The sequence below is a fragment of the Oncorhynchus kisutch genome, linkage group LG16 (assembly GCF_002021735.2).
Source record: "Oncorhynchus kisutch isolate 150728-3 linkage group LG16, Okis_V2, whole genome shotgun sequence".
NCBI classification, from domain to species: Eukaryota; Metazoa; Chordata; class Actinopteri; order Salmoniformes; family Salmonidae; genus Oncorhynchus; species Oncorhynchus kisutch.
The window spans coordinates 51,944,651-52,065,632 of NC_034189.2; the positions used below are offsets into that span (position 1 = coordinate 51,944,651).

The window sequence follows — 120,982 nt, forward strand, 5'->3', positions numbered from 1 at the left end:
GTAAGGCAGACTGTGTGAAGTGTTTTGTTGGTAAGGCAGACTGTGTGAAGTGTTTTGTTGGTAATGCAGACTGTGTGAAGTGTTTTGTTGGTAAGGCAGACTGTGTGAAGTGTTTTGTTGGTAATGCAGACTGTGTGAAGTGTTTTGTTGGTAAGGCAGACTGTGTGAAGTGTTTTGTTGGTAAGGCAGACTGTATGAAGTGTTTTGTTGGTAAGGCAGACTGTGTGAAGTGTTTTGTTGGTAATGCAGACTGTGTGAAGTGTTTTGTTGGTAATGCAGGCTGTGTGAAGTGTTTTGTTGGTAAGGCAGACTGTGTGAAGTGTTTTGTTGGTAATGCAGTGTGTGAAGTGTTTTGTTGGTAAGGCAGACTGTGTGAAGTGTTTTGTTGGTAAGGCAGACTGTGTGAAGTGTTTTGTTGGTAAGGCAGACTGTGTGAAGTGTTTTGTTGGTAAGGCAGACTGTGTGAAGTGTTTTGTTGGTAATGCAGACTGTATGAAGTGTTTTGTTGGTAATGCAGACTGTATGAAGTGTTTTGTTGGTAAGGCAGACTGTGTGAAGTGTTTTGTTGGTAAGGCAGACTGTGTGAAGTGTTTTGATGGTAATGCAGACTGTGTGAAGTGTTTTGATGGTAATGCAGACTGTGTGAAGTGTTTTGATGGTAATGCAGACTGTATGAAGTGTTTTGATGGTAATGCAGACTGTGTGAAGTGTTTTGTTGGTAATGCAGACTGTGTGAAGCGTTTTGATGGTAATGCAGACTGTGTGAAGTGTTTTGTTGGTAATGCAGACTGTATGAAGTGTTTTGATGGTAATGCAGACTGTGTGAAGTGTTTTGTTGGTAATGCAGACTGTATGAAGTGTTTTGTTGGTAATGCAGACTGTGTGAAGTGTTTTGTTGGTAATGCAGACTGTATGAAGTGTTTTGTTGGTAATGCAGACTGTGTAAAGTGTTTTGTTGGTAATGCAGCCTGTGTGAAGTGTTTTGTTGGTAATGCAGACTGTGTGAAGTGTTTTGTTGGTAATGCAGACTGTGTGAAGTGTTTTGTTGGTAATGCAGCCTGTGTGAAGTGTTTTGTTGGTAATGCAGACTGTGTGAAGTGTTTTGTTGGTAATGCAGACTGTGTGAAGTGTTTTGTTGGTAATGCAGACTGTGTGAAGTGTTTTGTTGGTAATGCAGCCTGTGTGAAGTGTTTTGTTGGTAATGCAGACTGTGTGAAGTGTTTTGTTGGTAAGGCAGACTGTGTGAAGTGTTTTGTTGGTAAGGCAGACTGTGTGAAGTGTTTTGTTGGTAATGCAGGCTGTGTGAAGTGTTTTGAGAAAGTGGCTTCAGCATTGACCGATGCTTGTTAGCAATTGAAAAAAATCTGTAAGGTGACACCAGCCTCCTGTGGTCTGAATGGGAGAGATTGTCTTGAGAAGGGCCATGCGGCTGAAACACGTTCAACTCTCCATTCTATCTAAAGGACATATACTGCCCAGAGCCTATACATAATGCAGGTATGTTTTAGAGGTCAAACTAATCCTGCCTTGTGATTGCTTCACATGTTTTGCCATGGCAACGTGTGTTCATGATGTGTAACAACACTGCTGCTGTCTCCTAGCTCTTAGCCCCCCCCCCCCCCCCACACACCCTCTCTATCTCTCTCACCCCTTCTAAACCATGCTACTATAGCAATATACTACAGTTCTGCAGCTGAACGCTGTTTGTCTCTCCCTGTATAGACGGCTCAGTTGTAGCCGTGATATGACAACGCTCCATCTGTCTATGAGCCATATCATCTAGGCCTCCAGCTGCTGTTGTGTCTGCCACTTTCAGGTGAATGAGGCTTATCTACCCTCTGCAGAAAGGCCATACCATCTGTAGCAACATGAGACTAATGTCTTCCTCTCTTCATCTCCCTTCCAGTCAGTCTGATAACTTCCAAAGCTAGAGATTACTCTGTGCTCTTTTCCCTTGACCCCTGTGATGTGTGTGAGATTGTGTGTGAGTGAAAGAGATTATGTGTTTATGTCCATGTGTCACGAGTCCATGTGTCACAAGTCCAATTATCAGTTTAACTGTAGCCCACTAGGTTCTGGTACACTATGTGCAGTCCTGCATGAAACATTTCCTAACTTTCTCAGTAACCCAGTTACTGGATTTAATCAAATCGGGCTTGTACTCTGAGTTAAATTGGATTAAAGAGGGTACAAATGTCAGTTTCCCAATTACAGTTTTTTTCGATTGCTAAATGACAGTGGGCACAACTGGAGTCACATGTGCAAAACTCTAACTACAGTCTGCACTACCTACAGTCTGCACTACCTACAGTCTGCACTACCTACAGTCTGCACTACCTACAGTCTGCACTACCTACAGTCTGCACTACCTACAGTCTGCACTACCTACAGTCTGCACTACCTACAGTCTGCACTACCTACAGTCTGCACTACCTACAGTCTGCACTACCTACAGTCTGCACTACCTACAGTCTGCACTACCTACAGTCTGCACTACCTACAGTCTGCACTACCTACAGTCTGCACTACCTACAGTCTGCACTACCTACAGTCTGCACTACCTACAGTCTGCACTACCTACAGTCTGCACTACCTACAGTCTGCACTACCAACAGTCTGCACTACCACCAGTCACCTGAGCTAAACAGTTCACATCACCTGCAAAACTCATTCTAAGCAACACAACTCTTAACACATGGCTCAAAACACACTCAGTGCAGCAAAACACTATGCACAACCCTCACTGAGATAACACACACTGTCACTCAGAACACACTGAGAGTAAAAACACTATGCACAACCCTCACTGAGATAACACACACTGTCACTCAGAACACACTGAGAGTAAAAACACTAGCATCACCAATACAGAAAATACTAACTTTTCATCTTTACAGTTTGAACAATTTCAGTGACTTCATAAAGTCATATTTTCTTCAAAGAAAAGAGTGACATTCTTTCACATGATTTATTAAATTTTTTAGAACATAAATTCTTTAAGGTAAATGAAAATTAGCAGTTTGCTTCAATAGTCTGTAGTAATTTACGGAATTACAGTAATGAGAAAAAAAAGGTAGAAACTAAAAGTACATACTGTAATTCAAACAAATAATTGAGGGGCTAATCCTGCCTCTCTCTAGCATCAGGCCACAGGTTTTCAACATCACATCTAATGTTCTCTCTTGCCATGCACCTGGGGAAGAACCTTCTGGAGTGCCTTATCCATCCCTGGCAGTCCTCTGGACTCGTGTCCTCACATCCGGCACACATGGCTTCCAAAAGAGACATTTGGTCATGTGGGTGGTGACCAAACACTTTCCACCTCCAGGCAGAGAAAAAATCCTCTATTGGGTTGAGGAAGGGTGAATATGCAGTGTTACGAATCCCTTTTGGCCCGACAGTCTAGGGGGGATGGTAATGAGACCCGCAACATAACTCATGCAAATTATAATTGTGACAAAGTAAAAGTGTGAACGAAATAACCACGACAACAGAAATCTACCGTCAAACTCCAGGTTTATTTATAAACACACGGTAATGGGGGGGGGGCAGGAAAAGGGGCTGAGCTGGACCCAAGGAAAGAAACAATAAATATACAAAAACACCCCTAAGCTAGACTAGCCTACTTTAACAACAGCTAACTAACTAACCAAAAATACAGTGGGTGGTCCGCCCAGTTCTAACTAGTGTATTTAACAAAGTTCACCTACGGGTAGTGTATGCCCATGGGCGACTTGTCTTGGTTTCCCCCTTTTCCCACCAGCAACAAACAAACACCATAACCAAAAACAATACTCACAGGTGATGACAAAGTGCTATGGAGGTGCTCAAACAAAAGAGAGGTTAAGACACAAAGCGAGAGTGAAACAGAGACCTACAGACATGGCATTTACAGAGAGATTGAGCTCTAGAGCAAACAAATGATGGGGTTTTTAAACCAAGGGAAAGGAACTGTGATAGGGTAGGAAACAGAGGAGGTGTGTCTTCTGATTGATGATTGACTGATTGGGGAGTGATGATTTTCACCTGTGAGGGGAGAAGGAGAGAAAAGAAACACACACAGGATACACACACAGGATAACTGTATCCGTAACATGCAGGCAGGTACAAAACCATAAATCTGTGATGTGCTGCAAACCAATCTGTGACAGCTGCAGAGTGGTGAAAAGCAACGTTATCGCAAACTATGACAAAAACTTGGGGGTTTCTTACTGGCTCCCCCTGTTCTGCTGGCACTAGCTGAGCATAGAGCTGTTCTAGGAAAGCTATAAGCCTTTGTGTTGTATGGGCCAATGAGTGGTGTGTTGAGAAGCAAACCATCATTGGCCATTGCAGCACACATGGTGATATTTCCCCCCCTTTGGCCTGGAACCTCCACAGTGGCCCTTTGACCTATAACATTCCTTCCTCTGCGCCGTGTTTTGGCAAGGTTAAATCCAGCTTCATCGATAAATACAAATGAATGTGGTCTTTCCAGTGCTTCCACCTCCATTACTCTCTGAAAAACAGTAAGTGCACAGTTTTACTGTAGAAATGCTAGTTTTTTTTTTTACTGTAAATATTTTGTAGAGCTGTGTACGTAACCTCAGACGTCTTACCTGGACATATTGGTATCTTTGCTCTTTTTCCCATTCACTGTTTCTCTCGAACGGTACAGTGTATAACTGTTTCATTGTAACTTGGTGTTTCTTTAGGACTCGAGCAATAGTTGTTGTGCTGACAGAATTAACATTTTCAAATATATCATTATCAGCCAGCACTCTATCTTGAATCTCCCGCAGTTTTATTGCATTGTTGACAACAACCATGTCAACAATAGCATTTTCCTGCGCATCTGAAAATATTTTTCCTCTTCCCCCTGTTGGGGGCAGCCTTTGGGTCCTGTTGTAAAAATATATTTTACAGTCAAACTTACTGTAATATATATCTGTGTAAATATTCTATAATTGCAATACAAAATAGATTCCTGTAATGTTTTCATTTACTGTAAGGATGTAACTCACCTGTTTGCATGATGGAAAATTCGCATTACAGATGCCACTGTTGATCTTTGCAGATTGGGTTGCACCCTCAACCCTGCCTCTCTCAATGAGAGACCATGGTTCACGACATGGTCTATAAGTGTAGCCCTTATTTCATCTGAAATAGCAGCTCTTTGTCTTCTTTGTCTTCCTCCACGCAGCCGCCCTCTCCCTGCCACCCTTCTCCCTCCACGAATCCATCTTCCTTGTTCCATTTCCAAAATGAGTCTTTCTGAGCTCTACCTATATATACTGTAATATGTGTGTGTGTTCACTAACAAGTCTAAAACAAGACACCTGCTTAGCCTTTCAGCTGAAATTGCAATCAGCAGTGTTTGAAAGGCACAAGGCTGAATTCTATTCCGTTTTGAATGTGTGGTTCACAGTTTTGACAGCAGTGTGTTAGCATTTGAACAAAGTGCTGTAAATCCACAGTGTTGTGCAGGTTGTGGTTAAAGTCATGGGATAAGTGTGTAGAGTTTTGAAAACTGTGTTCAAGCAATGAAAAACTAACTAGAGTTTGGTCCACATGTACTGCTGCTGTGCAGACTGTAGTTAGAGTTTTGCACATGTGACTCCAGTTGTGTCCACTGTCGTTTAGCGATCGGAAAAAACTGTAATGCTAAATGACTTATCTTCAGTCTACAACATGGAGGCATTCATTTAGAAAATTAACATGAAGTGCTCCGTGCTCTGTCTTAATTGGTTTCTGATTTGCTCTGATTGGTGGAAGTGGATTCTGATTGGTCATAAGTGGGGCCCTGCTGTAGTAAGCTGGCTGTTTTGATCAAGATGATGAGGAGTACTAAAGATACTGTAGAAGGCATGCTAATCAGCTGGTTTTCAATATGTAGCCATTTTGGGGCCAGGCGTGGGCACAGTTGCACTGAATTCAATGAGTTATTTAGCGTTTCCTAGCGCCGTCTGAAGATATGAGCCACAGAATATGGGAAGGGGCAGGGGGATATTTATGAGAAGAAAGTACTGGAAAAATTCCCAAAAGTTTTGTTAAATTCAAAGTTCTTAAAGGTAAAGCAGTCACACAAGACGTCATGTAGGCAGAGGTAAAGCAGTTACACAGGACGTCATGTAGGCAGAGGTAAAGCAGTCACACAGGACGTCATGTAGGCAGAGGTAAAGCAGTCACACAGGACGTCATGTAGGCAGAGGTAAAGCAGTCATACAGGACGTCATGTAGGCAGAGGTAAAGCAGTCACACAGGACGTCATGTAGACAGGTAAAGCAGTCACACAGGACGTCATGTAGGCAGAGGTAAAGCAGTCACACAGGACGTCATGTAGGCAGAGGTAAAGCAGTCATACAGGACGTCATGTAGGCAGAGGTAAAGCAGTCATACAGGACGTCATGTAGGCAGAGGTAAAGCAGTCACACAGGACGTCATGTAGGCAGAGGTAAAGCAGTCATACAGGATGTCAGCGTGCATATAGACAGAGGTAAAGCAGCACATCATCAACATTATATATATGTAGCATGGGTCACCTACCATAACAACACTCTGGTTCTTCTCTATGTCATTAATGCTGTTTGAATCCCTGGTTGTGTCCCAAATGCCCCCTAATCTCCTTTATAGTGCACTACGAAGGCCCACATGCCTCTAGTCAAACGTACTACAGGGAATAGGTTGCCATTTCAGACACACTCCATGTATGACCAAAGCCAGAGTATAGACTACAGCAGAGACCACAGCAGAGACTACAGTATAGACTACATCAGAGACTACAGTATAGACGACAGCAGAGACCACAGCAGAGACTACAGTATAGACTACAGCAGAGACTACATCTGAGACTACATCTGAGACTACAGCAGAGACTACAGCAGAGACCACAGCAGAGACTACAGCAGAGACTACATCAGAGACTACAGTATAGATTACAGCAGAGATCACAGCAGAGACTACAGTATAGACTACATCAGAGACTACATCAGAGACTACAGCAGAGACCACGGCAGAGACCACAGCAGAGACTACAGTATAGACTACATCAGAGACTACAGCAGAGACTACAGCAGAGACCACATCAGAGACTACGGTATAGACTACAGCAGATACTACATCTGAGACTACAGTATAGACTACAGCAGAGACCACAGCAGAGACTACAGTATAGACTACAGCAGAGACCACAGCAGAGACTACAGCAGAGACTACAGTATAGACTACAGCAGAGACTACAGTATAGACCACAGCATAGACTACAGTATAGACTACAGCAGAGACTACATCAGCGACTACAGCAGAGACCACAGTATAGACTACAGCAGAGACGACAGTATAGACTACAGCAGAGACTACAGTATAGACTACAGCAGAGACTACAGTATAGACCACAGCAGAGACTACAGTATAGACTACAACAGAGACTACAGTATAGACAACAGCAACTACAGCAGTAACTACAGCCTTTGAAGTCATCAGGTGGTCATGCATGAATGTGTTGCAGCTCTAATCTATATTAATGCAACAGCTCTGTGGTTCCAAGTCCTTATTGGCTCCTGACACCCAGTAAAAGGTCACCCTTGTTTTTAATTTGCCTCAGTTTAACTCAATACCCAGCCGAAAAGATAAGGCTATTTTTGAGAGGTGACATCAGTCTGTTATGAGATATTACATTCCAAGGGTGTTGAAATCCATCATGTGTACAATAATCACATGTTAATTCTGTGTAAGGTTCTGTATTTATTTTTTCAGTCAACCTTATGTTCTGTTTCGTTGTGTTCTTGAACGTAGCCCTGTTTCGTTGTGTTCTGGAACGTAGCCCTGTTTCGTTGTGTTCTGGAACGTAGCCCTGTTTCTTTGTGTTCTGGAACGTAGCCCCGTCTCTTTGTGTTCTGGAACGTAGTCCTGTCTCTTTGTGTTCCTGAACGTAGCCCTGTTTCGTTGTGTTCTGGAACATAGCCCTGTTTCTTTGTGTTCTGGAACGTAGCCCTGTTTCTTTGTGTTCCTGAACGTAGCCCTGTTTCGTTGTGTTCTGGAACGTAGCCCTGTTTCGTTGTGTTCTGGAACGTAGCCCTGTTTCTTTGTGTTCCTGAACGTAGCCCTGTTTCTTTGTGTTCTGGAACGTAGCCCTGTTTCTTTGTGTTCCTGAACGTAGCCCTGTTTCTTTGTGTTCTGGAACGTAGCCCTGTTTCTTTGTGTTCTGGAACGTAGCCCTGTTTCGTTGTGTTCTGGAACGTAGCCCTGTTTCGTTGTGTTCCTGAACGTAGCCCTGTTTCTTTGTGTTCTGGAACGTAGCCCTGTTTCTTTGTGTTCCTGAACGTAGCCCTGTTTCTTTGTGTTCTGGAACGTAGCCCTGTTTCTTTGTGTTCTGGAACGTAGCCCTGTTTCTTTGTGTTCCTGAACGTAGCCCTGTTTCTTTGTGTTCTGGAACGTAGCCCTGTTTCTTTGTGTTCCTGAACGTAGCCCTGTCTCTTTGTGTTCTGGAACATAGCCCGGTCTCTTTGTGTTCTGGAACGTAGCCCTGTCTCTTTGTGTTCTGGAACGTAGCCCTGTTTCTTTGTGTTCTGGAACGTAGCCCTGTTTCTTTGTGTTCTGGAACGTAGCCCTGTCTCTTTGTGTTCTGGAACGTAGCCCTGTTTCTTTGTGTTCTGGAACGTAGCCCTGTTTCTTTGTGTTCTGGAACGTAGCCCTGTCTTACATTTTTGTTCATTGATTTCACCTGTGTTCATTTTTCACCTGGTCTCATCAGCTCCCTATTTAGTTCAGTTCTTTCTGTTTGTGCCTTTGTGAGATATTGTTCGTTTTGACTCCACTAAGCCTTTTCCTAGCTCGTTTGTGAGAACCAGTTATAGCGTTCAGCCCTAGTTTTGATTCACCTGCCTGTTTGCCTACTTGTGTATGACCATTGCCTGCCTGAGACCACGATTCTTGCCTTCTGTGAAGGCGAAATTAACACCTGCCGCGCTCTGCGTGTGAATCTACACCTTTTTCTCCCTGAGTATTCATTACGTTCTGCATACAAGCTGTAATGATTGAAGAGGAGCTCTATTCAACCTACACTGTAACCTTGATCTTAAACACTGAAAGCTGACATGTAAATGTAATCTAAATGACTGGACCTAATGTTCCCCGAGTAAAGTTATACAGTTACAATTTCATTAATGTTTGGTGCTGAATTATCTGGCTCTTAATTTATTTTATGGAGGTAGAGCAATAAAGTTGACTTGACGCATAACTCTCCTTCCTCGTTATGTTCACGTTTCTCATTGTCATGAATATTAACTCTGGTCAGCTCCTAAGAAAGATCCTGCTAATGTATCTTAGCTGACTGACAGAACAGGGCCTGTAAATATTTCATGTCCAGTCACTAACGACTGGCGGATGTCTTTGATGCACTGGAATGTAATGGTCTCCTTGGCACGTTAAAAATTCATTAACACGGGGGAAACTCCTCTCTGCATGATTAGAAGACCTATCGAGTGTTTCTTCTCATATTGTCTCATATTATATATTATCTTCTTTCAAATGTTATGTTAACTTGGATGTTTGTACAGTACAGTGCATCCATGGTGTGATTGAGTGTTCAGAAGACACTCAATACATCACTATCTGTGACCTGGTATGTCTCCACTTTCTAGGGAGAAAATGCCTTGATTTCCCCCCGGTGGTATTTATTAAAACCGGGTTCTGCCTTTTTGACTGCATGGAGCCCCTGCAACATTCTAGCGCATGATGACTATTATCCTGAGGACTCATTAGCATTAGTAGTACCCGTTGTCCAGAGAAACACACCCTGAAGTTCTCCCTTCAGCACCTTCAGGCCTCTACACATGACAGGAACCTGGACGGTGGCACCAGGCATGTCCTTTACCACCGTCTACCTCCGGTTTCTCTGAACTAGCCATTGCTCCTGAGGCTACTCTGCAATCACCATTACAGGGGACTTTGCCCTCCACTGTTGCAGATCTGTCGATAGCTCCAAACCAATTGACCTGAAGCCACTCTACAGACTGCAATCATCAACCCAGCAATCAGCCTGGCATGGCTAAAAGGCTGCCTCCGGCTCCATCCCAAATGGTACCCTTCTCCAGTCTAAAGCCTGCGTTCTGTTCTCTGTTATGTTGTATTTCCCCCTCTGCCTCTTCATAACCCCATGGACTGCTCTCAGTACCCATGAGCCTTGATCAAGTCCCACTTCGGTGCCTCCCTAACCTCTGGTCAAGTTTTGCTTATCAGTACTTTCTATTTTAATGTTGGCTCATTACACTCAACAATGTTGGTTTGTGTTTCTGTTGTGCATCCACTAGTACTGGGTCACTGGCCTATCACACAGTGCCACAGAGTAATACAAGACAGGTCAGGTTTGTACCAAATGTGATGAAAAGTCACAAAATCTGGTGATAAGTGCAATGGTGAACTTTTGAAGCTGTGCATTTTGCCCCTTGATTCTTCATCCCTTAGACAATATACGCAATGTAAACACACACATTTACCCCACACTCTCATCTCTACCACTACCACGGTTTGTGTCCAGAACTGAAACGATCTGACTGAAATGAAAGGACCTGAATCCCCAGAGCTTACTTTCATCTGGCCTCCTTACTCCCTCTCTCTTCTCTCCTTACTCCCTCTCTCCTCCTTATCTCCTCTCTCTCTCTACTCCTTCTCTAATCTCTCCTTACTCCCTCTCTTTCTCCTCTCTCCTCCCTCTCACCCATCTCTCTACTCCTCTTTCCTCTCTCTCTACTCTCTTACTCCCTCTCTCACTCCAGAACATCTTCCTGATGTGAGAGAATTTCATCCATTCTGACAGCCGCTACAGGGCAGAGAGAGGGGGAGAAAGAGAGAGAGGAGGAGACTGGGAGAGGTGGAGAGAGAGAGAAGAGTACTTTCTGTACAGAAACAAACCAGGGTTGAACATAGATTTAATTATTACGGCAGTCTATTTTTAGAGGGCTTCCACTATCCCAAAACAGCACCAGAGGCCCTACATGGCCAATAGAATCTGGTGATCCAAAATATGACCTCTTGGTTTGTAACTATGATCTCTGTGTCCCTGAGCAAGTCCCTGCTGCTGCCCTTGGGAAGTGTGTGTGACCTTCGACAGCAAAGACTCCATCCTTCTCAAGCATTATGAGGGCAGGCACCATCTTAAAGAGAGAGATGGAGAGAGTGAAGGCAACACATCAGGCATTTTATGAGGAAGAGAGAGTGAAAGAGGGGAGGAGAGAGTGAGAAAGAGGGGAGGAGAGAGTTTACTCCCTAATGAATCAGAATGCATTAGATCTATCCCCTACTTGCTTTCATCTGTAACCAAATCAATGTCAGCCTCAGGTGTGAAGATTCTCCACAGGTGAGAGAGTGAGATGATGAACAGGACTATATTTGTTGGACTATATTTTAATCTTTCCCTAATTACATTCTCTGGTGTCATGTATCATATGAGTGTCTGTTCTGGACACATTGGGTAATAAGAGACTTGCATAGAAAAGCAGCCGAAGCCATTCTGAAAATTGAAACTGTTTTGCAAGCACATACATGTAAGCTGGTGTCTGCTCCTCCCAATGTCAATGGAGAAAGTTGCATAATTGTACCAGACACATTAGTCATTGTACACGTTCCATTGCTCATCATGTCTAAAACACAGCATTCATTTGTTTCTCCATCCAAGCTTCTATTTTGGGGTATACTCTAGGCTGTGCTCTGTATCCCCACACCTTTGTTTACAGACGCTCTATTCCCCACTTATCCCCGTCCAGCAGTAAGCACTAGCCACTGTGTAACCTTAGCGACTCCGTGTTGGGCACTTTAAGTAATCACTCTAAATCCCTGCTTTGATTCAATTCCTTGTTGGAGCAATTGGAGAGAGAATTTGCAACCAGTTTTTTTGTATTTTTTGGTATGATGAGCCCTGTAATTATGTCCATTAAAATGGTGCATGGTGTTAGTCCTAAAGCAGCAGCTGCCCTCTGGAGCATCGTGCGGTCAGAAGGGCTCCCCAGGGCAGACAAGGGAGCACCAGTATATACATCTTGTACATCTTATGTTTTCACATTAATGATTTTGATGAGAGAACTCCTATATCTGATTGTTTTTTACATATAAAATACCCACCCTATTTTGATGGGAGTACTCCTACAATGAATAAAATTAAATCAAATCAAAGTTTATTTGTCACATGAAAGACTACAACAGGAGTACACCATATATTGAAATGTATATGTGTGTGACCTATACATATATATGTCACGTCCTGACCTTAGTTCCTTATTTATGTCTCTATTTTAGTTTGGTCAGGGCGTGAGTTGGGGTGGGCATTCTATGTTTTGGTTCTGTGGGTTATATTTCTAGGTGTTTGGCCTGGTATGGTTCCCAATCAGAGGCAGCTATCAATCGTTGTCTCTGATTGAGAACCATACTTAGGCAGCCTGTTTTCCCACTGTGGGTTGTGGGTCGTTGTTTTCCGTTTCAGTGTTTGCACCATACGGGACTGTTTCGCTTTTCATTTATTCTCTTGTTCTTTTGTGTTTAGTGTTCAGTTAATTAAAGGAAATATGAACACGTACCATGCTGCATTTTGGTCCGATCCTTCATATTCCTCATCAGACGAGGACGAGAATCGTTACACTATATACAGTGAAATTAAATCCACCTGTTTTTGATGACCATGAAATAGTACTAATCTCTCCTATGTATTAAAGAATATTGCACTATAATACGTGACATGGGAAAACTGTTTTTTATTAAAGATTGCTGAACCTGCATTCCCCCCTCCCCCACCCCTCCATGTGGTGGAAGCCTTGTGTACAACCAAGCAGGTGTGTACTGCAATATCTTATGTATTGTTTTCACAGGAAAACCTGTTTTTGATGACCATGAAAGGACGCCAATCTCTCAAAGAAAGACATTATTATTTTTTTACTCTGCACACTCCCCCACCTCTCCCTGCTTTGTTTTGAAAGCCTCTTGTACAGCCAGACAGTGTCTTTCACCTACTGGAGGTATAGTATATATCGTTAACCAAGATTAAATGCTATTCGCAGCTTAAAAAGAGGAAAAAATTATGTTTTTAAACATCATCAGGCCTAGAGGACAGGACAGGACATCCACTCCCTCATTAGCTGGCCTTGTCTCTCGCTTGGCTGCATTCCCATCTCGCACAGGCCCACCAGGGCTGGATGTCTTGGATAGGCCCCATGAATCATTGAGCAAAACGCTCTATATCTCATTTGAGTCACATGTCTTTAGACGAATGCCTTGCGTCATTGGTTAATTGGAGTCTGCAGGGATCTCATGATTAGTGGTGCTGAATGTGTGGGTTTGAATATCTTACCTACAGACCATAATAGCTGCAGTGTGGATAGCTCGCAGAATCACAGAACTGTAGGAGATTATTATCGTGTTCACACACCATAATAATGTAACAATCCTTGCTATGTGAGCCTAGTGGGTGGCCTTGTGGTTAGAGCGCTGGGCCATTAACCAAGAGGTTGCTTGTTCAAATCCCCAAGCCAACAAGATAAAAAATCTGTCAATGTACCCTTGAGCAAGGCAGGTAATTGCTCCACGATCACTGTTGATAATGGCAAACCCAGGCTGTGACCTCTCAGGTAAAGTTGGGATATGCAAAGAACGTGTTGTTTGTTTGTTTGTTTATGCATTTCTGTGAATTACTTAGTTAGTAATAAATAAATAATTTAAGACAATTGATGTATGGATGACTCATAGTGAAGACTGGGTTCGTGCAGATAACCAACAATTTACGACGTTTGTAATGAGACTAATGTGAGGTAAAGTAAATAACTCATTAATTCGAAGAATATTTGATCAGATAAAATATCTGAAAAGTTATTTTAGGAAAAGATAGCTTTGTAATCTGAATATTGTTCCTTGGCGCCCCGACTTCCTAGTAATTACGGTTACATGATTAATCAGACTAATCTCGTAATAACTAATTACAGAGAATCTTTGATAAAAACTATCAGTCTTCAGTTAATAATAGTAAAGACACGACATTTATGGTGCCCCCTGTGAGGAATCTAATATAGAATTAGACTTTGCTGTGGAATTCTATATATCAATTGTGCAAACAGAAGTGTACGAACAGACTGCTTTGTATACATTCAAATTGGTTGTATGTGTGTTCCCATTTGGTTGTATGTGTGCTCCCACTACTGGAGGCTAAAGCGCCTCCAGTAGTATTCTTTAGCGTAAGAGCAATGAGTGATAAATTCCAGATTTAGTCCGTTAGGCCAAACGGTACTATTTCTGTCTGTCAATATTAACTTCTAGAGCCAGAAAGGTTAGAAATTAGAGGATAGATCTTCAGCGTTGGAGCCGCAGTATTTCTGTCCGCCTACCGCACTAAACCAGTGTGGACAGACTACAGGCATATCCGTATTATGTACCGTGTCGCTCTGGTCAACATAATGCTAGCAAAGTATGCCGAATGGGTTAATGTGAGACGTCACTAGTAAACCCGCCCTTTCCATGGTGAGAGGACCCTATTTCGTGCTTAGAACATGATATAGCTGGCACGAGAGGCTAAGCTAACAGAGAGGGAACATTTTTCACTTCCTGTGTTCTGTTTAAATTCCTCCGCCTTGCGTGACGGAAGTCCCGCCCTTTGTACTTCAGTTTTGATTTCAGTATTCAGCATCACTGGTGGTGAAGAATCGCAAGTACATCTCTTAAAATAAGTGTTGGAAATCCAAACGTGGATCACGTTAAAATAATCCAGCAATCTCAATTGCTTGGGTCTCATTCCATTTATTTATTTAAATTGTCGGACATACCTTTCTAGGTTCTAAGCTTTGCAATAGTAACCTAGATGAACCAACTTCCCAGGTGAATTTAAAGTTTAATACCCAGATAGCCTATCCAGGTATGATTAATCATTATCATTGATTAATTCAATTTGCTTTTGCAAATTCATTCATGTCCAACTTCCACAGTACTGTCCAGTACTGATGGTACATTAACGTCTATAAATAGATTAAAATCGTCTTTGCAGCTCCCAATATATTCCAAAACCAAACTTTGGAAAATTAGGAAAAACATTTTTCCTTTCAAAATGTTCTAATAATGTGCAAGCTACCAGAGGGGGTAGTCCCCACTCGCCTACCAGAGGGGGTAGTCCCCACTCGCCTATCAGAGGGGGTAGTCCCCACTCGCCTGCTAATTATTGAACCTACACCTGCAAATGGATTGATCTCTGACCTCAGCAGCGATACCAACCCTAATTGTGCCATTAGTGGAAAAGCAGACAACAACGCTTTCCAAAATCAACCATCGGGCGCATGCCTCGTAAAGATTTTCTCCAGTCTAGCCCTGATGTCTTGCCACCCGAGATTGGCATCTGTCCAATACCGCAGTGCACAGCTGAAGCACGAGCACGTAAGGGTAGACATAGAGGAACAGGTGGAGAGAACCGGGAAACCAATGACAAATGCAGAAAAGGGAGAAATTCTGCTAGCTATGAATCTTATCACTAAATCTCTCGCTCCGTACTCAAGACCTCTATCTGCAAACCATGACAGATAAGTTTGAGACCGAAAGGAGCAAGTGTGACACTCACGTCTCCAAAATCAGTACTCTAAGCGCTCAAGTGGACTCTGCAATGCAGCAGAATACCACCCTTAGGTACCATCTGGAAGAAGTCCAGAATGGTCACGCTCTATAGCGTGACTACCAATCCAAGCAACAGGAGCCCTGTACTCACAGGAGTAAAGACGATAGGTTTCAGACCTTGCCTCCCTCATGTGTCCCTCAGTCTTCTCCTCTTGGCCATTCGGCACTGAGTAATATTGTGCCTCTTGCCCAACAACAACAGGGCTTGGCTTCTCCTCTTGGCCTTTCGGCCCTAATCTCTCCACAGGATGAAGCCAACCCTCTCCGCCCGCTTGGCGCGGAATACCTTGACAAACCCATCAAGAATTTCCCCACCTTTTGATCCTGTTCCAGGTCAGCCAAATGATACTGAGACGTTCATAGCTGACATAGAGGACGCGTAGGATGGCTACCCGAACGCTACGGGTTCTGACAGGGTTTAACTGTTGAAGCGAACATCGAATAGACACGTGACAAGGTTCATTTGACTACAACAGCAACACGTGCTAAATGACTACGCTAAACTTGCCACAGCTTTGAAAGTAGAATTCAGTGGTTCTGCGACTCGCAAGCATGATAGCTCACTGGCTAACACCGGCAAACAAACATTTAAACAAATGTTCCTGTCGAACATGTATCCTACCTTCATTACCTACTTGGGCCCTGCAGCTCACGTTGGCTTGCCTATCTTACAACTCCGAGAGCTTGCAAGCACAGCTTTTGAGGCATCAAAAGCTCGCAACGCTAAGAGCCCTGACCACTCGGTTTTGAAGTTTGACCAGGAGCACTCACTCCAGTTAGAGGGTGCATTATCAGGTATTGGAGCGTTAAGAGATGACGCACAACAACAGTTTCTACCACGAAACCATGATTCCAATAACCTCCGTGGTCTAAATAACTGTAAAGTACGTTGCCATCAACATGACTACCGCTACAATCGACCTGTTCGCTATGTTCCTGCACCCAACCCACAAAAAGTGTCAGAGCACAAGGGTAACAAAGGGATGAAGGACGATCAAAACATAGACCAATGTTCTCCAGAAGTTCCACTACGGGAAGAACTAAAGCGAGAAACATTTGAGAAAAGGGTAAAAGATAAGTCACAAGGACTAAATGGGGAATTACAGGACACCAGGTCCGCAGGAATTAACACCCATAGCAAGGAAGTTAAAGTTCTCATTTCTCCCGTTCTCATTCAAGACCCAATTCAGGGCCTGCTTGATCAAGAAACAAGCCCCCGGGCTTTGTCTATAGACTCTGATACAAAGGTTGCGAAGAAAAGGGTCAAACGCTTCGTTGAAGCCAAGCCCACTCAAAATCGGAAAAGTCAATCTGCTTCCACCTTGAACAGAAATGGCACATCACGTCGTTGCGAACAACCACTCCACTTTGTGGTGAATATGTCCACTAACCACGAATTTAAACGGCCATACCTGGAAACAGTCCTGGAGGACTGCTTAACTCCTCATGCGCTAATTGATTCGGGTGCAACAATATCACTCATATCTCAAACATTGTTTGATGATCTCAAAAGGGCTTTGAAGCCAACTAAACGTTGGTTAAAAGTGGAACGATGCGACACTACACTTCGAGGGGTCACTCAGACTACCTTGTAACTGACAGTTAGACTTACAGGTTATGTCGTTGTCCTTTGTTTGAATTGTTTACGTATCCGCTGTGCGGGGGAAATGATAATACAATCGGAACTACGTAGCTAATACTATTGTAACGGGGATCCTTATTGTAGCAACACACTTTTGGAGGGAAGGCAATCCTGCGCTGCGTTAGCTAAGTTTTCATGTCATCGGGTGTAGTTCATAAAGGTTGAAGAGTGTATGTTAGGATGAAGTGTGAATTCATGCCAGGAATAATAAGTGTGAAGTTTGATTTCCTCCCTTCTGTAATAAGCAGCCAATGAGGTATTTTTTCCTTTATTCATGTGTTTAATCTGAACCCGTAATAACGCCGGTTAAACTGTTATGTATGTAAGCACTTCAGAGTTATACCAAGCTAATAAGTCACTCGTAAGATAAGGTTGGAAGAGTGTGCTTAACTGTATTTTTCATTTACTTTATAGTTCTCACGGAAGGTGATAATTCTGACTAAAACTACAGAATAAAGCCGCCAGTTAAAATCAAGGAACGGTTGTGCTCGTGGTTACTGAAGGGAGCTACAGTGAGAACTCAATGCTCTTCACGAGCAAGAGAGAAAGAAGAATCTCATCCAGCTGTAAAACGTCTACAAGATTCCCAAATCCTGGTAGACCCAGTCATCTGCCAGATAAGAGTTTTGCACCTACCTGCAAACTAAGAAGAAAATCTCCACATAAGGAAGCATCGTGAGGCAACATAAGGTCAAGACTAACAGGAAAGTCAGACACGCAAGTACAAGTTAAGGTGTTTGAAGGTGGTCCTAGCCTTGTGAACAGCTAATAAGAGACTTTAAGAATACAATTCGTAAGGACTGGAGATAGTTGTCTATTTCATAAAGACTCTGGTATTATGCATTTGCTCTTTCTATCTTAATGTATTGCTGGTATGTGTATTACTGAAAAATATTATTTGATACTTACAAAAAATATATATATAGTTACAAACATTAAGGGTCAGCGTACACCTATTAATTCTATTTTCACCTGTAAGTTAATAGTGTAATTGTTTGGTAAGGTGTTTGTTCAAGCCTTTGTTACAAGCATTATACATGTTTATACCACGTACTAAGGTATAAATTACAGTGAATTAGAGTATAAATTACCTACTCACTTATCCAAACCTTAGCTAGAATTGATTTGACTTGATTTAGAATGTCAGAAAGAGGTAGTTTCACTAAAGGTGATAGAGATGGGGTGGGTCAAGTTGAGCAGCTGCAGCAACACCTCGCAAACTTCGAGCCTTCATCAGAACAAACAGAACAGCAGGAAGAGGCCCAGACTGGTGTGGAGTCACTTCGGCCAGTGAATGATGATACAGAGGCTGCTAACGAGATAGCACAACAAGAGCCACGAAAAGGTGAGAGGGTCCGCAGGTTAACTGAAAAGGGCAGAGAATTGCGCAACGAAAGGTGGAGACAGCTCGAACATCGTTTCAGGGTCAGCTATGAGAAGTGGAAGGCTCTGGTAAAGGAAGCAAAACTGTCACTGACAGGCTGTTGCTCTGAAGACCTACTAGAAGACCTCTTAAACAAGATTAGCCATACCTCTACAGAGCTAAACCTTGTCTATGTAAATTTGCGTCAAATCGACATTCCCGACAACGATATACGACGCAGAGTTGATACTTGTGAAGCAGTTGCAATGTCTATTATCAAGACTGTAAGGTGTCATTTAAAAGGCAGGGAAGAAGGTCAAAGTAACCAGATAGAGTTGCACTGGAAGGACAGCAATTCCTTGTGCATGTCCGAACTCTCACATAAGTCAAGTCTCAACTATCAGCCCTCAAGTGCTTCCTCCCAGTCTCAAAGCAACTCAAAGGTCAAATCCAGACGCTCAAGCGTGTCATCTGTCAAGAGACAAGAGGCTGCGGCGGAAGTTGCTGCTAACCAAGCAGCTTTAGAAGTAATGGTTAAGCAAGAACGCCAACTAGAAGAGCTTCAGAGACTCGAAGATGAAGATAAGAAGAGGACAGCTGAGCAAGAAGCTGAGGCTGTGAAACGCAGCTTAGAAGAAGCTAGGCTGCGAGTCAAGTTAGAGGTAGAAAACTTATTCAGCCCCTTTACTTTCAGTGCAGCAAACTCTCTCCAGAAGTTCAGTGAGGATCTCTGAATGATCCAATGTTGACCTAAATGACTAATGATGATAAATACAATCCACCTGTGTTCCAACCTCACTGAGCTTGAGCTGTTTTGCAAGGAGGAATGGGAAAAAATTTCGGTCTCTCGATGTGCAAAACTGATAGAGACATACCCCAAGCGACTTACAGCTGTAATCGCAGAAAAAGGTGGCCCTACAAAGTATTAACTTAAGGGGGCTGAATAATTTTGCACGCCCAATTTTTCAGTTTTTGATTTGTTAAAAAAGTTTGAAATATCCAATAAATGTCGTTCCACTTCATGATTGTGTCCCACTTGTTGTTGATTCTTCACAAACAAATACAGTTTTATATCTTTATGTTTGTAGCCTGAAATGTGGCAAAAGGTCGCAAAGTTCAAGGGGGCCGAATACTTTCGCAAGGCACTGTATATTACTTGAGAAAATATATTGGTGGGCCTGCCAAGAAAGCCATCGAAAGTTACTTTATGTTAGGAACAGAGTCAGCCTACTATGCTGCATGGACCATTCTTGAAGAAAGGTACGGAAACAAATTCCTCATCGCCAAGTCCTTCAGAGATAAGCTCAATGCATGGCCTAAGATAGGATCCAAGGACCGTCTTGAACTTAGAGACCTTGTAGACTTTCTTCGCAGCTGTGAGGCTGCTATGTCTCAGAATAAGGGCCTGGAGGTGCTTAATGACTGTAATGAAAACCAAAAGATCCTCGCTAAACTTCCAGATTGGCTAACTTCAAGATGGAATAGAAAGGTCATAGACATCTTAGAAGAAACTGAGATCTTTCCAAGCTTCAGTCAGTTTGTGAAGTTTCTCACGAGAGAAGCAAAGATCGCTTGCAATCCTGTGACATCCCTTCATGCTTTGAAACCAAGCGAAGATGGAAAACCTAAGACGGCAAGGATTCAAAGCCCTGGAGCAAGGGTATTAGCAACTAACTCTGATGAGAAAGATACTGTTACTAGTTGTGTCTTCTGTGAGAAGTCAGGTCACAGTCTCCACAAATGCTGGAAGTTCATGGATAAGCCCACCGCAGAGCGACAGAAGTTTGTTCAAGAGAATAAATTGTGCTTTGGCTGTTTAAGGCCTGGGCATCGCTCAAAAGATTGTGATAACAGGAACACCTGCGACACGTGTCAGAGGAGGCATCCATCCTGCCTGCACGAAGATCGTACTAAAGAAAGGTTAAGGGATAGGAAGACCCCACAAGATAAGGGGACAAGAGCGTCAAGTGAGGCCATATCTAACAGAGTCGTAAGGGACATTAACAACACTCACACCTCCACAATCATTCCAGTATGGGTGTCAACCACAAGTGAGCCAGATCGTGAAGTTCTCGTGTATGCACTTCTTGACACCCAGAGCGACACCACTTTTATCCTTGAAGAGACAACAAAGGCTCTCAATACAAGGAAGGAGCCAGTCCAATTGAAACTCTCCACAATGGCTTCAAGGAATACCATTGTGCCCTGCCAGAAGCTGTCTGGTTTGCAGGTTAGAGGGCTTTACTTGGAGAAGAAAATCCCTCTGCCAACGACCTACTCGAGAGAGTTTATTTCTGCAAACAGAGATCATATTCCTACTCCAGAGACTGCAAGAGCATGGTCTCATCTTGAACACATTGCAGAGGAGATTGCTCCTCAACAGAGCTGTGATGTCGGTCTCTTAATTGGCTACAACTGCTCCCAGGCTCTCCTTCCAAGAGAAATTGTGTCTGGTAAGGGAAATCAGCCTTTTGCTCAGAGAACAGATCTTGGCTGGAGCATAGTCGGCTATGGAAATCCATGTATCGACCATGGCGACCCTATTGGAGTGAGTCATCGGGTTATCGTTAGACAGGTGATGCCAAGCCTTCAATCTTCTTCCAACCTCACAAATCAAGTACACTATGTTTGTAGAACACGTGTAAGAGAGGTAATCACAACACTGGACATTATCAAGACGCTTGAATCTGACTTCAACGAGAGAGCTGCAGAAGAGGACCTCATATCTCAAGAGGATATCTGGTTCCTGAAGAAAATGAAAGAGGGCATCAGACGTAAGGACAATGGACATTATGAGATGCTGCTGCCGTTCAAGGAAGAAAGACCCAATCTGCCGAACAATAAAACAGTGCCTGGAAAGGAGGCTAAGGAGAGACAAGCAGTACTACAAGGACTACACAGCATTCATGGAAGAGACTATAGATGTGGAGATGCTGAGAAGGTCTCTAAAGAGGAAATTAACAAGCATCCAGCATGGTACATCCCGCACCATGAGGTTTATCACCCACAAAAGCCTGGGAAGATACGAGTCGTCTTTGACTGCTCAGCTAAGTTTCGAGAGACGTCCCTGAATGATCATCTCCTTACCGGTCCAGAGTTGACAAACACATTGCTGGGCGTCCTTTGTCGTTTTCGTAAGGGTCCAGTTGCAATCATGTGTGACGTAGAGCGCATGTTCCACCAGTTTCATGTGAAAGCAGAAGACCAAGATTATCTACGGTTCCTTTGGTGGGAGAACGGAGATCTAGAGTCTCAACCCTCAGTGTATCGTATGAAGGTCCACTTGTTCGGCGCAGCTTCATCTCCTGGTTGCGCCAACTATGGTCTCAAACATCTTGCTGCCGAAGGACGAGGAAGCTTCAGCGAGAAGTCTATCCAGTTCATAGAAAGGAACTTTTATGTTGATGATGGGTTGACGAGCGTATCGTCTGAAGCTGAAGCGGCCCAGCTGGTGAAAGAAGCAAGAGAGCTTTGCAGCATCGGCAAACTTCGGTTGCACAAGTTTATCTCTAACAGCAAGGAAGTTATAGCTACAATTCCCAAGGAAGAACGTGCCAAGGGTGCCAAAGACCTGGATATGGCTCTGGGTGAACCACACATGGAGAGAGCGCTTGGTGTACTGTGGTGTGTCGCATCAGACGAGTTCCAGTTTAGAGTAGTTGTCAAGGAACGCCCACTCACAAGAAGAGGAGTGTTGTCTACAGTAGCCTCTGTATATGATCCGCTTGGGTTTGTGGCACCCTTTGTCCTGGCGGGGAAGCAGATCTTGCAGCGGATGTGTCGTGACAAAATCGACTGAGATGACCCCCTTCCAGATGACCTACGTTCCCAGTGGGAATTCTGGCTCCAAGGTCTACAAAACTTGTCTGAAGTAAGGATCCAACGAAGCTACTTGCCATCAAGTTTCAAGGAGGTGCAGAGTTATGAGCTCCATCACTTCTCCGACGCTAGTACCTCAGGTTATGGAGAGTGCTCATACCTCAGAACAATCAGCACCGCAGGAGAAGTTCATTGCTCCCTAGTTATGGGGAAGTCGAGAGTCGCCCCCTCCAAGGTTACGACCATACCACGACTGGAACTTTCAGCAGCGGTGGTAGCTGTTCGAACAAGTGACATGCTCAAAAAGGAGCTAGAGATACAAGGGATACAGGAATACTTCTGGACAGACTCGAAGGTAGTTCTTGGCTACATCAACAATGAAGCCAGAAGATTCCACATCTTTGTAGCTAACCGTATTCAACGCCTTAAGCAAAGCACAGATCCCGAACAATGGAGATATGTGACCTCTGAAGAGAATCCTGCGGATCATGCTTCCAGAGGTCTCACATCAGAACAGCTCATGGCTTCCAACTGGTTCACAGGTCCAGACTTTCTTTGGCATGAAGAACTTCCCAAAGGACAAGTCAAGGGGGAAGAATTCTCAGACAATGATCCAGAGCTGAAATCCCTGGTCCATGATACCCAAGCAAAGGAAGAAAGATCATTACTAGATCACCTCCATAAGTTCTCAGACTGGGCAAGAGTGGTAAAAGCTATTGCCAGGCTCAAACGACGTGTCAAGGAAGCCATAGGCTTAAAATTGAGGTCCAGTGAAGCTACAAGCATAGAAGAAAGGAGAGAGGCAGAGCTCACCATTATAAAGATGGTTCAAGAAGCAGCCTTCTCCCATGAGATACACAACCTTAGGCACCAGAAAGACATCAAGACCAAAGATAAAGCAAGCAAGTTGCATAAATTGAGTCCATTTCTGGATGAGCAAGGTATCCTCAGGGTGGGAGGTCGCTTGGCTCATGCAACTCTTCATTCCCATGTGAAGCATCCCGCAATCCTGCCAAGAGATAGCCACTTGTCAGTGCTGCTCGTCAAGCACTATCATGAAAGAGTACGACACCAAGGACGTGGAATGACGATCAATGAGCTGCGATCCAACGGTATGTGGATCCTAGGATGCAGCAATGCAGTTTCCTCTCACATCTACAAATGTGTGAAATGCAGGAAATTCAGAAGATGTACAGAAGGGCAAAGGATGGCAGATCTTCCGAAGGAACGCATGGAGACCGCACCTCCCTTCACATACTGCGGGATGGACTGCTTTGGACCTTTCTATGCCAAGGACGGAAGAAGAGAGTTAAAGCGTATGGGCTCCTACTCACTTGCATGGGCTCCCGAGCAGTTCACATTGAAATGCTTGACGACTTAACCACCGACGCTTTTATCAATTCCCTGCGTTCATTCATTGCCATACGTGATAATGTTAGTCAAATCAGATGTGATCAAGGCAGCAACTTCATTGGCGCAAGACGCGAGTTTGTGGACGCCCTGAAAGAAATGGATCAAACACGACTGAAGGAACTTGGATGCGAGTTTATCATGAACACCCCATCTTCAAGTCACATGGGTGGTGTTTGGGAAAGGCAAATCCGCACAATACGAAGTGTCTTAACATCCACTCTTGATCAGTCAGACGGAAGACTCGACACCGCTTCTCTGCGTACCTTTCTCTATGAAGTCATGGCGATTTTAAATAGTAGGCCCCTAACTACGGAATATCTGAATGATCCATTAGGTCCAGAACCTCTCACGCCAAATCACATCTTAACAATGAAGTCCACAGTTATCTTACCGCCACCTGGACAGTTCATCAAGGAAGATCTTTATCTCCGCAAGAGATGGCGCAGAGTACAATTCTTAGCCAATGAATTCTGGACAAGGTGGAAGAAAGAGTACCTCCTAAACCTCCAACACAGACAGAAATGGAGTAAAGACAGAAGAAACGCAAGGATTAATGACATTGTCATTTTGCAAGATGATACTGCACCACGCAACCAGTGGAAATTGGCAAAGGTTACAGAAGTGTACCCGGGACAGGATGGCCGGGTGAGAAGATTCAAGTTACTGATCAGCGACTCAACCCTAGATGAGAGAGGTAAACGCATCACCAAACCCACCTATCTGGAGAGGCCCATCCATAAGACAGTCACCCTCCTGGAAGCCGATCAAGAAACCTGCAGACCCCTTTCACAGAAATCACCGGTGATTGGTGGGAGTGTAACTGACAGTTAGACTTACAGGTTATGTCGTTGTCCTTTGTTTGAATTGTTTACATATCCGCTGTGCGGGGGAAATGATAATACAATCGGAACTACGTAGCTAATACTGTTGTAGCAACACACTTTTGGAGGGAAGGCAATCCTGCGCTGCGTTAGCTAAGTTTTCATGTCATCGGGTGTAGTTCATAAAGGTTGAAGAGTGTATGTTAGGATGAAGTGTGAATTCATGCCAGGAATAATAAGTGTGAAGTTTGATTTCCTCCCTTCTGTAATAAGCAGCCAATGAGGTATTTTTACCTTTATTCATGTGTTTAATCTGAACCCGTAATAACGCCGGTTAAACTGTTATGTATGTAAGCACTTCAGAGTTATACCAAGCTAATAAGTCACTCGTAAGATAAGGTTGTAAGAGTGTGCTTAACTGTATTTTTTCATTTACTTTATAGTTCTCACGGAAGGTGATAATTCTGACTAAAACTACAGAATAAAGCCGCCAGTTAAAATCAAGGAACGGGTGTGCTCGTGGTTACTGAAGGGAGCTACATACCTCGTCTCTCACATTGAGAGTCATGCTGAAACTACACTTCAAGGACGTATCGCTCGTTCACCCTGTGTATGTTACCAGCCTCGAAACTGTAACCCTGCTACTAGGAGCAGACTTGATGGATCGGTTACTACCATTGATGGATTGGAAAACCAACCAGGTATGGTCACAGGCCACCGTGCCTCCTCCACTGACCACACTGTCTTCCCCTAACGCTAGCTGCAACGCAGTCATTCACAGGGGGTATCTGTCGAAAGCACCACTTTGGAAAAAGACATTTAGAAACCTCTTGTGCCAGAATCCGATCCAAGGAGATGTTACGATATCTCGACACATTCCATCAGCCAACTTGATTGACCATTCTTTCCATGATTTCGAGACAGCTGACTCTGTGAATACGCAACTTCCCTCCTCCTTGCAGTCGTGCAAAACGGTAGTTGAGATGAACTCCTCTTGCCCTTCGGACACTTCCGCAAGCACTCCAGCCGTCTCAGCAAGAAAAACATTGATACGCAGAGTATACTCTGCATCCGATGATACACCTTCCACTTTGTTGGGGACTGTCACCGCTTACAATGACACTAATGGCGTCAGTCCAGCAACTGACCCGATGACTCCCACTGGTGAAACACATATCACAGACTGATGTCCTCGTCTCAGTTCGCAGGTACTGAAGAGGTTGCCACACGCGGACGCGGTAGTGCCTGACATGCCTCTACAGCCACTGAGCGTTTTGAAGCACAAACACCAGGAGATTTGGTTGAAAGGTTACAGCCATTCTCATAAAAACGCGGCCGCTGACAACTCGTACATAGGGTCCGACCTTTTCGTTTGTGCCTCGGACACCAACACCACCTGCTGGTGGGGGGGTCCGGAGACACAAAGGGGGGGAATAGTAGCCCAGACCCATGATGAGCCTCATCGAGGCCGGTGGGGGGGTCGAGACTAAGGACAACACCGTACGAGACCGCCAGAGCATAAATCAAATCTAGTTGTAAACTCCCCTATGATAACAGTGAGGAGCAGACAGGCCCCTGGACGGGGATTATCTTAGAACACATCTAAGATAGTACTGATGTGTACCACACTGGTCGTAAAGGAAGTCCAGTGGACTTGTCCACCTCCAAAACAAATGGCAACAATAATCATTCCTTGCCATGTGTAGGTTCAACTACAATACAACTAGTAAAATTCTCCAATCATGTGTTCCGGTAGTATAATATTTCAGAATAAATCGGTAGGATAACTGGTCCCTTTGAGCACCAGTAACAATACCAGCGACAGTCAGTCTAGCTACAATCAGTAAGAAGGTTAGAGACCTAACCAATCAAATTACCCTTGACAATAGCGATATAGGAGTCACTCAGAGTGCAACACGTGGAAGGGAATCTCCAGTGCACTCTTCCAATGGTTAACACTGTCATGACTGTCCTGATCAGATCAGGTTACAGGAGACCACAAGCCTACAGATTATCTCTCAACCCCAACAGAGGAGGAGAGATCTAGGGGTCTGAAGATGTGGGGGGTTTTATGACCCCTCACGCCTCTGGTAAATCTCAGGCCACAGACAAATTCCATTGTCCTGTTACTATGGAGAACCAGCCTCATAACATTAAACATGAAATAAAGGGACTTTGGAACAATGGTTTCCGTCAGCCACAATGGTGGTCATGACGATAGATTGAATTTGGAAATATGTCATTTTTGGTTTGTTATTAAAGGTTAATAGATTACGTTATTACGAAAACATTGTAATTGGAAGAGCCTTCCTAGTATATGTTTGATGTTTATACATTGTACATTGTATGGAAAATATCTAAATCAAAGAGAATGTTTGGATGAAATGTTAAGTTAGTTGTCTAAAATTGGATTTGAATCAAATCTAGACCTTGCCTCATTAACTTGGTACGCCCAGAGAATTGCCCTAAATGCGGTTACGCCCACTTCTGACGCAAGGGTATAAAACCTGTGAGTATAGAATATACAGGAAGACTACGTGACCCAAGCTGCAGCAAGGTCTAAAAAGTCAACGAACCCAGAACGCAACGCAAGTTTGAAGACAAAGAAATCCTTTTCTACCCAAGATACGGATGAGTAGCTGTGTCTAAGCGGGTGAATTCAAGTCGAACCACCTAGCCTCCATCTCCCATCGAATCATGGTATCTAAAGGGTTTCATTCCTATGCTGTGAGCTCTGAGCAACAGAGCTGTCTGTCCTCAGAAGACGCCTTCCAGAGCAAAGGGTGAGGGAACAGACTCCTAAGCCAAAAGGACACTGACATCGGGAGGATGGTCAGAGAGGTGCGCCGGAGTAGTGCGTCATCGAGCCGCCTGGACTGTCCACGCAGAGAATCCTCGGAGATCATCCCCACGTAATTACATCATTATATTCTGACCCATAAGAGCGGCAGTTTGGGTCAAGGCTAGGGTTAGAATAGCATAGCTGACAAATTCACCCAAATGTATATTTCTCTCGTGTACTTTCTTTTTTCTCTCTCTCTTTGAAACCCCCCTTTTGGTTAACACGCGCCATAGTGTGTTGGCCCGTTATACTAAGTTTTAATCAATAGCCTATAATGTGTTTTGTCTATGTGTATCTTTTATCATCACTTTAGCCTTTTAGTAAATAAATATTCAACTAAGATTGGTGTGGTACGAACTCATTGGTGAGACCCGGGTCCGTGCAGAATCACGGGCTATACGACGTTCAGAACGAGATTGTAGAGATAACTGGTTAATTAGCGGCTGTTGTAAAATCGATATTCTGATATTCTTTGAGTTAATTTGGGAAATAGAAACTCAATAAAAACTAGTTTTCCCATGGTGCCCCAGGTTAATGAGTTAATAATTGCTTGATTCAGTTAATCACGCAATTAGAAACTTTAATAATTAGATGAACAACAGTCGTCACATTAACTAATACAACATCACGACAACACACGTCACTAATAAATAGAATCCTCCATTCAGGAGGAAAATTATTAGAATCATTAACCACGATCACACCACGTACGACTGGTCTAATACTTAGAGTACTTTTGTCGTGAGGTTAGCTCCTCCATGGATAACATAGCTATGAAATAGACTTCATACCTATCACCACTACAATAGTGGAAGACACAGTGACTTGTAGTAAAAACTACTACAGACTCCCTTGACACCAATTCTGACTGACCTCCAGGCATTGACCTGAAAATTACCTGACAACGTCAGACTCATTCTGAACAAATAGTAATCTGCCAGGATACTTGCTTTTCTTCCCTTGACATGCGCGCTTGTGTAAGCATAAACGCACATGCACAACGGAACATCCAATTAGGATTTATGCTAGGATCACTTAAGGGTCCAAGCAAAATACCATCCTTTGTAAAGTTGAACATTTACTTCTAGGCCTTTGACTCTACAGCTACAGCACTTACCAGTTTCCTCCCAGAAGTCCATAGGTCATCCCTGTAGACTGTCCAAAACTAGTGCCTTACAGCTGTAAACTTATCATATAGTTATCAACTTAGGATAGTGCCTAAGCAACACACCAAGTACGAAAACCCTAGATATGGCACTAGAGGCAATGCCATGATAGTCATTTTGCCAGGACATTGGACGTATATAGAATACAGTCCAATTAGATGATGTTTGTGTGAGAACTATATTTTTTATATCTTTTGTTTATGCTTTCATTCCTTTTCGGTTCAGTTCCTTTGACACTTAGGAAGTGATAGAGCCATAAACAAAGTCCCCATACAACTATCACTTAGTGCCACAATGCCGCTCATTGGGGAATTAATGTAATTATATATATTTCATGAGTGTGTGTGCGTTGTTAACATCTGCCTAAGTTACTGCCCAGATCTTCCAGTCTGGACGACGACCGGACTATGGGTCCGGAACGGCGACCCCAAATCCAGACACCCACGGCCCATCCTTGTGGCGGCATGCCCCGCTGTCAGAGAGCCTACCAAGGTAAACCACCAGGGGGGGGGGGGACATCCCCTGGCCCTTCCTGGGGTACTTTGCAGCTTCCAGGGAACCTACCAAGGTACATCACTAGAAGGGACCGCAACGGCGATCACCAACCGGACATCAACTGCCATCCTTGTGGTGGACTGCTCCGCTTTCAGAGAAGCCTACCAAGTTCAACCACCAGAGGGGACTGCAACGATGATCTACAAACAGGACATAATGTGTTCATGATTCAATGTTGATTTGTAACTTGCAGGACAAACAAGATCCAAACCACCAGGGGGGGGGGGATGTCATGACGTTGGCCTCTTTGGGTATAGCAAGCCCATCCCCCTCTCGCTGCCTCCCCCTTGCCTCCTTCAACTAGGTTGCTGTGGTCAGAGTGACATTGTAAATTCCTGAGAAGACCCTGCCATATGGCCACACAGTAGAGAGAGAGTAGATTTTCATGGAGAACAAAGGAAATCCTTCCACCTCACAGAACTTGAGGTACGAACAAATTTCATGTTCCGGAGAAAGTTTAAAAGAACGGTGAAGAATCCAGCTACGAACTGGTCCGTTTGTCACAACTTGGGAAAGCTCATGGGAGAAGGTGTGGCCACATTACCATAACGCCCTTTATATAATAGCCCCAGATATAAGGTTTACATCTAATTGTTGTATAAGATGAATGAGTGAGTATGATACTGTTTACACAATTTTACAATGTGATTTTGGACTGTTTAATGAAGGAAAACTCAAAAAGGGAATTGGATTTGAACTAAATCAGAGGAGCGCCCTGAGCCCAGTTAGGGTCAGACATCCTGGGACAGCCTTTTCTGCCATTCCCAATAAAAAACCCACTCGGGTTTTCGATCAGCAGACCGAGCTTACCTCAATTACGAGATGGCTAAAGGTTGCAGACCATGTTTTTCTCCATTAGGAGGACAAAGGTTGTGGAACATTGCTGAATCTTTTAACCATACCACGTGGTTAAACTCTTAGACTATCGATACCGACAGAATAAGAACAAGTCTTTGATACTAATTACTCATCTGCAGCTAGGAATTCGGTATCATTGAACGAATGTCACTCTGAACAATCCCCTCTAACCACAACCGAGAGAGAGAGGGAGAGAGACGGACAATTCTACAAACAAAATTAACTTTTCACCAGCGATCAAGACGACACACTGAGCGTAAATATATATATTGATTGCAATTGTTCCCGAATGAGTGAGCGTTCATGTGCAAAGGATTAGTATTTCAATTGTTATAATTATCACTCTGTAGTGACTTCTTAGTCGACTCCCACTTCCCCTTTTGTCTAACAGGCCGCCATGCCAGTTTAGCCCACTAGGGCACATTGTCTTATCATTTCATGTAACCACATTTACCTTGTTAGTTTGTTTGTTTATGCATTTCTGTGAATTACTTAGTTAGTAATAAATAAATTATCTAAGACAATTGATGTATGGATGACTCATAGTGAAGACTGGGTTCGTGCAGATAACCAACAATTTACGACGTTTGCAATGAGACTAACGTGAGGTAAAGTAAATAATTCATTAATTCGAAGACTAATAGATCACATAAAATATCTGAAAAGTTATTTTTGGAAATATTAACTTTGTAATCTGAACATTTTTCTTTGGTGCCCCGACTTCCTAGTAATTACGGTTACATGATTAATCAGTCTAATCGTGTAATAACTAATTACAGAGAATCTTTAACTTCAGTTAATGATAGTAAAGACACGACAATTCCATAAGTGTTATCATAGTTTTGATGTCTTCACTTTTATTCTACAATGTAGAAAATAGTCAAAATATAGAAAAACCCTGGAATGAGTAGGTGTGTACAAACTTTTGACTACTACAGTACTGTACATATTGTATAAGTTTGTCCAAAATGTTTGTCCAAAATGTTTCCAACCAGCCTCTATTAAATGATATAAAGTATTTGACATAATGTAACAATGTGATGATCTCTTGATAATCACGTACTGAGTAAAACTATACTGATTGGGTAGAAAATTAAATTTTCCACATTTCTTATTGTCTGTGCTTTTTTTTAAACCTAAACACAAATACTTTCTAACCTTTGAACTATAGCCCCAAACATACATATCGTACAAGTTTGTCCAAAATGCTTCCAACATTATTTCCAGACAAAACAGCCAAATTCCTCTATGAAATTATATAAAGTATGTAACATAATGTGATAATCTCTTTATGATCATGTACTGAGTAAAACCATACTGATTGAGTGGAAAATTCAATTCATCCACAAACGCATCCATAAATTAACCTTGTGAGGACACATAATTCAGTCCCATTCAAAATCCTACTTCCCCTAACCCTTAACCTAACCGTAATCCGTACTCTTACCCTAACTCTAACCTTAATCCTAACCTTAAACCCAAAACCTAACTTTAACCCTAACCCTAAACCTAACCCTAGCTCCTAACCCTAAACCTAACCCTAAAACTAACCCTTGCTCCTAACCCTAACACTAATTCTAACCTTAACCCTAAACCTGCCAGATATAGTATTTGACCTTGTGGGGACTAACTAAATGTCCCTAGCTGGTCAAATTTGAGTTTGTTTACAATTCACACGCACACGCACGCACGCACACACACACACACACACACACACACACACACACATACACACACACACATAGGTCCCTATACAATCCCAACACTATGAACAGTTTGATAAACAAACCGTGGTCTTTCTCAGAGTTGAATCCTCACTCTCTCAGTGTGGGAGCCTCTGACTGCATCTGTGTGGACTGGAGTGTGCTGCTAGCTGGCCTTGCTGGGACCGGAGCTGAAACAAGAGAGAAGTTTTATCCTAATTACATTTAACTGCCTGGTGTAATCTGCTTTATCTGTTTCAACCAGAGACAAGGGTCTAATTGTGTCCCGCGCAGACGGTGGCAGGGTGGGGGCTGCTCCCTACCAGCCAGCAGCCTGACCCATGACCAGAGAGAATCAACCAGAGTCAGGAGACTCTCCCCAGGGATACAGGCTTTTATGAGCCTCCCATTCCTCTGACTTACATCTAGACATGTGTTAAAGCACATGTGGTTATGATAAAGCCATCGGTGTGGGGTTATGATAGGTTAGGGTAGGCTGATTCTGTTCCTACTGCTGCAGGGGGACAGATACTGTATCTATACTGTAGCATATATAACCTACCAAGCTTTAAACTTGAAACCCAACGCTGAAATGTAGGACTATTCCCTCATTGATTTGGGCTACTTTGTGTGGGAGAGAGAGCACTCAGCCTTAGGGTGTTTGTGTGGGAGAGAGAGCACTCAGACTCAGGGTGTTTGTGTGGGAGAGAGAGCACTCACTCTCGGGGTGTTTGTGTGGGAGAGAGAGCACTCAGCCTCAGGGTGTTTGTGTGGGAGAGAGAGCACTCAGCCTCAGGGTGTTTGACCAAGAAGAAATCCACCTACAACTCCCCATTATCACCAGACCTGGGCTCTGAAGCACCCATTCAGTAGAAGCTCAACTGGTTGGACTGATGGGGGATGAATACTTCACATCTATAATGACGAGATGACCTCTGCTTCAACAGCACCGTGGGAATCAAACTGATTGCCATAGCAATGGTCCTGGAAAAAAGGGTCAGGGAACAATATTTCTATACCCAAAACACTTCTATCCAACCCTTTTGCTGACCACAGAGTCCCTTACTGAGGGTGAGGATTACAATATCAACCATCTCAATACCGATCTGTACAAAATACAAAACCTGTCTGTATTGTGTTGTATAGATGTTGATGTTTATATCATGTGTGGACAGTAACACCAAGACAAATTCCTTGCAACTACTTGTTGCATGGCAATAATATTTTCTCATGAATTGAGATTCTGATTAATTACAAAAGGTGTTATATAAAGATTGACATGATCTAAATTGATTGGGTAAGGGTGTCCTTGTCCTCGCCTGCCAACATGTAAGCACAATACAAAGGACTTCACCACAGTGTATGTGTGTGATATCGATCTGCCAGGCTGCTGTGTGGTCGTGGAGGTGTATGTTTATCTCAGCAGATCCTTTGTGAAGCAGTGTGTGGCTCTGCATTAATTAGTAGGTGTCTAATGGCAGAGGACTGCAGTGCTTCTCTGGTTAATCATGTGTCAGCACATTGAATTAGTCTCATCTGCTCTGCAGGTAGTGTGTGTGAGTGTGTTAGTGACGACACCATGGTATTTCAGGTATGGTGCACTGTCTGTATCATACGTTGAAAAGCGCTTTACAACTGAAGTTGCAGTTGTGGTAGCCTATGCCCTGTGCAGTATGTTCATGCCTACACATGTGGTCATATGTCCAGACAACGGGGAGACATCCAGGGAGACAGCTATTCATTAGGTTTCACTTCCTTGTCAACTCCCTGAAAAGATGAACCATGACATTCCATCATGTTTTAGTCCATTTGAAATACCTGCTCCCCTCAGAATCAGAACTGATTGGCACTCCCTGCAATCCCCGGTCGTTGATGTATAGAATAGGCCTTAGCTACACTCATCTCAACATCTGCGGTGCTGCTCGTTCTCACTCATCTCAACATCTGCGGTGCTGCTCATTCTCACTCATCTCAACATCTGCGGTGCAGCTCGTGGCAACGTCATTTTGCTGAGTCTATCTTTAAGGAAATTGTTTGTTTCATGGCCATATGTAGTATAGGTAGTGTGTGACTTGACATGGCCACAGTATCTCCCTGTAGTAGGGATCATGGGTTGACATGGCCACATTATCTCCCTGTAGTAGGGATCATGGGTTGACATGGCCACATTATCTCCCTGTAGTAGGGATCATGGGTTGACATGGCCACACTATCTCCCTGTAGTAGGGATCATGGGTTGACATGGCCACATTATCTCCCTGTAGTAGGGATCATGGGTTGACATGGCCACATTATCTCCCTGTAGTAGGGATCATGGGTTGACATGGCCACAGTATCTCCCTGTATTAGGGATCATGGGTTGACATGGCCACACTATCTCCCTGTAGTAGCGATCATGGGTTGACATGGCCACATTATCTCCCTGTAGTAGGGATCATGGGTTGACATGGCCACATTATCTCCCTGTAGTAGGGATCATGGGTTGACATGGCCACAGTATCTCCCTGTATTAGGGATCATGGGTTGACATGGCCACATTATCTCCCTGTAGTAGGGATCATGGGTTGACATGGCCACATTTCTCCCTGTAGTAGGGATCATGGGTTGACATGGCCACAGTATCTCTCTGTATTAGGGATCATGGGTTGACATGTTCTCTGGTTTTTAGAGGGATTTTGATTGCCTGTTAGAACCTACTGGTTTGATAAAGCCTGTGTTGTTTAGTGCTGCTGGAAAGGGATACACACACACACACTGACCCATTTGATTTCTGATCTGTGTACTGTATGGTCCCTAGAAAAGAAGTTCAGGGAGTAAAGTTGGACCCAAACATTTCAGCGTTGGGTTTAAAGTTTAAAGCTTGGTAGGTTATATATGCTACAGTATAGATACAGTATCTGTCCCCCTGCAGCAGTAGGAACAGAATCGGCCTACCCTAACCTATCGTAACCCCACACTGATGGCTTTATCATAACCACATGTGCTTTAACACATGTCTAGATGTAAGTCAGAGGAATGGGAGGCTCATAAAAAGCCTGTATCCCTGGGGAGAGTCTCCTGACTCTGGTTGATTCTCTCTGGTCATGGGTCAGGCTGCTGGCTGGTAGGGAGCAGCCCCCACCCTGCCACCGTCTGCGCGGGACACAATTAGACCCTTGTCTCTGGTTGAAACAGATAAAGCAGATTACACCAGGCAGTTAAATGTAATTAGGATAAAACTTCTCTCTTGTTTCAGCTCCGGTCCCAGCAAGGCCAGCTAGCAGCACACTCCAGTCCACACAGATGCAGTCAGAGGCTCCCACACTGAGAGAGGGAGGATTCAACTCTGAGAAAGACCACGGTTTGTTTATCAAACTGTTCATAGTGTTGGGATTGTGTAGGGACCTGTGTGTGTGTGTGTGTGTGTGTGTGTGTGTGTGTGTGTGTGTGTGTGTGTGTGTGTGTGTGTGTGTGTGTGTGTGTGTGTGTGTGTGTGTGTGTGTGTGTGTGTGTGTGTGTGTGTGTGTGTGTGTGTGTGTGTGTGTGTGTATTTAAGCAATAAGGCCCGAGAAGGTGTGGTATATGGCCAATATACCAAGGCTAAGGGCTGCTCTTATGCACAACGCAACGCGGAGTTCCTGGACACAGCCCTTAGCTGTGGTATATTGGCCATATATCACAAACCGCCGAGGTGCCTTATTGCTATTATTAACTGGCTACCAACGTAACTAGAGCTGTAAAAAATTATGTTTTTTTTATACCCGTGGTACAGGTCTGATATATCATGGCTGTCAGTCAATCAGCATTCAGGGCTCAAACCACCCAGTTTATAATATAGTACATAGGAGATGGGACACACACACATGAACCATCTATAGATACCTAACCTAAATACAGGCTAACGTTGACCTGTCATGCTTGCGAGCCATAACGTATGCTAACAAAAAATTCAATCCATGTAAAATTATTATTAGGCTACAGTAAGTGAACTGCCTTCAGTCATATTTTACTGAGTGAGTGTGTGGGGAGCTGTCATATTGCCAAGACCAAGTGTGTCAATTTGCAATCAGCAGCAGGCACGTTTACTTGACTCCAATTGCACAGATTTGTAATTATGTGTAGACTAATAACTTGGCCGCAGGTCACTCGTAAAAATAAAGGGAGAAAACCATAACAATGTGTCAAGGTATTGGAAAACACGAGGGGGCCGGGCAATAATCCGTGAGGCGCGCGCCAACCAACCGCCAACCGGTGCGCTGGCTGCAGAGGGATAACGTGCAAATGAAGCAAGGCAAAACACGAACATAGCGAACAACGGTTGACCGTGTACAGACACCAATGGTTTGAGGAGTTTGGCGTATGCGTTACATATTTTGGCATGTCACTGTGACTCGTTATTATTTGAAGAATACATATCTTTAGGACTTCACCTTCAAGGCACAATTACATGAGCGCGTGAAGCGGGTGACTAGACATGGTCTTCTGTCTAACTACCCGAAGATTTCCTCGAAGGTCTCTTTGGTAATTCCGTGCGCCATCACTGAGCAAAATCCGCGTGAGAAGCAGACAGTCGCTCAGAGTTTGGGACCAGGGAGATTCCGAAGGAGAGAGGGAACATTCATGTTATTTCTCAGGTAAATTCCCACATCCGGGTGTCACTTTTAAATCGATTGTTTTGCCTATTCTTATTTTCTGTTTTGTTTTATCTGTGTGAAGTTACTATTACTGACTGTGCATTGTATTGGCTACATTGTTGCAATGGATTAATTAGTTCTCTGCATTTGTCTAACGCATGCAATAGCCTAACACCAAAAGCAGGCTACTACATACAATAGCCTAACACCAATAGTAGCTTAGTCTACTACATTTCATTGCAGGCAGCTTCTAAATGAACAAAGTTGTATGGTAGAATAGCCTATATTTGATGCAGAATGTTGTTTAAAAATGTGAAATATTTGAAATATGTGAAAACATTTGGAAAGGCATCACGAGCTAGAGCATAGCTAATTAAATGAAGTTAGTATAACATCTGAAAGCTGCCTAACCAAATTCCATCAATATTCATTATGAGATGCAATGCTCTGGTATGAAGCCCTGATGTTAATTGAATGTTTTTGATAGGCTACAATATGTGATTTATTAAGGCAGAGTTCATGTAAATTAATTTGTAATAGATTTTGTGTGGAAATCAAAAGGTTTCTTCTCTTCAAGAAACAACATTTGGGTCCATCCAAATTGATAAGCAGCAACACCGCCGACCAGGGATGGAAATGAAGCTAGTCCATAGCCAGTGCTTTTCAGACTGGGCTTTTGGACCCTTGGCTACAGAGAATGTCACCTGGGCTAGTAGAAATGTCATTCTACTAACCTGGCTGGCCAGTACCCAAAATCCTTAAATTCCCTTCCTGGCGCAGTATGTGACAATAAAAACATAATAAACTCAAACCACAGCCTACCCAGCTGTATATACCAGCTCCTCAGCTCAGCCAGACTTTAGCACCACATCATTATGTCAAGGAGTTTTACTTGGGTCATGCTAAAATGCAACAACACTTCCTTAACACAGCAGAAAAGTTGCTTTTTCTATGACTTAAATAGCATTTCATACAGAAAGGAATCACCTGAACACAATTTAGAGGTGCAATCTGCAACTTCTCTGTCTCATTTGGCAATAACATGAATAAAAAACACAGCCTGAAATAAATAACGTAAAATAACAAACAAACAAGCAAAAATTCACAATATGCAGTTAAGTACCTCTTCTCCCATTTTGGAGGAATATACATATCTTTGCCAGAGAACCACTTTTCAAATCACCGTTAAAACATACCTATTGCTGCAACTTGATATGAAAAAAGGTTACAACAAAAATGTACAATTTCTCAATAATTAGGAGGGAAATAAATGCGCTTGCTTCTTATTTGTCTTTTTTTTTCAGAGATGACTTCCATCTCTTTGTCAAGCATGTATTCACAGTCCCATGAAGCGTATCAGTAACCAGTTCACAATGGGCCAGGTTGACTGGAGTGATCATGCGTACGATCATCAACATATGTCTTATACAAGCTGGAACTATGGACCTCTGGGTCAAACATTCACCTTGTTGACACATTGACTATTGAAACACACTACACCCTCAACGTTATATAAATACTTATCTCCATATCATATCCTGTTAATAAAACATGTAGCATATGATAAGGGTGTCTGTTTAATCACAAAGGGTGATTGTGATCAAGAAGCCTTACAGCTGTTAATACATAACTGATTCAGTAAAATAATGAGAAATATAAGTTATTCCAAGGTTTATGTATTGAGTGAGTAGAGATCATGTTTGTGTGTGTGTGTGTGTGTGTGTGTATGCATGCATGTGTGTGTGTGTGTGTGTGTGTGTGTGTGTGTGTGTGTGTGTGTATGCATGTGTGTGTGTGTGTGTGTGTGTGTGTGTGTGTGTGTGTGTGTGTGTGTATGCATGTGTGTGTGTGTGTGTGTGTGTGTGTGTGTGTGTGTGTGTGTGTGTGTGTGTGTGTGTGTGTGTGTGTGTATGCATGTGTGTGTGTGTGTGTGTGTGTGTGTGTGTGTGTGTGTGTGTGTGTGTGTGTGTGTGTGTGTGTGTGTATGCGTTTGTCCATCCGTCCGTCTGTGTGTGTGAATATACATATTCAATTGGACAAAAAATATGTGCATCGGAATGCTTGTGTATGTGTGTCGATCTATCTACCCACTTGATAAGGAGGCCTACTCTGTCAGCATCAGTGACCCCAAGTGCCTCTGTTATGCCGATGGAATGCCTCCGTGCCTCTGTCTGCCTGCCTGTGTTAGTATGCTGCCCGGGGGGGCTGTCACCGTGCTATGGGCTGTGGTTTCTCAGAAACCAGGTGGATAGAGAATGGGTCAATCCAGAGCTCTGTGCTAGTACGTAGACATACACACACTTGTGTGCTAAACCTAACCAGCTGTAGGTCAGCCATGGCAGTCAGGAGAATGCCAAAGATAACTGCGTGTAATGTACCTCTCCAGACCTTCTGGTCTGAGCTAACGGCAGCTCAAGTGAAAGAGTCGGCCATGACAGAGTCCTTTTGCCGGATCCAAACAGACCTGAAGTGTGTGAAGAATAGCTACTGGTCTACTGTAGGACTGATGAGGCTGATGTCCTGACTCTTTCTCTGTCAGTGAGGACCGAGGAGGAAATGATCATTCAACCAATGTGTGTAAGTAAACAGTGGGAAAATGTGTTGCACATCACGCAATCGTCAATTGTAATATTTGGAACTGGCTTCTGATGATGTGCTGCTGTCTCCTCTAGTTACAATGATATGGGGGTTTTGATCACTGATTGTTTTTGCATGAGCAAAATGGGAAAGTAAACGTGTGAATATGCATGTTTAAACATACTGTACATATATACACGTACACAATATACACATACACATGTATATACAGAGGATACACAGTATACACATACACATATATATACAGAGGATACACAGTATACACATACACATATATATACAGAGGATACACAGTATACTCGTACATACACACACACACACACACCTTTTCTAGTCAGGTCACATGGTCAAAAAAGGAGTCTACATATGAATACTAAAACTAATGCACAGACACTAACATTACATTGTTGTTACAAGGCCACTAACATACTCCTTGTCCTGCATGTGTGTGAGCGTGTAAAGGCTTTGAGGGTGTCTTGGGATTACCGTTGGACCATATGTTTAGGTCAGAGAGTTATCTGGACTGTAAAACACATGTTGACCTTCCAAAGGAGCAACTTTCTGTATCAATCAATTGATCAATCAATCAATAGTTTGATTGATTGAAATTCTATTGACAAATCTCTTCAGAGCCACTGTAAATTGAACTTGCCATTTTCCCTTCAAACATTGTTTGAGTCAGTACAACACCTCATAGGTTTGATGGCTGAAAGAAAATCTGTGTGGCTGAAACGGATTCATTGGTACCCAGGTATTCACATGAAAGTGAATGCCTGATAGCATTGGTTCTTAATTGAACTAATGCATTGGCTGGACTTATCAGGTGTAATGCAGGAGTGATAACAGGCATCAGGTCTGTATGTGGTCAGCCTACCCCGTTCTGTACCATCTGAAGCATTGAAATAGCCAATTGCTGTCCAGATAGGAGCTTATTTGATTGGGTGCTGATTGATTGGATGTATGTGCATTCTCCAGCCAACCCGTGACATTGATTGGTCAATTAAGTGCCAAGGAGGAAACAATGATAACTGATCTTATAAATACTGTACCTGTGTACACAGTATACTATAGTAACAACATTATAATGACATTTGTATTTGTATTTATTCTGCTTAGTATTTACATGGTAATGGAGTCAAGCGTTTATAGCAGTATAGCAGGGATCATCAACTAGATTGAGCCGCGAGATGATTTATTTCTTGAGCGGATGGTCGGAGAGCCAGAACATAATTATAGATCAATTGTAGACTGGAAATTGACTGCAAGAATCCCAAACAGATATAATATTTGACTGAAACATAATCATTTCAAACCTTGCTTACATTTCTATACAATCATGCCTCTTTATTATGCGTGGGAATACATGGGAACAGATTTCCAAAATTAAAATAAATTTAAGCTGATTTCCTGGTGTTTTTGAAGTCTTTTATGTCCAACAATGACAATGTACATTTAAAAAAATAATAATAATAATCTTATTTTTGCTCAGAAAACTTGGGGGGCCAAATAAAACCGTGCTAGTTGGGGAACCCTGCAGTATAGTAACAAACATTGTAATGCCATTTGTATTTGTAATTATTCTGCTTAGTATTTACATGGTAATGGAGTCAAACCTTTTACTCTTTTAGCCTTGTGTTTTTCAGTATGAATATCATGAATAAGATTTAACAAGGAACTAAACATGGGCATTTTGGGGATTTGATCAAGACTGCTAGCTGAGCTGATTCCGCTCCTTGGTCTTGTGGAAGAATGGTTGTTGCTTCCCGAATTTCTGACATTTACAAATAAAATGTCAATAACCAGAGGAGGGATAACAATCTTGTATTTCTTTATTGTTGTTGTTTACATATGAGTTATGCTGCTGGGTGGCCATGGAGGTGTGTTTATCTCAGTAGTTCCTTTGTGAAGCAGTGTGTGGCTCTGAATTAATTAGTAGGTGTCTAATTAATGGCAGAAGACTGCAGTGCTTCTCTGGTTAATCACGGGTCAGCGCACTGTGTTAGTTAGCTCTGCAGGGAGTGTGTGCTTTGGTGTGTGTGTGCCCATATGCTTTTTTTTTGTTGGTCTTTAGCATTAGTTTGAGTGTGTGCCTAGCTATCAGTGTGTGTATGCAACCTGTGGTGCGTGCGTGCGTGTGTGTTTACTGGTTCAGTGTAGCTCTCTGACCCAGACCGGTATGTGTACTGGGCACTGGCTGCTTGCTGGCTGATCCACATGCCTCAGTGAGCTGTGAAATCCCTTCGTACCATATCGATTTGGCTTCCACCTATATTGACAGAGCTCAACAGAGCCGCTGTAACCCCCCCCCCCCCCCTGCAACGGCAGAAAGCAAGGCACCCAGATCTCTGATTGGTCAGCCCTGATATCAGTTGGGTACCAGGGGATTTAAGGTCAAGGGTTAAATTGGGCCGGGGCCCGCCGAGAAAAAACACATTTGAAAGCAGTTTTAATGGCGATTGTTAAACGTGGAGTATCACGCCTACATCTATGAGCGAACTGAGCAAACTGCACCAGAGCTTTTAGAGGCAACATGATTTAGGCTCTGCGATTCACCATGAGCACATACTGTAGTGAAGACTGGGGTTAAGTGTAACACTACATTATAGTGTTTAAAACAGAGTTTTTTGTGACATTGAAGTCATCAATATATTGCAAACTTTTAGCAAGATATTGTTTAGAGTTTGTGATCTAGGTCATGATTAGCCTAATAGTGTAAATGCAGATAGGCAACCCTATGGTTCAGTCTATTTCTTTATCAACCCTATGCTTCAGCCTATTTCTTTATCAACCCTATGCTTCAGCCTATTTCTTTATCAAACCTATGGTTCAGTCTATTTCTTTATCAACCCTATGCTTCAGCCTATTTCTTTATCAACCCTATGGTTCAGCCTATTTCTTTATCAACCCTATGGTTCAGTCTATTCCTTTATCAACCCTATGGTTCAGTCTATTCCTTTATCAACCCTATGGTTCAGTCTATTCCTTTATCAACCCTATGGTTCAGTCTATTTCTTTATCAACCCTATGGTTCAGTCTATTCCTTTATCAACCCTATGGTTCAGTCTATTTCTTTATAAACCCTATGGTTCAGTCTATTCCTTTATCAACCCTATGGTTCAGTCTATTTCTTTATAAACCCTATGGTTCAGTCTATTCCTTTATCAACCCTATGGTTCAGTCTATTCCTTTATCAACCCTATGGTTCAGTCTATTCCTTTATCAACCCTATGGTTCAGTCTATTTCTTTATCAACCCTATGGTTCAGTCTATTTCTTTATCAACCCTATGGTTCAGTCTATTTCTTTATCAACCCTATGGTTCAGTCTATTCCTTTATCAACCCTATGCTTCAGTCTATTTCTTTACCAACACTATGCTTCAGTCTATTTCTTTATTGACAATATGGTTCAGTCTATTTCTTTATCAACCCTATGCTTCAGCCTATTCCTTTATCAACCCTATGGTTCAGTCTATTCCTTTATCAACCCTATGGTTCAGTCTATTCCTTTATCAACCCTATGGTTCAGTCTATTCCTTTATCAACCCTATGCTTCAGTCTATTCCTTTATCAACCCTATGGTTCAGTCTATTCCTTTATCAACCCTATGGTTCAGTCTATTCCTTTATCAACCCTATGGTTCAGTCTATTTCTTTACCAACCCTATGGTTCAGTCTATTCCTTTATCAACCCTATCCTTCAGTCTATTTCTTTACCAACCCTATGGTTCAGTCTATTCCTTTACCAACCCTATGGTTCAGTCTATTCCTTTATCAACCCTATCCTTCAGTCTATTCCTTTATCAACCCTATGCTTCAGTCTATTCCTTTATCAACCCTATGGTTCTCTCTATTCCTTTATCAACCCTATGGTTCAGTCTATTTCTTTACCAACCCTATGGTTCAGTCTATTCCTTTATCAACCCTATGGTTCAGTCTATTTCTTTACCAACCCTATGGTTCAGTCTATTCCTTTATCAACCCTATCCTTCAGTCTATTTCTTTACCAACCCTATGGTTCAGTCTATTCCTTTACCAACCCTATGGTTCAGTCTATTCCTTTATCAACCCTATCCTTCAGTCTATTTCTTTACCAACCCTATGGTTCAGTCTATTCCTTTATCAACCCTATGGTTCAGTCTATTTCTTTACCAACCCTATGGTTCAGTCTATTCCTTTACCAACCCTATGGTTCAGTCTATTCCTTTATCAACCCTATCCTTCAGTCTATTTCTTTACCAACCCTATGGTTCAGTCTATTCCTTTATCAACCCTATGGTTCAGTCTATTCCTTTATCAACCCTATGGTTCAGTCTATTCCTTTATCAACCCTATGGTTCAGTCTATTCCTTTATCAACCCTATCCTTCAGTCTATTTCTTTACCAACCCTATGCTTCAGTCTTTTTCTGTCACGCCCTGACCTGAGTATTCTTTGTTTTCTTTATATATTTTGGTTAGGTCCGGGTGTGACGTGTGTGATATACTGTATGTGTTTTTGTACTGTCTATGGGTTTTGTAGGTTTATGGGGTTGTTTACCATCTAGGTGTTTATGTATGTCTATGGTTGCCTAGATTGGTTCTCAATTAGAGGCAGCTGTTTATCGTTGTCTCGGATTGGGAACCATATTTAGGCAGCCATCTTCTTTGGGTATTTCTTGGGTTATTGTCTATGTGATGTTGCATGTTTGCACTCAGTTTTGATAGCGGTCACGTTATTCTGTTTGTTTGTTTAGTGTACTTCGTGTTTTTCGGCTTTCATTAAAAAGATGCATTCACATCACGCTGCGCTTTGGTCTCCTCACTACGACGATCGTGACAACTTCTTTATCAACCCTATGCTTCAGCCTATTTCTTTATTAACCCTATGCTTCAGTCTATTTCTTGATTGACGGTATGGTTCAGTCTATTTCTTTATTGACACTATGCCTCAGCCTATTTCTTTATTGACACTATGCTGCATCAGTTGGGCTACAGGTGATAATGCTTATTGCTAAATAGCACACCTTTCTGATCAAATGGACCAATATGTGACTTGGATGATTTCTGGGTGGATAGATTATATTTTAGATTGGTGTCAGCATAATTTAATAGTCATTCATTTACCTTTTAAAAAGTCCGCAGAACCGACCATCTCACAGTTGTTCAGTATGACTTGGTCCACTGCAGCTATAGGAAAGTCTCCATGTTTTCCTGTTGACACTTTGATTCAGCTGGTATGCCTGATGCATCTTCAACCACACAGTGGTTTAATAATCCAATTTTTAATTGGTTTGAATTCAGTATGGCTGATAGAAATGTTAAAGGTAATCTGGGGTAAACATAAGGGAGAAAAACCCCTCCAGGCATCTTTGGTCTGGATTACAACCTGTTGCTGAGACCAGAGCCATGTTGGAGAGTTTGGATTCATATCTTTGTCGCCTAATTCTTTAATTCTTTATTGATTCATTAATCTGTTTGAACACACACATGGGTAAACATAATGTTAAAATAACAAATAATTGAACAAATAACTAAGATTTTTGTTAAATAATAATATTGATAGAAACTTACATAAAAAAAATTATCCTTATGAAATAGTCCAAATCCATGGAGAAAAATGATTAGCAGAGAAGAAGATGACTAAATGGGAGAATAGAATATTGATGAATTAGCCGTCCCCGGCCCCATGAGGAGCAGCTAACAGAAAAGCTCTGCTTCATTAGATATGTCGGCATGACTACAGCTAACACACACTGTGTGTGTGTGTGTGTGTGTGTGTGTGTGTGTGTGTGTGTGTGTGTGTGTGTGTGTGTGTGTGTGTGTGTGTGTGTGTGTGTGTGTGTGTGTGTGTGTGTGTGTGTGTCAGTGCTAGGCTCTGGCGTTGTCATGGGTTCTGATCCCCTCTCCTCCGCCTTCTCAGTGTCTCTGATACATACTGCATGTGTGAACTGAGTACAATATGGACGGTTTATCTGTCAGCCAGGTATTATCATAATATTATCATAATGACTACCTATAGAACTCCCTCCTACCCATAGGGCACCTTTACTGAGCCAGTAATTTGAAAATAGATCCACAAACTACGTTCGAGATTGTACCTAGAGGCCAGAGAGACAGAATTGCAGTGTGCTCCAGGTGGTGCATCAGTACACATAGAGCACCTCACTTCAACCCATATGCACATGTAAGACCGGCCTAGTCATCATAACAGGTTTAGGATGACTAAAGAGCCCAGAGGGTCAAGTGTCTTGAACTTGATACTAATTTACAATAACAAAAGAACAGCGTGAGATGATAATAATAATATGACAGAGATAATAATGATATGATGATACTGTCTGTATCTGAGGTGATTGGCAGGTGGCCACTGGTCATGCTAGTATTTATAACCATTATTGGCTTTTTATTTATTTATCCAGGAAGTCCCATTGAAGTCAGGCTAGTCTTTTACGAGGGAGACCTGAAATGATTGTATCAAAAGCCCAATAGAACATCTACTCCTTCACTCATTTGCCAATGATCAGATTACTAGACATTCTGTTGCTCTTGCCTCACCCAACCCCTAATACAACGGGTCCCACTCTTCTTTACCAGTATTTGGCCGATGGCCCTGTTCCACTAGGTGGTATGTCTGTTTTCACACATTTATCTTAGATGATCGTGTTCCGCCTCTCCAGCCATCTGATCACATTACATCATCACTTATAAAACACCAAATACCCTGCAGTTCAGAGGTCACCGAGTTCTGAATGGCATGTGCAGGGGGACTTTGAGCTGGGGCCTTATCATGGACAGAGTGTGAGATAAATGTGTGAAAAAAGAGAGGGAGAAAGGAGAGAAAGGGAGAGGGACTTTACAAGAGCTTTAGTGTCACGTGCAGCCAGGCTCCAAGGACATTCCCTCAGCTGTCAGCACGTTGTGTAAATCCCTGGCCTTCCAGAAACAGAAACACAGGGAGACAGACAGCAGGGTTATTATAAACAAAATAGAACCACAGTGCTTTGCAAAAGTACGTTTTTTAAACAGATTTAAGTCAAAACTGTAACTTGGCCACGCAGTAACATTTACAGTCTTCTTTAATAAGCAACTCCAGTGTAGATTTGGCTTTGTGTTGTAGGTTATTGTCTTTCTGAAAGGTGAATTCTGTGTCTGGTGTAAATCAGACTGAACCAGGTTTTTCTTTAGGATTTTGCCTGTACTTAGCTCCATCCTGTTTATTTTTATCCTGAAATGTTTTGATGTTTTGTTTTGGATTTGCCCCAAACATAAGGATTTACATTCAGGCCAAAAAGTCTATTCCTTTGCAGCATTTTGTTTGTTTGCAGTATTACTTTAGTGCCTTGTTGCACACTAGATGCCTTACTTGGAATCTTTTTTTCTGTATATTTGTATTATTTTCACTGTCATTTAAGTAATTATCGTGGAGTCACTACAATGTTGTTAATCCATCCTCAGTTTTCTCCCATCACATCCATTGAACTCTGTAACTGTTTTAAAATCACCAATGGCCTCATGGTAACATCCCTCAATCATAACACAATACCCCATCATGACAAAGCAAAACTGGTTATTAGACATTTTAGCAAATTGATTAAAAATAAAAAACAGAAATGTCACATTTACATAAGTATTCTTACCCTTTACTCAGTACTAGTGATGCACCGATATGACATTTTTGGCTGATATTTTCCTTGCCAAAAAAACCCCGATACCGATAACCGATATTTAACATTTTAGGGGCCTTTTAAGCATTCTAGTACAGTTAAATAGTTAACACACACACACATGGACGTAGCGTTCTAAGGCACTGCATCTCAGTGCAAGAGGCGTCACTACAGTCCTTGGTTCGAATCCAAGCTGTGTCACATCCGGCCGTGATTGGGAGTCCCATGGGGCGGCGCACAATTGCCCTTGGTCGTCCAGGTTTGGCCGGGGTAGGCCGTCATAATAATTTGTTCTTAACTGACTTGCCTAGTTAAATAGGTTACATACACACACTGACCAAAAAGTTATTTTGTTGGCATTTATGTATGTCCCCATTACCTGTAAAACATAATCAAAACCTATTTCTTTCACTTACTTGCTGTGCTGTTTCGTTGTTCATTTCTTCAGTCATTTCATTCTCAACCAGGATTTCTATGGAACACCGTTTGGGTCTTTGCGTGTCAATAACACTATTTGACGTGCCAAATAAGCTTGTTGACCAATCAGGACCTGAATATGACTGCACATCACATAATAATTTAGCGCGTTCATTAATTTCTTACGTAGTTATTACACATTGATTACACTATCACTATGTCACAACGATTCATCGATACGTATGCTATGATACTGGTAAAGTTGTCTCGCGCACCTACAGTGCTGTTCATAAAAAAACCTAGCTAGCTCATGGATGCAAACAATAGTTCTTCCCCAAAAACATAGCAAAATGACATCATCTGTTTCAGTAGCTATAGTTAGCTAGCTAACTATATAGCTAGGTGTCATCATCTAAAATAACCCTAATTTATAAGACAGTTCTTATTTGATTAATAGTGGGCGGACCCATCTATGTGAAGCTAGCCACAATAAGGATTAGCCACAATAGTGGACTTTTCGGATAGCCTTCAAAATAAAAGTATGTCATTAACAGTGATGCAAATTAATACAAATAGTAGAATTATGCCATAATTGATTAGATGCTAAACGAGGTTGGAATGTTGTTATATAAAATCAACAAAATACAATAATTAGTTAATTTGACAAAAATCTGTTGAAATCACCTCCAATTGCATTGGGGGCATACTTATTTCACTGTACAGCCTTACCTATGGATTGTGGATCAATGACATGGAGTATCAGTCTACTCAGTGACACCCAGAGAACATTAGCTCTTATTGCGGGACTCCGAAACAACTGTGAATTGAGCCACATTTATTGTCAACCTACGTGTATTGAACACTATTCCAGAGGAAAAACAATACTGCCTCAATGTTTTGGAGTCTGATAACTCTGGCTATTGAGTAGACTGATACCCCATTTCATTGATCCCCAATCCTTAGGTAAAGCTGTACAGTGCAATATGAATGTCAATACATACAATAGGCTGACTGGGTAGGTGATTTCACACAGTCACAGTCCTGTGATAAGAACTACAACGCTAATATTTGCATAAACTCTTCACAGTTGTGTAATGTGGGTGTCACCGAATAGACTGATACCCCATTTCATTTTCACATTCCAACCTTGTTTAAAACCTCTTAGAACTACCCATCCCGGATCTGGTATATTTGTCATCAGCAACCGCTGAATAGCATAGCACAACAGTCATAAAATATTACTAGAAAATATTCATATTCATGAAATCACAAGTGAAATATAGGGAAACACAGCTTAGCCTTTTGTTAATCACCCTGTCGTCTCAGATTTTGAAATGATCCTTTACAGTGAAAGCAATACAAGCGTTTGTGTAAGTTTATCGATAGCCTAGCATAGGATTATGTACACTTAGCATCAGGAAGCTTGGTCACGAACATCAGAAAAGCAATCAAATTAACCGTTTACCTTTGATGATCTTCAGCTGTTTTCACTCACGAGACTCCCAGTTAGACAGCAAATGTTCCTTTTGTTCCATAAAGATATTTTTTTATATCCAAATACCTCCGTTAGTTTGGTGCGTTATGCCCAGGAATCCACCGGAAATAGCGGTCACGACAACGCAGACAAAAATTCCAAATTATATCCATAATGTTGACAGAAACATGGCAAACGTTTTTTATAATCAATCATCAAGGTGTTTTTCAAATATATATTAGATAATATATCAACCGGGACAGTTGGCTTTTCACTAGTGTCACAGGCTGCTCATAGCCTGTGGCAAAAATGAGGGGACGCGAACAACAGGTATAGGCCAATAAAAAAATGTTATTTATTGTAAACAAAACTATTAACTTTAAACTAAGAAAAGGGAATGAGGTGTGGAAGTATCATAATGTAAGGTGTATGTAAAGTGCATGGATGTGTGAATCTGTGTGTGTGAATGACTGAGTGAAAACTATGCAAAACTACAAAAGAACAAACAAAACAGGTTCATACCTGGAGGAGCGGAGAGAGAGAGAGGTGATTAGTGACAGTTTAAATACTCTGATCCCAGGTGACTCCAATCACTAACGACCCTCCTCTGCCTGCAGGAGGAACCACCCCTGCAATGCAGAGGTGGAGCCGTGACACCCCCCTCCTTAAAATGAGGGTCCCACCCTCAACCCAACATCCTCCAACATATTCAAAACAATTCAAATTTCCCCAAAAACAAAAAAAAAGGATACCAGTCCCGGCTCCTAGTAGTGGCCCTGTGTCCCCCAACTGACTGTCCACCCCTCAAACTCGGCAGCCCTGGTACCTGGGGAGCAATTTAAGAGGAAAGAGGCGCAGACAGCCCGTAGGGGTCAGCAGAGAGAAGATACAAACTAGGTTAAAGGAGCATTGGACGCTTTGCATTCAGGCCACAGAGTTCAATCTTGGTTTTATCAGACCAGAGAATCTTGTTTCTCAGGGTCTGAGAGTCCCTTAGGTGCCTTTTGGCAAACTCCTAGCGGGCTGTCATGTGCCTTTTACTGAGGAGTGGCTTCTGTCTAGCCACTCTACCATAAAGGTCTGATTGGTGGAGTGCTTCAGAAATGGTTGAATACTTTCCGAATGCACCGTATATTGCTGTATATAGTTGATACTTTTCACCAAAAAAGTCCTTGCAGCAAAATACACATTCAAAACAGTAGACATTTGCAGACTATCATTTTGTAGCGTGTGAGCCAAATCTCACGTAAACACTGGCCAGCTATGCTAACAGCCTGTCATGAGAGACGAGACCTGTCACGAGAGACGAGCCTGTCACGAGAGACTGTGTCTGTGTTTGTGTGTGCATCTTTATTTTGGATTAGAGGTTAAACGAGTGCAAGACGTTGAGCAGCTTTCCGTGTCAGATGCATTATAGTAATGACAGGTCTGTGATTTCTCCAACCTCAAGGACCATCATTAAAGTAATGACAGGTCTGTGATTTTAGAATATTGTCCTATATCCCATATTGTCCCTATATTCCATATTGTCTCTATATCCCATATTGTCCCTATATCCCATATTGTCCCTATATCCCATATTGTCCCTATATCCCATATTGTCCTATATCCCATATTGTCCCTATATCCTATATTGTCCCTATATCCCACATTGTCCCTATATCCCATATTGTCCCTATATCCCACATTGTCCCTATATCCCATATTGTCCCTATATCCCATATTGTCCCTATATCCCATATTGTCCCTATATCCCATATTGTCCCTATATCCCATATTGTCCCTATATCCCATATTGTCCTATATCCCATATTGTCCCTATATCCCATATTGTCCTATATCCCATATTGTCCCTATATCCCATATTGTCCTATATCCCATATTGTCCCTATATCCCATATTGTCCTATATCCCATATTGTCCTATATCCCATATTGTTCTATATCCCATATTGTCCCTATATCCCATATTGTCCTATATCCCATATTGTCCTATATCCCATATTGTCCCTATATCCCATATTGTCCCTATATCCCATATTGTCCTATATCCCATATTGTCCCTATATCCCATACTGTCCCTATATCCCATATTGTCCCTATATCCCATATTGTCCCTATATCCCATATTGTCCCTATATCCCATATTGTCCTATATCCCATATTGTCCCTATATCCCATATTGTCCCTATATCCCATATTGTCCTATATCCCATATTGTCCCTATATCCCATATTGTCCTATATCCCATATTGTTCTATATCCCATATTGTCCCTATATCCCATATTGTCCTATATCCCATATTGTCCCTATATCCCATATTGTCCCTATATCCCATATTGTCCCTATATCCCATATTTCCAGCTAGCCTACAGCTTTATTATTATATTCCCTGGATCTGAAAGTCCTCACTAATCTCAGAAAAAATATGTTGGTTTGTTATGTAAGTGAGAGAAAGTAGAACAATGGATTAGTTGTTTCCAAGTCCATGGAAAATCATCTGTTAAATTGATTTAATCTCCAGGTGTAATTGTGTGACCCAGCAATCGCCTTTTGTCCAGATCAGATAAGCCATGTGCCAAAACCTCTAAAAGAGAACACGTTGGCTCCCTGTTGTTGCTGCACAAGAGAGAGTTACATTTGTAACCATGGAGAGCCTTCTCTTGGTACCAAGGTGACCACTTCTCTTCTTTTTTTTTTGCTGCTGGACATGAAAAAAACCAAGATGTTCCATCAAAGTGGAGCAGCTTTACAGTCCAGTAACTCTTCTGGTGAAAGAGAGGCAAATAATACTCTGTGGGCAATATCAACTCCTTCTATCTTATTCAGAGAGGCTGAATGACATGATGAATAAGGCTAAGTCTGTTTACCAGTGAGTTTTAAAGTGCAGTGGCAATGGCCAATCATTCTCTATGAGGCGTCTTTCATTACTGTCCTCAACTGCCGTTTGTAGAGTTATCTGGGGATGAGAAGTTAAGATGGAATTGACTCCAACATACACTGTGTACTAAGCATCCTATGTGATGGCACAGCAAAATGTAAATGTCAGTTGCACATATGTAGTGTATTGGCTTGGACACTGGGCCATGACCCTATGTCTTAGGATCCGTATTTGGGTCACAGTACTGCATCACTAGACTGTCTACCTGGGTTCTAAAAAGAGATTAAAGGTTTCTGAGTAGGAGGCTATTTTGAGGAGTCTTCAGGCGAGGGCCATTGAAAGAGTTTTAGTAGGTCAAAATGTCATCAGAGATTTGTCTGAGGACAAAGAGCTCTAATGGAATGTTGGCAGAGTTCCAGTGTTCCCTGAAGTGTTCTATTTGCAGCAAACATGTTACTTAGTTACAATTTCAGTTGAACATTCCAAAATGTCACGGTTAAACGTCAAACAGCCAACATCAGTTGGACTGCTAGTGGTAAGGACCGGCGGTAAGGACCGCTAGCCAACATCAGTTAGACTGCTAGCGGTAAGGACCGGCGGTAAGGACCGCTAGCCAACACCAGTTGGACTGCTAGCGGTAAGGACCGCTAGCAAACATCAGTTGGACTGCTAGCGGTAAGGACCGGCGGTAAGGACCTCTAGCCAACATCAGTTGGACTGCTAGCGGTAAGGACCGGCGGTAAGGACCGCTAGCCAACACCGGTTGGACTGCTAGCGGTAAGGACCGGCGGTAAGGACCGCTAGCCAACATCAGTTGGACTGCTAGCGGTAAGGACCGTCGGTAAGGACCGCTAGCCAACATCAGTTGGACTGCTAGCGGTAAGGACCGGCGGTAAGGACCGCTAGCCAACATCAGTTGGACTGCTAGCGGTAAGGACCGTCGGTAAGGACCGCTAGCCAACATCAGTTGGACTACTAGCGGTAAGGACCGGCGGTAAGGACTGCTAACCAACATCATTTGGACTGCTAGCGGTAAGGACTGGCGGTAAGGACCGGCGGTAAGGACTGCTAGCCAACATCAGTTGGACTGCTAGCGGTAAGGACTGCTAGCCAACATCAGTTGGACTGCTAGCGGTAAGGACCGGCGGTAAGGACCGCTAGCCAACATCAGTTGGACTGCTAGCGGTAAGGACCGGCGGTAAGGACCGCTAGCCAACATCAGTTGGACTGCTAGCGGTAAGGACCGGCGGTAAGGACCGCTAGCCAACATCAGACTGATTTTGAGGGGATCAAATAAAACTAATTTCATAAGTTGAAGAATGACAAACAAAAGGTATAATGTGTCTGCACGCAAAAAGATCTCTCATAACTCTTACTTCATTTTCCTTTTCTTTTCGTTATTATTTTCACTGCATCTGGGATAGCGTACACAGATGTTTTGGCTCTGCAGCCTTCTTCAGTGTGTAGGTACAATTTTATTTGAGTTGAGAACCACATTTGCAGGGAACACAAGTGAGCAACTGATGAGTAGCAGGTGCTTCTAATCAGGGTTGCCACTCATCTTCCAATCAGTGATGTAGCTTTTCTGGCCTACCTGTATACACATTACAGTCAGAAAGAAATACAGAATTATAGGGTATTGGAGTGGGCACGATGGGCAATTGAGGACATCAGGCGTGACCATTCAGTTGAAGAATGCTCATGTTTCTTGCTGTGGAAATCTCTGGCAGACATGAAAGCAGGCTAGCAGATATGATGATGATGATCGATGGCTGGAGACTGAAACAGTTGCAGTAGCCTAAGCAACTATTGGAAAGGTTACCCAATCTCAGAAAAGTTCACCTAGTCTCTCTAGGAAATTGTGGAACTTCCCTACCGCAAAGAATTAGAATAAACAATTATACAAAATAAATAGGTGAGTGCTTTTATTTGTCCTGTTTCACACGTTTCACACATGTCTCATGGAACACCATGACAGACTGACCAGGTGAATCCAGGTGAAATCTATGATCCCTTATTGATGTCACTTTTTAAATCCACTTCAATCAGTGTCGATGAAGGGGAGGATTTTTAAGCCTTAAGACAATTGAGACATGGATTGTGCATGTGCCATTCAGAGGGGAATGGACAAGACAAAACATATGTGTCTTTTGAATGGGGTATGGTAGTAGGTGCCAGGCGCACCGGTTTGAGTGTGTCAAGAACTGCCACGCTGCTGGGTTTTTAACACTGAACAGTTTCCCGTTTGTATCAAGAATGGTCCACCACACAAAGGACATCCAGCCAATCTGACACAACAGTGGGAAGGATTAGAGTCAAAAGCATCCCTGTGGAACGCATACGAGACCTTGTAGAGTCCAGGCTCTGACAAATTGAGGCTGTTTTGAGCGCAAAAGGGGGTGCAACTCAATATTAGGAAGGTGTTCCTAATGTTTTGTACCCTCAGTGTATAGCACAGGGTCAAGGAGCTAGTTCTGTTCCTGTGACAGTTGTCTGGGATGCTGTTCTGCCGTCTCAGACATTAAGTCCATACATCATTTTAACCTACTTAACCATGCAAACCTCATGTGAGCGCCTCCCTCCGGACCACAGTCAAGTGGAGTTACTCATATATACAGTAGCAATACAGTACACTGGTGTCTGGTAGAGATATGCTTTTTGAATGACATCCAACTGTTCCAAGGTTCAACTCAACCAACCATTGGCTTTGTGGCCAATGAGTAGACATATTTATAAATCAGTCATAACGCACAGTAATATTCAGACACAGGATTTTTTTTACAGTGTAACTGTTGTCTTTACTAATTGGTCTGTTGAGTCAGGTGGTCAGTTGATCAGTTGACCAAAAAGACATGGAGAGCCCATAGCACACGGCAGAGAGGAGGGCATGAACAGGTTCACTTGAAAAGGATTCCCCTTTCAGGGTAGCGGGTTATCGTGCATCCCTGTGGTTGGCTGAACACTAGCTGTAGGTCGCTGTCACTCATAAGGTGTTACAGGGTGACCAGATAGAGAGACCATATTTCCCTCAGATTACACAGACCCACAAAGAATTTGAAAACAATTACAATTTTGATAAACTCCCATATCTATTGGGTGAAATACCACAGTGTGCCATCACAGCAGCAAGATGTGTGACCTCTTGCCACAAGAAAAGGGCAACTATCAAGGCACAAGGCGAGACCCAAATAAAGACACAGGAGGCAGATGGTTGGAGTCTTAAAATGTTTATTAATCCAAAGGGGTAGGCAAGAGAATGGTCGTGGACAGGCAAAAGGTCAAAACCAGATCAGAGTCCAGGAGGTACAGAGTCCAGGAGGTACAGAGTAGCAGACAGGCTCGTGGTCAAGGCAGACAGGCTCGTGGTCAAGGCAGACAGGCTTGTGGTCAAGGCAGGCAGAATGGTCAGGCAGGCGGGTACAAAGTCCAGAAACAGGCAAGGGTCAAAACTGGGAGGACTAGAAAAAGGAGAATTGCAAAAAGCAGGAGAAGGGAAAAATGCTGGTGACTTGGAAACATACAAGACGAACTGGCACAGAGAGACAGGAAACACAGGGATAAATAGACTGGGGAAAACAAGCCACACCTGGAGGGGGTGGAGACAATCACAAGAACAGGTGAACAGATCCGGGCGTGACAGCAACCAGTGAAGAACAAACACCATTGTAAATACAGCACCATGTTTATGTTTATTTATTTTCCCTTTTGTACTTTAACTATTTGCACATCGTTACAACACTGTATATAGACATAATATGACATATGAAATGTCTTTATTCTTTTGGAACCTTTGTGAGTGTAATGTTTACCGTTCTTTTTTTTATTGTTTATTTCACTTTTGTTTATTATCTATTATGTAAACATATGTTTCCCAGGCCAGTAAAGCCCTTTGAATGAATTGAGAGAATGAGAGACAGCCGATCCTTTCTTATCCTCCAGCTCCCGAGGGCAGCCCAAGCTGTGAGGCTGCAGCTTGGGAAGGAGGGGGAAAAGGAAGAGGCAGCTTGGGAAGGAGGGGAAAAAGGAAGAGGCAGCTTGGGAAGGAGGGGGAAAGGAAGGGGCAGCTTGGGAAGGAGGGGGAGAAGGAAGGGGCTGCTTGGGAAGGAGGGGGAGAAGGAAGGGGCAGCTTGGGAAGGAGGGGGAAAAGGAAGGGGAAGCTTGGGAAGGAGGGGGAAAGGAAGGGGCAGCTTGGGAAGGAGGGGGAGAAGGAAGGGGCTGCTTGGGAAGGAGGGGGAGAAGGAAGGGGCTGCTTGGGAAGGAGGGGGAAAGGAAGGGGAAGCTTGGGAAGGAGGGGGAAAGGAAGGGGCAGCTTGGGAAGGAGGGGGAAAGGAAGGGGCAGCTTGGGAAGGAGGGGGAAAGGAAGGGGCAGCTTGGGAAGGAGGGGGAAAAGGAAGGGGCAGCTTGGGAAGGAGGGGGAAAGGAAGAGGCAGCTTGGGAAGGAGGGGGAAAAGGAAGGGGCAGCTTGGGAAGGAGGGGTAAAGGAAGAGGCAGCTTGGGAAGGAGGGGGAAAGGAAGGGGCAGCTTGGGAAGGAGGGGGAAAGGAAGAGGCAGCTTGGGAAGGAGGGGGAAAGGAAGGGGCAGCTTGGGAAGGAGGGGGAAAAGGAAGGGGCAGCTTGGGAAGGAGGGGGAGAAGGAAGGGGCAGCTTGGGAAGGAGGGGGAAAGGAAGAGGCAGCTTGGGAAGGAGGGGGAAAGGTAGGGGCAGCTTGGGAAGGAGGGGGAAAAGGAAGGGGCAGCTTGGGAAGGAGGGGGAGAAGGAAGGGGCAGCTTGGGAAGGAGGGGGAAAGGAAGAGGCAGCTTGGGAAGGAGGGAGAAAGGAAGGGGCAGCTTGGGAAGGAGGGGGAAAAGGAAGGGGCAGCTTGGGAAGGAGGGGGAGAAGGAAGGGGAAGCTTGGGAAGGAGGGGGAAAAGGAAGGGGCAGCTTGGGAAGGAGGGGGGAAAAGGAAGGGGCAGCTTGGGAAAGAGGGGGAAAAGGAAGGGGCAGCTTGGGAAGGAGGGGGAAAGGAAGGGGCAGCTTGGGAAGGAGGGGGAAAAGGAAGGGGCAGCTTGGGAAGGAGGGGGAGAAGGAAGGGGCAGCTTGGGAAGGAGGGGGAAAAGGAAGGGGCAGCTTGGGAAAGAGGGGGAAAAGGAAGGGGCAGCTTGGGAAGGAGGGGGAATAGGAAGGGGCAGCTTGGGAAAGAGAGGGAAAAGGAAGGGGCAGCTTGGGAAGGAGGGGGAAAAGGAAGGGGCAGCTTGGGAAAGAGGGGGAAAAGGAAGGGGCAGCTTGGGAAGGAGGGGGAGAAGGAAGGGGCAGCTTGGGAAGGAGGGGATAAGGAAGGGGCAGCTTGGGAAGGAGGGGAAAAGGAAGGGGCAGCTTGGGAAGGAGGGGGAGAAGGAAGGGGCTGCTTGGGAAGGAGGGGGAGAAGGAAGGGGCAGCTTGGGAAGGAGGGGGAAAAGGAAGGGGAAGCTTGGGAAGGAGGGGGAAAGGAAGGGGCAGCTTGGGAAGGAGGGGGAGAAGGAAGGGGCTGCTTGGGAAGGAGGGGGAGAAGGAAGGGGCTGCTTGGGAAGGAGGGGGAAAGGAAGGGGAAGCTTGGGAAGGAGGGGGAAAGGAAGGGGCAGCTTGGGAAGGAGGGGGAAAGGAAGGGGCAGCTTGGGAAGGAGGGGGAAAGGAAGGGGCAGCTTGGGAAGGAGGGGGAAAAGGAAGGGGCAGCTTGGGAAGGAGGGGGAAAGGAAGAGGCAGCTTGGGAAGGAGGGGGAAAGGAAGGGGAAGCTTGGGAAGGAGGGGTAAAGGAAGAGGCAGCTTGGGAAGGAGGGGGAAAGGAAGGGGCAGCTTGGGAAGGAGGGGGAAAGGAAGAGGCAGCTTGGGAAGGAGGGGGAAAGGAAGGGGCAGCTTGGGAAGGAGGGGGAAAGGAAGGGGCAGCTTGGGAAGGAGGGGGAAAAGGAAGGGGCAGCTTGGGAAGGAGGGGGAAAGGAAGGGGCAGCTTAGGAAAGAGGGGGAAAAGGAAGGGGCAGCTTGGGAAGGAGGGGGGAAAAGAAAGGGGCAGCTTAGGAAAGAGGGGGAAAAGGAAGGGGCAGCTTGGGAAGGAGGGGGAAAGGAAGGGGCAGCTTGGGAAGGAGGGGGAAAGGAAGGGGCAGCTTGGGAAGGAGGGGGAAAGGAAGGGGAAGCTTGGGAAGGAGGGGGAAAAGGAAGGGGCAGCTTGCGAAGGAGGGGGAAAAGGAAGGGGCAGCTTGGGAAGGAGGGGGAAAGGAAGGGGCAGCTTGGGAAGGAGGGGGAGAAGGAAGGGGCAGCTTGGGAAGGAGGGGGAGAAGGAAGGGGCAGCTTTGGAAGGAGGGGGAAAGGAAGGGGCAGCTTGGGAAGGAGGGGGAAAGGGAAGGGGCAGCTTGGGAAGGAGGGGGAAAAGGAAGGGGCAGCTTGGGAAAGAGGGGGAAAAGGAAGGGGCAGCTTGGGAAGGAGGGGGAAAGGAAGGGGCAGCTTGGGAAAGAGGGGGAAAAGGAAGGGGCAGCTTGGGAAGGAGGGGGAGAAGGAAGGGGCAGCTTGGGAAGGAGGGGGAAAAGGAAGGGGCTGCTTGGGAAGGAGGGGGAGAAGGAAGGGGCAGCTTGGGAAGGAGGGGGAAAAGGAAGGGGCTGCTTGGGAAGGAGGCCGGGGGCAGGGGCTGGGGATAGAGGCCGGGGACAGGGGTGGGGATAGAGGCCGGGGGCAGGGGCTGGGGTTAGAGTCGGGGGCAGGGGCTGGGGATAGAGGCCGGGGGCAGGGGCTGGGGTTAGAGGAGGAGAGGCAGGTGACTTGCTTCAGCCACAGATCAAAAATCTGATTATCCCCAATGACTGATGACATAGGGACCGGTGGGAGTTGATTGGAGCAAATCTCTTATCTTTCTTGATGTCCGTTTTAAGCTGTTAAGCTTTTTTGGTGCAGTATTTGTCTTTTGAGTATAGTTCTAAAAGGGTTGATATCTAGGGATCAAATGCTCACACTTTACTGGCTTTGTCGGAACACGTGTCACCATGTTCTGACTGCTGTGTCACCAGATGACCCTCCAAACAGCCTCAAACAACCCCCAACAGTCCACCACCAACTGAAACAGTAAACTAGGAACACTGAAATCACCTCAGAATCACAAAAACTGTCCTTAAAGTGAAAGTTTAGGAAATTAGAATGAGCACCTTTGAGTAATATTACAAATACATTTACTTTGCTTTTATTTACCGTGTTTATCTTCACTTACCACTGATAACCAGACAGCCATATTAAATAATTAGTCCCTCGGCGCTAACATTGGACAATGATGGCTTTGTGGCTGGCCGGTCCTACATGACTGAGTGAGCTCTGTGGTCTTTTCCAAGGGGCTTCTATAACTGAATAAATGTACACTAGTCTTGATTAGTAGAATAAGCTACTACTCTCTAGCTCTATTTAACACCCAATCTGCCATCATGAATAGTCTTGAGATGAGAGGCACTGGCTTGGGCTTGTCAGACTTGACCCAGGGAATTATACACAGGCACAGGAACACACACACCCACACACACACAGGTCCATCTGTCCCCAAGGGGATTTGAATCAGGGTGTGAAGCCAGATGTTCACAGTAGGCCCACAGTCAGATGTGTAACTGTAGCCTGTGTGTGTGTGTGTGTGTGTGCGTGCGTGCGTGTTGGCAGATCGTTGGAGAACAGCTGTGTGATGCTGTGGCTGCTGGTCCTTGTCCTGCCCGGGGTAGCATGCAGTGCTCTGACCCAGAACCTTCTACAGCCAGACAATGACCACAGAGACGGTGAGTCACACAGCCCACTACACCCTGACCTCAAAGTCCACTAGATAGACTGTCTCTGTGGGTGCCTCTGTGTATCTCTGGGTGCCTCTGTGTATCTCTGTGGGTGTCTCTGTGTATCTCTGTGGGTGTCTCTGTGTATCTCTGTGAATCTCTGTGTATCTCTGTGTATCTCTGTGGGTGTCTCTGTGTATCTCTGTGAATCTCTGTGTATCTCTGTGGGTGTCTGTGTATCTCTGTGGGTGTCTGTGGGAGTCTCTGTGTATCTCTGTGGATGTCTCTGTGGGTGTCTGTGAATCTCTGTATCTCTGTGGGTGTCTCTGTGTATCTCTTTGGGTGTCTCTGTGTATCTCTTTGGGTGTCTCTGTGTATCTCTTTGGGTGTCTCTGTGTATCTCTTTGGGTGTCTCTGAGTATCGCTGTGTATCTCTTTGGGTGTCTCTGTGTATCTCTGTGGGTGCCTCTGTGTATCTCTGTGTATCTCTGTGTATCTCTTTGGGTGTCTCTATGTATCTCTTTGGGTGTCTGTTTGTATCTCTGTGGGTGTCACTGTGAATCTCTGTGTATCTCTTTGGGTGTCTCTGTGTGTCTCTGTGGGTGTCTCAGTGTATCTCTGTCAGTGTCTCTATGTATCTCTGTGTTTCTCTGTGGGTGTCTCTGTGTATCTCTGTGGGTGTCTCTGTGTATCTCTGTCGGTGTCTGTGTATCTCTGTGGGTGTCTTTGTGTATCTCTGTGTAACTCTGTTTCTCTGTGAGTGTCTCTGTGAATCTCTGTGTATCTCTGTGGGTGTCTCTGTGTATCTCTGTCTATCTCTGTGGGTGTCTCTGTGTATCTCTGTGGTTGTCTCTGTGTATCTCTTTGTGTGTCTGTGTATCTCTTTGGGTGTCTCTATGTATCTCTTTGGGTGTCTGTTTGTATCTCTGTGGGTGTCACTGTGAATCTCTGTGTATCTCTTTGGGTGTCTCTGTGTGTCTCTGTGGGTGTCTCAGTGTATCTCTGTCAGTGTCTCTATGTATCTCTGTGTTTCTCTGTGGGTGTCTCTGTGTATCTCTGTGGGTGTCTCTGTGTATCTCTGTCGGTGTCTGTGTATCTCTGTGGGTGTCTTTGTGTATCTCTGTGTAACTCTGTTTCTCTGTGAGTGTCTCTGTGAATCTCTGTGTATCTCTGTGGGTGTCTCTGTGTATCTCTGTCTATCTCTGTGGGTGTCTCTGTGTATCTCTGTGGTTGTCTCTGTGTATCTCTTTGTGTGTCTGTGTATCTCTGTGGGTGTCTTTGTGTATCTCTGTGTATCTCTGTGGGTGTCTCTGTGTATCTCTGTGGGTGCCTCTGTGTATCCCTTTCCGTCTCTCTGTGTATCTCTGTGGGTGTCTCTGTGGGCGTTGTTGTGTATCTCTGTGTATCTCTGTGGGTGTCTCTGTGTATCTCTGTGGGTGTCTTTGTGTATCTCTGTGTATCTCTGTGGGTGTCTCTGTGTATCTCTGTGGGTGCCTCTGTGTATCTCTTTCCGTCTCTCTGTGTATCTCTGTGGGTGTCTCTGTGGGTGTCGTTGTGTATCTCTGTGTATCTCTGTGGGTGTCTCTGTGTATCTCTGTGGGTGTCTCTGTGTATCTGTGTCTCTCTGTGCAGTAGTCGCAACATTGCGGTCCAATTGACATTGGATTCTATTTCTGGTGCCTCCCGTTCCACTTTGTTTGGGCAAAGGAGATAATTCCTGTCGTTCCATGGGTTCAGTCTGTATGGCACCCATTTGTTGTTTGTTGAGCAGCGTTCAGTTCAAGAGAAAAATGTCTAAATTCTCAGAAGTGGACACAGAGAGCCCAGTGTGCCCCATTGAATCAGCCACTGCCATGCTTAAGACCAAATGCCTTGCTGGTGGCTCTCTTTAGAAACGGTCCAGGGACTTCCGATGTTGTTTGTTCTTTTGTAGTGTGGAATACTTTACAACAGTGTTCTTCAGTCCAGGTGGTACCCAGGCATTTTCATCCTTCCTGTGGAAAACATTTAACTGAAACAAAAGTAGGCAGTGCTCCTGATTCTGTTGTCTCGTTCCCCCTCCAGTCTGAGTAACAGATATGGGGCAGGCAGCAATCCTCTCATAGTGGAACCTGGTCGTTAGCTTGTCATTTGTGTGATACCCTGCTCTTCGCTGCTTGTTCAGTGAATAAAACAGAACATGAGTTGTGAATTATATATCAGGCCTACCTGCCTGCCGGCCTCCACAGACATAGCAACGCTGCCTCTACAGAGGAGGAAGACAGCTGGTCTGGTTAAACCTTGATATCGGTTTATGGAAGCGACTGAATAATCATATACTTAGCTGAGCTGCCGAGGTACCAGTTTGTTCCTGGTTAAGCCATCTGCTTAGCCTGCTAGTTGTTAAAGTAAGGCAGCAGTTGTTGAGCTAAGGTAACGGTGTATTAGACTATTTCCACCATCTTCCCCTTACATGAGATTATCATCGTCAGATAATGTGTCTGCATGTAAACTCATTCAGGGAGAATAGGGTGGAGAGAAGGACATGAAGTCTATTCTACTACGTCCTACACTGTCTGGTCTGTGTACCCTGCAGCTCTTCAGAACTCACAGTGGGAGACTCATCATGGACAATGTGGCTAGTACAGGACAGTACAGTACAATACATTCCCTTTTGACAGAACATACGCTTGATCAAGGACAGAAGGGAACAAATGAGTGACATTTTCAGTGTGCTTCATTTAGTAAGATGAATATTCAATTGATATTCAATATGCCGGTGCTAAAAATGCTAGTGTTTTTGTTGCACTTTGGATAAAACATTATGCAGTCAAGAAACCAATCTTAAGACTTACTTTATATATGTATGTATGTATATATGTATGTATGTATGTTTGTATGTATGTACAAAGTTCGGACACACCTACTCATTCAAGGGCTGTTCTTTATTTTGACTATTTCCTACATAGAAAATAGAATAATAGTGAAGACATCCTAACTATGAAATAACACATGGAATCATGTAGTAACCAAAAAAGTGTTAAACGAATAAATGTATTTTAGATTCTTCAAAGTAGCAAAGCTGATGACAGCTTTGCACACTCTTGGCATTCTGTCAACCAGCTTCATGAGGAATGCTTTTCCAACAGTCTTGAAGGAGTGGAATTTCTTTCCTTCTTAATGCGTTGGAGCCAATCAGCTCAAATAAGCAAAGAGAAATGAAGGTCAGTCAATGTGGAAAGTTTCAAGAGCTGTAAAGTTTCCATTTTTAAACCTAGGCAAGTCAGTTAAGAACAAATTCTTATTTACAATGACGGCCTAGCAGTGGGTTAATTGCCTTGTTCAGGGGCAAAACAACAGATTTTTACCTTGTCAGCTCGGGGATTTGATCTAGCAACCTTTTGGTTACTGGCCCAACATTCTAACCACTAGGCTACCTGCCACCCCAAGTGCAGTTGCAAAAACCGCTTTGATGAAACTGTCTCTCATGAGGACCGCCACAGGAAAGGAAGACCCAGAGTTACCTCTGCTGCAGAGGATAAGTTAATTAGAGTTAACTGCACCTCAGTTTGCAGCCCAAATAAATACTTCACAGAGTTCAAGTAACAGACACATCACAACATCAACTGTTCAGAGGAGACGGCGTGAATCAGGCCTTTATGGTCGAATTGCTGCAAAGAAAACGACTACTAAAGGACACCAGTGAGAAGAAGAGACTTGCTTTGGCCAAGAAACACGAACAATGGGCTTTAGAGGAGGAGGAGGAGGTGTGATGGTGTGGGGGTGCTTTGCTTTTGACACTGTCAGTGGCACACTTAACCAGCATGGCAACAACAGCATTCTGCAGGACAATGACCCGGGCAACGAAGGAGTGGCTTCGTAAGAAGCATTTCAAGGTCCTGGAGTGGCCTAGCCAGTCTCCAGATCTAAACCCCATAGAAAATCTTTGGAGGGAGTTGAAAGTCCGTGTTGCCCAGCAACAGCCCCAAAACATCACTGTCTAGAGGATATCTGCATGGAGGAATGGGCCAAAATACCAGCAACAGTGTGTGAAAACCTTGTGAAGGCTTACAGAAAACGTTTGACCTCTGTCATTGCCAACAAAGGGTATATAACAAAGTATTGAGATAAACTTTTGTTATTGACCAAATACTTATTTTCCACCATAATTTGCAAATAAATTCATAAAAAATCCTACAATGTGATTTTCTGGATTTTTTTTCTCATTTTGTCTGTCATATTTGAAGTGTACCTATGATGAAAATTACAGGCCTCTCTCATCTTTTTAAGTGGGAGAACTTGCACAATTGGTGGCTGACTAAATACTTTTTTGCCCCACTGTATATGTTGTAGTTACAGTAAGTGTTATGATGGGTTGCCTGCTGTATATGTTGTAGTTACAGTAAGTATGTTGATGGGTTGCCTGCTGTATATATTGTAGTTACAGTAAGTATGTTGATGGGTTGCCTACGGTATATGGTGTAGTTACAGTAAGTATTATGATGGGTTGCCTACTGTATATGGTGTAGTTACAGTAAGTATTATGATGGGTTGCCTACTGTATATATTGTAGTTACAGTAAGTATTATGATGGGTTGCCTACTGTATATATTGTAGTTACAGTAAGTATTATGATGGGTTGCCTACAGTATATATTGTAGTTACAGTAAGTATTATGATGGGTTGCCTACGGTATATGTTGCAGTTACAGTAAGTATTATGATGGGTTGCCTGCTGTATATATTGTAGTTACAGTAAGTATTATGATGGGTTGCCTACAGTATATATTGTAGTTACAGTAAGTATTATGATGGGTTGCCTACGGTATATGTTGCAGTTACAGTAAGTATTATGATGGGTTGCCTGCTGTATATATTGTAGTTACAGTAAGTATTATGATGGGTTGCCTACTGTATATGGTGTAGTTACAGTAAGTATTATGATGGGTTGCCTGCTGTATATATTGTAGTTACAGTAAGTATTATGATGGGTTGCCTACTGTATATGGTGTAGTTACAGTAAGTATTATGATGGGTTGCCTGATTCATATATTGTAGTTACAGTAAGTATGTTGATGGGTTGCCTACAGTATATGTTGCAACACTACTACTGAAGTCAGTGATGCTTATCTGGTGAACAGGTCACATGAACAAGGACCTTACTCTGACTGGACCCGTCTAATTTGTCTAAGGTATTCTGTATCCTACTCAATTAAGCACTGACCATCTCTAACTAGTGTTATGACTACTGCTCCTAATAGTGCTAATGCAGTGGAGGTAAGCTCTCACAGCACAGCCCCTCTATGACCACAGTCATAGCACTAATACAGTGGTAAGCTAGTCGCTTACTGTAGTAAGCTAGTCGTTCATAGTCTAATACATAGCGGAGGTAAGCTCTCAGCTGGTTGTTCATAGTCTAATATGTAGCGGAGGTAAGCTCTCAGCTGGTTGTTCATAGTCTAATATGTAGCGGAGGTAAGCTCTCAGCTGGTTGTTCATAGTCTAAATGTAGAGGAGGTAAGCTCTCAGCTGATTGTTCATAGTCTAATATGTAGCAGAGGTAAGCTCTCAGCTGGTTGTTCATAGTCTAATACGTAGCGGAGGTAAGCTCTCAGCTGGTCGTTCATAGTCTAATATGTAGCGGAGGTCAGCTCTCAGCTGGTTGTTCATAGTCTAATACGTAGCGGAGGTAAGCTCTCAGCTGGTCGTTCATAGTCTAATATGTAGCGGAGGTCAGTTCTCAGCTGGTTGTTCATAGTCTAATACGTAGCGTAGGTAAGCTCTCAGCTGGTTGTTCATAGTCTAATATGTAGAGGAGGTAAGCTCTCAGCTGGTTGTTCACAGTCTAAATGTAGAGGAGGTCAGCTCTCAGCTGGTTGTTCATAGTCTAATACGTAGCGGAGGTCAGCTCTCAACTGGTTGTTCATAGTCTAATATGTAGCGGAGGTAAGCTCTCAGCTGGTCGTTCATAGTCTAATATATAGAGGAGGTAAGCTCTCAGCTGGTTGTTCATAGTCTAATATGTAGTGGAGCTCTCAGATGGTTGTTCATAGTCTAATATGTAGCGGAGGTAAGCTCTCAGCTGGTCGTTCATAGTCTAATATATAGAGGAGGTAAGCTCTCAGCTGGTTGTTCATAGTCTAATATGTAGTGGAGCTCTCAGCTGGTTGTTCATAGTCTAATATGTAGCGGAGGTAAGCTCTCAGCTGGTTGTTCATAGTCTAATATGTAGTGGAGCTCTCAGCTGGTTGTTCATAGTCTAATATGTAGCGGAGGTAAGCTCTCAGCTGGTCGTTCATAGTCTAATATATAGAGGAGGTAAGCTCTCAGCTGGTTGTTCATAGTCTAATATGTAGTGGAGCTCTCAGCTGGTTGTTCATAGTCTAATATGTACCGGAGGTAAGCTCTCAGCTGGTCGTTCATAGTCTAATATATAGAGGAGGTAAGCTCTCAGCTGGTTGTTCATAGTCTAATATGTAGTGGAGCTCTCAGCTGGTTGTTCATAGTCTAATATGTAGCGGAGGTAAGCTCTCAGCTGGTCGTTCATAGTCTAATATATAGAGGAGGTAAGCTCTCAGCTGGTTGTTCATAGTCTAATATGTAGTGGAGCTCTCAGCTGGTTGTTCATAGTCCAATATGTAGTGGAGCTCTCAGCTGGTCATTCATAGTCTAATACGTTTAGTAATACGTTTAGTAAGATATTGCACACACCCACATGTACACACACACCCACATGCACACACACGTCACCTACAGACAGCTAATCTCGCTCAGACAATGAGACCCCACCCACAAACACTGGCATATAGCGCTACTGTATTTTGACATCCTAGGAGGATGGTGGGAGGAGCTATAGGAGGATGGGCTCATTGTAATAGAGTCAAAGTTCCATGTATTCCATTGCAGCCATTACAATGAAAATAACTGGAAAGAGGGATACATAGTCAGTTGTACAACTGAATGCATTCAACTGAAATGTGTCTTCCACATTTAATCCAACCTGACATCCACGTCATCAATGAGACCGTCCTCCTATCGCTCCTCCCACCAGTATATTGACCCTCTGGTTGACACACCAGTATGTATGTATGTTGACTTGGTATATTGACCCACTGGTTGACATACCAGTATGTACAGTATGTTGACTTGGTATATAGACCCTGTTTTCATCTTGTTCGTTGTTGTCATGAATAACTCATTATATGCCTCAAATTCATACTTAGAATATAAGTAAGTAAGATATTTCAGTTTTAAATTTGTTATAAATTAGAAAGAAAATCTAAAAAGCTGTTTTCGGTTTCTGTTGTGGGGTATTGTGAAGATTTTTTATGTATTTAATTATTTTAGAATTAGGCTATAACATGACAAAATGTGGGAAAAGGAAGTGGTCTGAATAGTTTCTGAATGCACTGTTCGTGTGCCTCAAACACTGCCAAGCGCCTATGAATAGGAAACTGCCAATGTCATATCTATCTAAAGTACAGCACAGTGTCTGTACTGTTATATATGCCTGTCACATGTAGTCTATAAGGCCAGTTTCCAGAGTGGTCCTGTTTTCCTAGTAGGATTTGTGATTCTGAAAAAATCCTTTGGCAAGATTCTTTGCTTTTGTTTAATTTGCTGACTGACTGAGATTACTGGTCCATTAAGAAGTACAGTATGTAGTAATACTTCTCAGTGGACCAGTAATCTCAGTCAGTCATTAGACAATGGGTAGGTCAAGGCCTGTTCTCTCTAGTGACCTCACCTCATTATAAGTCTCTCAACAGATGTTACCTGGATGCACCTCCACAGCAGGGAGTGTGTGTGTGTGTGTGTGTGTGTGTGTGTGTGTGTGTGTGTGTGTGTGTGTGTGTGTGTGTGTGTGTGTGTGTGTGTGTGTGTGTGTGTGTGTGTGTGTGTGTGTGTGTGTGTGTGTGTGTGTGTGTGTGTGACAGTCAGTCTGTCACTACCATACTGCCTCAGAAACACTGTATTTCCTGACATGGGAAATACATAGAACATTAACTGTCAATTGAACAGCCTTATTCAAGACGGTCATGTTTATTAGCCTTATAAAACTTGTCATGGTGTAATAGCCTCATAAAACATATCATGGGTTAACCATTAAAGCAAAAGGTACTGTCTATACAATGTTTAAATCATAAGTGTCCACGTCACTGTAAGTTACATAATGTGCTTCTTCAGGGAAATAAATGGATTTAAACAGTAACTGTTTGTTCCAGTCAGCCTGAGTGTCACTGTTGGAGATGTAATCCTTCTCACAAGGTCCTGCTGTTTTATTTGGGGTTCAGTTCAGTTTCCTACCAGCTGCTGCTCTCAACAAGAGTCGTAAGACCAACCTGTATATTAGCTTCAACTTGTTTTTGGTGCAACTGGACCCCCCCTTCAGTGTGTGTGCTATGCTTTACAACTGTTCGTTTTCAAACATATGAGATCTCTGTTTCGAGTTCAATGACATAAGAAGAAAATAACACTAGTGTTCAAACTAGTTTGTATCACATGGGGTTGTTCCCGCATCACCATCCAGACAAACTCACCTCACCCTTTGTGAGCTTCTATAATGGTTAACGGATTAACAGTTATTAGCGTTCACCCAAATGTCATGAAACCGGATTTGAGTTTCCCTGACAACCAGGGCACCTGAGAGGCCCGGTGAAATGTTAAGAGGCTGATGTTTTATAATATGGATTATTTTGATAGCTGAATGATTTTGGCATGTATTTCTTCATGTTTATAAATTGTTGAGCCGTGTATTCAAACTAAGCTTGATGCCCTCAATCTCACACAAATTATCAATGAACCTACCAGGTACAACCCCAAATCAGTAAACACGGGCACCCTCATAGATGTCATCCTAACTAATTCACCCTCCAAAAACACCTCTGCTGTTTTCAATCAAGATCTCAGCGATCACTGCCTCATTGCCTGCATCCGTAATGGGTCTGCGACCAAACGACCACCCCTCATCACTGCCAAACGCTCCCTGAAACACTTCTGCGAGCAGGCCTTTCTAATCGACCTGGCCGGCATATCCTGGAATGACATTGACCTCATCCCGTCAGTAGATGATGCCTGGCTATTCTTTAAAAGTGCCTTCCCCACCATCTTAAATAAGCATACCCCTCTCAAAAAAATTTGAACTAGGAATAGATGTAGTCCTTGGTTCACACCAGACCTGTCTGCCCTTGACCAGCACAAAAACATCCTGTGGCGTGCATGCATTTGCATCGAATAGTGATATGCAACTTTTCAGGGAAGTTAGGAACAAATATACACAGGCAGTTAGAAAAGCTAAGGCAAGCTTTTTCAAACAGAAATTTGCATCCTGTAGTACTAACTCAAAAACGTTCTGGGACACTGTAAAGTCGATGGGGAATAAGAGCACCTCCTCCCAGCTGCCCACTGCTCTGAGGCTAGGAAACACTGTCACCACCAATAAATCTACTATAATTGAGAATTTCAATAAGCATTTCTCTACGGCTGGCCATGCTTTCCACATGGCTACCCCTACCCCGGTCAACTGCCCGGCACCCTCCACAGCACCCCACCAAAGCCACCACCATTTCTCCTTTACCCAAATCCAGATGTTCTGAAAGAGCTGCAAAATCTGGACCCCTACAAATCAGCCGGGCTAGACAATCTGGACGCTCTCTTTCTAAAATGATCTGCCGAAATTGTTGCAACCCCTATTACTAGCCTATTCAACCTCTCTTTTGTATCGTCTGAGATTCCCAAAGATTGGAAAGCTGCCACGGTCATGTGACACTCTAGACCCAAACTGCTACAGACCTATATCTATCCTACCCTGTCTTTCTAAGGTCTTCGAAAGCCAAGTTAACAAACAGATAACTGACCATTTCGAATCCCAGCATACCTTCTCCGCTATGCAATCTGGTTTCAGAGCTGGTCATTGGTGCACCTCAGCCACGCTCAAGGTTCTGAACGACATCATAACCGCCATCGATAAGAGACATTACTGTGCAGCCGTATTCATCGACCTGGCCAAGGCTTTCGACTCTGTCAATCACAACATTCTTATTGGCAGACTTGACAGACTTGGTTTCTCAAATGATAGCCTCGCCTGGTTTACCAACTACTTCTCTGATAGAGTTCAGTGTGTCAAATCGGAGGGCCTGTTGTCTGGACCTCTGACAGTCTCTATGGGTGTGCCACAGGGTTCAATTCTTGGGCCGACTCTCTTCTCTGTATACATCAATGATGTTACTCTTGCTGCTGGTGATTCTCTGATCTACCTCTACGCAGACGACACCATTCTGTATACTTCTGGCCCCTCCTTGGACACTGTGTTAACTAACCTCCAGACGAGCTTCAATGCCATACAACTCTCCTTCCGTGGCCTCCAACTGCTCTTAAACGCAAGTAAAACTAAATGCATGCTTTTTAATCGATCGCTGCCCGCACCTGCTCGCCCGTCCAGCATCACTACTGTGGACGGCTCTGACTTAGAATACGTGGACAACTACAAATACCTGGGTGTCTGGTTAGACTGTAAACTCTCCTTCCAGACCAACATTAAGCATCTCCAATCCAAATTAAATCTAGAATCGGCTTCCTATATCGCAACAAAGCATCCTTCACTCATGCTACCAAACATACCCTCGTAAAACTGACCATCCTACCGATCCTCGACTTCGGTGATGTCATCTATAAAATAGCCTCCAACACTCTACTCAACAAACTGGATGCAGTCTATCACAGTGCCATCCGTTTTGTCACCAAAGCCCCATACACTACCCACCATTGCGACCTGTACGCTCTCGTTGGTTGGCCCTCGCTTCATACTCGTCGCCAAACCCACTGGCTACAGGTTATCTACAAGTCTCTGCTAAGTAAAGCCCCGCCTTATCTCAGCTCACTGGTCACCATAGCAGCACCCACTCGTAGCACGCACTCCAGCAGGTATATCTCACTGGTCACCCCCAAAGCCAATTCCTCCTTTGGTCGTCTTTCCTTCCAGTTCTCTGCTGCCCATGACTGGAACAAATTGCAAAATCTCTGAAGCTGGAGACTCACATCTCCCTCACTAGCTTTAAGCACCAGCTGTCAGAGCAGTTTACAGATCACTGCACCTGTACTTAGCACTTAGCCTATCTGTAAACAGCCCATCTATCTACCTAAATCAAATCAAATCAAATTTATTTATATAGCCCTTCGTACATCAGCTGATATCTCAAAATGCTGTACAGAAACCCAGCCTAAAACCCCAAACAGCAAGCAATGCAGGTGTAGAAGCACGGTGGCTAGGAAAAACTCCCTAGAAAGGCCAATACCTAGGAAGAAACCTAGAGAGGAACCAGGCTATGTGGGGTGGCCAGTCCTCTTCTGGCTGTGCCGGGTGGAGATTATAACAGAACATGGCCAAGATGTTCAAATGTTCATAAATGACCAGCATGGTCGAATAATAATAAGGCAGAACAGTTGAAACTGGAGCAGCAGCACAGTCAGGTGGAAGTTGAAACTGGAGCAGCAGCATGGCCAGGTGGACTGGGGACAGCAAGGAGTCATCATGTCAGGTAGTCCTGGGGCATGGTCCTAGGGCTCAGGTCAGTTGAAACTGGAACAGCAGCATGGCCAGGTGGACTGGGGACAGCAAGGAGTCATCATGTCAGGTAGTCCTGGGGCATGGTCCTAGGGCTCAGGTCCTTCGAGAGAGAGAAAGAAAGAGAGAAGGAGAGAATTAGAGAACGCACACTTAGATTCACACAGGACACCGAATAGGACAGGAGAAGTACTCCAGATATAACAAACTGACCCCAGCCCCCCGACACATAAACTACTGCAGCATAAATACTGGAGGCTGAGACCTACCTCATCCCCATACTGGTATTTATTTATTTTGCTCCTTTGCACCCCAGTATCTCTACCCGCACATTCATCTTCTGCCGATCTACCATTCCAGTGTTTAATTGCTACATTGTAATTACTTCGCCACCATGGCCTATTTATTTCCTGAACTTACCTCATTTGCACTCACTGTATATAGACTTTTTGTTTTCTTTTGTTCTACTGTATTATTGACTGTATGTTTTGTTTATTCCATGTGTAACTCTTTGTTGTTGTATGTGTCGAATTGCTACGCTTTATCTTGGCCAGGTTGCAGTTGCAAATGAGAACTTGTTCTCAACTAGCCTACCTGGTTAAATAAAGGTGTTCTCAACTAGCCTACCTGGTTAAATAAAGGTGTTCTCAACGAGCCTACCTGGTTAAATAAAGGTGTTCTCAACTAGCCTACCTGGTTAAATAAAGGTGTTCTCAACTAGCCTACCTGGTTAAATAAAGGTGTTCTCAACGAGCCTACCTGGTTAAATAAAGGTAAAATAAAAAAATTCAAAAATTCACTAAAAAAGTGCATAGAAAAATATATCAGTCTGTTAGAAACAAAAAGACAGTGAATGCAGATATCCATAGAGATGGTTAGAGTCATTAACCTCTCGTTTTATCCCCCAGGTGCTGTTGCCGTGACGACCCGGCCCCACATCTACTACTGCCGCTCGCCCAACATGGAGGTCTTCACCTGCTGGTGGCATCCCCTTGACAACAACTCCGAGAGTGACGACAACATCACCTACAGCCTCAACTACTCCTTAGAGTACGTACTATTACTGTACAATGCATTTGTATTCAGACCCCTTGATCCACATTTTATTAAGCTACAGCCTTATTCTAAAATGGATTACATTTGTAAAAATCCTGCTCAATCTACACACAATACTCCATAATGACAAAGTGAAAACACAGCTATTTTCAGGTCTCTCCAGAGATGTTAGATCAGGTTCAGGTCCGGGATCTGGCTGGGCCTCTAAAGGACATTCAGAGACTTGTTCCCAAAGCCACTCCTGCATTGTGCTTAGGGTCGTTGTCTTGTTGGAAGGTGAATCTTTGTCCCGGTTTGAGGTCCTGAGTGCTCTGGAGCAGGTTTTCATCAAGGATCTCTCTGTACTTTGCTCTGTTCATCTTTCCCTCAATCCTGACTTGTCTCCCAGTCGCTGCCGCTGAAAAACATCCCCGCAGCATGATGCTGCCACCACCATGCTTCAGCGTAGGAGTGATGCCAGGTTTCCTCCAGACGTGACACATGGCATTCAGGCCAAAGAGTTCAATCTTGGTTTCATCAGACCTGAGAATCTTGTTTCTCATGGTCTGAGTCCTTTATATGGCTTTTGGCAAACTCCAAGCAGGCTGTCATGTGCCTTTTACTGTGGAGTGACTTCCGTCTGTCCACTCTACCATAAAGGCCTGATTGGTGGCGTGCTGCAGAGATGGTTGTCCTTCTGGAATGTTCTCCCATCTCCACAGAGGAACTCTGGAGCTCTTTCAGAGTTACCATTGGGTCACCTCCCAGACCAAGGCCCTTCTCCCCCGATTGCTCAGTTTGGCTGGGCGGCCAGCTCTAGAAAAAGTCTTTGTGGTTCCATACTTCTTCCATTTCAGAACGATGGAGGCCACTGTGTTCTTGGGGACCTTCATTGCTACATAAATGTTTTGGTACCCTTCCCCAGATCTGTGCCTCGACGCAATCCTGTCTCGAAGCTCGACCTTATATCAACAAATCAAATCAAATCAAATTTATTTATATAGCCCTTCGTACATCAGCTGATATCTCAAAGTGCTGTACAGAAACCCAGCCTAAAACCCCAAACAGCAAGCAATGCAGGTGGAGAAGCACGGTGGCTAGGAAAAACTCCCTAGAAAGGCCAATACCTAGGAAGAAACCTAGAGAGGAACCAGGCTATGTGGGGTGGCCAGTCCTCTTCTGGCTGTGCCGGGTGGAGATTATAACAGAACATGGTCAAGATGTTCAATGTTCATAAATGACCAGCATGGTCGAATAATAATAAGGCAGAACAGTTGAAACTAGAGCAGCAGCACAGTCAGGTGGAAGTTGAAACTGGAGCAGCAGCATGGCCAGGTAGACTGGGGACAGCAAGGAGTCATCATGTCAGGTAGTCCTGGGGCATGGTCCTAGGGCTCAGGTCAGTTGAAACTGGAACAGCAGCATGGCCAGGTGGACTGGGGACAGCAAGGAGTCATCATGTCAGGTAGTCCTGGGGCATGGTCCTAGGGCTCAGGTCCTCCGAGAGAGAGAAAGAAAGAGAGAAGGAGAGAATTAGAGAACGCACACTTAGATTCACACAGGACACCGAATAGGACAGGAGAAGTACTCCAGATATAACAAACTGACCCCAGCCCCCGACACATAAACTACTGCAGCATAAATACTGGAGGCTGAGACAGGAGGGGTCAGGAGACACTGTGGCCCCATCCGAGGACACCCCCGGACAGGGCCAAACAGGAAGGATATAACCCCACCCCATCAACAGGTGTGTGCCTTTCCAAATCATGTCGAATCAATTGAATTAACCACAAGTGGACTCCAATCAACTTGTAGAAACATCTCAAGGATGATCAATGGAAAGAGGATGCACCTGAGCTCAATTTCGAGTCTCGTAGCAAAGGGTCTGAATACTTATGTGAATAAGGTATTTCTGTTTTGTTTTTTATGAATGTGCAAAAATGTGTGATTATGGTGTATTGTGTGTAGATTGCAGAGGGATTTTTAAAATTGAATCAATTTAAGAATAAGGCTGTAACATAACAAAATGTAGAAAAAAACAAGGGGTCTGAATACTTTCCAAAGGCACTGTATATACACACACCAGGTACTATATACTGTATATATACACACACCGGGTACTATATACTGTATATACACACACCAGGTACTATATACTGTATATATACACACACCAGGTACTATATACTGTATATATACACACACCAGGTACTATATACTGTATATATACACACACCGGGTACTATATACTGTATATACACACACCAGGTACTATATACTGTATATATACACACACCAGGTACTATATACTGTATATATACACACACCAGGTACTATATACTGTATATATACACACACCAGGTACTATATACTGTATATATACACACCAGGTACTATATACTGTATATATACACACACCAGGTACTATATACTGTATATATACACACACCAGGTACTATATACTGTATATATACACACCAGGTACTATATACTGTATATATACACACACCAGGTACTATATACTGTATATATACACACACCAGGTACTATATACTGTATATATACACACACCGGGTACTATATACTGTATATATACACACCAGGTACTATATACTGTATATATACACACCAGGTACTATATACTGTATATATACACACACCAGGTACTATATACTGTATATATACACACACCGGGTACTATATACTGTATATATACACACCATGTACTATATACTGTATACATACACACACCATGTACTATATACTGTATATATACACACACCAGGCTTTATATACTGTATATATACACACACCGGGTACTATATACTGTATATACACACACACCATGTACGATATACTATATATATATATACACACCATGTACGATATACTATATATATATACACAGTACACACCTTGTACTCTCCTTGTTGCAGGATTGGTAAAACACCTTGAAATACTCCAAGATTCATTTTTAATTTCAAGGCTTTTTCCCCCAGTAAATGCAGGTATTTTCATTCTATCACATCGTGTAGTAACAATATAATAAATTAGTTGAGTTGAATTGAATTGAATTGACCATATCATTCCTTTCTTGTTTGTCACAGAAAGGGGCCAAGGCGTGAGTGTCCAGACTATGTAACGGGCGGCCCCAACAGTTGTCACTTTGACAGCGGCCACACATCCATCTGGACCATATACTGCATGAACGTGATGGCCAGGACCTCCCACGGAGTGTTCAGCTCCAAGGACCACTGTCTGGAAGTGGCTGATATAGGTACAGGGAGATATAAATCACTGTCTGGGTGTGGCTGATGATATAGGTACAGGGTGATATAGTTCACTGTCTGGGTGTGGCTGATGATATAGGTACAGGGTGATATAGTTCACTGTCTGGGTGTGGCTGATGATATAGGTACAGGGTGATATAGTTCACTGTCTGGATGTGGCTGATATAGGTACAGGGTGATATAGACCACTGTCTGGATGTGGATGATATAGGTACAGGATGATATAGACCACTGTCTGGATGTGGATGATATAGGTACAGGGTGATATAGGCCACTGTCTGGATGTGGCTGATATAGATACAGGGTGATGTAGTCCACTGTCTGGATGTGGATGATTTAGGTACAGGTTCATATAGACCACTGTCTGGATGTGGAGGATATAGGTACAGGGTGATATAGACCCCTGTCTGGATGTGGAAGATATAGGTACAGGGTGATTTAGACCACTGTCTGGATGTTGCTGATACAGGTACAGGGTGATATTGACCACTGTCTGGATGTGAATGATATAGGTACAGGGTGATATAGACCACTGTCTGGATGTGGATGATTTAGGTACAGGGTGATATAGACCACTGTCTGAATGTGGATGATTTAGGTACAGGGTCATATAGACCACTGTCTGGATGTGGATGATGTAGGTACAGGGTGATATAGACCAGTGGTTCCCAAACTGGGTCAAATTTGGGTAGTACATCATCAGTTCCTCTTATCATGTTCGTCATTACATAACTTAGAGAGCTATTTATAACTTGTCAGAAATATCCAGCTCAACTAGCCCATGTTTGCTCTAGTTTATTTATATGTTTTTAGCCCATAGATATTGTTGTACTCAAATATAACATGAATACACATTAGACATGGCAAAATGAATACAATTGCAATAAAATTAGCTTAAAACTGCTTAATGTTCTTTGCACCCCATGACAAAATGTGTAGAATTACAGAAACCTGCAAAATTCTCTCCACCAACAAGAAGGGTGTGAACAGTTTGTGTCATGAACAGAGCTTGTGCCGTAGAAATAGATGATGCGCTTGCGTTTAAGAGCAGTTGGAGGCCACGGAAGGAGAGTTGTATGGCATTGAAGCTCGTCTGGAGGTTAGTTAACACAGTGTCCAAGGAGGGGCCAGAAGTATACAGAATGGTGTCGTCTGCGTAGAGGTGGATCAGAGAATCACCAGCAGCAAGAGCAACTGTCACGGTCGTCCTCCTCTTCATCTGAAGAGGAGAGGCGAGAAGGATCGGAGGACCAAAATGCGGCGTGATATGTGTTCATCATAAATTTTAATAAAGAAAACATTGAACACTGAAACACTATACAAAAACAGTAAACAAAATAACAACCGTGACGCTAATGAGAGCTGCGCTAAAACAAGCCATCAACATAGACATTCACCCACAAACAAACAGTGCAACCCAGTCTACCTAAGGATGATTCTCAATCAGAGACAACTAATGACACCTGCCTCTGATTGAGAACCATACTAGGCCGAGACATAGAAATACCCAAATCATAGAAAAACAAACATAGACTTCCCACCCCAACTCACGCCCTGACCATACTAAATAATGACAAAACAAAGGAAATAAAGGTCAGAACGTGACAGCAACATCATTGATGTATACAGAAAAGAGAGTCGGCCCGAAAATTGAACCCTGTGGCACACCTATAGAGACTGTCAGAGGTCCGGACAACAGGCCCTCCGATTTGACACACTGAATTCTATCAGAGAAGTAGTTGGTAAACCAGGCGAGGCAATCATTTGAGAAACCAAGGCTGTCGAGTCTGCCAATAAGAATGTTGTGATTGACAGAGTCGAAACCCTTGGCCAGGTCGATGAATACGGCTGTAGAGAATACGACTGCACAGTATATGTAATAGGGTGCTATTTCAGTACACTATAGTATATGTAATAGGGTGCTATTTCGGCTCAACCTATGACTGTTGTGTCTGATATTTGTGATGTCTCTTCCTGGCGTCGGCCACGCCTCCTCTCCCTGTTTGTGTGACGTCATCTCTTCCTCATTTCAACCCAGTCCAATGGGAGTTATTCCCCTCCCAGCAGGGTATATCTGATCCCATTAGAGACATTCTGTCCCTCTTACTTCTCCATCAGTGAGTGCACTCCCAAAGCCGATGGAAAGAGCACCCTGATTTGTGTGTGTGTGTGTTTGTGTGTGTGTGTGTGTGTGTGTTTGTGTACACGTGCATGTGAATGTTCAATACTCTATGCACATTGCAAACAGTCATCACTTGTGTCTACATTGTGCTTCTGTATACACAGAGAATAGTAACACATGTGAAGGAAAATAGAAGGGTTCCTCTCCAGGCTCTAGGCTTTTTCTCACGGTAACAATAGAGATGTGTCATTCAGAACCTATTCAGCTTCCCCTTCTTACTCTGAAACCCCTTCCAACTGGCCTTTCTACATGTTCATTATAAAAGATAACCCCATTCACGTACCATTACCTCAGCATGTTGCTTGTTGTCTCTGTTGTCCCTTCACATCCTGTTTGCTGTTCATTGTGTATTCTCCCCTCCCCCTGACTGCCAGCCTAGGTCTTTTCCTTTCACCATCCTCCCATCTCATTGTTTCTCTATTTACGTTCTAGCTCTTCTTCTCTCCCTGTGGAGCATACAACCATAACAAGCCCACGCCATGCAGTTTTCTTGTCTGTCTGTCTGTCTGCAGTGGAGACAGAGGCTCCGGTTAACTTGACCTACACCCTGTTGAACGAGACGGAGGAGGAAGCTGGCCGCACCGCCATGGTGTCCTGGGTTTACCCCAATCCCTCCCACATCCAGTACGGTTGGATCACCCTGGTCTTCGAGCTGCAGTACCGACGCATCGCCGAGCCCAACAACTGGAAGGTAGAGAGAGGGGGGGGGAGAGAGAGGGAGAGAGAGAGAGGGGGGAGAGAGAGGGGAAAAGAGAGAGGGGGGGGGGGTAGAGAGAGAGTGCGAGAGAGAGAGAGCGCACGAGAGGGAGGGAGGGAGAGGGGGAAATAGAGAGAGAGAGATGGAGAGGGACAGAGAGAGAGGGAGGGGTGTTGGTGCAGTGTTTATCATCACCATTTGAGGGTGTTAAGCGTGTGACGTGGAAAGCATGTCATGTCCGTGATTGATTCTTTAAGAGGAAGATGTGCTTATTTCACAGTTAAACCGGGAGTTTGTCTGTTACCCACGTTACGACCGATGATCCTGCCTCTTTGTCAGATGAGAGAAGAGAAAGAATAGAAACAAACAGAAACGCAGCAGCTCTCTATGGCTTCATGGTTTAGTCTGGTTGAACGGTGAAAGATCTTTTTTAAACAGTACCATATTATTTCAACAGCATCGGATTTTTTAAACTGTCACTTTAACCAGTATCACACTACTCATCACATTCTGTCACCTCTATCCCGTGTTGCTCAGTTGGTAGAGCATGGTGCTTGCAACGCCAGGGTTGTGGGTTTGATTCCCATGGGGGACCAGTATGAAAAATGTATGAAAATGTATGTACTCATTACTGTAAATTGCTCTGGATAAGAGCATCTGCTAAATGAAGTATGTGTACTGTTAACTGCTACTGACAGCTCACTATCGCCCCCTGTGTGTCTGCAGGTGAAGGGCTTGCTGAGAGAGCCTTGTCTGGAGCTGCTGGATCTGCCGGTAGGAGAGTACATTGTCAGGGTGAGATGCCGTTCCCGCAACAACGGCCTCTGGAGCAAGTGGAGCACCCCTGTCCTACTCTGCGTCCCAGTCAAATCTACCCCCGGTAGGGACTCTTAACTGTCTGATGATTCAGTTACTGTCAACTCCTAATATGAAGCATTAGGCTATAACATGACAAAATGTGGGGAAGGGGTCTGAATACTTTCTGAATGCACTGTTCGTGTGCCTCAAACACTGCCAAGCGCCTATGAATAGGAAACTGCCAATGTCATATCTATCTAAAGTACAGCACAGTGTCTGTACTGTTATATATGCCTGTCACATGTAGTCTATAAGGCCAGTTTCCAGAGTGGTCCTGTTTTCCTAGTAGGATTTGTGATTCTGAAAAAATCCTTTGGCAAGATTCTTTGCTTTTGTTTAATTTGCTGACTGACTGAGATTACTGGTCCATTAAGAAGTACAGTATGTAGTAATACTTCTCAGTGGACCAGTAATCTCAGTCAGTCATTAGACAATGGGTAGGTCAAGGCCTGTTCTCTCTAGTGACCTCACCTCATTATAAGTCTCTCAACAGATGTTACCTGGATGCACCTCCACAGCAGGGAGTGTGTGTGTGTGTGTGTGTGTGTGTGTGTGTGTGTGTGTGTGTGTGTGTGTGTGTGTGTGTGTGTGTGTGTGTGTGTGTGTGTGTGTGTGTGTGTGTGTGTGTGTGTGTGTGTGTGTGTGTGTGTGTGACAGTCAGTCTGTCACTACCATACTGCCTCAGAAACACTGTATTTCCTGACATAGGAAATACATAGAACATTAACTGTCAATTGAACAGCCTTATTCAAGACGGTCATGTTTATTAGCCTTATAAAACATATCATGGGTTAACCATTAAAGCAAAAGGTACTGTCTATACAATGTTTAAATCATAAGTGTCCATGTCACTGTAAGTTACATAATGTGCTTCTTCAGGGAAATAAATGGATTTAAACAGTAACTGTTTGTTCCAGTCAGCCTGAGTGTCACTGTTGGAGATGTAATCCTTCTCACGAGGTCCTGCTGTTTGATTTGGGGTTCAGTTCAGTTTCCTACCAGCTGCTGCTCTCAACAAGAGTCGTAAGACCAACCTGTATATTAGCTTCAACTTGTTTTTGGTGCAACTGGACCCCCCCTTCAGTGTGTGTGCTATGCTTTACAACTGTTTGTTTTCAAACATATGAGATCTCTGTTTCGAGTTCAATGACATAAGAAGAAAATAACACTAGTGTTCAAACTAGTTTGTATCACATGGGGTTGTTCCCGCATCACCATCCAGACAAACTCACCTCACCCTTTGTGAGCTTCTATAATGGTTAACGGATTAAGAGTTATTAGCGTTCACCCAAATGTCATGAACCTGGATTTGAGTTTCCCTGACAACCAAGGCACCTGAGAGGCCCGGTGAAATGTTAAGAGGCTGATGTTTTATAATATGGATTATTTTGATAGCTGAATGATTTTGGCATGTATTTCTTCATGTTTATAAATTGTTGATCCGTGTATTCACCAGAACAGTGCATAGAAAAATATATCAGTCTGTTAGAAAAGAAACGACAGTGAATGCAGATATCCATAGAGATGGTTAGAGTCATTAAGCTCTCGTTTTATCCCCCAGGTGCTGTTGCCGTGACGACCCGGCCCCACATCTACTACTGCCACTCGCCCAACATGGAGGTCTTCACCTGCTGGTGGCATCCCCTTGACCACAACTCCGAGAGTGACGACAACATCACCTACAGCCTCACCTACTCCTTAGAGTACATACTATTACTGTACAATGCATTTGTATTCAGACCCCTTGATCCACATTTTATTAAGTTACAGCCTTATTCTAAAATGGATTACATTTTTTAAAATCCTGCTCAATCTACACACAATACCCCATAATGACAAAGCGAAAAACACAGTTATTTTCAGGTCTCTCCAGAGATGATAGATCGGGTTCAGGTCCGGGATCTGGCTGGGCCTCTAAAGGACATTCAGAGACTTGTCCCCAAAGCCACTCCTGCATTGTGCTTAGGGTCGTTGTCTTGTTGGAAGGTGAATCTTTGTCCCGGTTTGAGGTCCTGAGTGCTCTGGAGCAGGTTTTCATCAAGGATCTCTCTGTACTTTGCTCTGTTCATCTTTCCCTCAATCCTGACTTGTCTCCCAGTCGCTGCCGCTGAAAAACATCCCCGCAGCATGATGCTGCCACCACCATGCTTCAGCGTAGGAGTGATGCCAGGTTTCCTCCAGACGTGACACATGTCATTCAAGGCCAAAGAGTTCAATCTTGGTTTCATCAGACCTGAGAATCTTGTTTCTTATGGTCTGAGTCCTTTATATGGCTTTTGGCAAACTCCAAGCAGACTGTCATGTGCCTTTTACTGTGGAGTGACTTCCGTCTGTCCACTCTACCATAAAGGCCTGATTGGTGGAGTGCTGCAGAGATGGTTGTCCTTCTGGAATTTTCTCCCATCTCCACAGAGGAACTCTGGAGCTCTTTCAGAGTAACCATTGGGTTCTTGGTCACCTCCCAGACCAAGGCCCTTCTACCGCGATTGCTCAGTTTGGCTGGGCGGACAGCTCTAGAAAAAGTCTTTGTGGTTCCATACTTCTTCCATTTCAGAACGATGGAGGCCATTGTGTTCTTGGGGACCTTCATTGCTGCATAACTGTTTTGGTACCCTTCCCCAGATCTGTGCCTCGACGCATTCCTGTCTCGAAGCTCTACAGACAACTCCTTAGACATCATGGCTTTTGCTCTGACATGCACTGGCAACTGTGGGACCTTATATAGACAGGTGTGTGCCTTTCCAAATCATGTCCAATCAATTGAATTTACCACAAGTGGACTCCAATCAAGTTGTAGAAACATCTCAAGGACGATCAATGGAAACAGGATGCACCTGAGCTCAATTTCGAGTCTCGTAGCAAAGGTTCTGAATACTTATGTTAATAAGGTATTTCTGTTTTGTTTTTTATGAATGTGCATATATTTGTGATTATGGTGTATTGTGTGTAGATTGCTGAGGGATTTTTTTATTTAAACAATTTAATAATAAGGCTGTAACGTAACAAAGTGTGGAAAAAGACAAGGGGTCTGAATACTTTCCGAAGGCACTGTATATACACACACCAGAGACTATATACTGTATATATACACACACCAGGTACTATATACTATATATATACACACCATGTACGATATACTATATACAGTGCCTTGCGAAAGTATTCGGCCCCCTTGAACTTTGCGAACTTTTGCCACATTTCAGGCTTCAAACATAAAGATATAAAACTGTATTTTTTTGTGAAGAATCAACAACAAGTGGGACACAATCATGAAGTGGAACGACATTTATTGGATATTTCAAACTTTTTTAACAAATCAAAAACTGAAAAATTGGGCGTGCAAAATTATTCAGCCCCTTTACTTTCAGTGCAGCAAACTCACTCCAGAAGTTCAGTGAGGATCTCTGAATGATCCAATGTTGACCTAAATGACTAATGATGATAAATACAATCCACCTGTGTGTAATCAAGTCTCCGTATGAATGCACCTGCACTGTGATAGTCTCAGAGGTCCGTTAAAAGCGCAGAGAGCATCATGAAGAACAAGGAACACACCAGGCAGGTCCGAGATACTGTTGTGAAGAAGTTTAAAGCCGGATTTGGATACAAAAAGATTCCAAGCTTTAAACATCCCAAGGAGCACTGTTTTTTTTAAATATTTTTTTATTTCACCTTTATTTAACCAGGTAGGCTAGTTGAGAACACCTTTATTTAACCAGGTAGGCTAGTTGAGAACAAGTTCTCATTTGCAACTGCGACCTGGCCAAGATAAAGCATAGCAGTGTGAGCAGACAACAAAAAGTTACACATGGAGTAAACAATTAACAAGTCAATAACACAGTAGAAAACAAAGGGGGGGTCTATATACAATGTGTGCAAAAGGCATGAGGAGGTAGGCAAATAATTACAATTTTGCAGATTAACACTGGAGTGATAAATGATCAGATGGTCATGTACAGGTAGAGATATTGGTGTGCAGAAGAGCAGAAAAGTAAATAAATAAAAACAGTATGGGGATGAGGTAGGTGAAAAGGGTGGGCTATTTACCAATAGACTATGTACAGCTGCAGCGATCGGTTAGCTGCTCAGATAGCTGATGTTTGAAGTTGGTGAGGGAGATAAAAGTCTCCAACTTCAGCGATTTTTGCAATTCGTTCCAGTCACAGGCAGCAGAGTACTGGAACGAAAGGCGGCCAAATGAGGTGTTGGCTTTAGGGATGATCAGTGAGATACACCTGCTGGAGCGCGTGCTACGGATGGGTGTTGCCATCGTGACCAGTGAGCTGAGATAAGGCGGAGCTTTACCTAGCATGGACTTGTAGATGACCTGGAGCCAGTGGGTCTGGCGACGAATATGTAGCGAGGGCCAGCCGACTAGAGCATACAAGTCGCAGTGGTGGGTGGTATAAGGTGCTTTAGTGACAAAACGGATGGCACTGTGATAGATTGCATCCAGTTTGCTGAGTAGAGTGTTGGAAGCCATTTTGTAGATGACATCGCCGAAGTCGAGGATCGGTAGGATAGTCAGTTTTACTAGGGTAAGCTTGGCGGCGTGAGTGAAGGAGGCTTTGTTGCGGAATTGATATGAGTCTGGAAGGAGAGTTTGCAGTCTAGCCAGACACCTAGGTACTTATAGACGTCCACATATTCTAGGTCGGAACCATCCAGGGTGGTGATGCTAGTCGGGCATGCAGGTGCAGGCAGTGACCGGTTGAAAAGCATGCATTTGGTTTTACTAGCGTTTAAGAGCAGTTGGAGGCCACAGAAGGAGTGTTGTATGGCATTGAAGCTTGTTTGGAGGTTAGATAGCACAGTGTCCAAAGACGGGCCGAAAGTATATAGAATGGTGTCGTCTGCGTAGAGGTGGATCAGGGAATCGCCCGCAGCAAGAGCAACATCATTGATATACACAGAGAAAAGAGTCGGCCCGAGAATTGAACCCTGTGGCACCCCCATAGAGACTGCCAGAGGACCGGACAGCATGCCCTCCGATTTGACACACTGAACTCTGTCTGCAAAGTAATTGGTGAACCAGGCAAGGCAGTCATCCGAAAAACCGAGGCTAATGAGTCTGCCGATAAGAATATGGTGATTGACAGAGTCGAAAGCCTTGGCAAGGTCGATGAAGACGGCTGCACAGTACTGTCTTTTATCGATGGCGGTTATGATATCGTTTAGTACCTTGAGTGTGGCTGAGGTGCACCCATGACCGGCTCGGAAACCAGATTGCACAGCGGAGAAGGTACGGTGGGATTCGAGATGGTCAGTGACCTGTTTGTTGACTTGGCTTTCGAAGATCTTAGATAGGCAGGGCAGGATGGATATAGGTCTGTAACAGTTTGGGTCCAGGGTGTCTCCCCCTTTGAAGAGGGGGATGACTGCGGCAGCTTTCCAATCCTTGGGGATCTCAGACGAGATGAAAGAGAGGTTGAACAGGCTGGTAATAGGGGTTGCGACAATGGTGGCAGATAGTTTCAGAAATAGAGGGTCCAGATTGTCAAGCCCAGCTGATTTGTACGGGTCCAGGTTTTGCAGCTCTTTCAGAACATCTGCTATCTGGATTTGGGTAAAGGAGAACCTGGAGAGGCTTGGGCGAGGAGCTGCGGGGGGGGGCGGAGCTGTTGGCCGAGGTTGAAGTAGCCAGGTGGAAGGCATGGCCAGCCGTTGAGAAATGCTTATTGAAGTTTTCGATAATCATGGATTTATCAGTGGTGACCGTGTTACCTAGCCTCAGTGCAGTGGGCAGCTGGGAGGAGGTGCTCTTGTTCTCCATGGACTTCACAGTGTCCCAGAACTTTTTGGAGTTGGAGCTACAGGATGCAAACTTCTGCCTGAAGAAGCTGACCTTAGCTTTCCTGACTGACTGCGTGTATTGGTTCCGGACTTCCCTGAACAGTTGCATATCACGGGGACTATTCGATGCTATTGCAGTCCGCCACTGGATGTTTTTGTGCTGGTCGAGGGCAGTCAGGTCTGGGGTGAACCAAGGGCTGTATCTGTTCTTAGTTCTGCATTTTTTGAACGGAGCATGCTTATCTAAAATGGTGAGGAAGTTACTTTTAAAGAATGACCAGGCATCCTCAACTGACGGGATGAGGTCAATGTCCTTCCAGGATACCTGGGCCAGGTCGATTAGAAAGGCCTGCTCACAGAAGTGTTTTAGGGAGCGTTTGACAGTGATGAGGGGTGGTCGTTTGACTGCGGCTCCGTAGCGGATACAGGCAATGAGGCAGTGATCGCTGAGATCCTGGTTGAAGACAGCGGAGGTGTATTTGGAGGGCCAGTTGGTCAGGATGACGTCTATGAGGGTGCCCTTGTTTACAGAGTTAGGGTTGTACCTGGTGGGTTCCTTGATGATTTGTGTGAGATTGAGGGCATCTAGCTTAGATTGTAGGACTGGCGGGGTGTTAAGCATATCCCAGTTTAGGTCACCCAACAGAACAAACTCTGAAGCTAGATGGGGGGCGATCAATTCACAAATGGTGTCCAGGGCACAGCTGGGAGCTGAGGGGCGTCGGTAGCAGGCGGCAACCGTGAGAGACTTATTTCTGGAGAGAGTAATTTTCAAAATTAGTAGTTCGAACTGTTTGGGTATGGACCTGGAAAGTATGACATTACTTTGCAGGCTATCTCTGCAGTAAACTGCAACTCCTCCCCCTTTGGCAGTTCTATCTTGACGGAAGATGTTATAGTTGGGTATGGAGATCTCTGAATTTTTGGTGGCCTTCCTGAGCCAGGATTCAGACACAGCAAGGACATCCGGGTTAGCAGAGTGTGCTAAAGCAGTGAGTAAGACAAACTTAGGGAGGAGGCTTCTGATGTTGACATGCATGAAACCAACTGTGCAAGCGATAATATTGAAATGGAAGGAGTATCAGACCACGGCAAATCTACCAAGACCTGGCCGTCCCTCTAAACTTTCAGCTCATACAAGGAGAAGACTGATCAGAGATGCAGCCAAGAGGCCCATGATCACTCTGGATGAACTGCAGAGATCTACAGCTGAGGTGGGAGACTCTGTCCATAGGACAACAATCAGTCATATATTGCACAAATCTGGCCTTTATGGAAGAGTGGCAAGAAGAAAGCCATTTCTTAAAGATATCCATAAAAAGTGTTGTTTAAAGTTTGCCACAAGCCACCTGGGAGACACACCAAACATGTGGAAGAAGGTGCTCTGGTCAGATGAAACCAAAACGCAACAATGCAAAACGTTATGTTTGGCGTAAAAGCAACACAGCTCATCACCCTGAACACACCATCCCCACTGTCAAACATGGTGGTGGCAGCATCATGGTTTGGGCCTGCTTTTCTTCAGCAGGGACAGGGAAGATGGTTAAAATTGATGGGAAGATGGATGGAGCCAAATACAGGACCATTCTGGAAGAAAACCTGATGGAGTCTGCAAAAGACCTGAGACTGGGACGGAGATTTGTCTTCCAACAAGACAATGATCCAAAACATAAAGCAAAATCTACAATGGAATGGTTCAAAAATAACCATATCCAGGTGTTAGAGACCAAGTCAAAGTCAAGACCTGAATCCAATCGAGAATCTGTGGAAAGAACTGAAAACTGCTGTTCACAAATGCTCTCCATCCAACCTCACTGAGCTCGAGCTGTTTTGCAAGGAGGAATGGGAAACAATTTCAGTATCTCGATGTGCAAAACTGATAGAGACATACCCCAAGCGACTTACAGCTGTAATCGCAGCAAAAGGTGGCGCTACAAAGTATTAACTTAAGGGGGCTGAATAATTTTGCACGCCCAATTTTTCCATTTTTGATTTGTTAAAAAAGTTTGAAATATCCAATAAATGTTGTTCCACTTCATGATTGTGTCCCACTTGTTGTTGATTCTTCACAAAAAAATACAGTTTTATATCTTTATGTTTGAAGCCTGAAATGTGGCAAAAGGTCGCAAAGTTCAAGGGGGCCGAATACTTTGCAAGGCACTGCATATACACAGTACACACCTTGTACTCTTCTTGTTGCAGTATTGGTAGAGGATAAAATCCTTTATTCGTTAAATAACTCCTTGAAATACTCTAAGATACATTTTTAATTTCAAGGCTTTTTCCCCCAGTAAATGCAGGTATTTTCATTCTATCACATCGTGTAGTAACAATATAATAAATTTGTTGAGTTGAATTGAATTGAATTGACCATATCATTCCTTTCTTGTTTGTCACAGAAAGGGGCCAAGGCGTGAGTGTCCAGACTATGTAACGGGCGGCCCCAACAGTTGTCACTTTGACAGCGGCCACACATCCATCTGGACCATATACTGCATGAACGTGATGGCCAGGACCTCCCACGGAGTGTTCAGCTCCAAGGACCACTGTCTGGACATGGCTGATATAGGTACAGGGAGATATAAATCACTGTCTGGGTGTGGCTGATGATTTAGGTACAGGGAGATATAGACCACTGTCTGGACGTGGCTGATATAGGTACAGGGAGAGATAAATCACTTTCTGGGTGTGGCTGATGATATAGGTACAGAGTGAAATAGACCACTGTCCAGATGTGGCTGATATAGGTACAGGGTGATAATAGACCACTGTCTGGATGGGGCTGATATAGGTACAGGGTGATATAGTTCACTGTCAGGATGGGGCTGATATAGATACAGGGTGATATAGACCACTGTCTGGATGGGGCTGATATAGGTACAGGGTGATATAGACCACTGTCTGGATGTAGCTGATATAGGTACAGGGTGATATAGACCACTGTCTGGATGTGGATGATATAGGTACAGGATGATATAGACCACTGTCTGGATTTGGATGATATAGGTACAGTGTGATATAGACCAGTGGTTCCCAAACTGGGTCAAATTTGGGTAGTACATCATCAGTTCCTCTTATCATGTTCGTCATTACATAACTTAGAGAGCTATTTATAACTTGTCAGAAATATCCAGCTCAACTAGCCCATGTTTGCTCTAGTTTATTTTCTTAGTTTTTTAGCCCATAGATATTGTTGTATGTTTTTAGTCACTCAAATATAACATGAATACACATTAGACATGGCAAAATGAATATAATTGCAATAAAATTAGCTTTAAACTGCTAAATGTTCTTTGCACCCCATGACAAAATGTGTAGAATTACAGAAACCTGCAAAATTCTCTCCACCAACAAGAAGGGTGTGAACAGTTTGTGTCATGAACAGAGCTTGTGCCCATAGAAATAGATGATGCGCATGCGAGGGGTGGGGGGAGGGGAGGTGCAGGCTGTTCCCCAATGCTGGAATGGGGGAACGGTTTGGGAACCCCTGATATGGATCACCTGAGGGCTCCACTCAGTCTGGAACGGCATCCTGCTCCCGAGATCAAAAACCATCTGGCTAGTGATTTCTCTTGCCCCCCCCCCCCCCCCCCCCCCCCAAAAGAAGAAAACTGTCAAATCAGCAGCAATTCAGCTAAAATTGAGTTTAATTTAGGAATCTGCTCCCAAGTATTTACACAAATAAAGAAATAGAAATATGTGATGTTGTCTCAATGTAATCCATGTATGAAATTACTGTTCTTTTCAAATAAGATCTCTTTTGGGGCTTAGTTGTGGTCAATTTGCAGTGTAAAAATTATTATCATTATTTTCCAGCCCCTCAACCAATTAGCTCCAACAAAAGTTGCCCCGCAGCTGAATCAAGTTGCCCTAGATAGTGTGCTACGTTTGACCAGAACCTAAGGGGAATAGGGTGCTATTTCAGTACACTATAGTATATGGAATAGGGTGCTATTTCGGCTCAACCTATGACTGTTGTGTCTGATATTTGTGATGTCTCTTCCTGTGTGTCTGGCGTCGGCCACGCCTCCTCTCCCTGTTTGTGTGACGTCAGCTCCTCCTCATTTCAACACAGTCCAATGGGAGTTAGTCCCCTCCCAGCAGGGCACATCTAATCCCATCAGATACATTCTGTCCCCCTTACTTCTCCATCAGTGAGTGCACTCCCAAAGCCGATGGATAGAGCACCCTGATTTGTGTGTGTGTGTGTGTGTGTGTTTGTGTACACGTGCATGTGCATGTTCAATACTCTATGCACATTGCAAACAGTCATCACTTGTGTCTACATTGTGCTTCTGTATACACAGAGAATAGTAACACATGTGAAGGAAAATAGAAGGGTTCCTCTCCAGGCTCTAGGCTTTTTCTCACGGTAACAATAGAGATGTGTCATTCAGAACCTATTCAGCTTCCCCTTCTTACTCTGAAACCCCTTCCAACTGGCCTTTCTACATGTTCATTATAAAAGATAACCCCATTCATGTACCATTACCTCAGCATGTTGCTTGTTGTCTCTGTTGTCCCTCCACATCCTGTTTGCTGTTCATTGTGTATTCTCCCCTCCCCCTGACTGCCAGTCTAGGTCTTTTACTTTCACCATCCTCCCATCTCATTGTTTCTCTATTTACGTTCTAGCTCTTCTTCACTCCCTGTGAAGCATATAACCGTAACAAGCCCACGCCATGCAGTTTTCTTGTCTGTCTGTCTGCAGTGGAGACAGAGGCTCCGGTTAACTTGACCTACACCCTGTTGAACGAGACGGAGGAGGAAGCTGGCCGCACCGCCATGGTGTCCTGGGTTTACCCCAATCCCTCCCACATCCAGTACGGTTGGATCACCCTGGTCTTCGAGCTGCAGTACCGACGCATCGCCGAGCCCAACAACTGGAAGGTAGAGAGAGAGAGAGAGAGAGAGAGAGAGAGAGAGAGAGAGAGAGAGAGAGAGAGAGAGAGAGAGAGAGAGAGAGAGAGAGAGAGAGAGAGAGAGAGAGAGAGAGAGAGAGAGAGAGAGAGAGAGAGAGAGAGAGAGAGAGAGAGAGAGAGAGAGAGAGAGAGAGAGAGAGAGAGAGAGAGAGAGAGAGGTAGAGGTAGAGGGGGAAAGAGAGAGAGAGAGGTAGAGGGGGAAAGAGAGAGAGAGAGGTAGAGGGGGAAAGAGAGAGAGAGAGGTAGAGGGGGAAAGAGAGCGGGGGAAAGAGAGAGAGAGAGACAGAGGGACAGAGAGAGAGGGAGGGGTGTTGGTGCAGTGTTTATCATCACCATTTGAGGGTGTTAAGCGTGTGACGTGGAAAGCATGTCATGTCCTTGATTGATTCTTTAAGAGGAAGATGTGCTTATTTCACAGTTAAACCGGGAGTTTGTCTGTTACCCACGTTACGACCGATGATCCTGCCTCTTTGTCAGATGAGAGAAGAGAAAGAATAGAAACAAACAGAAACGCAGCAGCTCTCTATGGCTTCATGGTTTAGTCTGGTTGAACGGTGAAAGATATTTTTTAAACAGTACCATATTATTTCAACAGCATCGGATTTTTTAAACTGTCACTTTAACCAGTATCACACTACTCATCACCTTCTGTCACCTCTATCCCGTGTAGCTCAGTTGGTAGAGCATGGTGCTTGCAACGCCAGGGTTGTGGGTTTGATTCCCATGGGGGACCAGTATGAAAAATGTATGAAAATGTATGTACTCATTACTGTAAATTGCTCTGGATAAGAGCATCTGCTAAATGAAGTATGTGTACTGTAACTGCTACTGACAGCTCACTATCGCCCCCTGTGTGTCTCCAGGTGAAGGGCTTGCTGAGAGAGCCTTGTCTGGAGCTGCTGGATCTGCCGGTAGGAGAGTACATTGTCAGGGTGAGATGCCGTTCCCGCAACAACGGCCTCTGGAGCAAGTGGAGCACCCCTGTCCTACTCTGCGTCCCAGTCAAATCTACCCCCGGTAGGGACTCTTAACTGTCTGATGATTCAGTTACTGTCAACTCCTAATCTGAAGCTATAGGCTATAACATAACAAAATGTGGAAAAGGGGAAGGGGTCTGAATACTTTCTGAATGCACTGTTCGTGTGCCTCAAACACTGCCAAGCGCCTATGAATAGGAAACTGCCAATGTCATATCTATCTAAAGTACAGCACAGTGTCTGCACTGTTATATATGCCTGTCACATGTAGTCTATAAGGCCAGTTTCCAGAGTGGTCCTGTTTTCCTAGTAGGATTTGTGATTCTGAAAAAAATCCATTGACAAGATTCTTTGCTTTTGTTTAATTTGCTGACTGACTGAGATTACTGGTCCATTAAGAAGTACAGTATGTAGTAATACTTCTCAGTGGACCAGTAATCTCAGTCAGTCATTAGACAATGGGTAGGTCAAGACCTGTTCACTCTAGTGACCTCACCTCATTATAAGTCTCTCAACAGATGTTACCTGGATGCACATCCACAGCAGGGAGTGTGTGTGTGTGTGTGCCCCTCCTTCAGTGTGTGTGCTATGCTTTACAACTGTTTCAAACATATGAGATCTCTGTTTCGGGTTCAATGACATAAGAAGAAAATAACTTCACAAAACACTAGTGTTCAAACTAGTTTGTATCACATGGGGTTGTTCCCGCATCACCATCCAGACAAACTCACCTCACCCTTTGATGAGATTCTATAGTGGTGTAATGCCCGGGGTGTAGTGGAGGAAGAAGTCAGACACAGGAAACAGAGAGTTCAGAGTAGCGCTACTTCTTTAATCACCACACATTTGAAACGACGCCACTCAAACAAATGCCCCAAAACACAGGGGAACTAAACAGTCCCGAATAACACACGTACACGAACAACCGTGACTTACAGGCGTGTACACGAGTACACATAAAACAATCGCGCACACCCGGCAGGCGGGCCGGCTGGATAATAAAGCCCAGGTAATTAGCCTAACTAAACACAGGTGTAAATAATAAACAGACAAGGAGGGGGAGAAAATTATCAGTGGCAGCTAGTAGGCCGGTGACGATGACCGCCGAGCGCCACCCGAACAGGAAGGGGAGCCACCTTCGGTAGGAGTCGTGACAAATGGTTAACGGATTCACCATTTTTAGCGTTCACCCAAATGTCATGAAACCGGATTTGAGTTTCCCTGACAACCAGGGCACCTGAGAGGCCCGGTGAAATGTTAAGAGGCTGATGTTTTATAATATGGATTATTTTGATAGCTGAATGATTTTGGCATGTATTTCTTCATGTTTATAAATTGTTGAGCCGTGTATTCACCAGAACAGTGCATAGAAAAATATATCAGTCTGTTAGAAAAGAAACGACAGTGAATGCAGATATCCATAGAGATGGTTAGAGTCATTAACCTCTCGTTTTATCCCCCAGGTGTTGTTGCCGTGACGAACCAGCCCCACATCTACTACTGCCGCTCGCCCAACATGGAGGTCTTCACCTGCTGGTGGCATCCCCTTGACCACAACTCCGAGAGTGACGACAACATCACCTACAGCCTCACCTACTCCTTAGAGTACATACTATTACTGTACAATGCATTTGTATTCAGAACCCTTGATCCACATTTTATTAAGTTACAGCCTTATTCTAAAATGGATTTAAAAAAATTTAATCCTGCTCAATCTACACACAATACCCCATAATGACAAAGTGAAAACACAGCTATTTTCAGGTCTCTCCAGAGATGTTAGATCAGGTTCAGGTCTGGGATCTGGCTGGGCCTCTAAAGGACATTCAGAGACTTGTCCCCAAAGCCACTCCTGCATTGTGCTTAGGGTCGTTGTCTTGTTGGAAGGTGAATCTTTGTCCCGGTTTGAGGTCCTGAGTGCTCTGGAGCAGGTTTTCATAAAGGATCTCTCTGTACTTTGCTCTGTTCACCTTTCCCTCAATCCTGACTTGTCTCCCAGTCGCTGCCGCTGAAAAACATCCCAGCAGCATGATGCTGCCACCACCATGCTTCAGCGTAGGAGTGATGCCAGGTTTCCTCCAGACTTGACGCATGACATTCAGGCCAAAGAGTTCAATCTTGGTTTCATCAGACCAGAGAATCTTGTTTCTTATGGTCTGAGAGTCCTTTAGGTGCCTTTTGGCAAACTCCAAGCTGGCTGTCATGTGTCTTTTACGGTGGAGTGACTTCCGTCTGTCCACTCTACCATAAAGGCCTGATTGGTGGAGTGCTGCAGAGATGGTTATCCTTCTGGAAGGTTCTCCCATCTCCACAGAGGAACTCTGGAGCTCATTCAGAGTAACCATTGGGTTCTTGGTCACCTCCCAGACCAAGGCCCTTCTCCCCCGATTGCTCAGTTTGGCTGGGCGGCCAGCTCTAGAAAAAGTCTTTGTGGTTCCATACTTCTTCCATTTCAGAACGATGGAGGCCACTGTGTTCTTGGGGACCTTCATTGCTGCATAACTGTTTTGGTACCCTTCCCCAGATCTGTGCCTCGACGCATCCTGTCTCGAAGCTCTACAGACAATTCCTTAGACATCATGGCTTTTGCTCTGACATGCACTGGCAACTGTGGGACCTTATATAGACAGGTGTGCGCCTTTCCAAATCATGTCCAATCAATTGAATTTTTCACAAGTGGACTCCAATCAAGTTGTAGAAACATCTCAAGGACGATCAATGGAAACTGGATGCACCTGAGCTCAATTTCGAGTCTCGTAGCAAAGGGTCTGAATACTTATGTTAATAAGGTATTTCTGTTTTGTTTTTTATGAATGTGCATATATTTGTGATTATGGTGTATTGTGTGTAGATTGCTGAGGGATTTTTTTTATTTAATCAATTTAAGAACAAGGCTGTAACGTAACAAAATGTGGAAAAAGACAAGGGGTCTGAATACTTTCCAAAGGCACTGTATATACACACACCAGGTACTATATACTGTATATATACACACACCAGGTACTATATACTGTATATATACACACACCAGGTACTATATACTGTATATATACACACACCGGGTACTATATACTGTATACATACACACCAGGCTTTATATACTGTATATATACACACACCAGGTACTATATACTATATATATATACACACACCAGGCTTTATATACTGTATATATACACACACCAGGCTTTATATACTGTATATATATATACACACCATGTACGATATACTATATATATATATATATATATATATATATATATATATATATATATATATATATATATAGTGTAGTGTAGTGTAGTAACAATGTACTCTAAGAGACCATCTTCACTTAAATAAATGAGTTGAGATTAATTGAATTGACCATATCATTCCTTTGTTGTTTGTCACAGAAAGGGGCCGAGGCGTGAGTGTCCAGACTATGTAACGGGCGGCCCCAACAGTTGTCACTTTGACAGCGGCCACACATCCATCTGGACCATATACTGCATGAACGTGATGGCCAGGACCTCCCACGGAGTGTTCAGCTCCAAGGACCACTGTCTGGACGTGGCTGATATAGGTACAGCGAGATATAAATCACTGTCTGGGTGTGGCTGATGATATAGGTACAGGGTGATATAGTTCACTTTCTGGATGGGGCTGATATAGGTACAGGGTGATATAGTTCACTGTCAGGATGGGGCTGATATAGATACAGGGTGATATAGACCACTGTCCGGATGGGGCTGATATAGGTACAGGGTGATATAGACCACTGTCTGGATGTAGCTGATATAGGTACAGGGTGATATAGACCACTGTCTGGATGTGGATGATATAGGTACAGGATGATATAGACCACTGTCTGGATTTGGATGATATAGGTACAGTGTGATATAGACCAGTGGTTCCCAAACTGGGTCAAATTTGGGTAGTACATCATCAGTTCCTCTTATCATGTTCGTCATTACATAACTTAGAGAGCTATTTATAACTTATCAGAAATATCCAGCTCAACTAGCCCATGTTAGCTAAAGTTTATAGCCCATAGATATTGTTGTATGTTTTTAGTCACTGAAATATAACATGAATACACATTAGACATGGCAAAATTAATAGAATTGCAATAAAATTAGCTTTAAAACTGTTAAATGATCTTCTGACCCCATGACAAAATGTATAGAATTACAGAAACCTGCAAAATTCTCTCCACCAACAAGAAGGGTGTGAACAGTTTGTGTCATGAACAGAGCTTGTGCCCATAGAAATAGATGTGGTGCATGCGGGGGGGGGGGGTTGAGAACCCCTGATATGGATCACCTGGGGGCTCCACTCAGTCTGGAACGGCATCCTGCTCCATCCTGCCACCCCCCCCCCCCAAAAGAAGAAAACTTTCAAATCAGCAGCAATTCAGCTAAAATCTGCTCCCAAGTATTTACACAAATAAAGAAATAGAAATATGTGATGTTGTCTCAATGTAATCAATGTATGAAATTACTGTTCTTTTCAAATACGATCTCTTTTGGGGCTTAGTTGTGGTCAATTTGCAGTGTAAAAATTATTATCATTATTTTCCAGCCCCTCAACCAATTAGCTCCAACAAAAGTCGCCCTGCAGCTGAATCTAGTTGCCCTAGATAGTGTGCTACTTTTGACCAGAACCTAAGGGGAATAGGGTACTATTTCAGTACACTATATTATATGGAATAGAGTGCTATTTCAGTACACTATAGTATATGGAATAGGGTGCTATTTCAATATACTATAGTATATGGAATTGGGTGCTATTTCAGTACACTATAGTATATGGAATAGGGTGCTATTTCAGTACACTATAGTATATGGAATAGGGTTCTATTTCAGTACACTATAGTATATGGAATAGGGTGCTATTTCTGCTCAACCTATGACTGTTGTGTTAACCAACTGTTGTGTCTGATATTTGTGATGTCTCTTCCTGTGTGTCTGGCGTCGGCCACGCCTCCTCTCCCTGTTTGTGTGACGTCAGCTCCTCCTCATTTCAACTCAGTCCAATGGGAGTTAGTCCCCTCCCAGTAGGGCACATCTGATCCCATCAGATACATTCTGTCCCCCTTACTTCTCCATCAGTGAGTGCACTCCCAAAGCCGATGGATAGAGCACCCTGATTTGTGTGTGTGTGTGTGTGTGTGTACACGTGCATGTGCATGTGAATGTTCAATACTGTATGCGCATTGCAAACAGTCACCACTCATGTCTACATTGTGTATGCACAGAGAATAGTAACGCATGTGAAGGAAAATAGAAGGGTTCCTCTCCAGGCTCTAGGCTTTTTCTCACGGTAACAATAGAGATGTGTCATTCAGAACCTATTCAGCTTCCCCTTCTTACTCTGAAACCCCTTCAAACTGGCCTTTCTACATGTTCATTATAAAAGATAACCCCAGTTACGTACCATTACCTCAGCATGTTGCTTGCTGTCTCTGTTGTCCCTCCACATCCTGTTTGCTGTTCATTGTGTATTCACCGCTCCCCCTGACTGCCAGACTAGGCCTTTTCCTTTCACCATCCTCCTATCTCATTGTTTCTCTATTTATGTTCTAGCTCTTCTTCTCTCCCTGTGAAGCATACAACCATAACAAGCCCACGCCATGCAGTTTTCTTGTCTGTCTGTCTGTCTGCAGTGGAGACAGAGGCTCCGGTTAACTTGACCTACACCCTGTTGAACGAGACGGAGGAGGAAGCTGGCCGCACCGCCATGGTGTCCTGGGTTTACCCCAATCCCTCCCACATCCAGTACGGTTGGATCACCCTGGTCTTCGAGCTGCAGTACCGACGCATTGCCGAGCCCAACAACTGGAAGGTAGAGAGAGAGAGAGAGCGGGGGGGATAGAGATAGGGAAAGAGAGAGGGGGGGGGAATAGAGAGGGGGAAAGAGAGAGATAGAGCACGCGAGATGGCGAGGGGGAAATAGAGAGAGAGAGGGGTAAAGGGGGAAAGAGAGACAGAGAGAGAGACGGAGAGGGACAGAGAGAGAGGGAGGGGTGTAGGTGCAGTGTTTATCAACACCATTTGAGGGTGTTAAGCGTGTGACGTGGGAAGCATGTCATGTCCGTGATTGATTCTTTAAGAGGAAGATGTGCTTATTTCACAGTTAAACCGGGAGTTTGTCTGTTACCCACGTTACGACCGATGATCCTGCCTCTTTGTCAGATGAGAGAAGAGAAAGAATAGAAACAAACAGAAACGCAGCAGCTCTCTATGGCTTCATGGTTTAGTCTGGTTGAACGGTTAAAGATCTTTTTTAAACAGTACCATATTATTTCAACAGCATCGGATTTTTTAAACTGTCACTTTAACCAGTATCACACTACTCATCACCTTCTGTCACCTCTATCCCGTGTAGCTCAGTTGGTAGAGCATGGTGCTTGCAACGCCAGGGTTGTGGGTTTGATTCCCATGGGGGACCAGTATGAAAAATGTATGAAAATGTATGTACTCATTACTGTAAATTGCTCTGGATAAGAGCATCTGCTAAATGATGTGTGTACTGTAACTGCTACTGACAGCTCACTATCGCCCCCTGTGTGTCTCCAGGTGAAGGGCTTGCTGAGAGAGCCTTGTCTGGAGCTGCTGGATCTGCCGGTAGGAGAGTACATTGTCAGGGTGAGATGCCGTTCCCGCAACAACGGCCTCTGGAGCAAGTGGAGCACCCCTGTCCTACTCTGCGTCCCAGTCAAATCTACCCCCGGTAGGGACTCTTAACTGTCTGATGATTCAGTTACTGTCAACTCCTAATCTGAAGCATTAGGCTATAACATAACAAAATGTGGAAAAGGGGAAGGGGTCTGAATACTTTCTGAATGCACTGTTTGTGTGCCTCAAACACTGCCAAGCGCCTATGAATAGGAAACTGCCAATGTCATATCTATCTAAAGTACAGCACAGTGTCTGTACTGTTATATATGCCTGTCACATGTAGTCTATAAGGCCAGTTTCCAGAGTGGTCCTGTTTTCCTAGTAGGATTTTTGTTTAATATGCTGACTGACTGAGATTACTGGTCCATTAAGAAGTACAGTATGTAGTAATACTTCTCAATGGACCAGTAATCTCAGTCAGTCATCAGACAATGGGTAGGTCAAGGCCTGTTCTCTCTAGTGACCTCACCTCATTATCCCTCAACAGATGTTACCTGGATGCACCTCCACCGCAGGGAGTGTGTGCGTGTGTGCGTGTGTGCGTGTGTGCGTGTGTGTGTGTGTGTGTGTGTGTGTGTGTGTGTGTGTGTGTGTGTGTGTGTGTGTGTGTGTGTGTGTGTGTGTGTGTGTGTGTGTGTGTGTGACAGTCAGTCTGTCACTACCATACTGCCTCAGAAACACTGTATTTCCTGACATGGGAAATACATAGAACATTAACTGTCAATTGAACAGCCTTATTCAAGACGGTCATGTTTATTAGCCTTATAAAACTTGTCATGGTGTAATAGCCTCATAAAACATATCATGGGTTAACCATTAAAGCAAAAGGTACTGTCTATACAATGTTTAAATCATAAGTGTCCACGTCACTGTAAGTTACATAATGTGCTTCTTCAGGGAAATAAATGGATTTAAACAGTAACTTTAACAGTTTTTTGCATTAGTCCAAATGTCATGAAACCGGATTTGAGTTTCCCTGACAACCAGGGCACCTGAGAGGCCCGGTGAAATGTTAAGAGGCTGATGTTTTATAATATGGATTATTTTGATAGCTGAATGATTTTGGCATGTATTTCTTCATGTTTATAAATTGTTGAGCCGTGTATTCACCAGAACAGTGCATAGAAAAATATATCAGTCTGTTAGAAAAGAAACGACAGTGAATGCAGATATCCATAGAGATGGTTAGAGTCATTAACCTCTCGTTTTATCCCCCAGGTGTTGTTGCCGTGACGAACCAGCCCCACATCTACTACTGCCGCTCGCCCAACATGGAGGTCTTCACCTGCTGGTGGCATCCCCTTGAGAACAACTCCGAGAGTGACGACAACATCACCTACAGCCTCACCTACTCCTTAGAGTACGTACTATTACTGTACAATGCATTTGTATTCAGAACCCTTGATCCACATTTTATTAAGTTACAGCCTTATTCTAAAATGGATTACATTTGTAAAAATCCTGCTCAATCTACACACAATACCCCATAATGACAAAGTGAAAACACAGCTATTTTCAGGTCTCTCCAGAGATGTTAGATCAGGTTCAGGTCCGGGATCTGGCTGGGCCTCTAAAGGACATTCAGAGACTTGTCCCCAAAGCCACTCCTGCATTGTGCTTAGGGTCGTTGTCTTGTTGGAGGGTGAATCTTTGTCCCGGTTTGAGGTCCTGAGTGCTCTGGAGCAGGTTTTCATCAAGGATCTCTCTGTACTTTGTTCTGTTCACCTTTCCCTCAATCCTGACTTGTCTCCCAGTCGCTGCCGCTGAAAAACATCCCTGCAGCATGATGCTGCCACCACCATGCTTCAGCGTAGGAGTGATGCCAGGTTTCCTCCAGACGTGACACATGGCATTCAGGCCAAAGAGTTCAATCTTGGTTTCATCAGACCAGAGAATCTTGTTTCTCATGGTCTGAAAGTCTTTAGGTGCCTTTTGGCAAATTCCAAGCTGGCTGTCATGTGCCTTTTACTGTGGAGTGACTTCCGTCTGGCCACTCTACCATAATGGCCTGATTGGTGGAGTGCTGCAGAGATGGTTGTCCTTCTGGAAGGTTCTCCCATCTCCACAGAGGAACTATGGAGCTCATTCAGAGTAACCATTGGGTTCTTGGTCACCTCCCAGACCAAGGCCCTTCTACCCCGATTGCTCAGTTTGGCTGGGCGGCCAGCTCTAGAAAAAGTCTTTGTGGTTCCATACTTCTTCCATTTCAGAACGATGGAGGCCACTGTGTTCTTGGGAACCTTCATTGCTGCATAACTGTTTTGGTACCCTTCCCCAGATCTGTGCCTCGACGCATCCTGTCTCGAAGCTAAACAGACAACTCCTTAGACATCATGGCTTTTGCTCTGACATGCACTGGCAACTGTGGGACCTTATATAGACAGGTGTGTGCCTTTCCAAATCATGTCCAATCAAGTTGTAGAAACATCTCAAGGACGATCAATGGAAACAGGGTGCACCTGAGCTCAATTTCGAGTCTCGTAGCAAAGGGTCTGAATACTTATGTACATTTTTTTTCTTTTTTTTCACCTTTATTTAACTAGGCAAGTCAGTTAAGAACAAATTCTTATTTTCAATGACGGCCTAGGAACAGTGGGTTAACTGCCTGTTCAGGGGCAGAATGACAGATTTGTACCTTTCGGTTACTAGTCCAACGCTCTAACCACTAGGCTACCCTGCCGCCCCAATAGAAATAAGGTATTTCTTTTTTTTTGTTTTTTATGAATGTGCAAAAATGTGTGATTATGGTGTATTGTGTGTAGATTGCTGAGGGATTCTTTTTATTTAATCATTTTAAGAATAAGGCTGTAACATAACAAAATGTGCAAAAAGACAAGGGGTCTCAATACTTTCCGAAGGCACTGTATATGCACACACCAGGTACTATATACTGTATATATACACACACCAGGTACTATATACTGTATATATACACACACCAGGTACTATATACTGTATATATACTGCTCAAAAAAATAAAGGGAACACTTAAACAACACAATGCAACTCCAAGTCAATCACACTTCTGTGAAATCAAACTGTCCACTTAGGAAGCAACACTGATTGACAATACATTTCACATGCTGTTGTGCAAATGGAATAGACAACAGGTGGAAATTATAGGCAATTAGCAAGACACCCCCAATAAAGGAGTGGTTCTGCAGGTGGTGACCACAGACCACTTCTCAGTTCCTATGCTTCCTGGCTGATGTTTTGGTCACTTTTGAATGCTGGCGGTGCTTTCACTCTAGTGGTAGCATGAGACGGAGTCTTCAACCCACACAAGCAGCTCATCCAGGATGGCACATCAATGCGAGCTGTGGCAAGAAGGTTTGCTGTGTCTGTCAGCGTAGTGTCCAGAGCATGGAGGCGCTACCAGGAGACAGGCCAGTACATCAGGAGACGTGGAGGAGGCCGTAGGAGGGCAACAACACAGCAGCAGGACCGCTACCTCCGCCTTTGTGCAAGGAGGAGCAGGAGGAGCACTGCCAGAGCCCTGCAAAATGACCTCCAGCAAGCCACAAATGTGCATGTATCTGCTCAAACTGTCAGAAACAGACTCCATGAGGGTGGTATGAGCGCCCGACGTCCACAGGTGGGGGTTGTGCTTACAGCCCAACACCGTGCAGGACGTTTGGCATTTGCCAGAGAACACCAAGATTGGCAAATTCGCCACTGGGGCCCTGTGCTCTTCACAGATGAAAGCAGGTTCACACTGAGCACGTGACAGACGTGACAGAGTCTGGAGACGCCGTGGAGAACGTTCTGCTGCCTGCAACATCCTCCAGCATGACCGGTTTGGTGGTGGGTCAGTCATGGTGTGGGGTGGCATTTCTTTGGGGTGCCGCACAGCCCTCCATGTGCTCCCCAGAGGTAGCCTGACTGCCATTAGGTACCGAGATGAGATCCTCAGACCCCTTGTGAGACAATATGCTGGTGCGGATGGCCCTGGGTTCCTCCTAATGCAAGACAATGCTAGACCTCACGTGGCTGGAGTGTGTCAGCAGTTCCTGCAAGAGGAAGGCAATGATGCTATGGACTGGCCCGCCCGTTCCCCAGACCTGAATCCAATTGAGCACATCTGGGACATCATGTCTCACTCCATCCAACAACGCCACGTTGCACCACAGACTGTCCAGGACTTGGCGGATGCTTTAGTCCAGTTCTGGGAGAAGATCCCTCAGGAGACCATCCGCCACCTCATCAGGAGCATGCCCAGGCGTTGTAGGGAGGTCATACAGGCACGTGGAGGCCACACACACTACTGAGCCTAATTTTGACTTGTTTTAACTTCTTGTGTCGAGCAATCCCGTATCCGGGAGCGTGATCATAGCCTCAAGCTCATTACCATAACGCAACGTTAACTATTCATGAAAATCGCAAATGAAATGAAATAAATATATTGGCTCACAAGCTTAGCCTTTTGTTAACAACACTGTCATCTCAGAATTTCAAAATATGCTTTTCAACCATAGCTACACAAGCATTTGTGTAAGAGTATTGATAGCTAGCATAGCATTAAGCCTAGCATTCAGCAGGCAACATTTTCACAAAAACAAGAAAAGCATTCAAATAAAATAATTTACCTTTGAAGAACTTCGGATGTTTTCAATGAGGAGACTCTCAGTTAGATAGCAAATGTTCAGTTTTTCCAAAAATATTATTTGTGTAGGAGAAATCGCTCCGTTTTGTTCATCACGTTTGGAAAAAACCCCGAAAATTCAGTCATTACAACGCCAAACTTTTTTCCAAATTAACTCCATAATATCGACAGAAACATGGCAAACGTTGTTTAGAATCAATCCTCAAGGTGTTTTTCACATATCTATTCGGTGATATTTCATTCGTGGCAGTTTGGTTTCTCCTCCAGCACGCAGCTGGAGATTACGCAATAATTTCGACGGAGGACACCAAGCGGGCACCTGGTAAATGTAGTCTCTTATGGTCAATCTTCCAATGATATGCCTACAAATACGTTACAATGCTGCAGACACCTTGGGGAAACGACAGAAAGTGCAGGCTCATTCCTGGCGCATTCACAGCCATATAAGGAGACATTGGAACACAGCACATTCAAAATCTGGGGCACTTCCGGTATGAAATTTCATCTTGGTTTCGCCTGTAGCATTAGTTCTGTGGCACTCACAGACAATAGCTTTGCAGTTTTGGAAATGTCAGAGTGTTTTCTTTCCAAAGCTGTCAATTATATGCATAGTCGAGCATCTTTTCGTGACAAAATATCTTGTTTACAACGGGAACGTTTTTTTATTCAAAAATTAAAAGAGCGCCCCCTATATCGAGGAAGTTAAGGACATTACATCAAAGTTGGATTAGCCTGTAGTGTGGTTTTCCACTTTAATTTTGAGTGTGACTCCAAATCCAGACCTCCATGGGTTGATAAATTTGATGTCCATTGATAATTTTTGTGTGATTTTGTTGTCAGCACATTCAACTATGTAAAGAATAAAGTATTTAATAAGAATATTTCATTCATTCAGATCTAGGATGTGTTATTTTAGTGTTCCCTGTGTATATATACACACCATGTACTATACTGTATATATACACACTATGTACGATATACTATATATATATATATATACACACATTGTACTCTCCTTGTTGCAGGATTGGTAGTGGATAAAATTCTGCATTCATTAAAAAACACCTTGAAATATTCTAAGACTAGTTTTTAATTTCAAGTCTTTTTTTCTCAGTAAATGCAGGTATTTTCAATCTATCACATCGTATAAGTAACAATGTACCCTAAGAGATCGTCTTCATTCAAATAAATTAGTTGAGTTGAATTGAATTGACCATATCATTCCTTTCTTGTTTGTTACAGAAAGGGGCCGAGGCGTGAGTGTCCAGACTATGTAACGGGCGGCCCCAACAGTTGTCACTTTGACAGCGGCCACACATCCATCTGGACCATATACTGCATGAACGTGATGGCCAGGACCTCCCACGGAGTGTTCAGCTCCAAGGACCACTGTCTGGACGTGGCTGATATAGGTACAGGGAGAGATAAATCACTGTCTGGATGTGGCTGATATAGGTACAGGGTGATTGTAACATGCGTTGTTTGAAGGAGACTAAGGCGCAGCGTAATTTGTGGTCATCATATATTTATTTAAATGAGAACCAGCAACAAAATAACAAAGTGAAACCAAAACGAACGTACCGTTCCGTAGGCTACAATAACTGTACAATAACAAGATCACACAACATAGGTGGGAAAAAGGCTACCTACGTATGATTCCCAATCAGAGACAACGATCGACAGCTGCCTCTGATTGGGAACCTGTAACGGCAGATTTCCTCCTCTTCGTCTGAAGAGCAGTAAGGATCGGACCAAGATGAGGCGTGGTAATAAGAAAAGCACTGAACACTATGAAATACAAAAACAATAAACAAATACATGAAATAACCAAACAGTACCGTGTGGCGACAAACACACACACACGGAAACAAACACCCACAAACCAACATTGAAACCCAGGCTACCTAAATATGGTTCTCAATCAGGGACAATGATAAACAGCTGCCTCTGATTGAGAACCATATCAGGCCAAACATAGAAATCAAAAAACATAGAAAAACACACATAGACTGCCCACCCAACTCACTCCCTGACCATACTAAATAAAGACAAAACAAAGGAAATAAAGGTCAGAACGTGACAGAACCACACTCAGCCAAACACAAAGAAATACAAAACATAGAATGCCCACCCCACATCACACCCTGACCTCACCAAATAGTGGTGGCGCCTCTGGTGCGGGGACCCACCCCGCTCCACCTCTGGTTCCCCCCACTTTGGTGGCGCCTCTGGTGCGGGGACCCTCGTCGCCGACCCCAGACTGGGAAACCTCTGGAGTCTCTGGCCTGGGGACCGTCGCTGGAGGCTCCGGACTGTGGATCATCCCTGGAGGCTTCGTGCCATGGATCATCACTGGAGGCTTCGGGCCATGGATCATCACTGAGGGCTTCCTACGTGGAGCCGGAACAGGTCTCACCGGACTGAGGAGACGTACTGGAAGCCTGGTGCGTGGAGCTGCCACAGGGCTTACCAGGCTCGGGAGACATACTGAAGGCCTGGTGCGTGGAACCGGAACAGGTCTCACCGGACTGGGGAGATGCACTGAAAGCCTGGTGTGTGGAGCAGGCACAGGATACACTGGGCCATGGAGGCGCACTGGAGGTCTCAGGCGCAGAGGGGAATAGGGTGCTATTTCAGTACACTATAGTATATGGAATAGGGTGCTATTTCAGTACACTATAGTATATGGAATAGGGTGCTATTTCAGTACACTATAGTATATGGAATAGGGTGCTATTTCAGTACACTATAGTATATGGAATAGGGTGCTATTTCAGTACACTATAGTATATGGAATAGGGTGCTATTTCAGTACACTATAGTATATGGAATAGGGTGCTATTTCAGTACACTATAGTATATGGAATAGGGTGCTATTTCAGTACAGTATAGTATATGGAATAGGGTGCTATTTCAGTACACTATAGTATATGGAATAGGGTGCTATTTCAGTACACTATAGTATATGGAATAGGGTGCTATTTCAGTACACTATAGTATATGGAATAGGGTGCTATTTCAGTACACTATAGTATATGGAATAGGGTGCTATTTCAGTACACTATAGTATATGGAATAGGGTGCTATTTCAGTACACTATAGTATATGGAATAGGGTGCTATTTCAGTACACTATAGTATATGGAATAGGGTGCTATTTCAGTACAGTATAGTATATGGAATAGGGTGCTATTTCAGTACACTATAGTATATGGAATAGGGTGCTATTTCAGTACAGTATAGTATATGGAATAGGGTGCTATTTCAGTACACTATAGTATATGGAATAGGGTGCTATTTCAGTACACTATAGTATATGGAATAGGGTGCTATTTCAGTACAGTATAGTATATGGAATAGGGTGCTATTTCAGTACACTATAGTATATGGAATAGGGTGCTATTTCGGCTCAACCTACAATTGTTGTGTTAACCCACTGTTGTGTCTGATATTTGTGATGTCTCTTCCTGTGTGTCTGGCGTCGGCCACGCCTCCTCTCCCTGTTTATGTGACGTCAGCTCCTCCTCATTTCAACCCAGTCCAATGGGAGTTAGTACCCTCCCAGTAGGGCACATCTAATCCCATCAGATACATTCTGTTCCCCTTACTTCTCCATTACCTCAGCATGTTGCTTATTGTCTCTGTTGTCCCTTCACATCCTGTTTGCTGTTCATTGTGTATTCTCCCCTCCCCCTGACTGCAAGCCTAGGCCTTTTACTTTCACCATCCTCCCATCCTCCCGTTCTAGCTCTTCTTCTCTCCCTGTGGAGCATATAACCGTAACAAGCCCACGCCATGCAGTTTTCTTGTCTGTCTGTCTGTCTGCAGTGGAGACAGAGGCTCCTGTTAACTTGACCTACACCCTGTTGAACGAGACGGAGGAGGAAGCTGGCCGCACCGCCATGGTGTCCTGGGTTTACCCCAATCCCTCCCACATCCAGTACGGTTGGATCACCCTGGTCTTCGAGCTGCAGTACCGACGCATCGCCGAGCCCAACAACTGGAAGGTAGAGAGAGAGAGAGAAAGAGAGAGACAGAGAGAGGGGGGGGGGGATAGAGAGAGGGAAAGAGAGAGAGAGGGGGGGGGTAGAGAGAGGGGGAGAAAGAGAGACAGAGAGAGAGACGGAGAGGGACAGAGAGAGAGAGACAGAGAGGGACAAGGAGAGAGACGGAGAGGGACAGAGAGAGAGGGAGGGGTGTTGGTGCAGTGTTTATCATCACCATTTGAGGGTGTTAAGCGTGTGACGTGGGAAGCATGTCATGTCCGTGATTGATTCTTTAAGAGGAAGATGTGCTTATTTCACAGTTAAACCGGGAGTTTGTCTGTTACCCACGTTACGACCGATGATCCTGCCTCTTTGTCAGATGAGAGAAGAGAAAGAATAGAAACAAACAGAAACGCAGCAGCTCTCTATGGCTTCATGGTTTAGTCTGGTTGAACGGTGAAAGATCTTTTTTAAACAGTACCATATTATTTCAACAGCATCGGATTTTTTTAACTGTCACTTTAACCAGTATCACACTACTCATCACCTTCTGTCACCTCTATCCCGTGTAGCTCAGTTGGTAGAGCATGGTGCTTGCAACGCCAGAGTTGTGGGTTTGATTCCCATGGGGGACCAGTATGAAAAATGTATGAAAATGTATGTACTCATTACTGTAAATTGCTCTGGATAAGAGCATCTGCTAAATGAAGTATGTGTACTGTAACTGCTACTGACAGCTCACTATCGCCCCCTGTATGTCTCCAGGTGAAGGGCTTGCTGAGAGAGCCTTGTTTGGAGCTGCTGGATCTGCCGGTAGGAGAGTACATTGTCAGGGTGAGATGCCGTTCCCGCAACAACGGCCTCTGGAGCAAGTGGAGCACCCCTGTCCTACTCTGCGTCCCAGTCAAATCTACCCCCGGTAGGGACTCTTAACTGTCTGATGATTCAGTTACTGTCTGCACCTACCCACAGTCAACTCCTAATCTGAAGCACTGTTATATGACCCATATTACAGTGTTGGCATACGGAATGATCTAGACCTGTGCTGTCTTTGTCCCTTACAGATAAGCTGCTGGCTCTGCTTTTGGTGACCGGTGTTGGGGTCATGTTGTTGCTAGTCATCGGCTTTGGAATTATCCTACAGGGCAAGAGGTAGGGAAGCACACACACACGTAAACAACGATATAAACAATTATGTAAACATCAAATGCATGTTTGATTTCTTTCAAAGACTTAAGATACAGCGTTTTATTCATCACATAAAGGATGTAAAGGAGAAAAATGTGTGCATGAGTGATCTTGTATTGATATATAAACCCTTCTATATTAAACACACATGCTGTATAGGCTGTAATATCATGAAATATAAATGTAGAAAGTGTATTGATGGTTCTCTCTTTCACTGTAGGATAAAAGCATTCCTTCTGCCTCCAATTCCCAAACCACGCATCAGAGGCATCAATCCCCTGCTTCTGAAGGTAAATACACACACACATACTCAAACACACACACACACATGCACACACACACACACGCACGCGCAGACACACACACACACACAAACACACACGCGCACGCACACACACACACACACACACGCGCGTGCGCGCGCACACACACACACAGACACACACACACACACACACACACACACCAGCCTGGTGACTTATAACAACTTGTTGTTTTTGTTTTTTTATCCATCAATCCCCTTCTTATCTTCTCTAACCCCTCCCCTTCCTATCCCCTATCTTCTCTAACCACTCCCCTTCCTGTCTTCACTGTCCCCTCCCCTTCCTATCTTCTCTACCCCCTCCCCTTCCTATCTTCTCTATGCCCTCCCCTTCCTATCTTCTCTTTCCCCTCCCCTTCCTATCTTCTCTTTCCCCTCCCCTTCCTATCTTCTCTGTATCCTCCCCTTCCTATCTTCACTATCCCCTTCCCTCCCTATCTTCTCTATCCCCTCCCCTTTCTATCTTCTCTTTCCCCTCCACTTCCTATCTTCTCTGTCTCCTCCCCTTCCTATCTTCACTATCCCCTTCCCTTCCTATCTTCTCTATCCCCTCCCCTTCCTATCTTCTCTATCCCCTCACCTTCCTTTCTCCTTTTTTCCTCCCTCCTTTTCGTCTTTCTCCTCCCTCCTTCTCTCTCAGAAAGGGGGCTTCGATGAGATCAACCGTCATTTCATCTCCTTCCATGGCTATAAGCCCCCAAGCTACAGCGAGGAGGAGGTCTGGGACTCTGTCAGCATGGACGACAACCAGTCTCTCCAGGCTCCCCTGGGGATCCTAGCAGTCCGGAAGGAGGATTATGATATGGCCATCCACAGCCAACTACTGGTCCAGACCACCTCCAGCCACGCCCCTTATACCCCAGTCCCCGCCTCTTACACCCCAGTCCCCGCCCCTTACTGTCAGGCTCCAGTGGAAGCCTTCCCGACCCCGTGGGAATGGCCAACAGCAAACCCCGACGAGTCAGAGCTTCTGGTCTTCCCGGGCACTGACTACAGCATGATGGTGGATTCCACCCCTGTCCCGCCTCTGGACCAGCAGGCCCCGCCCCCATCATCCACCCAGGGCTTCTACACGTGCGTGAACATGCTGGGTGACAACGGACAAGTGCATCTGGTGCCCTGCCTGCCCAACCACCTAAAACACAGCCCCTACGTACAGCTGGAGGAGGAGCTAGAGGAAGGAGGGCTGGAGAAGAGCAGCCAGTTAGATGACTACCTGGCTAAGAAGATGGAGGCAGTAGCCAACGGGAGTGCTCCGGGAGAGACAGTGGTAGAGACAGAGGTGGAGACAGAGAGTGTGGAGCAGAGTGAAGTGGCTGTGCCTTTACTGCCTGGAACCACTGGCACACAGTGCAACATGGTGTGACCAGTTAGCACACATACTCACTCACTCTCACACACACACACACACACACACACACACACACACACACACACACACACACACACACACACAGCAACAGGAATTACTCCAGGCTAAAATGAGGACGTTAACTCATGGATGGACCTTTTTATATACCTCCTTAATATACTAACATAATGATGTGTTTTTGAGAGTGCACCGGCCTGGGACATGAGTCCTTTGTGTCTACCCCCCCCCCCCTTGCCTGCCAAATGACAGTGACACTGCTGGATAGACACTGCTGCCACCTCTATTCACTGCTGATATGGCAGGGACCATGTTCTGACTACATTCTCTCTGCAGGGAATCAGAGATGCAGCATTTGACGGTGAGGTTTTCTTTCAGAGCAGAGCCGAGGTCGGGATACAAGATGGATTCCTTTTGACGCAGAAAATCTGACAAGATGAAAAAAAACATAAACTTGCAAAGTGTCTTGAACAATAACAATAGATTCTCTGTAGAACTGCAACTGTTGTTGTGTGGACTGAGTCACTGAAAGGTCAATATACTCACCTGTTCTTCGGTCCAATCTTGTTAGATAATAATGCCTGCGAACTCTCTTGTTGTTGGATGTAGAATTAATGACCAACCACTCTGTGAAAGACGCTTCGATTTTTAACAGTCAGGTTTTAGGGCTCTGTGAACTAATTTAATTGGATTTAGGTGAAAAGTTTGACGAATGCAAGAATAGCAGTTGTACTTCACTGAGACCAGTCATAGCCGTTCTGAGGCCCTGGCAGAAGTTAGCCTGCATTTAGAGAACAGTGGAGCACACCAAAGATCTGAACACCCAAACCAAGAGAGCAGTACACTTCTTCAAATATAAATGTATTTTTAGAGAGAAATTATTGTAATTATTAGAATGAATGAATTACAGAGGAAATACGTTAATATATCAAATGCACTATTGACGAGAAATATAACGAGGCAATGTTATAATAATAATAATAATGATAACAGTAAAGTACACTTAGAAAGTGAACTGTCTGGGTTCAATCCATGAACTAAATCCCAGATTTAACTGTATGCTTCATACTCAGGAACACAACCAAGCATACAGTAGGAAGTCAACCCAGTAAAGGTGCAGTCTACTTTCAGTCCCGTGTGACGGCACAACCAAGCATACAGTAGGAAGTCAACCCAGTAAAGGTGCAGTCTACTTTCAGTCCCGTGTGACGGCACAACCAAGCATACAGTAGGAAGTCAACCCAGTAAAGGTGCAGTCTACTTTCAGTCCCGTCTGACGGCACAACCAAGCATACAGTAGGAAGTCAACCCAGTAAAGGTGCAGTCTACTTTCAGTCCCGTGTGACGGCACAACTAAGCATACAGTAGGTATTCAACCCAGTAAAGGTGCAGTCTACTTTCAGTCCCGTGTGACGGCACAACCAAGCATACAGTAGGAAGTCAACCCAGTAAAGGTGCAGTCTACTTTCAGTCCCGTCTGACGGCACAAACATACATACACTCAAACACTAGTTTTCGTTTTCTAGAATTTTTGGTCAGAAATGAAACTACAGATTGCACTGTATTCAAAACAAGTGATGGTCATTTTTGGTAACATTTATAATATTCAGTCTGTAAAACAGCCTTCACTATGCAGTGCTACATGTGCTCTGACTATGCTGGATTTGAAAGCACTTATTTACCAGAACATAACACATGCAGCTCTGTCAGGGGAGAAAAGAGAGGAGGCTAAAGAAAAGAGCACTGTGATCATTTGATTGATTTTTACATAGAAAATGAGGTGACCAGACGAGTAGTGAGAAAACACACCTTCTGAAGTGGACAAACAAGGTTAAAGTGTCTAATGTTATGTACAGGAACAAGACATTTTCACCACACCCACATACTTGAGTAGATGTGTTTTTCACAGTGATTTCTTCATGAAATCTTCTTTGACAAGCTTTCCTGGTGAATAGGAGGGCATGTATGCTATTTAGAAAATGGAGGCTTTTATAATGACAAAAGTAAGACGCTCCCAGTTGCTAGGAAGATAACCTTGAAGGTGTGTGGATGGCAGTCTAATATTTTCAGAGGATTTTTACACTAAATATATGCATTGTTTTCTGAAAGAAACATGGAGAAACAAATAATATGCATCACGTGAAATAAACCAGTCTCAGAGCATTTGAAATGTCGAGGTACAGTTTAATAACATCGGAAGCAGTTCATTAGCCAACACACTGGATAACGATGATAACACACACAGTACGATATGATGCAACGAGTAGCTTAAATACTTTGTACTAAAACACTGTGTTCCTATTACACTGGCCCTATGGATGGACCTTGGTTAGTCTGTTACACTGGCCCTGTGGATGGACCTTGGTTAGTCTGAAACACTGGCCCTGTGGATGGACCTTGGTTAGTCTGAAACACTGGCCCTGTGGATGGACCTTGGTTAGTCTGTTACACTGGCCCTGTGAATGGACCTTGGTTAGTCTGTTACACTGGCCCTGTGGATGGACCTTGGTTAGTCTGTTACACTGGCCCTATGGATGGACCTTGGTTAGTCTGTTACACTGGCCCTGTGGATGGACCTTGGTTAGTCTGAAACACTGGCCCTGTGGATGGACCTTGGTTAGTCTGAAACACTAGCCCTGTGGATGGACCTTGGTTAGTCTGAAACACTGGCCCTGTGGATTGACCTTGGTTAGTCTGAAACACTGACCCTGTGGATTGACCTTGGTTAGTCTGAAACACTGACCCTGTGGATGGACCTTGGTTAGTCTGAAACACTGACCCTGTGGATGGACCTTGGTTAGTCTGAAACACTGACCCTGTGGATGGACCTTGGTTAGTCTGAAACACTGACCCTGTGGATGGACCTTGGTTAGTCTGAAACACTGACCCTGTGGATGGACCTTGGTTAGTCTGAAACACTGACCCTGTGGATGGACCTTGGTTAGTCTGAAACACTGACCCTGTGGATGGACCTTGGTTAGTCTGAAACACTGACCCTGTGGATTGACCTTGGTTAGTCTGAAACACTGACCCTGTGGATGGACCTTGGTTAGTCTGAAACACTGACCCTGTGGATTGACCTTGGTTAGTCTGAAACACTGACCCTGTGGATGGACCTTGGTTAGTCTGAAACACTGACCCTGTGGATTGACCTTGGTTAGTCTGAAACACTGACCCTGTGGATGGACCTTGGTCAGTCTGTTTTACGTGTTGGTACATTTTTAAGGTTTAAATTATGTTTTTAATGTCTCTCTCTTGGTTTTTCTCGCTCCCCCCCTCTCTATGAAGTCAGGTGGTTTCTCTACCATCAGTAGTCCTGTACAGTGCTTTTCTCTGTGTTGTCATACTGTTCTGTTCACTGTTGTACTCTGCTGTGCCGCTTCAAGTTTGTGCCTTGACTTGACTGTGTGGAACTCTCCTGTCCTTATAAGTGCTCACACTGGTAGACTGAAATTATATATTTTTCTAACGAGATAGACACACACACACACACACACACACACACACACGCACACACACACAGACACACACACAGACACACACAGACACACACACACACACACGCACACACACACAGACACAGACACACGATAACACAGACAACAGCGGTATTTGTGAAGGCCATATAGGACACGTGGAAGCAGTCAGGTCAAATTGTTTCTGTTCTGTTCTGTACATTGGATACGGTGGGGTGGGTGAGTTATGTTGTTTGTTTTGGAAGCGATGTCCCCTGCTGCAAGATCTTTCCCATGCAGTGAATAAAGCCTACTGCTGACCTGTCTCTACTTCAGCCTCGTCCATTCTCCTGAACACTCTCACACACGGACACACCACTACCTCTGATCGACTCTGGCAGGAATTCCCTAGTAGCGAGTGTTGCACTTCACTGAAAGCTAAAATAACCATCATCTATCGCAGTTGGGATTCAAATATTTAAAGGGCAGATGCGATTCCACGTCATTATCCAATGAAAATGTCAGTGAAATGCCAACCTGTCGACAGAAAACTGTATGTGTGTCTGTGTGTCTCTCTCTGTATTTGTGTGTGTGTGCGTGTGTGTGTACTGTACCAGTCAAAAGTTTGGACACACCTACTCATTCAAGAGTTTTTCTTTATTTTACTAATTTCTACATTGTAGAATAATAGACATCAAAACTATGAAATAATACATAATAATAATCATGTAGTAACCTAAAAAAGTGTTAACAAATCCTAATATATTTGAGATTCTACAAAGTAACCACCCTTTGCCTTGATGACAGCTTTGCACACTCTAGGCATTCTCTCAACCAGCTTCATGAGGTAGTCACCTGGAATGCATTTGGTCTCCGTGAAGTTGTGGCCCATCTGCGGTGGGCCTGGGATCCTTACTTGGGTATCTTCACAGATGGATCAAAGGATCCAGGCAGTGGGAGAGCAGGGTTTGTTTCGGATATACTAGGGGAGGTGGCTGTCTGATGGAGTTTCAGTCTTCTCTGCTGAAATGCTAGCACTAGTGTGGACATTGGGATCGGTGGAAGAATTGGGGCCTAAAATAGTAATTTTGTGTTCAGACTCTGCTGCCAGCCTGGTTGCACTGAAAGAAGGGAAGTTAAAGGCACACCCAGACCTGGTAATAGATATGTTGATGGTTCTTCTTAGGGTGAGGCAGAAAGGGTGTAAAGTACAACCAAAGTTTGGACTCACCTACACACCTCATTCCAGGGTTTTTCTCTATTTGTAATATTTTCTACATTATAGAATAATAGTGAACACATCAAAACTATGAAATAACACATATGGAATCATGTTGTAACCAAAAAAGTGATAAACAAATCAAAATATTTATTTTAGATTCTTCAAAGTAGCCACCCTTTGCCTTGATGACAGCTGTGCATACTAAACAAATAAAAATATATTTTAGATTCTTCAAAGTAGCCACCCTTTGCCTTGATGACAGCTTTGCACACTCTTGGCATTCTCTCAACCAGCTTCATGAGTTAGTCACCTGGAATGCATTTCAATTAACAGGTGTGCCTTGTTAAATGTCTTTCCTTCTTAAAGCATTTGAGCCAATCAGTTGTGTTGTGACAAGGTAGGGGTGGTATACAGAAGATGGCCCTATTTGGTAAAAGACCAAGTCCAAATTATGGCAAGAACAGCTCAAATAAGAAAAGAAAAAGAAAAATTATAGTCTATCATTACTTTAAGACATTAAGGTCAGTCAATACGGAAAATATCAAGAACTTTTAAAGTTTCTTCAAGTGCAGTTGCAAAATACATCAAGTGCTATGATGAGGACTGCCACAGGAATGGAAGACCTGCTGCAGAGGATAAATTCCTTAGAGTTACCAGCCTCAGAAAATGCAGCCCAAATAAATGCTTCACAGAGTTCAAGGAACAGACACATCTCAACATCAACTGTTCAGAGAAGACTGTGAATCAGGCCTTCATGGTCGAATTGCTGCAAAGAAACCACTACTAAAGGACACCAAAAGGTGAAGAGACTTGCTTGGGCTAAGAAACACGAGCAATGGACATTAGACCGGTGGAAATTTGACATTTGGTCTTATGAATCCAAATTTGAGATTTTTAGTTCCAACCGCTGTCTTTGTGAGATGCAGAGTACATGTGTGGTTCTCACCGTAAAGCATGGTGATGGAGGTGTGATGGTGTGGGGGTGCTTTGCAAGTGACACTGTCTGTGATTTATTTAGAATTCAAGGCACACTTAACCAGCATGGCTACCACAGCATTCTGCAGCGATATGCCATCCCATCTGGTTTGCGCTTACTGAGACTATAATTTGTTTTTCAACAGGACAATAACCCAAACACACCTCCAGGCTGTGTAAAAGCTATTTGACCAAGACGGAGAGTGGTGGAGTGCTGCATCAGATGACCTGGCCTCCACAATCACCCGACCACAACCCAATTGAGATGTGGGATGAGTTGGACCGCAGAGTGAGGAAAAAGCAGCCAGCATATGTGGGAACTCCTTCAAAACTGTTGGAAAAGGGGGTTCCGGTGACACAACGTAGGAATGGCTGCCTAGTTTTTCACACTGCACATCGGTTGGGTATCCCCCCCCCCCCCTAAATTCAAGTATTTACTCTGAGCATTGTAATAACTTACGCAAAATGGAAAGGGGAAAATAGGAAAAGGTCGCGGAGCTACAGCAACAGCCCGTAAGAAGACAGCAGAAGATATAATCATCGATGAACCCGAGATGGCTAATGCCAGCGCAAATAAGATAGCAGCAGCAAAATAACCCTCATTTCGTGAGGTGATAAAGGAGGAATTGCGCGAGGCGCTCACAGGCTTACGAGAGGAACTTCGAGAAGATGTAAGAAAATAACTAAATGAGTTCAAGAAGGACATTAACCAGAAACTTGGAGAAAACAAAGAAGAACTTCACAGCATATCTACAAGAATGGGTTTTAGGAATTTTATGAATAATGACTAAACAATATCCCCATTTTAAATAGAACTGTAACTAAGTAAACGTATACTCTGTTTTATTATATCTGATTAACAATATGAATTCATAAGAGAGGGATTGTGGAGCCTGAAATAGGGGGTAATAAATACCATTCCAGCCAGGTTGGAGAAGATTGGAAGTGTTTTTTTTAAGTAAGCAGAAAGGGTAATTAACCTATGCTTGAACCGACTCCACTTAGCTCTGGAATGTTCAGATAAGGCAGTATGTGTCTTCTTAGGTTTTCCATTAGCTGGAACTGTCTGCTGAATAGTGATGGATGAAAACTTCGGAAGGTTTATCTCTAATGAACTTTTGAACTGTTGGGAGAAAGAATACCTATGACATCATAATTTGTATATAAACTGTTGTTCGTGGTTACATGGCAGTGCGCTCCGAGAATAAATACTATTATCTATTTTTGATAAGACTGGTCTCTGTCTATTTTATACAAATAAAAATCTTACAAATTCTCATAAAATAGACTAAGTGAATTCAATTAATGAAAACATATTGGAATAATGAAATTATACTAACAATGGGGACGCAGAACAGCGCATTGGGCAAACAGACAGATGGAACTCCACAGTCAAGGAAATACTTGAACAATAACTGAAAAGCCAACACGCACTACAGGTAAAAGTGACAGAACTCGAGGGTTTCTCACGTCGAAACAACATTAGACTTTATAACGTAGTAGAGGACGCAGAAAAAGACTCTATGCCCAAATTCGTGGATGGTCGATTCAAAGACAGACTTGAAGACGACACTGACGACACTGGGAATTGAGAGAGCACACGAGCTCTGGCCCCAAACCCTCTCAGTAGCGCCCCACCAAGACCCATAATAGTACGGTTCCTAAAATTCTCAGTCAAAGAGAAAGTCTTACATGCAACCTGGAAAAATCCTGTTAGATTCCAAGGCAAACGAGTGTTCTTTGATCATGACTAAGCGGGAGAGATACTGAAAAGAAGGAAAGATTACACCCCCATTAAGAAAGCACTTAAAGAGTAGGGTATACGCTTCCAAACACCATTCCCGGCAAAAATGCAGGTATTTCTGGAAAATGGCCCGGTGACATACGAGCATGCAAGACGAGGCGGCTGAGGATCTGAAGTCGAGGGGCATCCCTGTGGAGTATACCGCCAGGAGAAAGGCGAAATCACCGGGGGAAAGACTCGAGCAGGCTCTCCTATGGATCGTTGTCGACAAGCAGGGTCATGGAGAAAGAGGGAAACCACCTCGGAGAGAGAACGTTCACATCCGAGAGAGACTCAGGCATTTCCAACGGGAAGGTGGAAGATACTGAATCGGATTTAACCGAATTAATAGTTACCGCGAGCTGTTAAGACGTTGGGTTGTTACGGTTGACATGGCAATAGGTATAATATCTCCCCTATTTTCCCCCCAATGCTGAACAAGGGTGACTGGCCAAAAGTGTGTTCTTTATGAACACACTAAGTAGCGTCACGTTAATAACATATATTTTAACTAAGGATTAATGACACATTGACAACGGGGCGACAGAAGGGCATATCGAGGGGAGGATTCATGATATGCAAGCGTGACCAATATAGTTTTCACTTGTAATTAACCGATGTGTATAATCGACGAAATAGGCGCCCTTATTATTTTCGGTTCCACCAGGTCTTGTTTGTGACGTCACGCATTTTCATATCTGAGCGAGGGGCCCATCCTGCGGACAAGCTCATCCCCTCATACCCCAGAGGCAAGAGACAGTCCTCTGACATGGGAGTCCAAATACCAAAGTATTATCGCTCTTGAATTTTAGTTCATTTTTAGGCTCAAGATAAGCAGGCAGATATGGTGCACAGGTTTTTAAAATGTATATCGATGCATGATGGGGAATTTAAGGTCATAATAAGTCTCAATGTAAACGGACTGGGGAGTAACATCAAGAGAAGTAAGGTCATAGCAAAGATGAAACGGCAGAGAAGTTGACATACTATTGTGGCAGGAAACTCACTTATCCACACCTGAACACGAGAAACTCCCTTATCCACACCTGAACACGAGAAACAGTCGATGATAGGATACAGTCGATGATATAGAGTACAGTATATACGTATGCATATGAGATGAATAATGTAGGGTAAGTAACATTATATAAGGTAGCATTGTTTAAAGTGGCTAGTGATATATTTACATCATTTCCCATCAATTCCCATTATTAAAGTGGCTGGAGTTGAGTCAGTGTCAGTGTGTTGGCAGCAGCCACACAGTCTGATGGCCTTGAGATAGAAGCTGTTTTTCAGTCTCTCGGTCCCAGCTTTGATGCACCTGTACTGACCTCGCCACCTGAACACCAGAAACTCCCTTATCCACACCTGAACACGAGAAACTCCCTTATCCACCTGAACACGAGAAACTCACTTATCCACACCTGAACACGAGAAACTCCCTTATCCACACCTGAACACGAGAAACTCAAGAAAATGAGATATAGGAATACTTTTTTTCTTCTTACAAAATGGGTAGAAGGGGAGTTGCAATCTTGACACCAAATTCAGTTCATTTAGAGTTTATGTCAGAAATAAAAGACAAGGAGGGTAGATTTATACTTGTTAAATGTAAACTGGATAACAAGGAAGTTACATTATTTAATGTATACGCCCCCCCAGGGAGTGACATGGAAGGAAGGTGTTTCATATAATTACCACAGAAACCTCTGGCACTCTTATCTGTGGAGGGGACTTTAACACAATTCTAAACTCAAAATTGGACAGCACAAATCAAAATAGGAAAATGAGTCTAGTTGCTAAAAAGATCAATAGGATAATGCAGGATCTAGGACTGCTCGATGTATGGCATGACACCCACAAGACCGATAAGGAATATACTTTTTACTCAGCCCGCCACACTGAATACTCCAGGTTAGACTATTTGTTCATGTACAGTGCAGATAGACACAGGCTTAAGGATTGTAGGATCTGGCAGAGCGACTTATCAGATCATAATAGAGTTTACCTCACTCTACACCTTGATAGCAAACCAAGAAATACTATATGGAGACTTAATACAAGCAGACTGAATGATCCAGCACTCAAGGAATCAATAAAGACAGAAATGAACATCTATCTGGAGAATAATGATAATGGGGCAGTATCTCCTGCTACATTGTGGGATGCAGCTGAGGCGGTAATTAGAGGAAAGATCATAGCCACATCATCTCTCAAGAAAATGATTAAAGCACAGAAACTGCTGAAATTACAGGAAACCCTGTTCTAAGAAACTTAGAACGATCTCATAGTCAATACAAAGACCCTCTTATATTACGAGAGATTCAAAAGGTAAAACAGGAAATTGACCAGATTTATAGAGAAGAAGTAGAGAAAAAGCTCAGGTTCCTGAAACAACGATATTATGAAGCAGGCTCAAAAGCAACCAAATTACTAGCATGGGGAGTCAGGTAACAACAAGCACAGAATACCATTTTCAAAATAAAAGACCCCAAAACAAAGAAAATCACATGCAAATGAGATGAAATACAGAATGCTTTTGAATCATATAACACAAATCTGTACAAGCAACCAGAGAGGGCAGATGCACAGACAATAGAGCATTTTTTTTAAACTCACTTGATCTCCTCTCAATTGGGACAGAGCAACATGATGGACTACCTTGAGAAATATCCACCGAAGAAATGAATAAACAATATCTCAACTAAAAGTAAACAAGTCTCCAGGCCCTGATGGCTTCCCTTCAGAATGGTTCAAGACCTTCAGAGAACAACTAACACCTCTACTTAAGGCCCTGATGGCTTCCCTTCAGAATGGTTCAAGACCTTCAGAGAACAACTAACACCTCTACTTAAGGCCCTGATGGCTTCCATTCAGAAGGGTTAAAGACCTTCAGAGAACAACTAACACCTCTACTTAAGGCCCTGATGGCTTCCCTTCAGAATGGTTCAAGACCTTCAGAGAACAACTAACACCTCTACTTAAGGCCCTGATGGCTTCCCTTCAGAATGGTTCAAGACCTTCAGAGAACAACTAACACCTCTACTTAAGGCCCTGATGGCTTCCCTTCAGAATGGTTCAAGACCTTCAGAGAACAACTAACTCCTCTACTTAAGGCCCTGATGGCTTCCCTTCAGAATGGTTCAAGACCTTCAGAGAACAACTAACACCTCTACTTAAGGCCCTGATGGCTTCCCTTCAGAATGGTTCAAGACCTTCAGAGAACAACTAACACCTCTACTTAAGGCCCTGATGGCTTCCCTTCAGAATGGTTCAAGACCTTCAGAGAACAACTAACACCTCTACTTAAGGCCCTGATGGCTTCCCTTCAGAATGGTTCAAGACCTTCAGAGAACAACTAACACCTCTACTTAAGGCCCTGATGGCTTCCCTTCAGAATGGTTCAAGACCTTCAGAGAACAACTAACACCTCTACTTAAGGCCCTGATGGCTTCCCTTCAGAATGGTTCAAGACCTTCAGAGAACAACTAACACCTCTACTTAAGACCTGTTTTAACTGGACTCTGCGGGAGGGGGTCTCCCACCGTCATGGAGAGAGGCCATCATATCTGTAATCCCAAAAGAGGGTAAAGATAAGAAGGAATGCAGTTCATATAGACCTATCGCAATTCTTAACACGGATTATAAATTATATGCATCAATAGTAGCCAAAAGAATGGAGAACATAATCCCAGAATTGATTGACGGAGATCAAACTGGTTTCATACAAAATGGGCAGACACAGGACAATATAAGGAGAAGACTACATGTCATGGACCACATTACTCAGAATAAGACAAGTGTAATATTAATCAGTCTAGATGCAGAAAAAGCATTTGATTCAGTGAGATGGGATTACCTATTCCAAGTTATGGAAAGATTTGGTTTCAACAAAGAAGTGACACAGTGCATCAAAACACTATATTCGCGTCCGACCGCTAGAAAAAATTTACATTTGTCACGAACGATAAAATTAGAGCGAGGGGCAAGACAAGGCTGTAATCTTTCACCCACACTCTTCTCCTTGTACCTCGAACCATTAGCACAGGCAATAAGACAGGACCCAACCTTAGAGGGAGTGACAATAAGAGGCAGTGAACATAAGATATGCATGTATGCTGATGACGTTCTGTTATTCCTTAAAGACCCAGGCTCAAGTGTACCTGGATTGATGGATGTTTTATAAACATTTGGAACATATTCAGGGTATGTGCTTAACGTACACAAGAACCAAGCCCTAGTATATAATTATACCCCACAGGCAGAGCAGGTATAACTTCCACTGGACCTCTTCATCCATTAAATATCTTGGAGTATATCTACCAAAACATACACCCAAACTTTGACATGAATTACGATCACATCAACAAGAAAATATATGATGACCTAGACAGGTGGAGTCACTTCCCTTAGATCTTAGTAGTAGAATTGAAACAATCAAAATGAACATCCTGCCGAGGTTACTGTATTTGTTCCAATCACTGCCCATAGAAATCCTGCCTAAACAGTTTAGGTATAAACGGATATCAAGGTTTATCTGGAGCAGGAAGAGACCAAGAACTAGATATACAACCTTACAATTACCAAACAACTGTGGGGGTATGGCCTTACCAAACCTAAAAGATGATTATGTGTCAGCCCATTGAGACCTCTGGTGTGTTGGTGCAATTCAGAATACGAATCCAAATGGAAAGACATGGAGACTACTTTGACAGAGATACCCATACAGTCAGTTTAGGGAAATAAGGACATGGTAATAAAAATATACAGTAGACAAAATCAGTAGATTAATTTCTCTCTGAAGACATGGTTTAGGGTAGTTAAGCAACATAATTTAGACAGAGAGATCAAACTGCTGAGTTGGCCCGCATACGACCCCAGCTTCATCCCTGCAACTCAGGACAGCAGATTTCAACAATGGACGCAGAAAGGCATCACATCATTCATTACAATTATAAGGAATGGG

The 120,982-nt window shown here is 43.8% G+C and overlaps 1 protein-coding gene across 1 annotated transcript; it reads left to right on the forward strand.

The window, feature by feature from the left end:
• Window positions 1–36,038: 36,038 nt before the first annotated feature.
• On the forward strand, window positions 36,039–112,366 carry LOC109886330 (uncharacterized). The gene is made up of 21 exons (XM_031792918.1): window positions 36,039–36,407; window positions 59,054–59,166; window positions 71,607–71,748; window positions 74,841–75,010; window positions 77,718–77,896; window positions 78,629–78,782; window positions 80,322–80,463; window positions 86,953–87,122; window positions 89,265–89,443; window positions 90,339–90,492; window positions 91,916–92,057; window positions 93,848–94,017; window positions 96,100–96,278; window positions 97,013–97,166; window positions 98,333–98,474; window positions 102,960–103,129; window positions 105,545–105,723; window positions 106,468–106,621; window positions 106,767–106,854; window positions 107,111–107,180; window positions 107,853–112,366. Exons 1-21 carry the CDS (start codon window positions 36,394–36,396, stop codon window positions 108,576–108,578), a joined length of 3,591 nt encoding a protein of 1,196 aa, XP_031648778.1. The 5' UTR covers window positions 36,039–36,393; the 3' UTR covers window positions 108,579–112,366.
• The last annotated feature ends 8,616 nt before the right edge of the window (window positions 112,367–120,982 follow it).

Bases quoted from the DNA above. Each gene is read 5' to 3' on its own strand.
- LOC109886330 (XM_031792918.1), top strand. The intron at 92,058-93,847 runs GTACATACTATT...TGTTTGTCACAG, and splicing joins AGCCTCACCTACTCCTTAGA to AAAGGGGCCGAGGCGTGAGT. The intron at 105,724-106,467 runs GTAGAGAGAGAG...GTATGTCTCCAG, and splicing joins CCGAGCCCAACAACTGGAAG to GTGAAGGGCTTGCTGAGAGA.